The 144,179-nt window shown below is 45.6% G+C and overlaps 1 protein-coding gene across 1 annotated transcript; it reads right to left on the bottom strand.

Annotated features, from left to right (window-relative positions):
* Positions 1–53,301: 53,301 nt before the first annotated feature.
* LOC144824371 (fish-egg lectin-like) lies at positions 53,302–115,492 on the bottom strand. The gene is made up of 4 exons (XM_078683482.1): positions 115,399–115,492; positions 95,466–95,708; positions 73,382–73,721; positions 53,302–53,742 (listed from the first exon to the last, which is right to left on the bottom strand). Exons 1-4 carry the CDS (start codon positions 115,448–115,450, stop codon positions 53,598–53,600), a joined length of 780 nt encoding a protein of 259 aa, XP_078539608.1. The 5' UTR covers positions 115,451–115,492; the 3' UTR covers positions 53,302–53,597.
* Between the last annotated feature and the right edge of the window lie 28,687 nt (positions 115,493–144,179).

Genomic DNA, 144,179 nt, shown 5'->3' with positions numbered 1-144,179 from the left:
GCTCGCTTTATGTACTAGTGTACAAGGCAATTAATTTCCCAAAGTGACCCAACGAATAAATGTAAATAATTGCTGGCATTGTTTGAATTTAATTTTAGAGCATTTAAGTTTAAGATTTGTATTGTGTTTTTTTTAATGACTCCAACGCAGCTACAGTTATCTTCTTGCACTTGGCAGTCCCCGACACCATTGATTTCTTTGAGTTTGTTTAGCAGTTGCAATATTGTTTGTATTTTTTTGTCAGTCTTATGTACTGTAATTTTCTACTTCTCCCACATTCTCTCTCAGGCAAATGTCTGTCTCTTTGTTTTTGTTTGCCAATGCTAGTGCCAGTGTCTAGTCTACTACTACCATCACACAACCATGGCATATTCTCTGTTGTCTTGGGAAACCATGCAGCCCTTGCGGTGCCAAACTTAATCATCATCAATCACAGGTAAGAAGAGAAGTTTGCTGGGAGGTATAATGGAGGAGAGGCTGGTAGTACTAATAGGACAAATATAACTGAGTGAGGGGTACCGCATCTATCTGTTTGCATGTTACACATGTGGTCAATTAATAAAGTATTTCAATCAAACAGTGGCCGCTGCCCTGCATCTAGAGTAATCCTTGTGACGTACAACAGTAACCCCACCACAAAACAACATCATATGTGTAAGTTGAAAATAAATAACATTTATTCATGTAAAAAAATATCCTCCTATACCACTCCTATCCCCACCCTAACCCCAACCAATGTCCAAGTCCAAAGAATGTCCCACAAAAATAAGTTATAACCCCAACACCCAATTCCCACCCACCAACAAAAGTATTAAAAAAGGGGCAAATCAACAGGGTCCATTACAATTGGCGGGCTTTGAGTTATTTGTCCACTATTATCTTGACGCGCTCCTCTAATTGGTCCTCCAGCTTGGCCACCCGGAGGAGGAGTTGTTGCCGAAATGCACGACACCTACATTTGCATCCATGCTGTGAGGGGGTGGCAGATGTTAAATGCCGGCGGTGAGTGGCTGTCTAGCCGCGGCGCCGTACTCCTGCTGGTGGGGCCTTGCTGGGGCCAGAAGCATTGGAAGAGGCAGCAGCTGCTGCCGCCGCCTCTTCCTCCTCCTCCTCGGCCTCCGCCCCAAGCTTGCTTTACTCCTCCACAATGGCCTGCAGTTTCCTTTGCCGGGCACTGGCTGCCAACTCCTTCCGTGATGGTTTTTGGGAAGGAGTTTGAGTATCTATAAAAAAAGAAACAGAATTGTAACTGAAAACTCTTCAAAATTAATTCAACAGTACATTGTGGAATAGTAGCACTACCAAGCGTAGTACATACAATTGGTGTCAACTTTTAGTATTTATCTAATCTATCCTCCTGCTTCCCCTGCCTGTAGCATTTGTTGAAGTTTTTTCCGGCATTATACTTGCCCTAATACTATGGGTGGACTTGAGCACACAGAAGTACACCAGTCTTTTTTGTATCTCCTTTTATATTTTCAAAGTAAGACTCTGCTTCCAGTGACAGTTTCCACCTATGATGAATACAATACATTTAGGGGGCATCCACCCATTAAAAGTAAATGTCTATCATTCTTTATTATCGCCTTAGCTGGTTTCACTTTCACCAGCAACCACCCATGCGTCCACTCCTTCCTTGCCTTGGGTTTCATTGACACAAACTTCGCTCATGATTCTTGCTATCCACTGTATCCATGCACCCATATTCTTTTGCCCAACCAGGCCTGCATTTTCTTTCACCTTCCAGTTCAACCCATCCTTCAACAATCCATGCATCAGATTCATATCAGCCACGTGCATGAACTTTCCAAAGTATCCTTCTATGGTAGTTAGTCTTATTATTACATCTCTTTAGTCCTTCCTCCTTCCACCCTAGTTCACATCTTTCCCTTTTTGTTCAACACATCCCTCAAGGTCATCTGATCTGACTTTTAGTATTCTCCATAACTTTCACAGCTGAGTTGGAGTCTGATAGAAGAGGCCTTGTTTACTCAACTCACGCTAGTAATGCTGCAAATGGTGTCCTCTTCAACCATTGTATATCGTTGAGTACAACTTCAAATTCATGCTTTCGTAATAAGCCTCATAGCACAGTGAGGGAAATGTTCGCCTTCCACCTAGTAATGCAAATAAGTAATGAATATAACTTACCACCGCCCACCGCTGAAGTTTCCTCCCCCACTGAGGCTCCTGCAGGTGCCGCAGCCACTGTCCCCTCCTGGATGGCAATCGCATCGCCGCTGGCCCCGTCAGCACTGGTGGTTGGTAGTGATTGTGCACCTATAAAAGCAAGTACACCTTTTTAGATGCCTGCACACCTCCCCCTATTTTACTAGTTGTACTTTTTTCACCAGGAAGGAAGATTGAAAAAACAGTTACGTACAACATAAATCGTTGTAACTAGTCCAAATTGCGTCCTACTGTACAGCAGTCACATTAGACAGAGATTAGTTTTAATTTATTAGATGGTCCCTAGGGTCATCTAAATCTCTACTCCTACTCTAGTCTTTGGAAAGTTAGCCTGAGCCATATAACCATTTTAGATCCGGGTCTACTGCTTTGCCCATGTTACCTCGCAGCTTGTTGCACAGTAAGAAAGACACCTTTGAGGCCACATGAGGATTGCATACAACTGAGGTTGACAAACCAGTATTGTTAGTCCCTTTTGCTTACCCATAATGTTGCAGTTTTTGCCATGACTGCTAAAACCTGGCATAGTTGTATTCAATGTCTAACGTGCAACATTTTTCTCATAGGCAGATGAGAAGATTGCCTTCTACTAACCAGAGATTTGCAGAGTTGTTGAAAGATGCATGTGTAAGCAGTATACGTTCAACGGTGAGGGGTCTCCCACAATTCACACATTTCTCTATTGTGCACTAGATGTACAAAATGTATAGTATTTAATCTTCTTCATTTTGCATGGCGGAGCAGGATGTTTTTCATGGAAATACTTACAAGTTACAACAATACAAAGCTTGTTATTAAAAAAATAAAGTTTTTGAACTTGCACATAGACTCTGTGGTATATTTTGAGTGTCTGGGGTGTTGTGGACTGAAACGAGTGAGTGAGCAAAAGAGTGTTCTTCTGTTCTGGGTTGTGTAATAAAATCATTGGGTATATATATCTAACTATCTTCTTGTGGGGGTCGGGAGTGGGACAAATGACTATGACAGAGACACTTAGGTAGGTAGACGGTCATTGGATTGTGGGTTCTTCTGACTCAGTTCTGTGACTAGGGTGTAAGGTTTAAGTAAGGTCCAACATCCCTATCACCAACATCAACATCCTATTTTCTTGTGCATAGTTCAGTATGCGCATGTGCAGAGAATAATAACCACAACAGTAGTAGTAGTATACTAACCGAACAAAAATTAGTAGGCAAACATCTGGTTGTGCATTTTGTTGGTGGGAATTGACAAAGACTAGAGATTACAGAGGACAACGAAAAAGACAGGAGTGGACCCAGTGGCTACAGCTATTCTATCACAGCTTTATTCAAAAGAATACCTTAACTAAAGAGTGGCCAACAGGGCAAGCTTAGCTATAGACAGTCTAATAGTAGTAGCACAGAGAGTCATAGGGCAGAGGCAGTTTGAAGGAACTGAAAGTCAGGGATGGCATTGGATACCCAAAATTTGGAAAACAAATTGAAGACCAAAGAAGGTTTTGCTAACATTGAATTAGGATGGATGCTTAATAGATTGGAAAAAATAAGGTGTGTTAAAAAGTTAGGGAAATATAAGTGTTAATAATATAAGCACTGTAGGACTTACTGGGGCCAGCAGCAGGATCCTCAGTAGAGGAGCGCTCCTCTTGTGGTTGTCCCGCCAACTCGGACCCCGTCTTCTTGCCCCTGGGTGGTGCTGATCATGTAAGAAATAATAAAGAAAGAGAAACATTAAGTGCTGTGAAACAAAGACATCATTCAAAAATCCTCTTAAACATTTTAGGAAACAACAATTCCAATACAATTGACTTCTAAGTATAAATGACTACTGGCTTGCAGGATTCACAGACCGTCTACATATAGAACACTAATGAAATGTTCCATAAACATTCTGATTGCAGAATAGAATATACTAACGAAGCAAGTACCATCTGACCTACAACACCTATTCCAGAATCCAGATGGGCCAATTGTTCAGTAAGTCGGCATTTCCATTTTATTTTTGCCCGCAAACATGCATAGATGAGATGGAGGACACATGCATAAATTTGTGCATACACGGAATTGTTGGTTGCTTGCGTCATATGAACTGCTACTGACTGACGTGACCGTGCTATTGCTGCTAAGCCTACCACTCAGTAAACAAACTTCAAACTGGTTCTATGGAGGGGTGGGGTAAATAAGCACCAAGGGCCAGATGTAGGAGAATCGTATTTACAGATTCATAAATACTGAATTTTACCGATTCGGTATTTATGAATTGGTAAATATGAAGGAGGGAGATTTAGGAAGAATCGGTAATTGAATTACCGATTCTTTAAAATTTGGTATTTACCGATTCGGTAAATACCAAATCGGTATTTCCTATTGATTCCTATGGGCTTCACAGCCCATAGGAATCAATGGGAAATACCGATTTGGTATTTACCGTATCGGTAAATACCGATTCCTGCAAGGGAGCAGTGGGTGTCACTTTGACACCCTCTAGCACCCCAAATACAGGCATGTGTGCCATGTGGCAGACAGACATGCCCTAAGGGCATGTCTGTCTGTCACATGGCATAGGTGTGCATGCACAAATGTGCATGCACACCTGGATTTGGTATTTTATCACCCAATTGGATTGGGTGGTAAAATACTGATTCTGTAAGGCCCTTGGGAATCAGAAGAGTCCCACCTACATCGGGAAGTTACCGATTCGGTAAAAACACTGAATCGGTATTTTACCGATTCGGTAAATTTATCGATTCGGTAATTTTACCGAATCGGTAAAATAGGGCCCCTACATGCCAATTCTTAAATACCGGTCGGTAACGGCCGAAATCGGCCGTTACCGACCGGTATTTAGGCTCCTACATCTGGCCCCAAGCATTCAGTGACAGAGGAGGCGTCATGCAGATAGTTAAAAAAAATATGAACTAATACTATCCATCCACCACTATTTCACTAAAGGACAATGTAAGGAAGGACTACTAGACTCCAGCAATATCATTACTTAACTTCAGATCTTTAAAAACTCTAACATCAATAATCACCAGCCCAAGCTAGCGCAAAGTTACAAACCAGTAAGAGAAGTGGCGAGCAGCACCTGTGTCATACAATAACAGAAAATCTTGAGACGGAATTGATCTGCAATGTAACTAAGCGCACCAGTAATCGTGTTACTTATTCGTCCAAGAATTATACACAATACTTATACTACTATATTATATATTAAAATATTAATATTACTAGCTACTCACCAAGCCCTACGACCTCAACACCTAGCAGCTCCAACAGGTCCTGCTCCCTGTCCAGAATGTCTGCCCACCGGTGGGCCAGCTGCTGGTGGGTGCGCCAGATATCTGAGCGGCGGTAGACTGCCCGGCGCACCTTCGCCCACCGGCGGTGGCGCTCCTCTGGGAGGTAACCGAAGACTGGCCTGCCGCCTGCTGCCAAGGTCAAGGGGAGGTGGCGCTGGATGAAAAAACCAGGGTGGCCACCTCCGCCTTCCCGAAAAGATTCCGGGCATGCACCCCTGCAGGTCTCATTTTGCCGCAAGGCAGCCGGCTCTTGGGCGCAGGCGCCTTGCCCTTCGAGACGGTTCTGCTGCTCCCCTTTGCCATGGTTCTGGGGGGGGAGGTGGAGGTGGAAAAGAAATGTTAGAACAAAAGGAAAAAAGGTTAGGGGGAAGAAGTAGGACCTTAAATAAAGAAGTAAAATAAAACAGTAGAAAAGTAAAAAAAAAAAGGTGGAAAAGTAGAAATAAAATTCAAAATATAAACTTAGGGACAGAGAAAGATAGATGATTAGTAAAAAAAGTAAGAAAAACTGTGAAAATAGGTAAAGATTGCACAGATATAAGATGGATAGAAAACTAGGCCCAGAACCATAGCATAGAGTGTGAAAAACAAGATGGCCGCGACCACGTGGGTAAGTTCCCGCGCGATTTCACGCGAACACGCACTTTGTCAGCCTGAACAAGTAGTTGTGTTCCTGAACAAGACGTGCACCGCGCGAACACGTTATACGCGACCCGGAAGAGGAAATAGGGGACGCGAGTGGGCGGGACAATTGAAAAAACAAGATGGCCGCACCCATAGCCCACCACATGGGTAAGGTCGCACGCTACAATCCCCGAACACGCAGACAGCGCCCCGAACACACACATCATGCTCCCGAGCAAGAAAAACGGCTCGCAAACGGGTCCAGCAAGCTACTACGCACGCTCGCGAAGCTCGCGTAGTGCGAGAACGTCTTCGCGTAGCTTCGCGTAGCGCGACTATGCGTGCTACGCCTAGGGTTAATTATATTACTTTTGAAGCATTTATGCGGTCTTATAGACATATCTTTAGTTTTAACTGGGTTCATTTCCAAGCCTTTTCATCAAGCATGTTTAAAAGATTTTGCAGTCCCTTTGGGGTTTAAGACAACAAGATTTTGTCATCTGCAAATGCACAGATATGAGTCCCTCCTAGTTTTGGGGAATCCTGTTGGGATTTTTGGAGTAAATAAATCTTGTCATTAACATACAAATGAAATGGAGTTGGTGCCAGGACACAGCCCTGGCTTACGCCTCCCTTAACTGGTATCTCGTCTGTGAGTTCTCACCCTTTGCCCCAACGGACTTTTGCAAAATTGCAATCATGAAGCCTTATCAGCTGGACTAAACACTCCTTTGGTACTCCCTGCTGCAACAAATGTGTCCATTATAAATCTGTAGGGATTGAGTCAAATGCAGCCTTAAAGTCGATAAAGGCAACATATAAATAGCCAGATCTCAACTTTGTATATTCCCAGGCTATATTTACAAGCCTAAACACTTGATCATTTGTACTGGTTTTCTTTCTAAAACCCGCTTTGCATGGGGAAAGAACATCCTTTTCATCCATCCAGTAATTTAGCTTATCTAAGATTTGCTTGGCATAAACCTTTTGCATTATGTCTATCAGACTAATAGGTCTATAGTTAGTGGCCTCCAGGATTCTGGAATGGGCTGCCCTCTGGCAATTGCATTGCAATAGAGATGTATGTACGGGGCCCACACCCCTGGTGGATGTTTAAACATGTCCCCTGGTATCTTATCGGGACCTGGGGCTTTAGAGGACTTGATAGCAGCTATAGCAAGTGTGGTATCTTCTATGGTGAAGTGTAATCATACAATCTCATTTGAGGTCATGAGTCACTCAATACTACCTGAGGAATCTTTGACCTTTGCGATTGGGGGGGCATATAAATTAGCAAAATGTCTTTGCCTTGTGCAAGGATCTAAATTATAGTCTTGGACCAGATTAGTAACTTTACTACCATGGGCAATAATCCGCCAGAACAGGGACTCGTCACCGGCCTTTGAAGCTATTATCAGGTCCTCCCAACTAGCATCTTCCCAATTTCTATGGTATATTTTCAGGGTTTTATTATATGCATTTCTTTCATGTCAAATCATTGGTTTGTAAGGCCCTAATAAGGCATTGTTTAGCCACTACACATTCTTTGTCAAAACATGGATTGGACAACCACATCTTTTTCCTATGATTAGTCTTCCCAGTCTGGGAAATATTTAGGTAAGGTTTTATATTTTCTACCAGCTTCTGATGGATATGTGTTATAGGTATGACTTCCAAAAAAGGGGTTAAGAGGTCACTAAAAATATTATATATATAAGTGAGAGGTTCTACTTGTTCCAGTATAGATGGCCATTTTACTGCCCTTCTGTTGTTCCTCACTATAGGCAGTATAATCTCTATACCCAATTCAGGTTGTATTGATGAGTGTGGCAGAAATTATTTTCCAATGAGATCTAAACACAGTGGGAAATGGTCACTTTCTCGTCTATCATCAACTTTAAAATCCTGTACATAGGACCAACGGGCTACACTTATCGTGATATAATCTATACAGGATGAGGAAAACCCCCTCAAGAAGGTATTTGAACATTCAAGATCTGAGGGGGATCTGCCATTACAAGACCTTAGGCCTTTCTCTATAGTGAAATTAAATAGTTACATTGCAGAGACAGAACACCCCATAGTCTTTTCTGTCCTAAGAAGTGGGATCCCCATTGCTAGGTCTTCTTCCTCGAAAATGGTATCTAATCCCGACTAAGGTTCGTAGCAGCAGTAAAGATGCCCCCAACTATAATGGGCTCATTTGATTTAATGGAGTCAAGGACTTCTTCTAAGTGTTGTATTAATCGTGATTCTTTCTAACGCTCCTTTAGTCTTATGTTCATATTAAAAAAAATACATCCAAGACGTATTTGGTAACTTGGATTTTAAGGCCAGAATATCATTTGAATCAGTGGGTAAAGTTTCTAAAGTAGCATTTATGAGATTTTTTATCCGGATTAGAAGACCACCTGGTGGTCTTCCTCTATTTATTTGTTGGCCAACTGTACTGAATGTTCTATAGCCTACTTTATCTAGTGGCTCCCTTGAAAAAGACAAAAATCAAAATGATCAATAAAACCCTTCAAATCAGGTTCTTGGAGTTTTTTTGGAAGCCCACCTATGTTTCAATAAACCATCTAAACACATTCTGGTGTTGAGTATGTTGGCTTATTGGCAGGATGGTCAAAAATAGTTATGCAATTAAGCCCTTATGAGACAAGAACATTAGTTACCTGGCTTCCATCAAGGTTGTACCCTTCACGATATACATCCGATCTAAGTTGGTCTTCCAATTTAATTGCATCTTGGTTCCTAGCAATTGGACACGATATACCCCCCACTGTGGGATACGGTTTTGCCTCCTGCTTCTGTCAATCTACAGCTTCAAGCTTGTTTTTCCCCTTTGTAGCTTGTGTGGCAATATTACATCTGTCTATACAGGTTTTGTTCTGCCTGAAGAAAATGTTTGAGTTAAAGGAAGAATGAGTTTGTAGGTTCATAGTTAGTAAATTATCAGGGAAAGTTTCTGAGTAAAATTTCAATTTTACATCCTCCATATCCCCCTCATCTGCCTGTATCCGTTCAGTGTTTTTTATATTGTAATCCAATGTTTTTATTAGGGAGTCCTTATCTTCCCTGGTACCCCGCTTTAATCTTGGGACATTGGTAAGAAACACATTATAAGAGTTGGTTTTCCCAGTGTCGAATGGTGAGTTGCCTGGTAGAGTTCATGCCTCCATTTGGGACACCTATTCTCCCACCCTATTCCCTGGGTAGCTTGTATCGGCCTATTTGTGAGTTGATACTGGGTATGTGTTTGTACGTAGCACCTTTTGATGCAATCGGGGCACTCTAGAGTGATCATTCATGTTAGTCGCATGGTGCTTTAAACTAGATGGGGGATAGGGTGTTAAAGTTGCATATTTACTCTGATTTAAAGCTTGATTTTGAAAGTGTTTTTTGGTATTGCTCTGAATGACATTCTAGTTAAAGTGTTCTCCGCCTTAATGTGGTCAGATTTCTTCTCAGTTTGCTCTCTATCCTCCAATACATTGGTAACAGCTTCCATGTTTACGTGTGAATGTGTTGTTAATACCTCAATCATCCATTTAAGAACCAGGACCGCTTCTTGAACTGCATTTACTTTTTGTGCAAAGATCCAACACAAGTGTATGGGTATCAATTGACTGTGACTGAGCCTCCACTGTACTCCGGTTAGCTACGGATTATCCACTACCCACTTTTTTATTTGTTGCTCTATCTGTATTTCCTCCCGGTTATCTGCGAGGGGTAAATATCTATTAGAGCACTCTATATTGGATCGGGCTTCCCTGGTTCCTATCTGTGTTATCTGGTCTAAGGGAGGTAATCGAAGAAGGACTGCATCCTGTCTTCGATGGAGGTGTAGTTGATGGTTGTAAATTTGTCATATTATGAGCTTGGTGGACCGTGATAGTTGGGCTGTTTGGTCTTACAATAATCACGGTGTTCCTTCTACTATAGTAGGATGAGATGTTGCTTTTTCCCTTAGTCCTTGACTTTTTATTGTTGGACAACATATTTTCTACCTCTTCTATTAGATGGTAGAGTTTGTTACATTATTAAACAGGGGAAGTGTTGTCAGAAATAAAAGTTAAGAAAATGTGCAGCGTCTGTAGATGAATTATAAAGAAGTAATACTTAGGTATGTATTAGGAAACGTTTGTCAATGTGGTTTTTAACTTATATGACCAGTTTGTATATGCTTACATAGTGAGATATAGTTTTTGTGGTTGCAGATAGGTACATGTACAATGAGACTCTTGCACCTACTTAAAGATGCAAAGAACTATATCTTTTTGTAAAGATGGCCTGAAAGTGTATCTCTGTTATGAAATCACATATATGTTTACATGGTGATTTATCTTGTTTAAAGCTTTGAAAGTTTCATGTATGTGGTGAGGGTGGTGTATTTCTTTAAACATGCTGGGCCCGATTCACAGAAGTAAACTGAGACGAAAGTCTAACTTTACGACTTTTGTTATTCACAAAGGGCATTCACGAGTAGTGAAGTTAGACATTTGATCTAAGTTTACACCGAAATTCTAACTTAGACCAAAAGTCGAACTTTACTATTACTAAATTTAGGCTTTTGGTCAAAGTTAGACTCCCTGCGCGGTCAAATTTAGACTCCCTGCGAAGCCAGGCTGTTGGCATCAGAGGCTGAGACAATCAACCTAGAGGTTAACACTCTGATCAATCTATCCCTGAGGAAAGCCACTCTGCCTCTGACGTGCAAGCAAGCCAAACTCTTGCCTTTGCTGAAAAAGCCATCACTTGATCCTTTGATTCCTATAGGCTACCAGCCAATTTTGCTACTTCTAGCAGTGCCCAAAGTCTGTCAGAAGGCGGTAAATAAACCACTTACTGCCTTTGTGAAAGATGAAGGCTTGTTCCATCCAGCTCGATCTGGATTTAGGGCCAATTATAGTACTGAGTCATCCTTGGTTGAAGTGACTATGGCCATAAGAGAGTTTTTGGACACGGGCAGCAAAGTGGCTCTGATTTTATTAGACCTCCCTGCGGCATTTGATACCGCTCCTCACTCGCTGCTTCTGGCCCGGTTGATTGACATTGGGGTGACAGACTCAGCGCGGAGTTGGGTTGGCTAATTTTTGTCCGCCACAAGTTCTGTCCTCTGGAGTCCCTCAGGGCTCTACCCTAAGCTCTCTCCTTTTTAACATTTATATGACTCCTCTGATTTATTTCGCAGAGGAGCTGGGAGCCAAGATCACCGCCTACGCTGATGACACGCAGCTCCTTTTCACTTGGAGTAAAGATGACTCTTCTCAGTTTCAGGCCAGAGCTTAAGTGCAATGAGGATAAGTCCAAAATCCTCTTGTACTGTACCTTTCCCTCTCAATTCAAAGACTCCCTATATACTAAGGTAAGTCGATGTGGAAGTACCTGTATGGGTAAGTTAGTGTGTGTGTGTATGGTGTATAGAAGAGTGACTGGGTATTTAAGAAACTGTCTACATGAGATAGTGAGTGTGATAGATTTTGTATTGGTGAGAGAGTGGGTGTATCAGTGGATGAATGAGTAAGTAAGTGGCTGTGTGAATATCTGTATAGTCGACTGAGTTGCTATATCAGTGGTTTTAAATGGTGAATGAGAGGGTGCATGTCTCACATGGTGTTCCACAGGGCTCGGCCATCAGACCCATTTTGTTTCATATCTACCTGAAACCCCTGATGAATGTCATTAAGATCAATAATATTGAGATTGTTAACTACGCGGATGACACTCAATTCATTCTTTCTTTGGAGGGTGCTCAGTCAACCTCCCTTGATGAGTTTCACAGCTGCATGCGAGATACTACACTGTGGCTGAGAGACAACTCGCTCCAATTCAATGCGTCTAAGACTGAGTTGCTCTATTGCTCCCCGGAAAGGATCCCCTCCGGGTTGCCCAGTAATTTTTGGCCCTCTGATCCCTCCAACCTGGTTCAGCCTGTGAAGTCAGTCCACAACTTAGGGGTGACATTTGACTGTAATCTCACCTTGGAGGCGCATGTGACGAAAGTAGTAGGTTTCTGTCTGGCTATTATCCGTTCTCTTCGGAAGATCATACCTCTGCTGCCCCCTATCGCTCTTTGATAGTTTGGAGCACGGTACTTAGCAGAGTTGATTACTGCAATGCCCTCCTCCTTGAGTCACCAAAGTTTTTACTTGCTAGGATGCAGAGGTTACAGTCAACTGCAGCTAAACTAGCACTAGGCTGCTCTCGACGGTCCTCTGCCTCCTTGGCCTTGGCGGTGTTGCACTGGCTGAAAGTGAAACAAAGAATCCAGTTTAAATCACTATGCCTGGTATTTAAGGCATTGCATGGAATGGGTTATATCTCCTTGCAACGTATATTTGAGTGGTATGTTCCTGCTAGAAGATTATGCTCCTCTGGGGCAAAATTGATAAAAATCCCTAGATTTAAAAAAGATAGAGCTGGTGGTAGATCCTTTGAGGTCGCAGCTGCTAAGCTCTGAAACATCCTTCCTTTTGAGCTGAGCCAAATTAGTGAGCTCTTGCCATTTAGAAGGAAGTTGAAAACATGGTTATTTCCTAAGATCTAGGATCTCAGTAGGTTTCTGAAGGAGGTAGGCCAGGTCAATTCACTTTTAGCACCAGGATGCATGACAGGTGATAGTGCGCTCTAGAAATGCAATAAATAATAATAAATAATTAGTGGCTGAATGAGTATTTGAGCAGATACGTAAGTGTCTGTATGGGAAAGTGACAGGGTAAAAAAGTGTCTGTCTTGGTGCATCAATGGGTGTGTAAGTGGGTATATGGATGCGTATGTTAGTGACTGTATGTGCGAACAAATGAGTGTTGAGTCATTGTATGAGTGAGCAAGTGATTGTGAGAGAGGTTTCATGGGAAAGTATGAGGCTCTCTCAGTCACTGTATAGGTGAATGAGTATATATATAAGTAAATGTATAAGCAACTGGGTGGCTGTGTGAGTAGTTGTATGGGTGAGTTACTGGCTGAGAGAGTGAATATATGGGTGAGTGAGTAGGTGTTAACTCATTTACTGAGTCAATAGCTGTATAGGTGTATAAGTGGGTGTCTAAGTGTTTCTATGTCTCTAAGACTAATTCAGTGACGGGCTGTAACGTTAAGTGTGTAGGTGCATGAGTGGCTATATATGTGAGTAAGTGGTTCTGTTAGTAGCTCTATGGGTGAGTTGATGTGTTACTGGCTATATGGATGAGTGACAAGATGTGTGAGTGTTTGTATGGCATCTGTGAATGAGTTTGTTAGTGATTGTGTGGGAGTGGGTATATGAAATGTTGTGTGGGGATGTAAGTGGATGTGTCAGTGTTTCCCTGTATTATATCATCAGTGATGTAATTTATATGTCATCAGTGATGTCATTTGAGATGTCATCCGTGTTGTCACTGACCATGTCATGAGTGATATAATATGTGAAGTCATAATCAGTGCCTTGTGGGGACGTGAGTTATAGTTAGCTCAGGTAACTATAAGTGCTGAATTTCACTGGTTTTGCACACGTGAAATTTGAGCCTAACTATATCGTCCCTGTAACCTTTGGGTTTTTTTCAGTTACTGTAGGATATGGACACCCTTCCTTATAAAGGCATCACCAATTGTATGCTGTATTATGTCATTGAAATGGAGCCTAGATGACCTCCAACTACACTATTTCAGTTTACTGATTGTAATCCTTCTTGGCGCTTGATAGGTTATGATGCAATGTTTGTTTGATTGTGACTTTATTCTAATTAAATGTTTCGATCCAGTTTAAGTTTTTAAATATAGATTGCAGTATCCAGGTATAATATTAACTCCGTTATGAACGATGACAGCCTAAGTAGTATTTCTTTATGCAGTAATCATTTTTATCCCGGTTCATACTTTGTAATGTCTGCTTTCAATTTAGTGCCATCTGCTCTGTATTGTATGATTAACTGCACAAGAGCCTGTTAAAAGTGTTGTAAAAACATCACTCCTGGTGGCCGTATGATATCATAAGCAGTCATAATACAAGTGCCACATCTACACAGTTTCACTTTGATAATCATAACCCTCCTTGGATCTTAGGTTCATGAAACAGAAGAAAATTACTTGGTAGCTTAAAAGACAGTCTCTGCTTGAATTTGAGGTTGCTCTTGTTATATGTTCTTGATGCAGTTATAGTTTATAAATAGATGGTATAGTATCCAGATGTAATACTAACTCCTTCATGAAAAACAATAGCCATAGCGGTATATGTTTTTACTGAAATCAATATTCGTCCTGCTTTAAAATTTGCAATTTCTGTTTCTAATTTATTTGCTGTACATTGCTGTAGCATTAGAATGAGATATTTCCATTTCTTTTTATATGCCAAGATGACAGAAGGTCTGATTAACAATTCTTGCTTGTATTGGTCTGTTAAGGTTTTATAACCCCTCCCATGCTCATGACGAGTTCAGCTAGTCAAGAGCCATGGTGGCCGTGTGCTCATGACGAGCTGAGCTCGTCATAACGGCCACAACGCTAACGCTGTGGGCTAATTCCCCAGCTGTGCTGAGCGTTCTAATGAAACGGATGGGGCCGTGACAAACTCAGCTCGTCATGAGCACAGCGCCACCATGCTGCGTGACTAGCTGAGCTCATCAAGAGCACCGGGGCTCTGTGCACACCCCCTCACCCCCCAGCACAGCCGGGGAATTATCCCCGCAGGAAAGGGGTTAAACAAACTGTGAAATTTCCAGTAGCGTTTAGTAAATACATTGCTTCGAAACTATTTCTGTAGTTGACGTAGAAGAACAATTTTCACACTCATGGTACTGTGAGTAACTAAGTCAAAATAGATACTGAAGATTACCTTTAGAATTTGTGTGCATCTTCTTGAGTCTTTTAGGTGAAGAGTACAGAGCCAGTGCATATATGCCTAGAAGGTCTAGAATATGAAATGCACTATGTGTTTTAATTCTATCACTGCAGAGGTGTTGTAACAAATCAAACAGCATGGAGCACAATCTCTTGTCTTTTCTCTGTTTATTTGCATAAACAACATGAGGTAATGTAAAAAGTGTTTTGAGAACCACATTGGCATAGCAGTTGACACCAGAAGGGTTTGACAACTGGTAAACAATAATATTTCCGGGATTGTTAGGTTTTTTTCCCTAAAGAATTTCCTTGTTCTCTTTCTTACACCTCTTCTCAACAACATTCCTATGATCCTTTGAAAGCTTTCACTTTGGGTAGATGGTAGATTTTTCATAAACCGGTACTGTCCTAAATGATAACAATAAACACTTCTCAATCAGAAATACTCGTTGACACAATGTGAATATGAATTTGCTTTACTGTCATCAAGGTCAACAAGATACAAAGTGGACAATGCTCTAACTCGTGATAAGGCTACATATGACATAGCTTCCTTAAAGAAAGTGGTACCATTATTAATGAATGTTGCATTTCTAATTAAACTATGAGATTTATGAATAGTCACATCATATGCTAGAGAAACTATGGAGTGGTTCCTCCATTGTTCACAAGCACCAAATGTGCAACAGTCATTATAATCTGTTTTACACCCTCAACCTGATTTCATATCTAGGTATTCAACCTCATTTCTGTTAGGAATCCAAATGAAATGAATTACTTTACTCATAGCACCATTAACTATTCCTTCCTTAAAATTTTAATTTTGACACACAATTACTCTACAGGTTTGAGAAACAGATAACACTTTGCTAATACCACAGTTCCTGAAATAGATGTCTCCAATGAATCAAGTTGTGCTTGTAGTTTTTCACTTAGGAACACTGTCACACTCTAGAATTCCATTTTGTTGATTGCTGTTAGTTCCAAAATGTCTTCTTTCTCCATTTTTACTATATTTTCATTAAAAAGGAGCACTCCTGAAGTGTAGGCATTAGGCAGACAATCGATTTCTCTTCTTGACTGGAATTGAACATTAGCTGTACTGCTGTATTGTGTGTAGGGAATAGTTTCATTAAAAGTTGGCCTTCTAAACAATGGTTCACCTTTTTTGCTAGAACTCCCACGCTAATATTCCTCACTATATTTTCATCTTCCATGTTAGATGTTTGACACATAATTCTAAGTAGGTTTTTGCATTGGAAGTTTGATCAACTGTTTATGTTTCCAATACTTCTCAAGGAATTCTAAGTTTCATCATGGATTAGTCCCTTACACACAGGCTGTCCTTTCACAGGATTTAGTTGTCCTTAAAATCTATTGCATTCTCAAGTATACAAAGACAAGCATTATATTTAACACCAATCTCACCTCATCGATGAATACAAGTTTCAATGTTATCATTTCTCTTGAGACTTCATGACGATCTTTACCAGATAACATTTGGGACTCCAGTTAGTTGTCGAGTTCTACAGGTAGCATATGTAGCCAATGTAAATTAATACTTTTAAGGTTGTATGGAGCTAATTCAGTTAACGCTGTTAATACACATGCCAAATTAGAGTCTGTAGGCCGCTGTAGGTAAGAAGTGGGAACTTCAATTAAAAAGCTTTTTTCCAGCGCCAGTTTAACCACTGATGTATACTAGTATTGACTTAAATGATATGCATTTACACTCTTTCAGGAATCCATGTTCTATTTTTTTCTTTCACCTTCATATATATTTATTTCTGGTCATTAATCAGATGTCTAACTAACTGTTCCAAATCAACTTTTTCCTATCTTGCTTGATGCATTGCAGTGTCCAACTCATTCAGGGCTATGGTAACTTCGTTTTCAATAATTAGTTGTCCAAGAGGATCTTGACTTAGAGGTCCTGAAATGTGGCTGCTTTGAGAACTCTCCTTAGCTTTCTTAGCAGCAATTGTATCTTCCTGTTCCAACACATCATTCAACATTCTCAAATAGTTTAGAAACACGGATTACTGTATACCATTCTTCACAGTGTGGAAATAATATTTGTAGCAGTCAAAGTCTCTGAATAATTCTGATTTAGAATGACAAGACTTGAGGATTAGTAGAAGTGCCAAATGGATAAAAAAAACTCTCTTTTATCTGTTTGGCAACTTAGTTTTCTGTGGTTAATTAGACTTCTTGTTGTGTGTCAAGCCAAATAACTGTCACAACCAACTACTGCATATTTCCCTTCATCTACCTTTTCTGTTACATCATTTCTATGTCTGTAGTGTTGACGTATTTCATAAGGACACATGTTTTCTAGATGTGAGCTCCTTCTTGGAGTATATATATATATATATCCAACACATTTGTTTTCACAATGTCTGTAACTTCGAGAATATAATCTGCTAGGTCCTGACTTTCCTGGAAAGACTTCAACTCTCTATTTCACATGCTTGTATGACGTAGACTTACCAAAACAATTTCCCTTGACTTCAAGTACAAACTAAACTAGTTGAGTGCGGCCTATCACAGCATTCATAGTAATCCATCTCCCTATGTGAAATATTTTCAAACTAAAGCTGCACAATTTTTGGGTTAGATACTTTTCACTAGAAATCTCCTCCCACATCACCTTGATGTCTGTCTTATCTGATTTTGTTATGTAGGAAGTCACATAACGATCAACAGTAAAGGAGTTGTCTTTTTCTGACAAAATGTATATTCACATTGGCATTTGACATTTTGATAATCACAGGATTATTGTCATTAATATATTTGGAGACCTATGTTCTTCTTAGGTTGTATGTATTTTTGGGAGATTTGCGAGTAACTCTGTGTCTCACCTCAGATAAAAAACTGTTCACTCTTCCTTTGGAAATCACAGGTCTTGGAAATCCAAACCTTGTGTAAAAGTTTACTTTGGCCCTGTATTTTCTATGACAGAACATGCCATAAATATGTGCTTTTTTGAAGCTCAGAACTTGTATCCCTGGCGCTTTGATACACCTCTGTAAAAAAATAGAAGTCCAGAGATTTTTATTTTTGATTTGTGTTCTTGGTTCATTAGAGAAGTAATTTAGCTTGGGTCGACATTGCTAATCTGAGCCAAATTTTTCTGGATGACATTTAAAAACATTGTGGATGTGTAGCAGTGATGATGTAATATTTCTGGAGCCATGAGACTTATATACTTCAATTTGATATCGAAAGACAGTTTTTGGGGGTAAATTACTCGTATAGAGACAACAAATAATTCCTCTGAGCAACCCTTCTGCCATATTCTAAAATGGCTGCTCTATAATGATGTGTTTAAGCCATCATTTAGGTAATTTATTTTAATGTTGTTTTTGTTGCAGGTTTCCAGTTGATTCAAATTCATAAACATGAGCAAAGCAGGTGGCAGCAGAAGAGCTTTACCTTCTGACAGTTGGTTTCTAACTACAAAATCTGATGACAAAAAAAATGTGTCATATGTCAAACTTATCCAAAAGAAAAGCTAACATCAGCTGCTGCAGGACAGAAGCAAGTTTGAGATGCTACAGAAATACGGCAAGACAAAATTCACAAACGATTTACAGCCAGATTCATCATCGGCATGTTTTGCGAGTCTGTAATAGCGAATCATAAGGAATCGCTATTACAGACTCGCAAAACGGGATTCATGTAGGAATCGCAATATTTATTGCGATTCCTACAGCTTCCTTATTTGCGATTAGCTAATTGCTAATCGCAAATAAGGAATAACTCCCCATTCATTCCTATGGGCCTAAAGGCCCATAGGAATGAATGGGAAGACAAATCAATGTGCGAATCGCTATTAGCGATTCGCATTTTGATTTTGCGATTTCAAGGGTGCAGGGGTGTCCAATGGACACCCTGTTGCACCCCTGAAATGTAAATGTAGCCTGATGTTGCACACACACATGTCCAAAGGACATGTGTGTGTGTAACATACCACTTAGAAAAATGCACTAAAGTGCATTTTTCTAAGTTTTCGCTCTTTACCACGAAGTTACACTTCGCGGTAAATAGCGGCCAGAAATAGCGAAATCGCAAAAAAAAATGGTTAATGAATTGCATTTAAGGAATCTCAAATAGAGATTCCTTAAATGCAATTCCTCGCAAATATGCCAGATTCGCAGAATCTGGCCCTTTGCGAGCCGATTTTTCTTTGATGAATCTAGCTGTTTAACTGATGGTTAAATAGACAGAACTATGTTATCATTATCACAACAATATCTACATGTCATATACAGTGGAAATAGGTCTGGAAAGGATTTGTCAAAAAATTGCAGAAACCCATGACCCACAGCAAGAATCCAAGTTGTAGGAAGCTGGCTCTCTATAGAGTTTTAAAAGGAAGAACGCTGAGCAGAGACTCCAGAGAACCCCTAGTTGGTCAGAAGAAGAAAACACAGAACATTTGAAGGCTGTTCTTTCTGGTAGTGTGGGCTAGCAACTATGATTATCAGAGGGTTGTGCTAAGCATTAAATTGGATGCACACTCAAGAACAAATCTGATATTAAATTGTAAAAATAAAGATGAGATTTGTATGTATTTTTAGAAACCAAAAACTCTGTTCTAAGGTAAGTACTTTTTGAGTTACGATTTTTAAAGAGTTTGGAAAATATATCAAATTTGTGCATTATTATGCACCATAGCAATCAATGGGAAGAAAATAGAAAGTTACATATGAAATCAGAGAATGCTTCCACGAAGTTCACATTCTAGTTTTAGGTTGATAATGAGACTAGGGCCAAAGTTCCAGCAAGAGAAGTGCCCTGGATTGGGTAGTAGCAGAGTTCTGAGTGTCCTGGAAACTGGTGCACAAGGACACAGGGGGTCCACATGAAAATACACTGCACAGGTGGACTTGCAGGTCGGTCTAATGGGAAACCTGAGAGGGAAGAGGGAAGAGGTCGCAAGGGACTGGGACCCACAGCAGCTGAGCTGATTGGTTGCTGCAGGGGATGGTGGATCCGGGGGCAAATAAAACATGGAAGCAGGGCATCGTGCGCCTTCAGCGACCTCGCGGTTAGGAGCAGGAAATTGGAGATGTTGTATAGCGTTTTAGTACCCTACTGTAATTTTCCCGATTCATGCCCTTATATAGCTATAAAGTACTGTCTCCTTATATAGGCATAGAAATCATAACCATGTTAAGACACAGCTCATGCAGTCCTAATACGGCATGGCTACTTCCACTAGTTCCAAAAATTTAGTAAGATTTCTTGGAAAAACCCACCTTCAGCTGTCAGAAACTTTCCCCTGCTTGAGTATTGATTTATCCAAGAACTCATGGAGTATTCAAAGAACTGAGACTCTTTGATGATGTCTTATGTCCAACATTACGTCAAACTTGGCACCTTCAATGTATAAATATGCCCACACTTGCCCAAGCAAACACACGTTGGTTTGGAGCAGTTCGGCTATCTACTTGCCCAACGCATCTTGTGCAGAAAGTGCCGAAGGAAGCCGACTCTCCAGCAGACGCACTGAGAGAGACGCTGTCTTTTCTCCTGCCGAAAAATCCAGCTCCAGTGTTTCCAAGCTACCCTTGCAGTTTGTTGGGAAATCGAATCCTGAGAGAGAGATACCAGACCTCCTTCATTTTAAAACCAAGGGACGGAGCTGATTAGACCCTAAGAGAAATCTTGGTTAGATTCTTGGCAAAAAATATTAAACTTAAGCTACACCTCACTTACTTCTTCCCTCGTACTAGACTTAGGTTAGGTACATCGGGGTAGGTGTATTTTAGAAGCACCAGTTGAGTACTTTTAGTCTTTATTTATTAATGTATGTATTGTATGTATTTTATGGCTTAGAAACCGTATTATTCTTTTACAGTATTATTTTATAATACTCTTCATACTGTACGCATTTTACTTTGCAACCGGTATTACGATTGTAGCAGTTAATTTCTTCTGTATGAGAAAGAAGACTGTTCAATAAATACTTTTATTGGAAACGCCTGTCTTTCCATTTTTTTGCACCTCTGGTGAAACGAAGCATGCACGATTCACTAAGTTAAAGAACTATCTATTGTTTCCGCGACTCTAGAGATACATTTCTTATTCTTGGGAAACCAGGCTTTCATGTTTAAGCGGTTGTCAGAAACTAATCCCTTCTTGTTTATTTGAGAAAGTTTCTAGTGACCTCTGAGCTAGCTGGCACTCACAATTAAGTCTAATATATTCGATAGAGACCTAGTCGACCTAAGTCCTACGTCACATTTATAGGATATATTATTCTAATGCGCAGAGCCTATTGGGAATATAGGAACTACACTACAGAGAGGCTATCTCGAGACAGCCAGGCAAGTCAGTGTAGAGGGTCTTTGGCGTCTCAACATCTCTCAACTGCTGCTTTCAACCGGTGCTTTTGGATTCCAGAATGGACTTTTTTGCTTTGTTTTTACTGTTGGTGGTCCTGTACCCCAGGTATCGGTATTCTGCTGTCCCGGTAAATCCTGGTGCCTCCAAACCTGGTGGAGAATCATATCTGACTCTCTGGAGATGTTATACACCTTCTTGTATTAAGGTCATTGGGGAGCAGAAACCCGACAAAAGGAATTTTGGGGGATAGGTGCGGCAGTGGGCAGGGGAGTGATACCTTTATTTCAAGGGAGTTTCCCAAAGACTGGAGGTGATTCGGGGATTTTGGAGACTTTGCACATTTCAGGATGACATGCCCTGATCTTTTTTTGTCCGACTGATCTGTGGTTCAGGTCTTGGAGGCCACCTAAATACTTAATTTATGGGTGTTACAAAGGAATACAGATAATAGCCAATGAGTTATCTACCTTTTAGGTTGTCTACACCCTTTAGTGGCCGCTTCCTGTCGGAAGAGGTACTACTCTAGCCCTAATTGGAGGTTTTCTCACCATATTAAGATGGTGGAAATTCAGGAGAGAGTTTCTGCCCTGCCGTAGGGGTGGTGCAGGCTAAGTGAGTTTCTCCTCCTCATCTAATCTTCCTACTTTTCTGTTTACCATAAGTGGAGCAGGAAATGGGGCTTGGCCTTCCCCACTATCTGGAGGTTCCTGGGTTGGATTTAATTGGCAGCATCGCCTTTGAAGCTTCTTTCCAGGGAAGATCAACCTGATCTGGTGGAGGTGTGAAACACCCATGCCCAGAGGAGGTTATGTTTCTGTCCTCTGAGAGTGCAGGTTCTGACCCCATTAAGTCAGACATATATCTGGTTGGAACTGGCCAGAGACCCCACTAGTGTTTGGTTAGGTTACAGGGAACCGTATAAAAGGGTCTCCTGTGTGAATGTATTAATACATCTAACACTGGCAGCAGTGAGAGTTTATTAAGACTAGATGTTTGGTCCCAAACATCCTAGCTCAGCTCGTCATCAGCATGGGAGGGGTTAAGGGTGATATGTTTGTACTTTACAAATATGAATTATAATTATAATGTATTATTATATGTTATGCATTGCATGAGTTGGCATGCCACACAGGGTAGGGCGCCATGTTGACTCTTCAGATTTTCCTGCCCCAAGACATGAAGCCTGCAATGGCATAGTGCACAGCCTTGGAGAGAGGGCCCTGGGGTAGCATCATCAGTGATGCTGCTCCAGAGGACCCCCTTTCGTACCCATGACCTAGGTACAAGAGGTACCACTCACTAGGGACTTACAGGGGTAACTGAAGTTGTGCCAATCATGGGACTGTGCTCTGGGAAAGAGATCTGGCACTGGGGACATGGTTAGCAGGCACCCATTGCACTTACTGTTCTAAATGACAACAAGCATCAGGACAAAAGTGTGGGCAAACATAGAAACAAGCACTTTCCTACACAAGTCTTCTGGGAAAGCGATGACAACCAAACAATGCCCATCCACTTAAAAGATCGGTGGCTACCCATTGTCCACCTCCAACAACTGATTAGGAAGCAGAGGACCTTCAATTTGTATTTTGCGGTTTATACAGAACAAGAGCCAAGCGGTTTTATGAAAGAACAAAGTATAGAGTGTGTGAGTCTCAGAGGTCAAACAAAATTGTCTTATTTGCAGCTAATTTCTTCCAGGATGAAGTTTTCAGCTGGTTAGCTGATACAAACAGTGAGGTGAACTTATTTCCAGCAGATTTGTATGCCCACCAGAATTGCATGCATGCATACATTCGAAAATGTGACTGCACAATGAGCTCCCAAAAGCTGCGTAACCACCAGCCTTGATTTAAGTTGGCACTCTTTAAAAAAACAAATAAAGTTTTAAAACAACTCAGTGAGATCAGTGAAGTAATGGAAATAATGATTAACATTGATGAAACTGTATTGCCTCTCCCCTTCGCAGCCAAAGTTGCAGAGAAAACAGTCAAAAGGGAACTGACACGATTCATCGAAGAGAACGTCATCCTCGACCCGTCTCTATCCGGATTCCGAAGTAATGACAGCACCAAGACTGGCGTACTCGCTGCCATCAGTCAACACCTACGAAGACTTCACTGGCTCCCTGTGGAGAAAAGAGTCACCTTCAAAATCCTCACTCATGCCTACAAACTGCCTACACAACAGCTGACCCAAATACCTCAATGACAGAATCAATTTCCACGTACCCAAAAGAAACCTCTGATCCTCCAACATTGCACTAGCCGAGACCCCCGTGCATCCACAGAGCCGGCAAAAGATCCTTCTCTCACATTGCATCTTAGACCTGGAATGAGCTGCCGGTAGACATCGGATGTGCCCCCTCCCTGAACATCTTCAGAAAGAGCCTCAAGACCTGGCTCTTCGGCTAAAACAGATCTGCGGATCCCCCCACCCCAGCGCCTTGAGACTCTCGCGGGTGAGTAGTGCACTTACAATCCCCCTGACTGATTGATTGCTCCGTAATAATGAAATTAAGATTTTTCTGGTGAGAATGTTCAATGACAGAACTTGATTTAGCTAGAATGACAAAAAGGATGAGCCACTTATAATGTTCTAAGCTGATTGGACTCCTAAAGTTCTTGCTGTGAAAATAAAATAATAGGATGCAGTAAAATCAACAGGAACCTTTTTAAGAAATGTCCGTAAAGATTTAGGGCCTGATCCACAAAAGTAATCGGAGACAAAACCATAACTTTAGGACTGTCGGTATTCACAACATGCATTTAGCCGTAGTAAAGTTATGAATACTAACTTTTACCCACGCACTCATCACCAGCAGACTCGACTACGGAAACACACTCTATGCCAGCATCACAAGTCCCTACGGCAAACTCCAGACAATACAAGTTTTTTCCCTCGCTCACTTTTGTTGTGAAAATTTCCGTGAAAGCTAACATAAGGGGTCAGGGTGAAGCTACTCTGACCCCATGTTTGAGAAATGGGGGTGTTAGTGACACAAGTTATGTGTACAAAATAGATTTTTCTAATCACGCACGATATTCGGGACAACAACGCGACTGTCAGTGCGTTCCCCCAGGGTACCCTCGCAAGGATGTTGTGATTATAGAGCAACATCGCGATGGCCACATTCCACCTTCTCTTTCCAGCAACAGACGCAGTGGTAACCTGCCAACCACTGAGTTCACTTCAAGTACCTAATTTGGACTTCAAGGCAGCGGTTAATTAAATCCTTGCTCCTCAATACCCTCTTCCACCAATCTGACTCTCTCTCTGGTTCTATCCTCTACACAGTCAGTGCTGCGGGATTGTGTAGTTGTTCCATTTTCTTCATAATTATGGACCTATTGCTCTTGTCACATGTTCCTCTCACTGCTGCACAATTTGTATATTTCAACAAAAAAAATGCAACTACCTCAAACAGATCAAAAGTTAATTAAAATGTCTTTATAAATGTCACACATGATTGATTGGTCAGATATCTATTTTTTGTTGATGCAGTTTTATATAACTCGAACTAGACCCGAAGTTTTCAGAGCTCTATATATGAGCACCAGTTGCATTACAGATGGACACAATTTTTTTATATAAATATATAATTTTAGGCAGGGTGAGATTAACTGATTTGCCCAGAATCACAAGATATTTGTGCGTCCCTGCTGGGACTGGAACGTGCTTCCTCATTTTTAAACTCTTTGTCGTTCTACTGGATCAAAACAATTCCTGCATTATTAATGTGAATCCTACTTACAAAAAAGATATTGTTATGAAAACTGCAATTATCTAAAAAAGAAACCTGGAGGTACAGAACAAGTACAAAACATTTTACGTTTTCTAAGGTTGGATGTCTTCAAGCCTGCCAGTGTGCCACTAATATTAAGCATATGAAAGGTGACCTCAGGTCTCAGAAGGATACTTTTAACTAGAAATAATTGCTACTAGGAGCCCACCATGAAGACTGAGAACAAACACATGTGCATCAGTTTTAAAATGTAACCCATGTTAGACAGAAAAGGAGAGGACCATGTCTTATTACATGAAGAGTTCATACGTAAGTTAGTATTCTGCTGAGTGAACCATTGTGGGAGTTACACAAAATATTGTATCCTGGGAGGTAGAAGGGACATTGTTGCTATATACTGAAACTTTTCTGAAGTACATTTCAGGTGACGCAGCTCAGGGTCTGATTAAAACCAAAAATCAATCCTGGAAAAAAATGGCCAAACCAAGTTCACCCTCCAGGGGGCAGTGACTATGATGGGGCCCCAGGGACATGGCGGGTCATGGCCGCCCATCCTGATCCTATAGCAGCCCTGGGCATGGACCATACCAGGGGAATGCCAGCGTGGCACAATGGCCAGTCCAGTCTTGACCATGCTTACAATTCTAGCCTCCCCTTTGGTTGGCACTTCTTTGTGCCCGCGGATTCATGCCCTGTGAGGTTATTCATTAACAGGTTCAATCCTCGGCCTCCCCAAAAGAAGGAAAATGGCTCCAATTAGTTTTTTGGGTTTCAGTTTTGCAGAAAAGCAGTAGCCTCCTCCCAGTGGCTCCACAACTCAAGGGGGCCCTCCTGCGAAGTGCATGCAGGGCCCCCCTCGCCCCGGACACAGTCTGGAGCTCTCAGGCCACCTGTGCACAGTACCGTATGGGGGTCGCCTATCGCTAAGGCAGCCCCGCACCGCAGGGGCTGCGGGGGCTTTGGTTATGTCACTGCCTCCTTTCTACCTCACTAAAGTTATCAAGTCTGCATCATAGTTGACAGCTATGTTTCCTCCAGTAAAGATTACATTGAAAAGACTTTTGGATGCTTGACCGCCTTTCCATGGGTCACCAGGACCGGCTTGACCATTTCTAGACAAAGTATTGAGCATTCACAATCTACTCATGTAGTTCTGTATAAAGGGCTCAGGACACTCCACCCACCTCCAATGGATGTGCTCGTCTGTATAAAGGGCTCCCGACACTCCACCCACCTCAAATGGATTCTCTGGTCTGTATAAAGGGCTCAGGACACTCTACCCACCTCCAATGGATTCTCTGGTCTGTATAAAGGGCTCACAACACTCCACCCACCTCCAATGGATTCTCTGGTCTGTATAAAGGACTCACAGCACTCCACCCACCTCCAATGGATTCTCTGGTCTGTATAAAGGGCTCAGGACACTCCACCCACCTCCAATGGATTCTCTGGTCTGTATAAAGGGCTCAGGACACTCCACCCACCTCCAATGGATTCTCTGGTCTGTATAAAGGGCTCACAACACTCCACCCACCTCCAATGGATTCTCTGGTCTGTATAAAGGGCTCAGGACACTCCACCCACCTCCAATGGATTCTCTGGTCTGTATAAAGGACTCACAGCACTCCACCCACCTCCAATGGATTCTCTGGTCTGTATAAAGAGCTCAGGACATTCCATCCACCTCCAATGGTTTCTCTGGTCTGTATAAAGGGCTCACAACACTCCACCCACCTCCAATGGATTCTCTGGTCTGTATAAAGGGCTCAGGACACTCCACCCATCCTCAATGGATTCTCTGGTGTGTGTATAAAGGGCTCACAGCACTCCACCCACCTCCAATGGATTTGCTGGTCTGTATAAAGGGCTCAGGACACTCCACCCACCTCCAATGGATTCTCTGGTCTGTATAAAGGACTCACAGCACTCCACCCACCTCCAATGGATTCTCTGGTCTGTATAAAGGGCTCAGGACACTCCACCCACCTCCAATGGATTCTCTGGTCTGTATAAAGGACTCACAGCACTCCATCCACCTCCAATGGATTCTCTGGTCTGTATAAAGGATTCACAGCACTCCACCCACCTCAAATGGATTCGCTGGTCTGTATAAAGGGCTCAGGACACTCCACCCACCTCCAATGGATTCTCTGGTCTGTATAAAGGGCTCAGGACACTCCACCCACCTCCAAAGGATTCTCTGGTTTGTATAAAGGGCTCAGGACACTCTACCCACCTCCAATGGATTCTCTGGTCTGTATAAAGGGCTCACAGCACTCCACCCACCTCCAATGGATTCTCTGGTCTGTATAAAGGGCTCAGGACACTCCACCCACCTCCAATGGATTCTCTATTCTGTATAAAGGGCTGACATCACTCCACCCAACTCCAATGGATTCTCTGGTCTGTATAAAGGGCTCGGGACACTCCACCCACCTCCAATGGATTCTCTGGTCTGTATAAAGGGCTCAGGACACTCCACCCACCTACAATGGATTCTCTGGTCTGTATAAAGAGCTCACAACACTCCACCCACCTCCAATGGATTCTCTGGTCTGTATAAAGGGCTCACAGCACTCCACCCACCTCCAATGGATTCTCTGGTCTGTATAAAGGGCTCAGGACACTCCACCCACCTCCAAATGATTCTCTGGTCTGTATAAAGGGCTCAGGACACTCTACCCACCTCCAATGGATTCTCTGGTCTGTATAAAGGGCTCAGGACACTCCACCCACCTCCAATGGATTCTCTAGTCTGTATAAAGGGCTCACAACACTCCACCCACCTCCAATGGATTCTCTGGTCTGTATAAAGGGCTCAGGACACTCCACCCACCTCCAATGGATTCTCTGGTCTGTATAAAGGGCTCAGGACACTCCACCCACCTCCAATGGATTCTCTGGTCTGTATAAAGGGCTCACAACACTCCACCCACCTCCAATGGATTCTCTGGTCTGTATAAAGGGCTCAGGACACTCCACCCACCTCCAATGGATTCTCTGGTCTGTATAAAGGACTCACAGCACTCCGACCACCTCCAATGGATTCTCTGGTCTGTATAAAGAGCTCAGGACATTCCATCCACCTCCAATGGTTTCTCTGGTCTGTATAAAGGGCTCACAACACTCCACCCACCTCCAATGGATTCTCTGGTCTGTATAAAGGGCTCAGGACACTCCACCCATTCTCAATGGATTCTCTGGTGTGTGTATAAAGGGCTCACAGCACTCCACCCACCTCCAATGGATTCTCTGGTCTGTATAAAGGGCTCAGGACACTCCACCCACCTCCAATGGATTCTCTGGTCTGTATAAAGGACTCACAGCACTCCATCCACCTCCAATGGATTCTCTGGTCTGTATAAAGGATTCACAGCACTCCACCCACCTCAAATGGATTCTCTGGTCTGTATAAAGGGCTCAGGACACTCCACCCACCTCCAATGGATTCTCTGGTCTGTATAAAGGGCTCAGGACACTCCACCCACCTCCAAAGGATTCTCTGGTTTGTATAAAGGGCTCAGGACACTCTACCCACCTCCAATGGATTCTCTGGTCTGTATAAAGGGCTCACAGCACTCCACCCACCTCCAATGGATTCTCTGGTCTGTATAAAGGGCTCAGGACACTCCACCCACCTCCAATGGATTCTCTAGTCTGTATAAAGGGCTGACAACACTCCACCCACCTCCAATGGATTCTCTGGTCTGTATAAAGGGCTCGGGACACTCCACCCACCTCCAATGGATTCTCTGGTCTGTATAAAGGGCTCAGGACACTCCACCCATCTCCAATGGATTCTCTGGTCTGTATAAAGGGCTCGGGACACTCCACCCACCTCCAATGGATTCTCTGGTCTGTATAAAGGGCTCAGGACACTCCACCCACCTACAATGGATTCTCTGGTCTGTATAAAGAGCTCACAACACTCCACCCACCTCCAATGGATTCTCTGGTCTGTATAAAGGGCTCACAGCACTCCACCCACCTCCAATGGATTCTCTGGTCTGTATAAAGGGCTCAGGACACTCCACCCACCTCCAAATGATTCTCTGGTCTGTATAAAGGGCTCAGGACACTCTACCCACCTCCAATGGATTCTCTGGTCTGTATAAAGGGCTCAGGACACTCCACCCACCTCCAATGGATTCTCTAGTCTGTATAAAGGGCTCACAACACTCCACCCACCTCCAATGGATTCTCTGGTCTGTATAAAGGGCTCAGGACACTCCACCCACCTCCAATGGATTCTCTGGTCTGTATAAAGGGCTCAGGACACTCCACCCACCTCCAATGGATTCTCTGGTCTGTATAAAGGGCTCACAACACTCCACCCACCTCCAATGGATTCTCTGGTCTGTATAAAGGGCTCAGGACACTCCACCCACCTCCAATGGATTCTCTGGTCTGTATAAAGGACTCACAGCACTCCGACCACCTCCAATGGATTCTCTGGTCTGTATAAAGAGCTCAGGACATTCCATCCACCTCCAATGGTTTCTCTGGTCTGTATAAAGGGCTCACAACACTCCACCCACCTCCAATGGATTCTCTGGTCTGTATAAAGGGCTCAGGACACTCCACCCATTCTCAATGGATTCTCTGGTGTGTGTATAAAGGGCTCACAGCACTCCACCCACCTCCAATGGATTCTCTGGTCTGTATAAAGGGCTCAGGACACTCCACCCACCTCCAATGGATTCTCTGGTCTGTATAAAGGACTCACAGCACTCCATCCACCTCCAATGGATTCTCTGGTCTGTATAAAGGATTCACAGCACTCCACCCACCTCAAATGGATTCTCTGGTCTGTATAAAGGGCTCAGGACACTCCACCCACCTCCAATGGATTCTCTGGTCTGTATAAAGGGCTCAGGACACTCCACCCACCTCCAAAGGATTCTCTGGTTTGTATAAAGGGCTCAGGACACTCTACCCACCTCCAATGGATTCTCTGGTCTGTATAAAGGGCTCACAGCACTCCACCCACCTCCAATGGATTCTCTGGTCTGTATTAAGGGCTCAGGACACTCCACCCACCTCCAATGGATTCTCTAGTCTGTATAAAGGGCTGACAACACTCCACCCACCTCCAATGGATTCTCTGGTCAGTATAAAGGGCTCGGGACACTCCACCCACCTCCAATGGATTCTCTGGTCTGTATAAAGGGCTCAGGACACTCCACCCACCTACAATGGATTCTCTGGTCTGTATAAAGAGCTCACAACACTCCACCCACCTCCAATGGATTCTCTGGTCTGTATAAAGGGCTCAGGACACTCCACCCACCTCCAATGAATTCTCTGGTCTGTATAAAGGACTCACAGCACTCCACCCACCTCCAATGGATTCTCTGGTCTGTATAAAGAGCTCAGGACATTCCATCCACCTCCAATAGTTTATCTGGTCTGTATAAAGGGCTCACAACACTCCACCCACCTCCAATAAATTCTCCGGTCTGTACAAAGGGCTCAGGACACTCCACCCACCCTCAATGGATTCTCTGGTGTGTGTATAAAGGGCTCACAGCACTCCACCCACCTCCAATGGATGTGCTCGTCTGTATAAAGGGCTCATGACACTCCACCCACCTGCAATGGATTCTCTGGTCTGTATAAAGGACTCACAGCACTCCACCCGCCTCCAATGGATTCTCTGGCCTGTATAAAGGACTCACAGCACTCCACCCACCTCCAATGGATTCTCTGGTCTGTATAAAGGGCTCAGGACACTCCACCCACCTCCCATGGATTCTATGGTCTGTATAGAGGGCTCCCGACACTCCACCCACCTCAAATGGATTCTCTGGTCTGTATAAAGGGCTCAGGACACTTCTCTCGCCTCCAATGGATTCTCTGGTCTGTATAAAGGGCTCAGGACACTCCACCCACCTCCAATGGATTCTCTGGTCTGTATAAAGGACTCACAGCACTCCATCCACCTCCAATGGATTCTCTGGTCTGTATAAAGGATTCACAGCACTCCACCCACCTCAAATGGATTCTCTGGTCTGTATAAAGGGCTCACAGCACTCCACCCAGCTCCAATGGATTCTCTGGTCTGTATAAAGGGCTCAGGACACTCCACCCACCTCCAATGTATTCTCTGGTCTGTATAAAGGGCTCAGGACACTCTACCCACCTCCAATGGATTCTCTGGTCTGTATAAAGGGCTCACAACACTCCACCCACCTCCAATGGATTATCTGGTCTGTATAAAGGGCTCAGGACACTCCACCCACCTCCAATGGATTCTATAGTCTGTATAAAGGGCTCACAACACTCCACCCACCTCCAATGGATTCTCTGGTCTGTATAAAGGGCTCAGGACACTCCACCCACCTCCAATGGATTCTCTGGTCTGTATAAAGGGCTCAGGACACTCCACCCACCTCCAATGGATTCTCTGGTCTGTATAAAGGGCTCACAACACTCCACCCACCTCCAATGGATTCTCTGGTCTGTATAAAGGGCTCAGGACACTCCACCCACCTCCAATGGATTCTCTGGTCTGTATAAAGGACTCACAGCACTCCACCCACCTCCAATGGATTCTCTGGTCTGTATAAAGAGCTCAGGACATTCCATCCATCTCCAATGGTTTCTCTGGTCTGTATAAAGGGCTCACAACACTCCACCCTCCTCCAATGGATTCTCTGGTCTGTATAAAGGGCTCAGGACACTCCACCCACCTCCAATGGATTCTCTGGTCTGTATAAAGGACTCACAGCACTCCACCCACCTCCAATGGATTCTCTGGTCTGTATAAAGAGCTCAGGACATTCCATCCACCTCCAATGGTTTCTCTGGTCTGTATAAAGGGCTCACAACACTCCACCCACCTCCAATGGATTCTCTGGTCTGTATAAAGGGCTCAGGACACTCCACCCATCCTCAATGGATTCTCTGGTCTGTATAAAGGACTCACAGCACTCCACCCACCTCCAATGGATTCTCTGGTCTGTATAAAGGATTCACAGCACTCCACCCACCTCAAATGGATTCGCTGGTCTGTATAAAGGGCTCAGGACACTCCACCCACCTCCAATGGATTCTCTGGTCTGTATAAAGGGCTCAGGACACTCCACCCACCTCCAAAGGATTCTCTGGTTTGTATAAAGGGCTCAGGACACTCTACCCACCTCCAATGGATTCTCTGGTCTGTATAAAGGGCTCACAGCACTCCACCCACCTCCAATGGATTCTCTGGTCTGTATAAAGGGCTCAGGACACTCCACCCACCTCCAATGGATTCTCTATTCTGTATAAAGGGCTGACATCACTCCACCCAACTCCAATGGATTCTCTGGTCTGTATAAAGGGCTCGGGACACTCCACCCACCTCCAATGGATTCTCTGGTCTGTATAAAGGGCTCAGGACACTCCACCCACCTACAATGGATTCTCTGGTCTGTATAAAGAGCTCACAACACTCCACCCACCTCCAATGGATTCTCTGGTCTGTATAAAGGGCTCACAGCACTCCACCCACCTCCAATGGATTCTCTGGTCTGTATAAAGGGCTCAGGACACTCCACCCACCTCCAAATGATTCTCTGGTCTGTATAAAGGGCTCAGGACACTCTACCCACCTCCAATGGATTCTCTGGTCTGTATAAAGGGCTCAGGACACTCCACCCACCTCCAATGGATTCTCTAGTCTGTATAAAGGGCTCACAACACTCCACCCACCTCCAATGGATTCTCTGGTCTGTATAAAGGGCTCAGGACACTCCACCCACCTCCAATGGATTCTCTGGTCTGTATAAAGGGCTCAGGACACTCCACCCACCTCCAATGGATTCTCTGGTCTGTATAAAGGGCTCACAACACTCCACCCACCTCCAATGGATTCTCTGGTCTGTATAAAGGGCCCAGGACACTCCACCCACCTCCAATGGATTCTCTGGTCTGTATAAAGGACTCACAGCACTCCGACCACCTCCAATGGATTCTCTGGTCTGTATAAAGAGCTCAGGACATTCCATCCACCTCCAATGGTTTCTCTGGTCTGTATAAAGGGCTCACAACACTCCACCCACCTCCAATGGATTCTCTGGTCTGTATAAAGGGCTCAGGACACTCCACCCATTCTCAATGGATTCTCTGGTGTGTGTATAAAGGGCTCACAGCACTCCACCCACCTCCAATGGATTCTCTGGTCTGTATAAAGGGCTCATGACACTCCACCCACCTCCAATGGATTCTCTGGTCTGTATAAAGGACTCACAGCACTCCATCCACCTCCAATGGATTCTCTGGTCTGTATAAAGGATTCACAGCACTCCACCCACCTCAAATGGATTCTCTGGTCTGTATAAAGGGCTCAGGACACTCCACCCACCTCCAATGGATTCTCTGGTCTGTATAAAGGGCTCAGGACACTCCACCCACCTCCAAAGGATTCTCTGGTTTGTATAAAGGGCTCAGGACACTCTACCCACCTCCAATGGATTCTCTGGTCTGTATAAAGGGCTCACAGCACTCCACCCACCTCCAATGGATTCTCTGGTCTGTATAAAGGGCTCAGGACACTCCACCCACCTCCAATGGATTCTCTAGTCTGTATAAAGGGCTGACAACACTCCACCCACCTCCAATGGATTCTCTGGTCTGTATAAAGGGCTCGGGACACTCCACCCAACTCCAATGGATTCTCTGGTCTGTATAAAGGGCTCAGGACACTCCACCCATCTCCAATGGATTCTCTGGTCTGTATAAAGGGCTCGGGACACTCCACCCACCTCCAATGGATTCTCTGGTCTGTATAAAGGGCTCAGGACACTCCACCCACCTACAATGGATTCTCTGGTCTGTATAAAGAGCTCACAACACTCCACCCACCTCCAATGGATTCTCTGGTCTGTATAAAGGGCTCACAGCACTCCACCCACCTCCAATGGATTCTCTGGTCTGTATAAAGGGCTCAGGACACTCCACCCACCTCCAAATGATTCTCTGGTCTGTATAAAGGGCTCAGGACACTCTACCCACCTCCAATGGATTCTCTGGTCTGTATAAAGGGCTCAGGACACTCCACCCACCTCCAATGGATTCTCTAGTCTGTATAAAGGGCTCACAACACTCCACCCACCTCCAATGGATTCTCTGGTCTGTATAAAGGGCTCAGGACACTCCACCCACCTCCAATGGATTCTCTGGTCTGTATAAAGGGCTCAGGACACTCCACCCACCTCCAATGGATTCTCTGGTCTGTATAAAGGGCTCACAACACTCCACCCACCTCCAATGGATTCTCTGGTCTGTATAAAGGGCTCAGGACACTCCACCCACCTCCAATGGATTCTCTGGTCTGTATAAAGGACTCACAGCACTCCGACCACCTCCAATGGATTCTCTGGTCTGTATAAAGAGCTCAGGACATTCCATCCACCTCCAATGGTTTCTCTGGTCTGTATAAAGGGCTCACAACACTCCACCCACCTCCAATGGATTCTCTGGTCTGTATAAAGGGCTCAGGACACTCCACCCATTCTCAATGGATTCTCTGGTGTGTGTATAAAGGGCTCACAGCACTCCACCCACCTCCAATGGATTCTCTGGTCTGTATAAAGGGCTCAGGACACTCCACCCACCTCCAATGGATTCTCTGGTCTGTATAAAGGACTCACAGCACTCCATCCACCTCCAATGGATTATCTGGTCTGTATAAAGGATTCACAGCACTCCACCCACCTCAAATGGATTCTCTGGTCTGTATAAAGGGCTCAGGACACTCCACCCACCTCCAATGGATTCTCTGGTCTGTATAAAGGGCTCAGGACACTCCACCCACCTCCAAAGGATTCTCTGGTTTGTATAAAGGGCTCAGGACACTCTACCCACCTCCAATGGATTCTCTGGTCTGTATAAAGGGCTCACAGCACTCCACCCACCTCCAATGGATTCTCTGGTCTGTATAAAGGGCTCAGGACACTCCACCCACCTCCAATGGATTCTCTAGTCTGTATAAAGGGCTGACAACACTCCACCCACCTCCAATGGATTCTCTGGTCTGTATAAAGGGCTCGGGACACTCCACCCACCTCCAATGGATTCTCTGGTCTGTATAAAGGGCTCAGGACACTCCACCCACCTACAATGGATTCTCTGGTCTGTATAAAGAGCTCACAACACTCCACCCACCTCCAATGGATTCTCTGGTCTGTATAAAGGGCTCAGGACACTCCACCCACCTCCAATGAATTCTCTGGTCTGTATAAAGGACTCACAGCACTCCACCCACCTCCAATGGATTCTCTGGTCTGTATAAAGAGCTCAGGACATTCCATCCACCTCCAATAGTTTATCTGGTCTGTATAAAGGGCTCACAACACTCCTCCCACCTCCAATAAATTCTCCGGTCTGTACAAAGGGCTCAGGACACTCCACCCACCCTCAATGGATTCTCTGGTGTGTGTATAAAGGGCTCACAGCACTCCACCCACCTCCAATGGATGTGCTCGTCTGTATAAAGGGCTCATGACACTCCACCCACCTGCAATGGATTCTCTGGTCTGTATAAAGGACTCACAGCACTCCACCCGCCTCCAATGGATTCTCTGGCCTGTATAAAGGACTCACAGCACTCCACCCACCTCCAATGGATTCTCTGGTCTGTATAAAGGGCTCAGGACACTCCACCCACCTCCCATGGATTCTATGGTCTGTATAGAGGGCTCCCGACACTCCACCCACCTCAAATGGATTCTCTGGTCTGTATAAAGGGCTCAGGACACTTCTCTCGCCTCCAATGGATTCTCTGGTCTGTATAAAGGGCTCAGGACACTCCACCCACCTCCAATGGATTCTCTGGTCTGTATAAAGGACTCACAGCACTCCATCCACCTCCAATGGATTCTCTGGTCTGTATAAAGGATTCACAGCACTCCACCCACCTCAAATGGATTCTCTGGTCTGTATAAAGGGCTCACAGCACTCCACCCAGCTCCAATGGATTCTCTGGTCTGTATAAAGGGCTCAGGACACTCCACCCACCTCCAATGTATTCTCTGGTCTGTATAAAGGGCTCAGGACACTCTACCCACCTCCAATGGATTCTCTGGTCTGTATAAAGGGCTCACAACACTCCACCCACCTCCAATGGATTCTCTGGTCTGTATAAAGGGCTCAGGACACTCCACCCACCTCCAATGGATTCTATAGTCTGTATAAAGGGCTCACAACACTCCACCCACCTCCAATGGATTCTCTGGTCTGTATAAAGGGCTCAGGACACTCCACCCACCTCCAATGGATTCTCTGGTCTGTATAAAGGGCTCAGGACACTCCACCCACCTCCAATGGATTCTCTGGTCTGTATAAAGGGCTCACAACACTCCACCCACCTCCAATGGATTCTCTGGTCTGTATAAAGGGCTCAGGACACTCCACCCACCTCCAATGGATTCTCTGGTCTGTATAAAGGACTCACAGCACTCCACCCACCTCCAATGGATTCTCTGGTCTGTATAAAGAGCTCAGGACATTCCATCCATCTCCAATGGTTTCTCTGGTCTGTATAAAGGGCTCACAACACTCCACCCTCCTCCAATGGATTCTCTGGTCTGTATAAAGGGCTCAGGACACTCCACCCACCCTCAATGGATTCTCTGGTGTGTGTATAAAGGGCTCACAGCACTCCACCCACCTCCAATGGATTTGCTGGTCTGTATAAAGGGCTCAGGACACTCCACCCACCTCCAATGGATTCTCTGGTCTGTATAAAGGACTCACAGCACTCCACCCACCTCCAAAGGATTCTCTGGTCTGTATAAAGGACTCACAGCACTCCACCCACCTCCAATGGATTCTCTGGTCTGTATAAAGGGCTCAGGACACTCCACCCACCTCCAATGGATTCTCTGGTCTGTATAAAGGACTCACAGCACTCCACCCACCTCCAATGGATTCTCTGGTCTGTATAAAGGATTCACAGCACTCCACCCACCTCAAATGGATTATCTGGTCTGTATAAAGGGCTCAGGACACTCCGCCCACCTCCAATGGATTCTCTGGTCTGTATAAAGGGCTCAGGACACTCCACCCACCTCCAAAGGATTCTCTGGTCTGTATAAAGGGCTCAGGACACTCTACCCACCTCCAATGGATTCTCTGGTCTGTATAAAGGGCTCACAGCACTCCTCCCACCTCCAATGGATTCTCTGGTTTGTATAAAGGGCTCAGGACACTCCACCCACCTCCAATGGATTCTCTAGTCTGTATAAAGGGCTGACAACACTCCACCCACCTCCAATGGATTCTCTGGTCTGTATAAAGGGCTCGGGACACTCCACCCACCTCCAATGGATTTTCTGGTCTGTATAAAGGGCTCAGGACACTCCACCCACCTACCATGGATTCTCTGGTCTGTATAAAGAGCTCACAACACTCCACCCACCTCCAATGGATTCTCTGGTCTGTATAAAGGGCTCAGGACACTCCACCCACCTCCAATGAATTCCCTGGTCTGTATAAAGGACTCACAGCACTCCACCCACCTCCAATGGATTCTCTGGTCTGTATAAAGAGCTCAGGACATTCCATCCACCTCCAATAGTTTATCTGGTCTGTATAAAGGGCTCACAACACTCCACCCACCTCCAATAAATTCTCTGGTCTGTATAAAGGGCTCAGGACACTCCACCCACCCTAAATGGATTCTCTGGTGTGTGTATAAAGGGCTCACAGCACTCCACCCACCTCCAATGGATTTGCTCGTCTGTATAAAGGGCTCATGACACTCCACCCACCTCCACTGGATTCTCTGGTCTGTATAAAGGACTCACAGCTCTCCACCCGCCTCCAATGGATTCTCTGGCCTGTATAAAGTACTCACAGCACTCCACCCACCTCCAATGGATTCTCTGGTCTGTATAAAGGGCTCAGGACACTCCACCCACCTCCCATGGATTCTATGGTCTGTATAGAGGGTTCCCGACACTCCACCCACCTCAAATGGATTCTCTGGTCTGTATAAAGGGCTCAGGACACTTCTCCCGCCTCCAATGAATTCTCTGGTTTGTATAAAGGGCTCACAGCACTCCACCCAGCTCCAATGGATTCTCTGGTCTGTATAAAGGGCTCAGGACACTCCACCCACCTCCAATGGATTCTCTGGTCTGTATAAAGGGCTCAGTACACTCCACCCACCTCCAAAGGATTCTCTGGTCTGTATAAAGGGCTCAGGACAATCTACCCACCTCCAATGGATTCTCTGGTCTGTATAAAAGGCTCACAACACTCCACCCACCTCCAAAGTAAAGTAAAAGTCCACATTTGTAAAGCGCACAATCACCCGTAAGGGTCTCTAGGCGCTGGGGGCCGTCGGGAAGATTAAGCGAGCTATTGCCTAGAGTCACATGGTGCTGGGCTAACCTGCCGCCGGAGCCGGGGATCGAACCGTGGTCCCCAGATTCCAGCGTCAGTCGCCCTGGCCGCGGCGCCACACCTCTCCCACCAATGGAGTATCTGGTCTGTATAAAGGGCTCAGGACACTACACCCACCTCCAATGGATTATCTGGTCTGTATAAAGGGCTCACAACACTCCACCCACCTTCAATGGATTCTCTGGTCTGTATAAAGGGCTCAGGACACTCCACCCACCTCCAATGGATTCTCTGGTCTGTATAAAGGGCTCAGGACACTCCACCCACCTCCAATGGATTCTCTGATCTGTATAAAGGGCTCACAAAACTCCACCTACCTCCAATGGATTCTCTGGTCTGTATAAAGGGCTCAGGACACTCCACCCACCTCCAATGGATTCTCTGGTCTGTATAAAGGACTCACAACACTCCACCCACCTCCAATGGATTCTCTGGTCTGTATAAAGAGCTCAGGACACTCCACCCACCTCTAATGGTTTCTCTGGTCTGTATAAAGGGCTCACAACACTCCACCCACCTCCAATGGATTCTCTGGTCTGTAAAAAGGGCTCAGGACACTCCACCCACCCTCAATGGATTCTCTGGTGTGTGTATAAAGGGCTCACAGCACTCCACCCACCTCCAATGGATTTGCTGGTCTGTAGAAAAGGGCTCAGGACACTCCACCCACCTCCAATGGATTCTCAGGTCTGTATAAAGGACTCACAGCACTCCACCCACCTCCAATGGATTCTCTGGTCTGTATAAAGGACTCACAACACTCCACCCACCTCCAATGGATTATCTGGTCTGTATAAAGGGCTCAGGACACTCCACCCACCCTCAATGGATTCTCAGGTGTGTGTATAAAGGGCTCACGACACTCCACCCACCTCCAATGGATTCTCTGGTTTATATAAAGGGCTCAGGACACTCCACCCACCTCCAATGGATTCTCTGGTCTGTATAAAGGACTCACAGCACTCCACCCACCTCCAATGGATTCTCTGGTCTGTATAAAGAGCTCAGGACACCCCACCCACCTCCAATGGTTTCTCTGGTCTGTATAAAGAGCTCAGGACACTCCACCCACCTCCAATGGATTCTCTGGTCTGTATAAAGGACTCACAGCACTCCACCCACCTCCAATGGATTTGATGGTCTGTATAAAGGGCTCAGGACACTCCACCCACCTCCAATGGATTCTCTGGTCTGTATGAAGGGCTCAGGACACTCCACCCACCTCCAATGGATTCTCTGGTCTGTATAAAGGGCTCAGGACACTCCACCCACCTCCCATGGATTCTATGGTCTGTATAGAGGGCTCCCGACACTCCACCCACCTCAAATGGATTCTCTGGTCTGTATAAAGGGCTCAGGACACTCTACCCACCTCCAATGGATTCTCTGGTCTGTATAAAGGGCTCACAACACTCCACCCACCTCCAATGGATTCTCTGGTCTGTATAAAGGGCTCAGGACACTCCACCCACCTCCAATGGATTCTCTAGTCTGTATAAAGGGCTCACAACACTCCACCCACCTCCAATGGATTCTCTGGTCTGTATAAAGGGCTCAGGACACTCCACCCACCTCCAATGGATTCTCTGGTCTGTATAAAGGGCTCAGGACACTCCACCCACCTCCAATGGATTCTCTGGTCTGTATAAAGGGCTCACAACACTCCACCCACCTCCAATGGATTCTCTGGTCTGTATAAAGGGCTCAGGACACTCCACCCACCTCCAATGGATTCTCTGGTCTGTATAAAGGACTCACAGCACTCCACCCACCTCCAATGGATTTTCTGGTCTGTATAAAGAGCTCAGGACATTCCATCCACCTCCAATGGTTTCTCTGGTCTGTATAAAGGGCTCACAACACTCCACCCACCTCCAATGGATTCTCTGGTCTGTATAAAGGGCTCAGGACACTCCACCCATCCTCAATGGATTCTCTGGTGTGTGTATAAAGGGCTCACAGCACTCCACCCACCTCCAATGGATTTGCTGGTCTGTATAAAGGGCTCAGGACACTCCACCCACCTCCAATGGATTCTCTGGTCTGTATAAAGGACTCACAGCACTCCACCCACCTCCAAAGGATTCTCTGGTCTGTATAAAGGACTCACAGCACTCCACCCACCTCCAATGGATTCTCTGGTCTGTATAAAGGGCTCAGGACACTCCACCCACCTCCAATGGATTCTCTGGTCTGTATAAAGGACTCACAGCACTCCATCCACCTCCAATGGATTCTCTGGTCTGTATAAAGGATTCACAGCACTCCACCCACCTCAAATGGATTCTCTGGTCTGTATAAAGGGCTCAGGACACTCCACCCACCTCCAATGGATTCTCTGGTCTGTATAAAGGGCTCAGGACACTCCACCCACCTCCAAAGGATTCTCTGGTTTGTATAAAGGGCTCAGGACACTCTACCCACCTCCAATGGATTCTCTGGTCTGTATAAAGGGCTCACAGCACTCCACCCACCTCCAATGGATTCTCTGGTCTGTATAAAGGGCTCAGGACACTCCACCCACCTCCAATGGATTATCTGGTCTGTATAAAGGGCTCAGGACACTCCACCCACCTCCAATGGATTCTCTGGTCTGTATAAAGGGCTCAGGACACTCCACCCACCTCCAATGGATTCTCTGGTCCGCATAAAGGGCTCACAACACTCCACCTACCTCCAATGGATTCTCTGGTCTGTATAAAGGGCTCAGGACACTCCACCCACCTCCAATGGATTCTCTGGTCTGTATAAAGGACTCACAGCACTCCACCCACCTCCAATGGATTCTCTGGTCTGTATAAAGAGCTCAGGACACTCCACCCACCTCCAATGGTTTCTCTGGCCTGTATAAAGGGCTCACAACACTCCACCCACCTCCAATGGATTCTCTGGTCTGTAAAAAGGGCTCAGGACACTCCACCCACCCTCAATGGATTCTCTGGTGTGTGTATAAAGGGCTCACAGCACTCCACCCACCTCCAATGGATTCTCTGGTCTGTATAAAGGGCTCAGGACACTCCACCCACCTCCAATGGATTCTCTGGTCCGTATAAAGGGCTCACAACACTCCACCTACCTCCAATGGATTCTCTGGTCTGTATAAAGGGCTCAGGACACTCCACCCACCTCCAATGGATTCACTGGTCTGTATAAAGGACTCACAGCACTCCACCCACCTCCAATGGATTCTCTGGTCTGTATAAAGAGCTCAGGACACTCCACCCACCTCCAATGGTTTCTCTGGTCTGTATAAAGGGCTCACAACACTCCACCCACCTCCAATGGATTCTCTGGTCTGTAAAAAGGGCTCAGGACACTCCACCCACCCTCAATGGATTCTCTGGTGTGTGTATAAAGCGTTCACAGCACTCCACCCACCTCCAATGGATTTGCTGGTCTGTAGAAAAGGGCTCAGGACACTCCACCCACCTCCAATGGATTCTCTGGTCTGTATAAAGGACTCACAGCACTCCACCCACCTCCAATGAATTCTCTGGTCTGTATAAAGGACTCACAGCACTCCACCCACCTCCAATGGATTATCTGGTCTGTATAAAGGGCTCAGGACACTCCACCCACCCTCAATGGATTCTCAGGTGTGTGTATAAAGGGCTCACGACACTCCACCCAACTCTAATGGATTCTCTGGTTTATATAAAGGGCTCAGGACACTCCACCCACCTCCAATGGATTCTCTGGTCTGTATAAAGGACTCACAGCACTCCACCCACCTCCAATGGATTCTCTGGTCTGTATAAAGAGCTCAGGACACCCCACCCACCTCCAATGGTTTCTCTGGTCTGTATAAAGAGCTCAGGACACTCCACCCACCTCCAATGGATTCTCTGGTCTGTATAAAGGACTCACAGCACTCCACCCACCTCCAATGGATTTGCTGGTCTGTATAAAGGGCTCAGGACACTCCACCCACCTCCAATGGATTCTCTGGTCTGTATAAAGGGCTCAGGACACTCCACCCACCTCCAATGGATTCTCTGGTCTGTTAAAGGGCTCAGGACACTCCACCCACCCTCAATGGATTCTCTGGGTTGTGTATAAAGGGCTCACAGCACTCCACCCACCTCCAATGGATTCTCTGGTCTGTATAAAGGGCTCAGGACACTCCACCCAGCCTCAATAGATTCTCTGGTCTGTATAAAGGGCTCACAACACTCCACCCACCTCCAATGGATTCTCTGTTCTGTATAAAGGGCTCAGGACACTCCACCCACCGCCAATGGATTCTCTGGTCTGTATAAAGGGCTCAGGACACTCCACCCACCTCCAATGGATTCTCTGGTCTGTATAAAGGGCTCAGGACACTCCACCCACCTCCAAAGGATTCTCTGGTCTGTATAAAGGGCGCAGGACACTCTACCCACCTCCAATGGATTCTCTGGTCTGTATAAAGGGCTTACAACACTCCACCCACCTCCAATGGATTCTCTGGTCTGTATAAAGGGCTCAGGACACTCCACCCACCTCCAATGGATTCTCTAGTCTGTATAAAGGGCTCACAACACTCCACCCATCTCCAATGGATTCTCTGGTCTGTATAAAGGGCTCAGGACACTCCACCCACCCCCAATTTCAGCGCCGAGACGCCTAAGGGTAATTGTATGCGCTTTATAAATGGCATCAAATAAATAAATAAATGGATTCTCTGGTCTGTATAAAGGGCTCAGGACACTCCACCCACCTCCAATGGATTCTCTTGTCTGTATAAAGGGCTCACAACACTCCACCCACCTCCAATGGATTCTCTGGTCTGTATAAAGGGCTCTGGACACTCCACCCACCTCCAATGGATTCGCTAGTCTGTATAAAGGACTCACAGCACTCCACCCACCTCCAATGGATTCTCTGGTCTGTATAAAGAGCTCAGGACATTCCATCCACCTCCAATGGTTTCTCTGGTCTGTATAAAGGGCTCACAACACTCCACCCACCTCCAATGGATTCTCTGGTCTGTATAAAGGGCTCAGGACTCTCCACCCACCCTCAATGGATTCTCTGGTGTGTGTATAAAGGGCTCACAGCACTTCACCCACCTCCAATGGATTTGCTGGTCTGTATAAAAGGCTCACGACACTCCACCCACCTCCAATGGATTCTCTGGTCTGTATAAAGGACTCACAGCACTCCACCCACCTTCAAAGGATTCTCTGGTCTGTATAAAGGACTCACAGCACTCCACCCACCTCCAATGGATTCTCTGGTCTGTATAAAGGGCTCAGGACACTCCACCCACCTCCAATGGATTCTCTGGTCTGTATAAAGGACTCACAGCACTCCACCCACCTCCAATGGATTCGCTGGTCTTTATAAAGGACTCACAGCACTCCACCCACCTCCAATGGATTCTCTGGTCTGTATAAAGGGCTCAGGACACTCCACCCACCTCCAATGGATTCTCTGGTCTGTATAAAGGGCTCAGGACACTCCACCCACCTCCAAAGGATTCTCTGGTCTGTATAAAGGGCTCAGGACACTCTACCCACCTCCAATGGATTCTCTGGTCTGTATAAAGGGCTCACAACACTCCACCCACCTCCAATGGATTCTCTGGTCTGTATAAAGGGCTCAGGACACTCCACCCACCTCCAATGGATTCTCTAGTCTGTATAAAGGGCTCAGGACACTCCACCCACCTCCAATGGATTCTCTGGTCTGTATAAAGGACTCACAGCACTCCACCCACCTCCAATGGATTCTCTGGTCTGTATAAAGAGCTTAGGACATTCCATCCACCTCCAATAGTTTCTCTGTTCTGTATAAAGGGCTCACAACACTCCACCCACCTCCAATGGATTCTCTGGTCTGTATAAAGGGCTCAGGACACTCCACCCACCCTCAATGGATTTTCTGGTGTGTGTATAAAGGGCTCACAGCACTCCACCCACCTCCAATGGATTTGCTGGTCTGTATAAAGGGCTCATGACACTCCACCCACCTCCAATGGATTCTCTGGTCTGTATAAAGGACTCACAGCAGTCCACCCACCTCCAATGGATTCTCTGGTCTGTATAAAGGACTCACAGCACTCCACCCACCTCCAATGGATGCTCTGGTCTGTATAAAGGGCTCAGGACACTCCACCCACCTCCAATGGATTCTCTGGTCTGTATGAAGGACTCACAGCACTCCACCCACCTCCAATGGATTCTCTGGTCTGTATAAAGAACTCACAGCACTCCACCCACCTCCAATGGATTCTCTGGTCTGTATAAAGGGCTCAGGACACTCCACCCACCTCCCATGGATTCTATGGTCTGTATAGAGGGCTCCAGACACTCCACCCACCTCAAATGGATTCTCTGGTCTGTATAAAGGGCTCAGGACACTTCTCCCGCCTCCAATGAATTCTCTGGTCTGTATAAAGGGCTCACAGCACTCCACCCACCTCCAATGGATTCTCTGGTCTGTATAAAGGGCTCAGGACACTCCACCCACCTCCAATGGATTCTCTGGTCTGTATAAAGGACTCACAGCACTCCACCCACCTCCAATGGATTTGCTGGTCTGTATAAAGGGCTCAGGACACTCCACCCACCTCCAATGGATTCTCTGGTCTGTATGAAGGGCTCAGGACACTCCACCCACCTCCAATGGATTCTCTGGTCTGTATAAAGGGCTCAGGACACTCCACCCACCTCCCATGGATTCTATGGTCTGTATAGAGGGCTCCCGACACTCCACCCACCTCAAATGGATTCTCTGGTCTGTATAAAGGGCTCAGGACACTCTACCCACCTCCAATGGATTCTCTGGTCTGTATAAAGGGCTCACAACACTCCACCCACCTCCAATGGATTCTCTGGTCTGTATAAAGGGCTCAGGACACTCCACCCACCTCCAATGGATTCTCTAGTCTGTATAAAGGGCTCACAACACTCCACCCACCTCCAATGGATTCTCTGGTCTGTATAAAGGGCTCAGGACACTCCACCCACCTCCAATGGATTCTCTGGTCTGTATAAAGGGCTCAGGACACTCCACCCACCTCCAATGGATTCTCTGGTCTGTATAAAGGGCTCACAACACTCCACCCACCTCCAATGGATTCTCTGGTCTGTATAAAGGGCTCAGGACACTCCACCCACCTCCAATGGATTCTCTGGTCTGTATAAAGGACTCACAGCACTCCACCCACCTCCAATGGATTCTCTGGTCTGTATAAAGAGCTCAGGACATTCCATCCACCTCCAATGGTTTCTCTGGTCTGTATAAAGGGCTCACAACACTCCACCCACCTCCAATGGATTCTCTGGTCTGTATAAAGGGCTCAGGACACTCCACCCATCCTCAATGGATTCTCTGGTGTGTGTATAAAGGGCTCACAGCACTCCACCCACCTCCAATGGATTTGCTGGTCTGTATAAAGGGCTCAGGACACTCCACCCACCTCCAATGGATTCTCTGGTCTGTATAAAGGACTCACAGCACTCCACCCACCTCCAAAGGATTCTCTGGTCTGTATAAAGGACTCACAGCACTCCACCCACCTCCAATGGATTCTCTGGTCTGTATAAAGGGCTCAGGACACTCCACCCACCTCCAATGGATTCTCTGGTCTGTATAAAGGACTCACAGCACTCCATCCACCTCCAATGGATTCTCTGGTCTGTATAAAGGATTCACAGCACTCCACCCACCTCAAATGGATTCTCTGGTCTGTATAAAGGGCTCAGGACACTCCACCCACCTCCAATGGATTCTCTGGTCTGTATAAAGGGCTCAGGACACTCCACCCACCTCCAATGGATTCTCTAGTCTGTATAAAGGGCTCACAACACTCCACCCATCTCCAATGGATTCTCTGGTCTGTATAAAGGGCTCAGGACACTCCACCCACCCCCAATGGATTCTCTGGTCTGTATAAAGGGCTCAGGACACTCCACCCACCTCCAATGGATTCTCTTGTCTGTATAAAGGGCTCACAACACTCCACCCACCTCCAATGGATTCTCTGGTCTGTATAAAGGGCTCTGGACACTCCACCCACCTCCAATGGATTCGCTAGTCTGTATAAAGGACTCACAGCACTCCACCCACCTCCAATGGATTCTCTGGTCTGTATAAAGAGCTCAGGACATTCCATCCACCTCCAATGGTTTCTCTGGTCTGTATAAAGGGCTCACAACACTCCACCCACCTCCAATGGATTCTCTGGTCTGTATAAAGGGCTCAGGACTCTCCACCCACCCTCAATGGATTCTCTGGTGTGTGTATAAAGGGCTCACAGCACTTCACCCACCTCCAATGGATTTGCTGGTCTGTATAAAAGGCTCACGACACTCCACCCACCTCCAATGGATTCTCTGGTCTGTATAAAGGACTCACAGCACTCCACCCACCTTCAAAGGATTCTCTGGTCTGTATAAAGGACTCACAGCACTCCACCCACCTCCAATGGATTCTCTGGTCTGTATAAAGGGCTCAGGACACTCCACCCACCTCCAATGGATTCTCTGGTCTGTATAAAGGACTCACAGCACTCCACCCACCTCCAATGGATTCGCTGGTCTTTATAAAGGACTCACAGCACTCCACCCACCTCCAATGGATTCTCTGGTCTGTATAAAGGGCTCAGGACACTCCACCCACCTCCAATGGATTCTCTGGTCTGTATAAAGGGCTCAGGACACTCCACCCACCTCCAAAGGATTCTCTGGTCTGTATAAAGGGCTCAGGACACTCTACCCACCTCCAATGGATTCTCTGGTCTGTATAAAGGGCTCACAACACTCCACCCACCTCCAATGGATTCTCTGGTCTGTATAAAGGGCTCAGGACACTCCACCCACCTCCAATGGATTCTCTAGTCTGTATAAAGGGCTCAGGACACTCCACCCACCTCCAATGGATTCTCTGGTCTGTATAAAGGGCTCAGGACACTCCACCCACCTACAATGGATTCTCTGGTCTGTATAAAGGGCTCACAACACTCCACCCACCTCCAATGGATTCTCTGGTCTGTATAAAGGGCTCAGGACACTCCACCCACCTCCAATGGATTCTCTGGTCTGTATAAAGGACTCACAGCACTCCACCCACCTCCAATGGATTCTCTGGTCTGTATAAAGAGCTTAGGACATTCCATCCACCTCCAATAGTTTCTCTGTTCTGTATAAAGGGCTCACAACACTCCACCCACCTCCAATGGATTCTCTGGTCTGTATAAAGGGCTCAGGACACTCCACCCACCCTCAATGGATTTTCTGGTGTGTGTATAAAGGGCTCACAGCACTCCACCCACCTCCAATGGATTTGCTGGTCTGTATAAAGGGCTCATGACACTCCACCCACCTCCAATGGATTCTCTGGTCTGTATAAAGGACTCACAGCAGTCCACCCACCTCCAATGGATTCTCTGGTCTGTATAAAGGACTCACAGCACTCCACCCACCTCCAATGGATTCTCTGGTCTGTATAAAGGGCTCAGGACACTCCACCCACCTCCAATGGATTCTCTGGTCTGTATGAAGGACTCACAGCACTCCACCCACCTCCAATGGATTCTCTGGTCTGTATAAAGAACTCACAGCACTCCACCCACCTCCAATGGATTCTCTGGTCTGTATAAAGGGCTCAGGACACTCCACCCACCTCCCATGGATTCTATGGTCTGTATAGAGGGCTCCAGACACTCCACCCACCTCAAATGGATTCTCTGGTCTGTATAAAGGGCTCAGGACACTTCTCCCGCCTCCAATGAATTCTCTGGTCTGTATAAAGGGCTCACAGCACTCCACCCACCTCCAATGGATTCTCTGGTCTGTATAAAGGGCTCAGGACACTCCACCCACCTCCAATGGATTCTCTGGTCTGTATAAAGGGCTCAGGACACTCCACCCACCTCCAAAGGATTCTCTGGTCTGTATAAAGGGCTCAGGACACTCTACCCACCTCCAATGGATTCTCTGGTCTGTATAAAGGGCTCACAACACTCCACCCACCTCCAATGGATTCTCTGGTCTGTATAAAGGGCTCAGGACACACCACCCACCTCCAATGGATTCTCCGGTCTGTATAGAGGGCTCACAACACTCCACCCACCTCCAATGGATTCTCTGGTCTGTATAAAGGGCTCAGGACACTCCACCCACCTCCAATGGATTCTCTGGTCTGTATAAAGGGCTCAGGACACTCCTCCCACCTCCAATGGATTCTCTGGTCTGTATAAAGGGCTCACAACACTCCACCCACCTCCAATGGACTCTCTGGTCTGTATAAAGGGCTCAGGACACTCCACCCACCTCCAATGGATTCTCTGGTCTGTATAAAGGACTCACAGCACTCCACCCACCTCCAATGGATTCTCTGGTCTGTATAAAGAGCTCAGGACACTCCTCCCACCTCCAATGGTTTATCTGGTCTGTATAAAGGGCTCACAACACTCCACCCACCTTCAATGGATTCTCTGGTCTGTATAAAGGGCTCAGGACACTCCACCCACCTCCAATGGATTCTCTGGTCTGTATTAAGGGCTCAGGACACTCCACCCACCCTCAATGGATTCTCTGGTGTGTGTATAAAGGGCTCACAGCACTCCACCCACCTCCAATGGATTTGCTGGTCTGTATAAAGGGCTCAGGACACTCCACCCACCTCCAATGGATTCTCTGGTCTGTATAAAGGACTCACAGCACTCCACCCACCTCCAATGGATTCTCTGGTCTGTATAAAGGACTCACAGCACTCCACCCACCTCCAATGGATTATCTGGTCTGTATAAAGGGCTCAGGACACTCCACCCACCCTCAATGGATTCTCAGGTGTGTGTATAAAGGGCTCACGACACTCCACCCACCTCCAATGGATTCTCTTGTTTATATTAAGGGCTCAGGACACTCCACCCACCTCCAATGGATTCTCTGGTCTGTATAAAGGACTCACAGCACTCCACCCACCTCCAATGGATTCTCTGGTCTGTGTAAAGAGCTCAGGACACTCCACCCACCTCCAATGAATTCTCTGGTCTGTATAAAGGGCTCAGGACACTCCACCCACCTCCAATGGATTCTCTGGTCTGTATAAAGGACTCAGGACACTCCACCCACCCTCAATGGATTCTCTGGTGTGTGTATAAAGGGCTCACAGCACTCCACCCACCTCCAATGGATTCTCTGGTCTGTATAAAGGGCTCAGGACACTCCACCCACCCTCAATGCATTCTCTGGTGTGAGTATAAAGGGCTCACAGCACTCCACCCACCTCCAATGGATTTGCTGGTCTGTATAAAGGGCTCAGGACACTCCACCGACCTCCAATGGATTCTCTGGTCTGTATAAAGGACTCACAGCACTCCACCCACCTCCAAAGGATTCTCTGGTCTGTATAAAGGACTCACAGCACTCCACCCAACTCCAATGGATTCTCTGGTCTCTATAAAGGGCTCAGGACACTCCACCCACCTCCAATGGATTCTCTGGTCTGTATAAAGGACTCACAGCACTCCACCCACCTCCAATGGATTCTCTGGTCTGTATAAAGGACTCACAGCACTCCACCCACCTCCAATGGATTCTCTGGTCTGTATAAAGGGCTCAGGACACTCCACCCACCTCCAATGGATTCTCTGGTCTGTATAAAGGGCTCAGGACACTCCACCCACCTCCAAAGGATTCTCTGGTCTGTATAAAGGGCTCAGGACACTCTACCGACCTCCAATGGATTCTCTGGTCTGTATAAAGGGCTCACAACACTCCACCCACCTCCAATGGATTCTCTGGTCTGTATAAAGGGCTCAGGACACTCCACCCACCTCCAATGGATTCTCTAGTCTGTATAAAGGGCTCACGACACTCCACCCACCTCCAATGGATTCTATGGTCTGTATAAAGGGCTCAGGACACTCCACCCACCTCCAATGGATTCTCTGGTCTGTATAAAGGGCTCACAACACTCCACCCACCTCCAATGGATTCTCTGGTCTGTATAAAGGGCTCAGGACACTCCACCCACCTCCAATGGATTCTCTGGTCTGTATAAAGGACTCACAGCACTCCACCCACCTCCAATGGATTCTCTGGTCTGTATAAAGAGCTCAGAACATTCCATCCACCTCCAATAGCTTCTCTGGTCTGTATAAAGGGCTCACAACACTCCACCCACCTCCAATGGATTCTCTGGTCTGTATAAAGGGCTCAGGACACTCCACCCACCCTCAATGGATTCTCTGGTGTGTGTATAAAGGGCTCACAGCACTCCACCCACCTCCAATGGATTTGCTGGTCTGTATAAAGGGCTCATGACACTCCACCCACCTCAAATGGATTATCTGGTCTGTATAAAGGACTCACAGCACTCCACCCACCTCCAATGGATTCTCTGGTCTGTATAGAGGACTCACAGCACTCCACCCACCTCCAATGGATTCTCTGGTCTGTATAAAGGGCTCAGGACACTCCACCCACCTCCCATGGATTCTATGGTCTGTATAGAGGGCTCCCGACACTCCACCCACCTCAAATGGATTCTCTGGTCTGTATAAAGGGCTCAGGACACTTCTCCCGCCTCCAATTAATACTCTGGTCTGTATAAAGGGCTCACAGCACTCCACCCACCTCCAATGGATTCTCTGGTCTGTATAAAGGGCTCAGGACACTCCACCCATCTCCAATGGATTCTCTGGTCTGTATAAAGGGCTCAGGACACTCCACCCACCTCCAAAGGATTCTCTGGTCTGTATAAAGGGCTCAGGACACTCTACCCACCTCCAATGGATTCTCTGGTCTGTATAAAGGGCTCACAACACTCCACCCACCTCCAATGGATTCTCTGGTCTGTATAAAGGGCTCAGGACACTCCACCCACCTCCAATGGATTCTCTGGTCTGTATAAAGGGCTCACAACACTCCACCCACCTTCAATGGATTCTCTGGTCTGTATAAAGGGCTCAGGACACTCCACCCACCTCCAATGGATTCTCTGGTCTGTATAAAGGGCTCAGGACACTCCACCCACCTCCAATGGATTCGCTGGTCTGTATAAAGGACTCACAGCACTCCACCCACCTCCAATGGATTCTCTGGTCTGTATAAAGGGCTCAGGACACTCCACCCACCTCCCATGGATTCTATGGTCTGTATTGAGGGCTCCCGACACTCCACCCACCTCAAATGGATTCTCTGGTCTGTATAAAGGGCTCAGGACACTTCTACCGCCTCCAATTAATTCTCTGGTCTGTATAAAGGGCTCACAGCACTCCACCCACCTCCAATGGATTCTCTGGTCTGTATAAAGGGCTCAGGACACTCCACCCACCTCCAATGGATTCTCTGGTCTGTATAAAGGGCTCAGGACACTCCACCCATCTCCAAAGGATTCTCTGGTCTGTATAAAGGGCTCAGGACACTCTACCCACCTCCAATGGATTCTATGGTCTGTATAAAGGGCTCACAACACTCCACCCACCTCCAATGGATTCTCTGGTCTGTATAAAGGGCTCAGGACACTCCACCCACCTCCAATGGATTCTCTGGTCTGTATAAAGGGCTCACAACACTCCACCCACCTTCAATGGATACTCTGGTCTGTATAAAGGGCTCAGGACACTCCACCCACCTCCAATGGATTCTCTGGTCTGTATAAAGGGCTCAGTACACTCCACCCACCTCCAATGGATTCTCTGGTCTGTATAAAGGACTCACAGCACTCCACCCACCTCCAATGGATTCTCTGGTCTGTATAAAGGACTCACAGCACTCCACCCACCTCCAATGGATTCTCTGGTCTGTATAAAGGGCTCAGGACACGTCACCCACCCTCAATGGATTCTCAGGTGTGTGTATAAAGGGCTCACGACACTCCACCCACCTCCAATGGATTCTCTGGTTTATATAAAGGGCTCAGGACACTCCACCCACCTCCAATGGATTCTCTGGTCTGTATAAAGGACTCACAGCACTCCACCCACCTCCAATGGATTCTCTGGTCTGTATAAAGAGCTCACGACACTCCACCCACCTCCAATGGATTCTCTGGTTTATATAAAGGGCTCAGGACACTCCACCCACCTCCAATGGATTCTCTGGTCTGTATAAAGAGCTCAGGACACTCCACCCACCTCCAATGGTTTCTCTGGTCTGTATAAAGGGCTCAGGACAATCCACTCACCTTCAATGGATTCTCTGGTTTATATAAAGGGCTCAGGACACTCCACCCACCCTCAATGGTTACTCTGGTGCATGTATAAAGGGCTCACGACACTCCACCCACCTTCAATGGATTCTCTGGTCTGTATAAAGAGCTCAGGACACTCCACCCACCTCCAATGGATTCTCTGGTTTATATAAAGGGCTCAGGACACTCCACCCACCCTCAATGGTTACTCTGGTGCATGTATAAAGGGCTCACGACACTCCACCCACCTTCAATGGATTCTCTGGTCTGTATAAAGAGCTCAGGACACTCTACCCACCTCCAATGGATTCTCTGGTCTGTATAAAGGGCTCACAACACTCCACCCACCTCCAATGGATTCTCTGGTCTGTATAAAGAGCTCAGGACAATCCACCCACCTTCAATGGATTCTCTGGTCTGTATAAAGAGCTCAGGACACTCCACCCACCTCCAGTGTATTCTATGGTCGGCATAAAGGAATCAAGACACTCCACCCACATTCAATGGATTTGCTGGTCTGTATAAAGGACTCACAGCACTCCACACACCTCCAATTGATTCTCTGGTCTGTATAAAGGGCTCACGACATTCCACCCACCTTCAATGGATTCTCTGGTCAAGCAAAGAGCCGTTGGAGAGCTTGTAAACTGCTTCTACCCACATGCTCAGTGGAAGTCAGATCAAAGAGCAACCATCAAACGTTCAAGATCTTGAGACACACAGGTTCATTGTTAAGGAGTCCTTCTGCAATAAACTTTAATGCTGACTTTTATTTTTTAAATGTTTGACATTTTTATTGCAGAGTTCATTGACACAACAACAGATGGCGTGAGTGGGATTGTAGAAAGGAAATTCATTGTGTCAAGAACATGCAGCGGGAGAAGAAACAGTGTAAAAATGTGAAAAAAAAAGATGGAGGTTGGAGGGTAGAGAGAGAGAGGCATCAGTACAGGGGATCCATGAGAGAGACACATGACCTGGAGCAAGAGAGAGGAGGACATGTCAAGGGCAGTGTGAATCTTGCTGATGGTGGATAGAGACGCTGGGACCTCTTCACTCGCTTTCGATTTAGAGAGTGCATGTGTATACCTTCTGATCAAAGAGGACAAGCCAGAGCCGGTCCATATCTTCTGACACGTGTTTGATCTTGAATGATTTGAAGTCCAGCTGTTCCCATTCTTTTCCAATAGGGTTATCATCGCTTATTCCAGCCCTAAGAACAGGTCAGAAGATGCTTATTGTAGAGATCTGCTGGCACAGAATCAACATTTACAGTAAATGCACCTTTAGGACTCTGCAAGCCCTCATCCACCCCACGAGAGCCTTCTCCACGCTGGCTACAGACATTTGACATCCACACACTGGCAGAAGGATACTGTATAATAGAACCCCAGACTCAGCAAGGACTGATGAAAAAACATTCTACTCAATGTCCTATGCAAAGAGTTGAAAGCAGTATTATCCACCAAATTAACAATTCTCAGAAAATGAAAGTGATGCTGAGTGGGTGTTCTTGTGCTTATTGTTACAATCCATTGGGTTGTGGCGTGCTCTGCTGTCTGAGGTCATGGTGAAAAAGTTGCAGAGATCTCTGGGGTCAGACATTACTGCATTGTGTATCCTTTCAGTGTGGGAATCAATGTATAGATATCAAAGAGTCCACTTCATCAGCAAACATCCGAGTGCCAGAGTAGGTACACATGGACACATGGCAGGTACATGGGAAGACTGACAGACTTACACAATGTGCACTGCAGTCTTTTAGGGTCAAAGGCAAGGTTTATCTATATAACACTTCAAACAATTGTGGAATTATTAGCAAGAACTCCTGGTGAAATGAAGACGTGCAATTCTGTCAAAGCCCAACAGGTCAGGTCAATGCACAGGCAATGTGCAGAACAATGCGATGTCTACCAGCATAACAAAGGACCCTGTCTGTTATAACAGAAGACACTGACCAGAACACCATTGATGAGCTCATAAGCTGCATCACTGATGACATCACATGGGACACAGTAGGAGACATTGGCAAAGACTCCACCTATTTTACAGCAAGGTCCATGACTGATCACTGGAAATGCTTTTGGGGTGCCCTGGCATTGATCTTCTCTAGTCTCTATTGCTCAGCCACACTCACCTGATCTTAATTGAGGATTTTAATGACTCCAGTGTGGGAGGTGTACATAGGAATATAGCAGTATTTCCATTACAAACCTCTATGGGATGTGGAATATCTGCAAGCACTTAACATGCCAACCCTGACCCCTCAGGGATTGTGGAAACAGATCTAGAAAACACTTTTGCTCAGTCACTTTTGCACTCTTGTTCTCAGAGAAATATACTGAATACACAATGGGACGTTTTTAATATTTTTACTGAACCATTAGTAAACTGCAGGTATAATTCCACCAGTGTGTATATGGAGGCATATCAAACAGGGTGGTAATTAAGCTTGGCACAGATTACTGAGTTCCGCTACGCGAGACTCTCTGAAGTGCAAAAAAACTCTGCTGCGCTATGTGGAGCTCTGCAAGTGGTGGAGTTATTTTAGATAAATTCTGTTTGTAGTGATTTTCAGTGCCAGGTGCTTGTCCACACTGTCCAGTCATCGCAAACTGCATCATGCACAGCACAAGCGGGTGCTGCTTCCTTTCTGCCGCTCGAGTAGATTTTTACTCGAGCAGCAGCTTTTTCAATGAGAACGGGCAGTTTTTCAAAGCAAGGGTCGCAAGCATACGTGACCACTCGCAAAGAGAAGTCTGATTGCCTGCATTGAGAAATCTCACCAGGAGGTTGATTTTCCCCGGTGGTTCTCGCCCACTTGATATTAACGAACGCCAATGAGGAAAAATCTTGCCGGGCGGTGGATTTTCCTCGCTTGTGCAAAAAAACTTTGCCACACGGACCTCTGCAAGTGAATCAGTTTCTTAAGATAAATGCAATTCGCAGTGATTTTCAGTGCCAGGTGCTTGTCCGCATAGTGCAATCATCGCGAACGGCATCATTGACACCGCAAGCGGGCACTTCTTTCTTTCTGCCACCAAGTGCATTTTTCCTCGAGCAGCAGCTTTCTCAATGGGAATAGGACGTTTCTCAACACGAGGGTCGCAAGCATAGATGACCACTCGCAATCAGAAATCGGACTGCCCGCATTGAGAAATCTTGCCAGGAGGTTGATTTTAGATGCTCATGCTCACCGACTTGCTGTTAATGATCTCGAACTATGAAAAATCTCGCCCGGAGCTAGATTTCCTTGCTCACGCTTGCCAACTTGATGTTGGGGAACGCAGGCGAGGGAAAAAACTCTGCTCCACTATGTGGAGCATAATTTTTCGGAACTCTGCGAGCTCAACGTAACATGGAATGCATAAAATTATGCAAAGTTTGCGAGCGGCCCAGAGTTATTGGTTTCCGCATAATAGTTTTTGGGGACTGACTTTTTACTTAAATAACATATTATAACATGTGTATTTGTAAAGTACACGTTCATCACTAGGGGTATCTTGGCACTGAATAACAGATGTTTGCTGTTACTCAACTCAATGGTACTCATTTTATCGACCTCAGATGGATGAAAGGCTGAGTGGATCCACCGGGATTTGAACCTGTGACCATGAGGTCGAACACAGGCCCCTGCAGTAGACGCATTAGTCAACTGAGCCACTAGACCCGGGTCTGCACTGCACGCAGGACGCTGGGTTTTCCTTAGTAAAAGCCTCATATATTATCTTATGGTTATTTCAGCACACCTTTTTTACACTAGAATAACACCAGATCAATAAAGGCTTTTTGAAAAACATCCATACCGTTTATTCTGTGTAACTCTCTGAGACAAAGTGAGCACGAGTGACTGAGCGAAAAATATTGGACTGTTTCCATAGTCCTGAGAGATCAGGGTTGTCACGTTCGATAGTTGCCAAGAACTATTCTCTCCTTGGTAAGAGGAGTTTCTAGTGGCACTGTGAGCTAGCTGGTATACAGGCTAACATACTCGGTATGGGTGCTTAGAATCAGTCTGGCACCAATCCTACAGCATATGTTGTCTAAACTTGCATATCTTAAATAGGTTTTATAGGAACTAAACAAAAAGTAATTGTAAAGGTATACATCCAGTTGAAGGGCTGGACCAGTGTTCTGAAGGTATAGATTGGACTGAATAACATAACGCATGATTTGATGTCATACATGGTGTTGAATACCTAGATCAGTGATATAAATGTATGCTCAAGGGCTGGACTAGTCGAGCGAAGATATATTAATGCTGAAGACCCAGTGTCAGGCATCTGAAGTGAAACTCTTACCGCCAAGACTTGCACCGGAACAGAGTCGCTAATATCCTAACTCCCTCCGAAGGATGCCCCAGAGTCCGTTAAAAAACATGACCCTCAGGTACCCCCAGGGTGAAGGCGGAGTGGATAAAATAAGAAACAACAGAGGAGACCGCTCTAGAACTGTTCTTTCTGCTTCTCTTGCTCAGTCTGTTCCGCAGACATAAACTTTGGAGAAGCCTTCAGTGATATCAAAGAACATACATTAACACATTTCCTAACCTACTCTATACTCTATCTCCATATCTTATCTATTATACCTTATGTTCCAGATAACTTGCTTCTCCTCTTTTCTTATTATTTGTTCTCTTGTCTTTTTTCACTTCTTAGTATGATGACAGCTGTTTTAACAAATTAAAGATTACTTCGGTATTCCAATTTAATTGCCTTTTTAAATGGTCTTATCAATTTACCTCTTACCATCTAGTTTTTACTTTGTAGACTTTTAATCAACCGACATTCTTCTTTTAAGGGATCTGTAAACGATGTCCTCTAGAACCTAAATTCCTAGCTACTTGAATTATGAATGTCTGACTAATATCCTAAATATCTAATTAACTTATACTAAATTATGCGCGCAAACTAATTTATTCTAATTACCTACATATTGCCTAACCTATGAATTGCATTCCTAACCTGTATATTTTGAATAACTATGTCCGTTTCTTTCTTGTCTTTTAGGTGTCCAAAAGGTCGCTATTCTCAGGTAAACACTCTTCCTGGATTGTCTTTTCTTTCTTAATTTTCTTGATACATTTTTAGAGTTCAAATTATCATTGCCCTTAGATTGAACCTAGCATTAATAAACTTATCTCTGTTTATCTTCTTCTCCTCAGGAACCGCTGCTGATGGTGGCCTCTTGTTGAAGATCCTACCAGAAGGTAGACTGAAGAAGGAAATTGCGAGGAAGTGCAATTTTCCTTTGACAGGTAACGCTGAGTTTCTTTTAAGAAATCCTATCCGTTGGCGCTATCTTTAAATACGCGGTGAAAGGAAATGTCAAAAAATGCCACAACTACAGGAACGAGGAAAATATCTCGGAGCTCAGCAAACGTTCGTCCAACTCGGAAAACCTCTTTAGTGAAGTGTGCATTAGTTAGCGCTTCACCAAAGCTCAATACCTGTGGAGGAGCATGTCAACTAGACCGTCACCTCGTCATCTTAATCGGTGGCCATCTCGGAATTCCGCCGATGACTTAGATCTCTCCAAGTATTGGTCAACGGATATTTTCTCTTACCAACACAGCGTGAATTACATTTGAAGGTAGATATTGGATTAATTGTCTGATGTGGAGTTCTGACACGCAGAGCAGTGGTGTGAATGTATACATTGTGTTGACAACCTTGAATATATATACAAATTACAATTGATGCTAAATGGTGATATAAATGTATACACCATGTGGACGGGCTGGACCAATGATGTGAAGGTATACACCATGTGAAGGTGCTGGACCAGTGATGTGAAGGTATACACCATGTGGAGAGGCTGGACCAGTGATGTGGAGCTATACACCATATGGATCAGCTGGACAAGGGATGTGAAGGTATACACCATATGGACGGGCTGGACCAATGATGTGAAGGTATACATCATGTGGAGGGGTTGGACAAGTGATGTGAAGGTATACACCATGGGCAGGGGTTGGACAAGTGATGTGCAGGTATACACCATGTGGAGGGGCTGGACCAGTGATGTGAAGGTATAAATTGTCTCGAAGAGCTGGATCAGTCATGTAAGGGGTCTTAATGTGGCCCATACCATGAGGAGGAAATATGCTCAGCCAAAGGAGAAAATTAGATGAAAGAATCGTGTTAGTTGTTCATGAGTAGGAAAGTCTTTTTGATTCTGTCTATACTTTAATGAGCCCTATCGGTTACTGGGTGTGATTCTCCACAACAAGTTTGTTCTGTTCTGGCACTTGCTAAGAATTGGACAGAATGGATGCTGAAAAATATGTTTAATGATTTAGGGGTTTTAAATACAATGTTTCTGCAAGAGAAGATTCAGGGAAAATAATTCAGTATAGGTCATGTGTACAGCTACATTTGACAGAGGAGGACAGCACCACCCTCTAAGAAAAGTATCAAGATACAAGAATTCATAGTATGGGGGCATTGCCTGGTGCCGATAAAGATAGCAGCACAATAATGGAGCGCCCATGAACCTACCATCCTTCCTGATATCTGGAATTCATGCAACTGTGCTGTACACATAGATTAAGGAGAACTTGCAGCATCCCAGAAGAAGCTGATTCTGAAACATCAGCTCCAGACCTACAACACATGCCTGGCCGGACTCAACGTGATGAGGGCGGGCGGGCCCATCCCCATGGAGCGGCCTACATCAGTGCAAAGCTATCAGAGGTGACAGCCCTCCAGGAACGCAGACGGAGAAAGTTTCAGGTGAGCCAACAACTTTAAAGTCCTAGTGTTGATGACCTGACCCAGGAAGGGAGATGTGCACGCAGCTCTTCTAGTGAGTCCCAGGATCGCTCAGCAGTTGGGTTTGGGGTATCCTGGGGACTAGGCTCACATACTAGTTTAATGACTGCACAGACACACTGAGTAGGGTACCGTAACTGGTCTAGGGCAAATGCGCTCAGTGCCTTTAATTGACATGGTCACCTGACTTGTGACGCCTGTGATGGGTGGGTGTTAGTTTGTGCTTAACAGGGTAAAACACTTGAACGTATCCAGCCGGACACTACATCCCTCCCAAACTTTAATGAAAAAAAAAGAAAACAAATAAACAACACATAGCACCAAATGAGTCTCTTCAGGCTGTAAGCCAGGCAACGCTGGAGCTTTGGTCGGGATTCCATCAGTCGCTTAGGCGATGCTCTTTACACTGGCCTGGTTTTGCGGTGTTGAAGTCTATGTACAAAAGTTCAGTGTCAATGCATCTGGAGCTGTGGTGAAATCCACTTTGGATTCGTAGACAATCTCTGTGGGTGAGGCCTTCCTGTGAGGGTGGCGTGCTCAGTGACCCTCCTCACTCCTGACTGCTGAGCGACTTTTGACTTGCCTCTTTTGCCTGGACTCCTCTGCCACTGGAGCCTCTGGGATGGCGTTCCTTGCTGGTTGTCAAGGGACCGTGCGGGGCTTCGTGTGATCCACGCAAAGGTGTAGCTGCAGAACTGTCAATGGATTCAAAGCCAAGTCGCTCATGTAGCTTCCAAGGGTGGTGTCATTGACTGGCCTCCTCGCAGTCTGGACTCGGGTTCTGCGCCTCCCTCTGGCGATCTTGTGGGTGACCAGTCTTCCGCCGTGACCTTCGTAATTCTTGCGCCTTGCGTGCAGCTGCAGCTAAAGCATCTCTCCTACATGGACCCCCTTCGCACGGGAACTCCACCGAGGCCCTTGTCCCCCAGAATGCCAAGTGACCACATGTGCTGTGCGGGCAGTCTTGTAGGCCACACTTAAGGGTCGCTGCAGAACTCCCACCAGGGCCACAGCCAAGTATTGTGTAGTCACCAAGGGCGGATCTTACAATGGCCAGGTGTGCTCGACTTCGGCAGGCTGTAGGTTAACTGGGGTGTACAGACTGTTCCTGGGTGATTTGCCTCCTTGAGCTCCGGTTGTTCGGGGTGTGTGTGGATTCACTCGGGTAGTGCAATGCTCCTTGGTGATGATGCACCTGGGAGGTGGTAACAGGAAGTTAGTTTTCTTCAGTGGGCAGACAGGCGGTGATCTTCTGTAGGGGTGACCTTAGGGAATGAGGGACTTTGTGGCACTGCTCCATTGTCTGCAGGCAGGTGCACTGCGAGGTGGGGTGCTATCGATACCAGGCAGCTGGTGACAGGTGAGAGGACGGTCGAACTACGAAGTGTGGGGCCAGGACGCAGATTGCGCTGCTAGCGGTTTACGGTCGGTCTTCCCACTGAGCTGACTCCAGTGACGTCTCTGCACCCCGGTGGCTGGCTTGTGCGGATGAACACCTTCCTCAGTGCTGGTGCGAGTCCTGGTCCTTTCGCTCTCCTCTGTTCTATCTTGGGTGCCTGTGGTGGTTGTCTGCCCTGTGGCGTCATGCCACTGTTCTTTCCTCCTTCTTCCGACCAGACGTTCACTTGGATGTGGCGTCCTGCCACCTTCCTCATGTTGGCGCCACTGGACATCTCACTGGTCGCGTCGTTTTTGTGGCAGTCTTTTCTTTCCATTTGTAGGCCTGTCCTGTCGTTAGGACTTGCTTGTTCCTCTTGGGGACTTTCATGGTCGCCATCCCCTCCTCAGGGATTTTGCGGTGGTCTGAGTCTCCTCGCTCGAGGGCATTGTGCTTGCACCTCGGGCCTGCGCCGTTGTGGCGGCCGCTTCTTCCTTTCTTCCAGTGTGCTTGTCCGGACTGGTCACTTTGCATGACAGACTCCTTGTCTGCTGTGCGCTGTGACGTCTGATCATGTGTCGCCATGCTGTCGGATCGCCTGTTGCTGTGGAAGCCTGCCACATGAAGTGTGCGACTCCTCTCTTGCCTGTCTTGGGTCCCTGTGGACTCTGTCGTGAGTCAGTATGAGAGAGGACACTGTTTCCTTCGGTCCACTGTGAGGTTTGGCTAGGGCAGTGGAGACATAGATGCTCTCCTACCTGTGTTCAGCAGTGCTTCTTTGTGGAGATGCCTCTATCTCCCAGGCCCTGCCAGTGCCGTTACATTCGCTGGTGAGTCTTCCTGCGCACTCCTGGTTTTGCGGCCTCCGTCCACTGTGTGGGCACCCTCTACTGGCACTCGGCGTGCACCCTCTTCTTTCTTGTAGTGGTGGCAGTTCACCACTGAGGGTGGGTAGCACAATTTCCCTTGCTTGAGGTGGCATTGGACAGCCAGTGGGAGTTGAACGCTCTGTGCCTGTCCTCCACGTACCATGAGGCTTGCTTTCCCTTCTTGGGCTTTGTTGCTCATGACTGCTTATGCTGGTACAGCTTTGAGGTTCTAGGGGCTCTTGGCGAGGTGTGACGGTCTTTCTCCTTCGAAGGTAGAGGCAGTTCCTTGGGGCATGTTGTGCACTCTTCTTCAGTCCTGGCTGTCTCTCTCATGATATTTCGGCTGCTGTTTGGGGCAAGGACACCATCGCTCTCCTTACTTTTGCTGGACTTTGTTTGGCTACTTGATGCTTCTCTTGGTTGAGGTATCTTTGTGTGTGTTGGGTCTCTCAGGGTTTTACCAGTCTCTTCCTCTTGTCTTTGTTCAGCGCAGCTGAGGCTTTCATGCTGTGTACGTTTTTCATATGGGGAAGGGTTTTTTTTGTTTCATTTTTTTTTTTGAAGGGCAGTTATTTTATCACATCACATTGCTTTTCATGTATAATATTGCCTGTGGGGGTGTTTCTGTCACTTTTCTGCAGGTAAGTGCAGCTCTTCTGAGGCTGTGGGCTTTTTCATTGCTAAGTGCTCCCTTCACATGGGTGCAGTAACCGGAGATGTGCACTAGGTGGCACTGCAGTGCAATGTTCTCCCAGCCGAGCAGGCTTGGCTAAAGCTGGCGATCGTGCAGGAATGGAGATGGAGTTGCGGGGCTCTGTGCAACGCTGGGCGGGCCTGGTAAAGGCTGTCTCGCACAGTATTCCTGGAGAGCAGAGTCACCTGGCTGGGAGTATGGGCTTTCAGTGCGGGGAAAGGCGCATCCCGCCTCGCTGCAGATGCAACAGTTTTCTACCCCCCAGCGCCACCCTCATCGCCACAGAGCTGCAGGGGCGGGCGCTATGCAGTTGGCGGCCTTGAGCCAAGTGCAGCCTTTTCCTCACTCCGTCATGGGCCCACAGTGCTCCCACATTACCAGCGAGTCGCAGTAGCCTTCCCTGTGCTGTGGGACACACCTTTTCTTACAGGCTGTGCTTGACTTGCAAGTGGATGGGGTGAGTGTGCCACTCACGTCAGATCCACTCACCGCATGCTGGCCACCTACGGGTAGAGAGGCTTGAAATCCATTGGGGGCCCACAATGCTCTGGGGACCAGGCTGAGCTACCTCTCTGTTGTGTCTTTACTCCTAACGATGCTCTCCACAGCAGTGAGGTAGTCTGACCGCTTCCGGCTAGAACAGTTTCCTTTGCAAGATGGCTTTGCAGCTTAGTTTCGGGGATGGGCAGTTCGGTGCAGCGTGATTGGGACATTCAGCTGGTGCAGGCTTAGTCCTACTGGGTGCTGCGCTTAACAGTCTCAGCCGGGTGTATGTTCCTCGGGGCGTCGCTCACCTCTTGCATGCTGCTGCCTGCATTGATCACCTCACGCCCAATGGGTAAGTGGGCTCTGCATTGGGTTCACCTCTTGATCTAATAAGACTGAGATGAGAGGGAGTGGGTAACGATTCTTCTTTTTGATTTTATCTATGGCACGATAATCTATGCAGGGTCTCAGATCTCCCTCTTTCTTTGGTATAAAAAACAAAGGCGAGGACACCGGTGAATGAGAAGGCCGTATAAAAACGTTCGCTAAACACTTATCCAAATATTCCTTCAGATGTTGATGTTCTTTTTCTGTTAATGCATAAACTCGACTGCATGGCAGATTGGCACCTGGTTTCAAGTCAATTTTACAGTCGTATGCTCGATGGGGGGGGTAATTGTTTGGCTTCTTTCTCATTGAAAACATCTGCAAAATCTTGGGTCAGGCAGGAAATTTCTGACTGCTCCTCTGCTGCTCCTCCACTGACTGGCCCCTCCCTGCAAGGCTGGGCAGTGCTGTGTCAATGGGTCATCTGCTTACAGGTGCTGTTGTTCTCACTCGTGTGATGGCAGCGTGCGGAAGGGGTGCTTTGTGCACAGGCTATACTTCCCCTTCAACCAAACAAGAAATGGCCAACTGCACATACACGGGGCTCGACCAGTTCATCGCCACTGTGGTATTCTGGGCGCTAGGCCCACATACTAGCTTAATGACTGCACAGACACACTGAGTAGGGTACTGTAACTGTCCTGAGACACGTGCGCCTGGCCCCTTTTATTGACAGGGTCACCTGACTGGTGACACATGTGATGGATGTGTGTTAGTGTGTGCCTAACAGGGTAAAACACTAGAATGTGTCCAGCTGGACAGTATAGGCGTGTCAGACTCCGAGGCCCCAGATCAGTGCGGCACACTAATCCCTGGATGCAGGAGGGCACAAAGCTGTCTGAGAGTAGAGCAGGAGACCGGCATGGCTGGGCCTGGCCTGCAGCAGTAGCCAAAATCGGCCTCGCCACATGCTGAGACACTGTACAAGACCCGGGACACAGGCAATCGTGGAAGAGGAGGGCTGTGCCAGAGTGGGACAAGGGGAACCCAGGACAAGATGAGCAATCCGTCAGAACAAGAAGAGCAATCCGTCAGGACAAGATGAGCAATCTGTCAGGACAAGATGAGCAATCCATCAGGACAAGACGAGCAATCTATCAGCACAAAATGAGCAATCTGTCAGACCGCCACTAATAGCGAGTCCTCACCACGTGACAGCAGATTCCACGCCAAAGAGACGACAGGAGGGCACAAAAGGAGACCATCCAAGTGGAGACGTCGGCCAGCAAGACTCAGACCTGCCCCCTGACTAATTCTTAATCCCAGAAGCGCACAGGAGGCATAAGCATGTTACAACCAGTGACTAGACACTGGGGGATACAACCAGGCACCCTACAACCAGCAGAATGCCTGGATATGGCAGGTATGGTGGACCTGGGGGGCCGGGGAAGGTGGATCGGGGCACGACTGAGGAAGTGGGATGCTAAATACCTGGACTTGATTCTCTTCCACTCTTCAGCCATCTCCGGCCAGGTGAACCTGGGGGGCAAAATGGCCCCCTAGATATGGGCAGATGAGGCCGGTGCCCCCCTGGTAAACAGAGGGTCAGTGGGGTGTGTTGGCTCATGAGACAAGTTGGGGCAGCCAACCCCTTAACATCATTAAGCTATAGTTAAGGGTGACAGGCGCTCCGTAAATTGGGGAGTAGGGCAGTTTTAGTCCCAGAGTGCAGGGTTGCAGGGAAGGGGGAGATGAGGGAACAGTTCACTGTCTTAAAGTTTTAGCAGCAGTTACATGGGACATAGTGACTCACAAGAGAACGCACTCCATGTGCATGGGGAGTGAACTCACTCCAAGCTGAGAGATCCAGGCCAGGAAAGGTATAGCTCATGAAATACTTCACAATGGGGTTGCACAAACAAACTACACTTAAAATTATATCCTGGAATGTCAACGGGTTGGGGTCCAACATTAAGCATACATTGGTGTTAAAATATTTAAAACATCAGAAACCCAATCTAGTCTTCCTGCAGGGAAACTCACCTGAAAGGACAAAACTGCTGGTCCTTGGACAGGTGGGGGTACACCCTAATGGTGCATGGGGGCAACTCTAGGGGTCAACGAGCACAGTAATCCTCCTTCGTCCACAACAGCATATCCCCTGGCAGAATCTGGAGAGACCCTCTACATAGATTTGTACTCCAGATGGGTTAGGGATCTGTATGTACCCTACCGGGGATGCAGGGAGACATCTCCTGCTCCCTTGGTGTAGCACTTCTCGATCCACAGTTAGGTTCTTGAATATTGAAGGAGACAATGGCATGTCTCCGTCGGAAGACAGATGGCTGGAAAAAGGAGATACCAGGAGAGGAACCTGGAGGCAGTGGGCTGGGCTGACTTATGGAGGACCTAGAACGTGACGGAAGGCCGATACACACACCTATTAGCATGACACTGCAGACTTTCAAGACTAGATTACTTATTTACCCTCAGGGAAGGAGTAGAGTGCTTCTGCAACACTTGATGTGAGGCATATCTATCACTCTCCAGTGGCAACATGGTTGCTGGTACAAGTGATGGACAATGACAGGAAATTTGAGTGCCATCTAGTAGAGGGCACTGAACGGTACTTCAAACATAATAAGGGGTCTATGTAATGATAGTGTACCCTCTGGGAGGCATACAAAGCGGTGATATGGGGACAGTTCTATGCCATAATTGGGGTAACAAGAAATGGAGACAGGCTGCGACATCAGACACTATAGTTAAAGATAAAATCCATAGAAGCAGAGATAATAAAGGAAGGAGAGCAGGGATGGGATTGAATGCACCCGGAGTTGCAACAACACTGGCACTTTTTACCACATACTCTGGACCTGCCAACTAATGAAACATTTCTGGAAAGGGGTGATAGAGGTGATGTAGAAAGTAACAGGTCAATCAGTCGCACTAGAGGCCAAATGGCTGTTGCTGGGTCACAACTTGCTCCCCCAGATAGACTGCTTCCATGTGGATGTAATTCACTGGCGTACATTACCACTTTCGATAATGGGAAGGGCCGTCCTCTTCAAAATGATGACCCTCCCACACATGCTCTACATACTCCAAAACACAACTTACAAAATCAGCAGCATACAGAGCTCACTATTGTGGGACGGAGGCGCGGCACAAATCTCCTTAACAAAATGACATTGTGGAGTCTTTGACGTTGACCAAGAGGTCCCAGACCTCTATTCCTTCTATCGGGCGTCCCAGCTGGTAATGGTGAATGAATGATTAATGTTTTGGAGGGAAAGACAAACCAGCATACAGGGTCGATCATCGGGCCATGAGGAAAAGATGCTACCCAGTACTCCTCTATGGGAGGGAAAAGAAAGGATCGCTCCCGATCCACACAAAACCAGTACTGCAGGCATGGAAAGCAACCTATTGAGGTCTGGGGTAGAATGACAAACTAACAGTGGAAGCCCCACTGTGGGATAGCAACAGCTTGGGAGAGGTGAGAAAGCTACCTCTACACACACTATGGCCTACAATAGGAATTGACAAATTGGGAGATGTTTGGAGAGGGGGCACACTGCTATCGTTCAGGGAACTGCAGTCCGAGTACGAACTAGAGCAGGGGGAGATCTTCTGATACCAACAACTAAAGCACGCCTTGAAATGCCATCTATTCGAGGGAGAACACATATTGGACAACTCCCCCATGGAAGACTGGCTGCTCCTATAGCATGCCAACCAAGGCAGCCTCACTAATAGTCAAGTCAAGTTTATTATGTTTTCGGCTCTCAAAAGAGGGCCACATATAACAATCACATAACTATACACCAATAGATACAGTAAAGATCACAATAAAAGCCGATTGAAGGATCACAACATGAACACTGGTCGAACAATCATCAAATAACATCTACAGGTTTCATTAATAAATATCTAAAAAACCCTTAAAAAAGTTAAAAATTTTGAAGCAAAACATTTCATTGGGTGAACAATAAAGGGCATGAAAGAAAGTATTTACATTAAGAATTCCTAATTGTAGACAAATAGATTTTAACCATTTAGAGCGCAATGGACGTAATGCAGGACAAATAAACAGAACATGATTTCGGTCCTGCACTGCCTTATTACAAAAGTTACATACAGGAGATGTTCCATACCACTTTGCTAAAAGTGAATTAAAAGGAAGCCAATCATGTCTTAAAAGGTACCATAGCCTTCGGACTCGATGAGGGATATTCCAGGAAACATACTGCTGGGCCTGCTTTACTGAATACGTGCTTAGGAGTAAATCACCACCCTTCTTTTCGTGTAAAGCAGTCATATCCAATTTAAAGCAGAGTTCCCAAGATGCATGTTTCAGCTGAGACTTTAGTTGAGAAGGAGAGAGTAAGAACAAAGTACTTTCGTCCAACTCTAACATTGTTACAGCTTTTCTAATTTTTTTTACTATTAATGAGAACTCGTTTAAATTGCCCAGCAGTTCCTTTTTAATATGTGCCCGTAAGGAACCCGATTCACCTCTGGCCAAACAGGCCACCCATCTTACCAGGGCAATCAACCCCTGTACCCAACAGCTCCGAAGGCCAAATTCCAGCCTGCATGCGGTCACGGAGCAAGCTGTATTAAAGGAAGAAATTCTTCTTAGAACCTTTCCCTCCATTAACTGCAAAAAACCCCAATGCCTTAACTCCACCAGTTCTATTCCGTAAAGCAGAGTTGCAGGGATTTTTGCTCTATACACTTCCAAAAATCGGGCAAAGTGTCTTTTCCCTGTAGCAGAATACAGGGAACATAACCCCATACCATGGGCCAATGCCTTACGCGAATTATGTTCAATATGGGGTTTTTCGCTTAGGTTTGCCGAGATTATTTTACCTAGAAAGGTGTAAGTTTTAACCACCTCTAGTCTCTGGCCTCCTATAGCCCATCCGAAGTTTACAGACCTACATTTTTTTCTTCCAGTAATGCACATGGAGGCATTAATCTTCATAAAATGTGCTTCTGCAAATAAATGTAAAGCTTGCAGGCGATTAGACAAGCCCTTAGGAGTTAAGTCTAAAATGAGGATATCATCCGCATACATTAAAACAGAGATGGATGAACCTCCAACTACCGGGGCTAAACCAACACCTGCAGCAATGGAAGCAGGAAGGTCCGCAATATATAATGAAAACAACATGGGGGCCAATAGACACCCCTGTTTCAATCCATTCAAGGATGGAATAGTCTGTAAAAGACCCCTTTCTCCGCCTTGTAACACCTTACACCAGGTATTCGAGTGAAGGGATCTTACAAGTTCCAGTAGATGGGGCGGCATACCCAATACAGCAAGCTTTCTCCACAGCGTCGGACGGTCCACCTTGTCAAACGCTGCGGAGAAGTCTATAAATGCCGCGTATACTCCACCTCCTCGCACTTGTACATATTTGTCCATAATCACTTGAAGAGCAGTTAAGTTATCAAGTGTACCATGCTCTTTACAGAACCCAGTCTGTTCCAAAGGTAAAATACTATTTGCCTCCACCCAATCTGTAATTAATATTAGAAGACACTTAGCAAAAACTTTTCCGACGGTAGTTCATGGGTTTGTCCCTCTCTCCCTTCTTAAATAAGGGTATTAATCACTAATATATAAAAAGATAAAGATAAAAAGATAATGAACAACTCACCAGACACACTTGTCCAACCGATAGAGTGCTGGATGGAAACCTTTGCCCTGGAAGATGACGATTTGAGTAAGGCTCTGCAGTGTCCCAGAGAGATAGCCATAGGAGCACTATTCCGCCTGGTTCAGCGTTGGGTACTACATAGGTCGCATCTATCTAGGTCCAGAATATAATACAATATACGACATGGGACATAGAGAATCAGCTGAATGCACCCGGAGTTGCAACAGCACAGGCACTTTTTACCACACACTCTGGACCTGCCAACGAATGAAACATTTCTAGAAAGGGTTGATAGAGGTGATGTAGAGAGTAACAGGTCTATCAGTCCCACTAGAGACCAGGTAGCTGTTGCTGGGCATAACTGAGGAAGAGAAGTGGCCAAACACTCACACACCTGGTTAAACCACGCTACAGGGGTGGCAAAGCGCAACCTGGCTTGACTCTGGGGAGCAACAGTTCGGGACAAGGAGCAAGACCTTGACTGGTGCAAATTAGCTGAACGCCAAACATACTGGGCCCTGGGCTGCCCTGGCAAATTCAAAAAGAATTGGGGGCCATGGATGCAATACAGAGGAGCTAATGTAGCAGGAGGAGGAGGGAGGTAGGGGGTGATGGGTCACTGAGGGAAACAGAACATGGGTCAGCAGCCCGCCATACTATGCAATATGTTACTCATGGGGAGTGGGTAACACATTGACAATCGTCGATGTCCAGGACCCCTGTGAGCGGCATACAATGTTGTCGCTAATCTACCCGTTAATGGTCTGTGGTTCTCAAATAACTTCTTAATAAAAAGAATGTTTAACAAAATAAAAATAATTCAAAGCACATCCTATGTACATCTGTAGTAGACAAGGGGGCATCTACCCCTCTGGTTGAGGCACGTAGGAGTAAAATAATTCAACCTACCGCCTCTGTATGAAAAATAATACAATGTACCTATGGTGCATATCTATAGTACTACAGGGGAATGCAGGCTCACCCAGGAAACAGTGGCTACAATGTTGTTATTACCACGCAGGTAGGTAACAACACGGTTGTTACAACAACTGTGTTGTTACCACGCGGGGCTTTACATCGCAAGTCGTTTCTATCACTTGCGCTAGGTGGTGCGCAACACCAGGGAATGCGTTGAATTTTAAATCCAACACATTCCCTGCTGTTGCGCTAACCGGAGTAGGAATAGTAGTTTATATAATGTCTATGTCCAGCGCGCCATTTAGTGTGCAAGTCATAGGACTGACTTGCGATGTAAAGCCACACGTGGTAACAACAACGACGGCACACCCTAGTAGAGGAGTGTCAGGGTAAATTAGTTCAACCTACTGTTGTGCCAGTATGTATGTAATGTCTGTATGGAATGTTGAGTGTTGGATGACAGAGTGAATAGAATGTTAGTGTGCCTGGTGTAGATGTGGAATGACAGTTGATGAGAGAGGGCTGAGCAGTGAACATCCTGTTCCTGGTGGGGTTTTTCCTGATTTAATCCTGTTCATCTTACTTCGAATAAAGAGCTTCAAGAATCTACCTGACCATTCATCATTTTATTCACTACATTTTGGCGACAATTGAAGAACTCACAGCGTGCTACATCCTATTTACAAGGTACCTCCAAGCAATACTACCATAAAGAGAAGAATTCAATTAAGGTAAAGGACTTTTAAATTATTAAAGTTTTCTCCAAGCTACCTGGCACTCCAAAACCCCACCAGTGACCCCGTAATCGGTCGCCCTAAACTCTCAAGTGCCAGATCTAGCTCAAGGTCACAAACCCAATGAGAATTGTTTGACCTTTAAATTAAAAGTACTGTTAAGAAGAATGCCTAACGAGTAAAAGACTATTAAATGTCAAGTACTACTCTGACACTCGCTTACTTGCTACAAAAAAAAAAAAAAAAAAAAAACGAGTGGTTTTCATTTAAAATTCAGTTTTGTGGAAGTCTGAGAGCAAGAAATTTAAAAGACTACTACAAACAAGAAAACGAGTGGTTTCTGTTAGAAAACGGGTTATTTCCTTTAAAATCCTATCGTGTGAGAGTCTGATCTTCTGAACTTATTTCAGTAACAAATGATGTGGCATCTTACGTTATTCCAACTGCCAACTGCCTTTCACACGGAGAGCTCCTTCCACGGTGAAGCCATCCTGCTTATGATGACGTTTGAGAATCTTTGCAAGAGTGCGTGTCACGTCATGACGATCTTTCCCAGCCATCTGCATATTCGTTTCCGTGGTAACCGGAAACAATGCTACGCCATCCATCTTGCGGAGCACATTCCTCTGACACTCTGCCCGCGCTGGTATTTCATAAGTCACAGCGCCTTTCTCCTTGTGCATATCAACTCGTCTTCACACACGAGATCAAGTTTGACTCTCCATTTCAATTACAATTTTGCTGACACAGGGGGAGGCAAGTGGAGAGAACGAACGCTGACGCCGTATTTAATTTCCCAGTTCAACTAATACTTTGCTGTGACAGAGCGAGGTAAATGAGGAAGAACAGATACATTTGGGACTTGGTGAGAGAAATGCTATCGGAAGTATTCAAATATTGTCATTCTGTACTTTTCTTTTTACGTGGACCTGTCAAGCCTTGAGGTGTCGCAGCAGATGAAATACTGACAGAGTAATATTCATTCTTCATCCTTTCTACTTAGTTTTCAGTTACTTTAGTCATCATCTTACTACCATCTGCTGGATAAAATCGGTACTCTACTTGTCGTTGCTTCATAGAGCTCTTATTTATACATGGGGACTCATTTGCTTACTACTTAAAGGTTATGTTATAGGTATTTCAGCATATTTCAGCAATTTACATAACACAGTAAGGCTATAGTAACTGATACAGTTATATCACTAAGACTGCAATGTTTATGATTCATACACCAATTCTTTTAAGCTGCTTTTCTGTTAATAGGGTTGCAGTGATGTTTAAATAATTTATACAGCTATGTTTAAATAATTTATACTGCTATTTACGTTGGTGCTTTGTTTAAAATAATTCTTCCAACCATCTAGTAGGTCTGCTGTTCTGCATTCATTATTATTTTACAAAATTTTATGCAAGGTGTTTTTACAGCTATTCTTATAAGTCTGTATTGCTTCCAATGCTAATTCAGTAATCCAATAGTCCGTATTACGTTTTATGCTTCATACAGTATTTCGAATATGTGTTACTTTCAATGCTTTTTACACTAATTCATATAAGTCTGTTATATGTTTATGCTTCATACAACAATTCAGGTATGCCTATGTTTCGTTATATGCTTTATACAGTGCTTCAAGCCGGTTTTACTTTCAATGCTTGGTACAGCAATTCGAATGAATCTGTATTACTTTCAATGCTTGATACAGCAGTTAGTCTGTATTACTTTTATGATTTAATTGATTGTTGTTATTTACATATTACGAATTTAGTGCTGCAAATTTTAGCTTCGTGTTTGATGCTTCTTATTTTGCTGATACTTTAAGTTTAGAGGTTATTTTCTTCGTAGGGTTATTCAGAGCTGGTCTCTATACTAATTCAGTGTGGGGTGTGCGCACGCCCTTCCTACTGTTTTTACCCTACGTAATCCTATTACTTAGCTTCAGCAGTGCCTTCTTTACAATTATTCTATACATACATTGGTACTATTGCATTTTACAATTTTAATGTTCCCAAAGGAAGGGGATGTGTTTAGCTATATTTGCTTAGTCTAATTTATTCTGGTTTTAATTTTGTATATACATATGTATTGCTAGTACTATCAGTTGTTTCCTCTCGTATTGCTATGTATTATATTATTGTGTTTATTTCCGTTGAAGAAAAGGGGATATGTTGTGCCTTATGTTATCTCCTTGCTTGCTGCTCAGCCAGTATGTATGTAATGTCTGTATGGAATGTTGAGTGTTGGATGACAGAGTGAATAGAATGTTAGTGTGCCTGGTGTGGATGTGGAATGACAGTTGATGAGAGAGGGCTGAGCAGTGAACATCCTGTTCCTGGTGGGGTTTTTCCTGATTTAATCCTGTTCATCTTACTTCGAATAAAGAGCTTCAAGAATCTACCTGACCATTCATCATTTTATTCACTACACCTACCTTCTCTGTATGTCTATAGACAGGGATGAGCGCCCTCTGAGAGGGAACTTAGGGAAAAATAATTCAATGTACCTCCTGTGGATGTGTAAAGTATCGGAATTATGCATAGACCCACGTTCTCAGAGTGGAACCAGGGTAAAATACTTCAGTGTACCTCCTGTGTATATCTATACTACTACAAGGGAACACCTATCCACCTGTGTAGAAGAGCGTCTGAGTTAAATAATATAGCCTACTTCCTCTATATGTCCATTGTAGACAGGGGTGCACATAACCGCGCTCTCAGAGGGGAGTCAGGGTAAAATACTTCACTATACCTCCAGGGTATAGCTACCTTGTGCAGGGGAGCACAGAACTCTGGGCCTGGCCTCTGATCAGTCTTTGCACCAGCTTCCTGCAGATAGTGCATGGAAAAGGATACTGTGTCACCTCTTCTGCAACACAGTCAAGAGATGAATAGATGTGGCTGTTACTCCATACCTGCAATTTTTACTTACTTATCCAGGTAGTCTGCTTGTACAAGTTAATGGTAGTACTATTGGTTATATCATAGATGTCTACTTTAAGACTGACTTTACCTGCGATACAGGGCCCCCGCGTTGTTCACCCCATACACAGAACCTCTGCTGCCAACCTCAATCATGTTGAGGTTTCCATCAATGGGTTGCCACTTGGTGCCTTCACAAGTGCCTCGCTCAGTGCCAATCCTGTAGGAGATGCTGTTGGCGTCATCCACGCCCCAGCAGCCTTTAAGACCACAGCTGTAGTACTTCAATTTGCCTTCAATCTTGGTCCAGGGCAGTACTGTTTGGGACTTTGCAAACAACGTCTCATTGTGACCCAGGCAAAACACTTCATTTGTGAGACTGACACCAGCTAGAAACCCATCTCCACCGGCATCAATCTTCTTAAAGTGCTCTGAAAAGGAGTGAAGAAGAAAGCGTGTGAGTTCAAACTGAAGGCTGGTGGATGCACCTCATGCAATCCTTCACGGAACATCTTCCCAAAGCAGAGAATAATTCACCATTGTGGTCAGGAAGACAGGATATCCAAATTCCAGGGAGGGTCGCTGTAAGTCCCCCCACCAGCCACATGTTGCATAGATTCCCATTGAATATCACAATTTCAAAGTCAAGAATATTGACCTGCACATATACCAACTCATAGCTAACACCACCAGCATATTGTCAAGATAGGCATATAAAGGGAAGTATAGGTTTACTATCCTTAACTTCATATTTACTTACTCCGAAGATGTCTTGGTATTTGATGTTGTGGAGAAGATAGAAGTACAAGTCAGTCGTTTGACAGGCACTATGTGAGTCAAGCTCTTCATTTTATGAGAGCCACCATTGAATCAAAGGTATCTGGCTTCCAACTGCATATTCTTGTAGTTACTTTGCATCATCGTAAATCATATTGTAGAAAACGTTGGTACATCACAGTGCAACAACATTTCTGAAATGTTTAAAAATTGGGCATGCCATTGGAGGGGAAACAGGAGCACTAACATGCTACAATGAGAGCCTTACTCGATTTAAATTAAGATGGAAGCCGCCTGTCATTCATTCCGGGCTCCCACGCCTGCGCACATACTCTCCCCACAAGCTCCGCAGAACACAGCTCAGCTGTCATGTATTAGAATATTCTTAGCTGTTCTTGTCCTGTTTAAGGTGAACGTTCCTAACTCGGAAGTAAATGGCAAAATGTACCACATCCCTCTGCTTCAAGTAAATTGTATTTTATTGATTCTAATGCTTTGGGAGGTGATTTAAAACAAGGGAGGAGGAGTTAGCCTAACGGCTAGGAAGATCAACCTCAAATCTGGGAAGCTGGGTCCGAGTCTCAGCAATGACGCTGAACATCCTGGGATTCTGGACACATCACTTAATCTCCCTATGCCTAACAAAATGAATGGAGGCCGGCCAAAGGGAACAAAATCAGGTAAACGCAGATGCTGGCCACTGAGGAACATAAGGACAGAAACCAAAGAGGAGGACTATCACCGTGAAGTGGAGACCGTTGACACTTATAAGATAAAAGTGATACAGGCAGCGCCAGCTAACGAACCACTGTAGGGCGCTTATAGCTCGGAAGAAGAACCTTTGTTGGACGCGGCTGCACGAAACGAGATCTTGCTTATGAATGGACTGGGACATGGACATCCGATTTCATGACCTTGATCGAAGGGTTTGGGCCCCCGCAGGTAGGATCTAACAGATGGGGGGCAACACTGACCAGATAATTTGGGAAGGGGGGATTACTTCTGAGCACGGATGATGTGGTTTTTTGGGGAATCTAAGCGCTCTGCTCAGTTGGGGGGGTGGGCAGTTTCGGAACCGCCGGGCAGGGAGGCAGGGTGGGGGGTAGGGGTTAAGAGTTTCAGGGGACTTGATTGGAAATGTTTTGTTTTCCTTGTTAACGTATCTCCCCGAAGAAAGTTGTTAATAACTGTACAATGTAATCACGCACATGGCATACACTTCAGCTCTGACACTACAAGCAGCACCATAAGTTCAGTGATAACATACCATACACAATATGTCACAACATGAAGTTCAGGACGCCAGCTCTAAGTCACCACGATCATTAAGTCCGTTATATCGTAGAACGTAAATGGACTAGGGCACAAGATCAAAAGGGGGTTGGTTCTTCAAAATCTAAAGCGGAAGGGCCCCACGGTTGCCTTACTCCAAGAGACCCACTTAATGGGAGCGGCTTGCAAAGCACTAGACCATTGGGGTTCAAAATGGTTGCCCACGCGGAGTACACACAGGATCCTGGGGGGTCGGTATCGTGGTACATAAACGTTCTCCATTGGTGGTAAAGAGGACTTGGACTGACGACCAGGGCCGATTTGCCACATTGTCCTGCCAATGGGAGGGACGGATGTACAACATGGTCTCAGTGTATGTCCACCCGACGCTTCACCAGACGGCCTTTCAGGACCTCGTGAGACTCCTACTGGACTTTCCTGAGGGAGAACTGATCATAGGTGGGGATTTTAACACAGTAATAGACGCTACTAAGGACCGCAAACCACCCGGAGACGCAAATAGGTCCAATCAGCCCTGAGGGAATTCATAGATGCAATGGGACTGACTGACAACTAGAGAGTTAAACACCCGACAGAACACCAGTACACCTTTCACTCTGGGGTACACAACAATCTCTCCCGAATAGATTATATACTTACTCTAGCGATAACCCCGGAGCGGGTGAGTGAAGTAGAACACTTATTTATTTTATTTGTGTATTTTATAAAGCGCGCAGCGGCCCCAACGGGGCATCCAGGCGCTAAAAAAGGCTCTGACGACAGGGGGGCTCAGGAGGGAAAACCTAACTAGGAGGAAAAGAGGAGGGTTTTCAGGGGTTTACGAAATACAGGTTCTGCTTGGCAGGAGCGAAGGGCTAGCGGAAGCTGGTTCCAGTACTGAGGGGCACAGACCGCAAAGGTTTTTCCACCTGCACGGGAACGTTTCCAAGAGTAGTAGGGAGTTGGAGCGTAGTGACCTGGATTTGACGTATGGACGTAAGATGGTTTTCAAATGGGCCGACCCAGTGCCTTTAGATGCACGGAAGGCCAGCGTCATTGCCTTGAAGACGCATCTTTTTGCAATGGGTAGCCAATGAAGTTTACGGAGATGTGGAGAGATATGGTGTCTGGCGGGGATTCTCTCCACCAGCCGAGCCGCAGCATTTTGGACCGTCTGTAGTTTGTGACACAGGCCGGCTGTAATACCACGGTAGAGGGAATTGGCATAATCAAGATGGGAAATGATTAATGCCTGGATCACAGTCTTACGGCAGTCCTCCGGCAGATAGTTAATGAGCCGTTTGATTGTTCTAATTTTGGCGAAGCAAGAGGCTGCTACTGTTTGTACCTGGGTGTTGAAACTGAGATGGTTGTCCCAGCGTACTACTAGGTTTCTCACCGATTCTTTGGGCGTGGGGGCTTGGCACAGGTCTATGGGCCACCACAGACTGGAGTCAAGGGGAGATGGAGATTTAAAAAACAGGATCTCCGTTTTGCCTGCGTTGAGACGGAGGGAATTGGCGTCCATCCAGTTAGAAATGTCTCTAATGCAGGATTTCAATGGCTCGAAGGCAGAGGCAGAAGGGGTGTCAAACGTAAAAAGTAGCTGAATGTCGTCAGCATAGGATATGGACTTAATCCCAGTCTGAGCAATCAGCTTAGCCAAGGGGGTAAAATAAACATTAAACAAAAGCGGACTAAGGGAAGAACCCTGTGGGACTCCCCATCTGAGCGGTCTGGCGGTGGAAGTGAAGGGAGGGGTGAAAACTTGCTGTGTGCGGTCGGACAGGTAGGAAGACAGCCACTTCAGGACAGAGCCACCCAGCCCTAAATCCTCCAACCTTCTCAGCAAGATCTTGTGGGAGACGGTGTCAAATGCTGCTGAAAGATCCAGCAGCACTAACACCGCCCTCGACCCTCGGTCAAGCGTCCACCTCACAGAGTCGGCCATTTCGATAAGGGCCGACTCCGTGCTGTGGCCCGACCTAAAACCGTGCTGGTAGTCATGGAGAAGCCCATTGGACTCGATGAAAGTCGCCAGTTGAGAGTGAACCAGTTTTTCCAAGATCTTAGCTGGGGCAGGCAGAAGGGAAATGGGCCTGTAGTTGCTGGGAAGGTCAGGGTCAAGGCTGGGCTTCTTCAAAATGGGGACTAAGGAGGCATGTTTCCATTTGGAAAGGAAACTTCCTGTTCTGAGGTAATCATTCCAGATGAGATTAAGATAGGGGTTAAGTAAGGGTGCCAATTTTTTGTATTCCTTGGCAGGCCAGGGATCGTTAGGGGAACCTGATTTGCATTTAAACAACTCTGTCATAGAATCGGCTTCCGATATTACTGCGAATTCGCACAGGGAGGATGGTGGCGGTATGGGAGGGATGGATCGCTCGTCACCTCCCTCTCTGTTAGGGGGGGGAAGGATGAGTGAATGATCTCAATTTTGTCCTCAAAAAATTGGGAGAGTTTGTTACATAGCGTCTGTGAGGCAGGTTGGGATCGGATCAACGAAGTAGGATCTGTGAAGGATCTTACAATGTTGAAGATCTCCCTGGCGCCATTAGTAGCAAGTTTAATTCTGGAGGCCAGAAAGTCCCGTTTGTGCTTCTCTATCATTCTCCGATATTCTTTAAGGGCAGCTTTATTGGAGGTTTTGCTGTCCAGAGAATAATTCTGTCTCCAGTGGCGCTCAAGAGATTTACAGGAAGCCTTTTTCTGCCGAAGTTCGTCGGAATACCAGGGGGCTGATGGTACCGCCCTGTAAGTTTTGATGTGTTTAATGGGGGCCAGGACATCTAAGGCCTGACCAATCCAGGTGTCCAGATAGTTGATAGCTAGGTCAGGGTCGGACGACGGACATGGTTGGGTATTATTGAGGTGTTTCTGGAGCGCATCCAGGGTGATGCGGCTCCAGTTTCTGCCTGAGGTTTTAGGGTTGATAGTGGGTCTGATGGAGCAGGGGATATCAATCTCAAATGGGATAAAGAAGTGATCCGACCAAGTTACCGGCACAGGAGGTGCCACTCGGATGGAGGGGAGATTGGAACAAATTAGGTCAAGAATGCGACCCGCTTTGTGTGTAGGAAGGGTTATTAGTTGGGCTAGATCGCAGGCCGCAAGCGTGGAAATAAAATGACTGCTATGCGGGCAGGATTCGTTGTCAACGTGGAGATTGAAATCTCCTAAAGCAGTAAAGTTGGCGTACCGAGTGCTAAACTGGATAATATAGTCCATCAAGGCCGGTAAGTATGATAGATTGGAATGAGGGGGACGATAGATGAGTATTCCTGAGCAGGAGGAGGTCGGAGAAGTTTGGATGCTAAAAGGCAGACCTTCTATACAGTCGATTTGGTCGAATGGGGGGAAGGTAGCTGTTCAAGTAGATTTATAGATTAGAGCAACGCCACCTCCTGATTTACCGGTGGGTCTATTAGCGCAGCTGATACTGTAGCCCTCTGGTAAGGCAAGGGAAATGGCGGGGTTTGTAGTGTCGTTCAGCCACGTTTCCGTTAGGAAAAGCAGATCCCAGTTGTTGTCTCGGAGGGACTGCCAGATGTCAAAGGCATGTTTGGTCAGCGACCTGCAATTAATAAGCACCGATCTGAGGGTTAAGGAGGGGTAAGCCTCAGGAGTAGAAGTCGGGATAGGAACGAAGTTTGGGCGGGTTGTAGGAGCTGAGGGTAAGAAGGAGAAGTGACACACTGTGCAGATATAATGACAGGCCTGGGTGTCCAGGAGAGAGCAAAGGTGGGCCGCGCATGGGGGAGGTCTTAAAGACAGCAGGTCGCTCCGAGTGTATGCTGCGGTGTTGTGGCTAGTAGATCGGACAGGGGGACTGGCCCCGGTCACGTCCTGATCGCGGACGAGCGCAGACGAGCTTGCCTTATGCGCGCCTTTGGCGCGCAAACGTCGCGCCCGCTGCGCTCGTCCGCTGCGCTTCCGGTCCAGGCACATTTTTATTGTGGGAGGGCGAAGGGGGGGGCGTGGCCTCTGGGTGGGCGTGTCCCGGTCAAGGCGTGGGGAATGGGGCTGGAAAGATCGACGATTTCGCCCTTCCAAGTGCTCGTTTTTGCACTAAAACGGGGTGCCAGCAGCAGCAGTGGTGAAATAAAGTGAGTGCAAGATCAATTTAAAATTGCAAGTATAACAGTTTTAAAAACACAAGAAATACGATTTAGCTTGTGGCTCCCGGCTGTGCCTCAGGAGATGGTCAGAATCTAATCAGCGCGCTGTCAGGTGCTCCTACTCTTCGCAGGGGCAGTAGTGACGAATGTCCCAATGACCCCTCCACCGGTACCCTCGCTTCTAAGAGCAAGACCACCAGCAGGGGGGGAAAGGGGAAGTGGACAGAGAAGAGAAAACCTTGACTCCAACTGTCACCTGCACCTTCTAGGGGCTACGTTTTGACTTCCTGCCGTCTTCCTATGGAGGTGCCTAATACACAGAATAGGGAAAGAAAGAGAATATACCACAAACCTTCTTATTCTAATGGTCTTTCTTAAAGGTAAAGCAAAACTTGTCCTACCAGTTCTAGTCAAGGTATTTTCCCCTCTTCTATTAATGTTGTTAAGTATCAGGCAGGGCTTCTAGCTGTGAAGGAATACATAAACATTAGTCTCTATTCTCACTGTAGAACTCCCTTCTAACTCCCTCTAGGTTAATTAATACCTGTGAAGCCTGCTGCGAGATGGGGTCTTGGGGATTCTGTTTTTGAGAGGTTTGAATTCCTTGGTGCAATTCGTAGAACAATTCTCTCAGCTTTTCCACAGTTGCGCGCAAAAAGGGACCAGGAAGGAAGGTAGGGGTAGGTAAAGATAGGGAAAGCGCAAAGGGAAATGTCCGGAGGGGAAACTACGTCGAATAGTTCAACACTGTAGCTCCTGCACGTTGTAACAATTAATTACATTTTGTATTCTGCCTTACTTGACTTTACGATAATTCTCTCCAGATAGAAGCCTTTTATTCTCTGTGGTAGAACTTCACTGGATACTGGAATCTGTAGGACTGGACTGGACTGAATGGACTTCAGTTCATAGAACAGACGAGAACAATGTAGCTCTATGACTCCTCTTCAAGCTGACACCTCTCAGGAAAAAACGAGAGCGCTCAGCAGGAAACTAAATTCTCACAGAATCCTAGACACTAAGATACTCAGACGTGTCTTCAAAACACTCTGACGTTCCTAACTCCGACAACCCCCGTCATGAATTTCTGACGCGGAGCGGCGGCAAGGAACAGCTGCTTGCATGAAAATCTGCGTTGAAGTGCGCAGTTTGAAGCGCGCGACTTCCCGATAACCACTAGAGGGCGCACCACCCAGCTAAACCCTGAGGGAACCTAACGCGGCCATCTTAGGAAGAGCGAACTAAATACAATCATTTCAGTAATGTCTGTAATCAATCAGAATTCCCTACTATTGTCGAAGCCTCCCTGTAGAACAGGGAAACCAGACATTAGCTCGGGTAAAACGGGACATTGGCAGTGAATTGAATGAACGTCTAGGGACGCTAACTGTGGAGACTCGATGAATCCTGACAGTACCCCCTCTCAAGGACCAATTCATCGGTCTTGGTTTGAGTGGAAATCTGGAATGAAAACGTTTTAGCAGTTGAGGGGCATGGATATTAGCAACTGGTTCCCAAGACCTTTCCTCTGGACCATAACCCTTCCAATCCACTAAATACCGTAATTTCCCTTTCTGATACTTGGAGTCTAAAATGTCTTTTACCTCATATTCAGTATGTCCTTGAATGTTGAGTGGGTCTGGTGGCTTACTTAACCGCATGGGTGATTTGATCTTTTTCAGTAAGGACACATGAAAAACTGGATGAATTCCTATTTTAGCTGGCAGTTTCAATCGTACTGTAACTGGTCCTAACACCTTGTCTACTTGATAAGGACCCACAAATCTCGGTTGGAACTTCCTATTACCCTTCAAATGGAGGTTCTTAGTGGACAACCACACCTGATCTCCCACCTGATATTGTGGGGCCACTTGCCTATGTGTATCTGCAAATCTTTTGTAGGAGGATTTAGCTTTAACCAGATTTTGCTCTGCAGATTTATGTAAGGAGTTCAGGTCTGTGAGTAAACTCTTGGCTGCAGGAACCCCTAACTCCACTTGTGTAACCAAGAAGTTTGGATGCCGACCGAAGTTTAAATAAAACAGAGAGTACTCTGTAGAAGCACTCTTCGCATTATTGCAAGCAAACTCGGCCATCCACAATTTATCTGACCATTCTCCACCTTGATCTATCAAAAACAGTCTCAGGTATTGCTCTAATTCCTGATTTGTTCTTTCAGTCTGCCCATCTGACTCGGGGTGGTAGCTAGTGGACAACCTACTCTCAACTCCTAACCCTTTCAGATACGCCCGCCAGAAGTGAGAAATAAATTGAGGGCCCGATCTGAAACCACAACCTTGGGGACCCCATGAATTTTCACAATATTTTCACTGAAGGCGCGAGCTAGCTCAGTTGCTGTTGGAGTTCCTGACATCGGAATGAAATGACTCATCTTTGTGAAGGTATCTACTATCACCAATATTGTATCGAAACCCCTACTTAATGGCAGATCTACTATGAGGTCCAAAGAAATAGTATGCCAAGGATAAGTTGGGGTGGGCAGGGGCTGCAATAATCCCTGTGGAGCCTGTCTACTGGATTTACTTCGAGCACATGCCTCACAAGACTGTACATATCTTTTGATATGAGTAGACATCCCAGGCCACCAAAAATAGCGCTGCACCAACTCCTGAGTCTTTGCAATTCCTTTGTGACCTGCCAGCGGATGATCATGGCAGCTCTGTAACGCCTTTTCCTGTAAGATGGTCGTGGGAAGATATAAAGCCTCTTTGAAATAGGGTAACTGCTGCCGACAATGTCTTTCTTCTCCCTGTTGGACCCACTGCTGGATTTCCTCCGTAGATAAGCTCTTACGAACTTCTTCCTGGAAGTTGTCTAAAGAAAGAGTACACACAATCTTGGCTTCTGGAATGATTGGTCTCGCTTCCACTGTATGTTCAGATTCTTCAGTATTCAATCGGGACAATGCATCCGCTTTCCCATTCTTAGGACCTGGCCGATAGGTAATCACGAAATCAAAGTCTGCAAAATAAAGCGACCAACGAAGCTGTCGTGGTGTTAAGGTCTTGGCAGTTTTTAGGAACTGTAAATTCTTGTGATCCGAAAAAACAGTAACTGTATGCCGTGCTCCAAGTAAATAATGTCTCCAATCCTCAAAGGCATCTTTCACTGCAAGTAACTCCTTCTCTGTGATGGTGTAATTCAGCTCAGCGGAATTCAGTTTTCTTGAACGGTAAGCAACCAGGTGAAGTTGGCCAGTGGTTGCGTGACGCTGAGAAAGAACTCCCCCAATCGCTTGATCCGAAGCATCGGCTTCCAAGTAAAAAGGTTCAGTAGGATCAGCGTGCAAGAGAATGGGGGCCGAGACAAATTTCTTCTTCAAAGTTAAAAAGGCTGCATTGGTCTCGGTATTCCACTCGAATTTAACTCCTTTTCTTAGAAGACCCGTGATGGGGGCAATCAACTGGGAGAATCCTTGAATAAATCGTCGGTAAAAATTGGCAAAGCCCAAGAACCTTTGAATCTCTTTAACATTTTTTGGTGCTGGCCAATCCTCCACCGCTTTCACCTTTCCTGGATCCATCGTAACCCCTTGAGGAGAGATAACAAATCCGAGAAACTCCACCTTGGAAGCATGAAACACACATTTTTCCAATTTGACAAACAGATGATTAGCCTGCAAACGCTCCAAGACCATCCGAACATGCTGAGAGTGTTCCTGAGTGCTCTGGGAATAAATTAAAATATCATCCAGATAAATGATTGCAATCTTATCAATCAGATCACTCATGATGTCATTGATGAAATGCTGGAACACTGCGGGTGCATTGCATAGACCGAATGGCATAACACAGTATTCGAAAAGACCAAACTTGGTTCGAAAAGCAGTCTTCCATTCATGGCCTTCCTTCATACGGACCAAATGATAAGCTCCCCGCAAATCAAGTTCAGTGAAAATTTGAGCTTCTTTTATTTGGTCTAACAAGATGGAAATCAGTGGTAACGGGTATCTATTCTTGATGGTGATCTGATTCAGAGCACGATAATCAATACAAGTTCTCAAGCTTCCTTCTTGCTTCTTCGGAATGAAGAACAGCGGCGAGGATACCGGGGACTGGGAAGGCCTTATAAAGCCATTGGCTAAATATCGATCCAAATATTCTTTAAGGTGTTCATTTTCCGCTTCCGTAAGAGCATAGATCCGGCTACAAGGGAGAACTGCTCCTGGTTCCAGATCAATGGTGCAATCATAAGCCCGGTGAGGAGGCAGCTGATCTGTTCCTGTTCACTAAATACAGTTTCCAGATCCCGATACTCCAAAGGAATTTCTTCAGTAGTAACCGCTCCAATTGATTGACCTCCAAAAGACAACATCCTAGATTGTGTGGGTTCTTCCACCAGTGTTTTTGGACCATAGCAGTGAGATAAACAAAATTGTGATTGCAGACTGACTGTTCGATTTTCCCAGTCTATGGTTGGGTTATGAAGAGCTAACCAAGGCAATCCCAAGATCAGTTGAAACTGTGGGGCGTCTATTAAATTAAATCTTAACACCTCACAATGACCATCCGCTTGAGTTATCTCCAATTCTTCGGTATGACTGGTGATAGGTCCAGAGGTCAGGTTGGTACCATCAACTGCGCGTACAGGCTCCGGTCGATCCTTCCTAATAGCATGAATTCCCATCTGACGAGCATATCGTATATCACAGAAGTTTCCTGTGGCCCCTGAATCCAGCATGATGGCCACTCCCAAGATCTGATGTTCACGAAATTGTAACGTTACATGAATAATCACATGAGGCGTCATAGTTTGGAGAGTATTTAAGATCTGGTGAGGTTCTGGAGTCATCTTGTCTTCTTTCACCACCAGAGCGACTCCGCCTACTGATGGTTCATTTCGTTTCCCTTAAACGGAGTCTTGGGTCTCTTGATGCATTCCTTAACAAAATGGCCTGAAGCTCCACAATATAAACATAACTTTTTCAACCTCCTTTGTTCCTTTTCTTCTTTACTCAGAGGACCTCGAACTGTTCCTATTTGCATTGGCTCCGATTCATTACTTCCCCCAGATCCTTTCTCAGTCCTCGCTCTGTCAAAACGAGGGACATTTAACTTCCAGTCCTTCTTCTTTTCACTTTTCTTTCTGAATTGCGAAAATCCAACTCCAATACCAAATCCACAAGAGCTGACAATTCTGTGGGTCGATTTGGAACTTGGGCTAATGTATCCTTGATTTCATCCCTTAAACCACGGTAAAATAAAGCGGCTCTTTTTTCCTCTGGCCAATTGGTCTCCAGAATTAATTTGTTAAACTGTGTAAGGTAAGTAATTAAATCTTTAGACCCTTGCCGCAATTCCAACAACTCATTATCGGTGGCCTGAGATATCCTTCTCCGATCAAAAATCCTGAGAAACTCAGCTTTACATTTAGTGAAATCACAAAGCAAGGGGTCATCTTCACTAACCAAGGGCATAGCCCAATTGGCGGCATCCCCACTTAAGTATGATAAAATAAACGCTACTCTAGATTGGGCATCAGGGAACAAGGTAGGACGGCACATAAAATGGAGGGAACACTGCGTCAAAAAATATTGTGCCTTCTGAGGATCCCCTGAAAATCTTTCGGGAGCGGCTAAGGGAATCAATGGGGATACCGAATGGATTACCTGTGCAACTGCCTTCGCATCTGTGCTCAACCCACTAGTACTAGGAACTGAGGGACTCTGTACTGGATTCCCCATGGCTAACCCATCCACCTTTTGTGCTAATAATCTTGTCTCTTGACGGGAGGCCACTAACTCTAATTTTAAACTCTGATTTTCCTCACGGACTGCTCCTAAGTCTCTCTGAATTCCTACCAAAATCTCCCCTAAATCCTTTAAATTCATTCCTTCAGACATACTGCCCGGGCGAAGGAAGTACGTGGGCACTTCAATCTGTCAGGTGCTCCAACTCTTCGCAGGGGCAGTAGTGACGAATGTCCCAATGACCCCTCCACCGGTACCCTCGCTTCTAAGAGCAAGACCACCAGCAGGGGGGGAAAGGGGAAGTGGACAGAGAAGAGAAAACCTTGACTCCAACTGTCACCTGCACCTTCTAGGGGCTACGTTTTGACTTCCTGCCGTCTTCCTATGGAGGTGCCTAATACACAGAATAGGGAAAGAAAGAGAATATACCACAAACCTTCTTATTCTAATGGTCTTTCTTAAAGGTAAAGCAAAACTTGTCCTACCAGTTCTAGTCAAGGTATTTTCCCCTCTTCTATTAATGTTGTTAAGTATCAGGCAGGGCTTCTAGCTGTGAAGGAATACATAAACATTAGTCTCTATTCTCACTGTAGAACTCCCTTCTAACTCCCTCTAGGTTAATTAATACCTGTGAAGCCTGCTGCGAGATGGGGTCTTGGGGATTCTGTTTTTGAGAGGTTTGAATTCCTTGGTGCAATTCGTAGAACAATTCTCTCAGCTTTTCCACAGTTGCGCGCAAAAAGGGACCAGGAAGGAAGGTAGGGGTAGGTAAAGATAGGGAAAGCGCAAAGGGAAATGTCCGGAGGGGAAACTACGTCGAATAGTTCAACACTGTAGCTCCTGCACGTTGTAACAATTAATTACATTTTGTATTCTGCCTTACTTGACTTTACGATAATTCTCTCCAGATAGAAGCCTTTTATTCTCTGTGGTAGAACTTCACTGGATACTGGAATCTGTAGGACTGGACTGGACTGAATGGACTTCAGTTCATAGAACAGACGAGAACGATGTAGCTCTATGACTCCTCTTCAAGCTGACACCTCTCAGGAAAAAACGAGAGCGCTCAGCAGGAAACTAAATTCTCACAGAATCCTAGACACTAAGATACTCAGACGTGTCTTCAAAACACTCTGACGTTCCTAACTCCGACAACCCCCGTCATGAATTTCTGACGCGGAGCGGCGGCAAGGAACAGCTGCTTGCATGAAAATCTGCGTTGAAGTGCGCAGTTTGAAGCGCGCGACTTCCCGATAACCACTAGAGGGCGCACCACCCAGCTAAACCCTGAGGGAACCTAACGCGGCCATCTTAGGAAGAGCGAACTAAATACAATCTTTTCAGTAATGTCTGTAATCAATCAGAATTCCCTACTATTGTCGAAGCCTCCCTGTAGAACAGGGAAACCAGACATTAGCTCGGGTAAAACGGGACATTGGCAGTGAATTGAATGAACGTCTAGGGACGCTAACTGTGGAGACTCGATGAATCCTGACACGCGCTAGTAATTCAGCGCGCCTTTATTGACATGGGTGGGGGGGGCGTGGCCTCTGGATGGGCGTGTCCCGGTCAAGGCGTGGGGAATGGCGCTGGAAAGCTCGGCGATTTCGCCCTTCCAAGCGCTCGTTTTTGCACTAAAACGGGGTGCCAGCCCCTTACCGAGAGGCATTTCAGACTACTCGCCTATACAATTTCTGTACACTGCACAGCTTCCTGGAAGGAAGAGTATTTACCCGCTCTACCCGGGATATCTGAAGAATCCTAAGATTGCCAAGGCCCTCGTGAAATCTACTGAACAGTATTTTACAGAGAACGCACAGTCAGTAGATTCACGGGGCATTTTATGGGAGGCGCACAAACAGTATTTAGGGGTCAAGCCATCTCGATCATTACCCGACACAAACAAGAACATAGGAAGAACCTAGATACCTTAGAGGAAGCAGTACAGAGGGCGGAGGTAGCACATGCCACAAATCCTACTGATACCACAGCGCAAACTCTGACACTAGTGTCCCAAGAATTTAGGGCTTATGCATGGGAAACTGCGAAAACCAGACACACTGATACCCTACATAGAATATATGAACTGGGTGACAAGACTGGGAAAATGCTAGCATGGTTGGAAAGAAGGGAGAAGGCTAATAGATGGATTGGCCAACTGATGTTAGGGGACGGCGCTACCACAACTGATCCCCAACTCATAGTGGAGGAGCTGGCAACATATTATGAAAAGGTTTATACGCCGCACGCCGCAGCCACAGTGGAGAAAAACATACAATTGCTACACGATATAACAATGCCTACACTACCACTAGAGGCTATGCATGATCTAGAAGCAGACTTCACGGCTGAGGAATTGGGGGTGGCGCTGACAGCGCTTCACACGGGGAAGGCAATGGACCTAATGGTCTACAGGTAGAACTATACAAAAAGTTGACAGGAAACATCACGCCCCATCTACTCAACATGTATAATGAATGCCTGGAGCAAGGGATGTTACTCAGAGACCAAAGATTAGCCACAATTGTGGCCATACACAAACCGGGTAACCCTACAATGTCGGCCTCTTCCTAACACCCGATATCCCTAATAAACGCAGAAGCCAAGATACTGGCTAAAGCGTTAGCACTCCGACTGCAGCCACATCTTAAGGTGGAGGTTCATCCAGACCAGTCTGGCTTCATGCCAGGATGGAACACCTCCCTTAATTATAGACGCCTACACGGCGTACTGGTCCGGACGCCAATGGTCCAAGAAGATGCGTCCGTCCTCTCATTAGACGCCACAATGGCGTTTGACCTCGAGAAATGGCCATTTCTGTTCGCAGTACTCCCAAATTTGGGGTTTGGTCCAAAGTTCTGCGAGTGGATAATATTAATATACACAGCACCCCTAGCACAAGTGGTAGCAAATGGACGTATATCGAGGGAGTTTATATTGGGGAGAGGGATGAGGCAGGGTTGCCCGCTGTTTGCGCTCCTCTTTGCCCGAGTACTGGAACCGCTTGCTGCATGGATAAGGCAGGATTCGTCGATCCGTGGGATAAAATGGGAGGCAGATTGAGAAGAACGGATCTTGCTTTACGCGGATGATGTACTAATATACTTAACATCCCCGGCAAGGTCCCTGGGGTTCTTGCTGGACATCTTTACAGCATATGGGGCAGTGTCAGTATACACTAACAACTGGACAAAATCACAGCTCTATGTGGTGCATGGTCCTACACCCAGGCTCCCTCGAGGTTGCGAGTTCCAAATTGCGACCAGAGTATTTAAATACTTAGGGATATATGTTACCCTGCAGGAAACTATTTTTATGGAAGAAAACCTGATGAGACCACTAGCGAGACTCCAAGCAGATGTCAAACACTGGAGATCCCTTCCGTTGACATTACTGGGAAGGGCCACACTATTCAAAAAGCAGACGCTACCTAGGTTCCTCTACTCACTCCAGAATACCCCATTTCCGGTCCCCCTCTCCTACTTTAAAGCAATTGAAGCCAAAGTTTCCACACTGTTGTGGGACGGAAAACTGGCCCGCATAGCACAACACAAATTAGTGCGTAGCTGGTACGATGGGGGAATCGCCTTATTAAATGTTAAACTATACTATTGGGCATGACAACTAATGGTGATAAATCAGTGGCTGCATGTCCTGCCGGATGAACCGGCATTCAGAATAGATAGGAGTCTCCTACACATAGACCATTTGATGAAGGCCCTTTATACCAACAAGAAACAAAACACACTCACAGGACAAACAGCACACACGATTAAAATATGGCACACTGCATAAAGGGCGCTCGGTTGGGAAGGAGTACTAACACTGGCCACCCCCCTCTGGGAGACTCGACGTTTGGGCACCCTGGCGAACACTAAGGGATTTAGACAATGGGACCTCATTGGTATTACTATAATAGGTGATCTCTGGGTGAAGGGGGAGATCCTTCCCTTTGCAAAACTGCGGGAAAAGTATGGGATGGCAGAGACAGAACTCTATTGGTAAATCCAAATTAGACATGCACTCCAGAGCGCTATCCCCCTAGGTACCCAATTAGCAGAATCTTCGCCCCTGAAAGACAGACTCCTCACGGACTACATGGACAAAAAGGCCACCTCACAGACCTATCGTAAGCTAGTTAATAATCAACCAGACCCCATTGTAGCATTAAAGGAAAAATGGCAAACAGACTTAGGAGACATGGAGGATTCAGACTAGATGGACGCACTAGCATCCGCCCGGGGGATCCCATCTCGGCTAAAACTCATACAACTCAAAGTGCTACACCGTATATTTTACCCGCGCACCACATTACACAAGCTTGGGCACACACCCGATCCACTCTGCCTCAGAGGATGTGGACATATTGGAACATTTTATCACATAATATGGGACTGTCCGGACATACAATCCTACTGGACACAGGTGATGAATGAGATTTCGGAGGTGGGGGGGGGGGAAGAAGTCCCGCGAGATCCCAGATGCTCTCTCCTAAATATTTGGCAACCTACTGATTTAAACTTGCCACTACAGAACTGGGCCACGCTTGGGACGATGATTGCTAAGCAAAATATAGCCAAGAACTGGAGCTCGGGGGTGTTACCTATACATCAGCAATGGGAAAGGGACATGGATGTCACCATGGTGGTTGAAAGGGCAGTTTACACTCACAGGGGGTGTCCCAAAAAATGGTCCAAAATATGGGAAAGTGGAATGAATCCCGGGGGAATATATGTGAGCCTCCACAACGGCCTCAACCCCTGAAGATAGCCCGTGAATAGAGGAAGGGTCGAGTAGACTGAGCTATGGATATGACTAGACAATGTTGGTATGAGAGGGATGCTGGGAGAATAGTGTCACCCGTTGTAATGTAATATTTCTGTGAGGAGATAGAATTGTTGTGTATGCAGTGTAATGTGCTACGTACAATTTAACTGCAGATGGAGATGTTCACTGTTTATTGATGATATAGATATGTATGAAAACGCACCAACAATAAAAAGTAAAAAAAATAAAAAACAATGATACAATATCTCTCCCAGTACCTCCGCTCTTGCCCAATTAATTTCCTGTTTGCAAAATTTAGAGAAATGGTCTACCTTGGGAAACATACCTGGGCCGGGACTTATGTGGAGAAGGGAGTGTCCTCTTGCTGATACTGAAAGGGGTGCAACCAAGAATGGTGGTTCGATCCCTGTTTAAATCTAAAGGAGAACCCATTATGGGGAATGCTTTGTAGGTACAGGCATTCCAGTGTTTTAACCAAACATTATATGCCCACGTGATAACACTACCACTGGACCACCAAGATGATTTTAGGGATGACATAACACCACCATGGGCGGAGGGAGGCAAGCAGAAATTGTTATTCACCCACTCCTGCTGCCGGAAGTACTGGAGGCTGTATAAAGTCTGGCGGGTGGCAGGTTCCTCAACTCTAACGGGTTAAGACACATGTATTAAAGGTTTGTCCTAAGTTAAAAAAAAGAATGCCAAGCCCAGTAGTATAAGTGCTGAAATAGAGGGAAAGATGGAAAACAAGAAGGCATAGTTGAACGACTTTCTTGAAACAATAACCAGGGAAAAGTGGGAAGCCAGCAGGCGTTTCACACTATGAATACGGAGTAGGGTGCGGGAGGAAAGCAAAAACTTCAATTAACCCGAAACAGGATCACAAAGATACAGAAAGAGGGCCGACATGGATATTATATTGAAAATTCTGGAATTAGGCACAAATTTAAACTGTTCTTCGATAATCTATATACGGAAGAGTCAGTTGGCTCAAGAGAGCAAATACAATGTTTTCTAGGTAAAATCACGGCCCAAGCGGCCTCCCCGGAACAGAAGATAGGTCTTAACCAGGAGATTTCTAAAGAAGAGGTTGAGGCCGCAATAAAAAGTCTAAAGAGAGGGAGAGCTGCAGGCCCAGGCTCTCTACCTAACGAAATCTATTTACACCTCCGGGAAATAGTATTAGCCCCCCTTACAGATCTTCTAAATTGAATATTCTTGGAAAACCAAGAGCTACCAAATTCTTGGAACGGCGCAATTGTAAGCATCATACTAAAACCAGGAAAAGACCCAACCAAATGTGAGTCATACAGGCCCATCTCCCTCTTGAACTCAGATTACAAAATGTATTCGCAGATATGGGCAAAAAGGTTAGGGGCAGTGGCAGGGTCCCTAATTCAGCCAGATCAAAAAGGTTTCATTAACGGCAGGCAAATACATGAACTGTCACATGAGCTTACTACCACCATAGATATTGCAACTCATTATTCTACACCTGTGACAGTTATAACCTTCGACGCTGCAAAAGCATTCGATAGAGTTAGCTGGCCTTTCCTGACCGCCACCTTAGCTAAATTCAATCTGGGGGACAAGCTAGAAAACACGATAATTAACATCTATAAAAACCCTGTGGCTAAAATATCAGTCAATGACGCCCTTACAGACAACATACAGATAAAAAGAGGCACAAGGCAAGGCAAGGGTGCCCCCTGTCGTTCCTCCTATTCAACTTTTACGTTGAGCCCTTAGCTTGCCTGTTGAGAGGAGCAGAGGGGATTGTACCTTTTAAACATCAAGACTGGGAGAAAAAAGTTGCCCTTTATGGGGATGACTTGATGATATTCACTGGCAACTTAAACAACTCACTCCCCAAAATAGAGGAGATTATAGGCCAGTTTGGGAAAGTCTCAGGCTATTTGGTGAATCAATTTAAATCGGGAATTCTCGAGTAAAATACTACTTCTGGAAACCCTCAAGTAAAAGACAAAATAAAATACCTGGGAATAGAATAAACAAAGGAATTGGATGAGATAGCTAGTTTGAATTTCACCAGAATCCACAAAGACATAAGGAAATTACTCAAGGCCTGGTCAGGCTTACAACTATCCTTTCTAGGGCAGTCCAACTTAATTAAAATGACAATATTACCAAAATGTACATACCTATTTAATTCCATCCCGATGGGTTTCAAGGCAGGGCAAATAAAAAAGCTGCACGGGGAGCTAGCTAGTTTCATCTGGGCAGCCAAAGGGGTCAGAATTGGATGGAAAAAGCTAAGAAGGAACAAAGCGCAGGGAGGAATTGCCAGCCCAGACCTACTTGAGTGTTGCATATCCTTCCAGTTCAAAAACACAAGGAGACTTTTAGATAAACCTGAACCCTGGCCTATGTACCTGAAAGCCCTCATTGGCCCAGACGGAGATCACAATCTACATAAATTTGGATACCCCAAATTCTTCAAAAAGATCAAACTAAAGACAATAAAATCAGCAGCAAGAAGCTGGTACGAAATAAGGAGGACCCTAAAAATACTGTATTACAGTAAGCATGCGGCAATTCGGGAATCCCCAGGTACCCTCGACTGTCTAAAAGATGCCCTAGCGACCCCACTAAGGGAAGGTAATATAAACTACTGGGGATAAGCTGATAGGAAATAACCAAATTGTACAATGGGAAATCCAATACGAAGAGACTCAAGGGTCACTATCCAGATTCAAACACTACCAATTAAACAGCTAGATAAAAGACATAAAGGAAAACCTACAAGGAGATGAGGTTATTGAGCAAAAACCTCTGAACACAGAGGTATTTAAAAAAAAAGAAAGAGCAGGTGACCTGCACACGTTACGGGGCTGCATCATGTTGAAGGATTATTGGAACCAGATTGGTTAGATCCTCTCTGACGTGATAGAACAACACATGGAGGTAAGCATGGAAATGGTTATTTTTGGGATTCCCTATAACACACACCTTCAAACATTATCTAAGAATCAAGTAAACATTCTCTTTTTACTAATCGTATTAGCCCGAAGGGAGATCTGTATTAACTGGGGTACACAAACCCCACCAAAGCACACCGACTGGCTAAATTCTGTACTAAGGGTCTTTAAATGAGATAAACAGGGGAGGAACATCAAGAAAAACAAATCTGGAATATCTGGGAAAGATACAACCAGACTAACATTAGGGGGTCCAATGATTAAGGCAATGGTAACAACGATTTCAAGTTGGTTCTTGAACTGAGAAGTCATAAAGACTAGCTCCTCCCCCTCCAAAAATCGTTTGCCTGAGGATGGAGAAAAAGGGGCCCCAGAGGACAAGGTTAACATTATCCAATCCAGGGCACAATCAGATCACAGTGAATAAAGCACTGAATGGATATTGGGACCTCCGACTACTCCATACTCCTATGAAACTTGCTTGATGAGGACTAAAAATGAATAAATAAATAAAACAAAAAAGAAAAATAGTAAGAGTAAGAATACGAATGATAAGAATCATATTAAGATTATATTACAACTAAGCATAAATATAAGAGTAGGAGGACAAATAAGAATAAAATAACAATATGAAAATAAATAATAAGAATGACAGTAAGATTAAGAATAAGATTAAGAATAAGAAGTAGAAGAATAAGCATAATAATAAGAGTAAGATTAAGAGTGAGAGTACGAATAAGAGCAATAATAATAGTTATTGTAAGAATAAGACAAATAGTAATAGTAAGAATAAGAATAGGAATATGATTTAGGGTTAAATATATATTTAAAGTAAAACTACACTACGACTAAGAATAACTAGAATAAGAATAATGCTGAGAGTAAAATTAAGAACATTAAGAATAATAGTACCATTAAGATTATGCATAATAATAAGAGTAAGAGTAGAGTAGGAATAAACAGAATAAGAATATGGATATTAAGAGTATTAGTAAGATTACGAATAAGAATAATAGTAAGATTACGATTAACACTAAGCACAAGCATAAGAGTAGGAGTAGGAATAAGAATAATAGTAAGACTAAGATTAAGAGTAGGACTAAATAGAATAAGAATATTAAGGATAATGTTCAGAGTATGAATAAGAATAATAAGAACAACAGTAAGATGATGAATAAGAATAATACGATTAAAAGTAAGAATAAGAATACAATTATGAATAAGAATAGAAAAAAATAACAAGAATAATAAGAAAAAGATTAAGAGTAAGAATAATAATGATAATAATAATAATAGTAAGACAAATATTAATAGTAAGAATAAGAATAGGAATATGAGTATTAGAGTTAAAGTTAGATTTAGTGTAAAACTAAGAATAAAAATATTAAGTAAGAGTAAAAAAGGATATTAAGAATAACAGTAAGATTAAGATTAAATATAATATTAAGATTAGGAGGACGACTAAGTGGAAGGGTAAGAATAAACAGAATACAAATAAGAATAATACTAATAAAAGCAAGAGTAGCAATAAGAACAAGAATATCAACCATAATATTAAGAATAATAGTGAGAATAAGAATAAGAGTAAGAATGAGAAGAATAACAGTAAGAGTAAGATTACGAATAGGAATATGAGCTAGAGTTTAAGTTAGATTTAGCGTAAAACTAAGGGGTCCATTAGGATGGCGGGCGGGCACCCTAACGGAGTAGTGGACCACCCGCTAACAGTGCGGGGTCCCGAAAATGCCATTAGGATGCACCCGCCACACAGACGGGCGCATCCTGTATGTTTACCATTGTGGCGGGCGGAGCAGGAATCTCCGCCCGCCGCAATGGTAAAAGTGCATGTTGTGCTTTTCAAAGTGCAACATGACAGGCACCGCACGGTGCCTGCCATGTTGCCCTTTGAAATGCGGGGTGATACCATAGGTACCCCCCAAGCCACGGACTCCCAGGGGGCCCGCAAGGGGCCCCCGCAGAGAGTCTCTGCATGCCTTTCCGTGGCGGCATTGCAGCCACGGAAATGCATTGTGCACAGCCCATAGTAATACGGCGGGCGGTGTCTAAAAGACACTGCCACCATGTTACTGGATTTCCGCCCCGGCCGCTAGGCGACCGGGGCGGAAAACAGGCGGGTGGTGTTTCCCACCGCCGCGGTCCCTCCCGCCATCCAAATCTGGCGGGGGTAATTGGGCGGATGATGTCAGGCGGATTTCCTCCGCCAGGCTGGCGGTAGCCACCGCCAGCCTGGCGGAGGAAATCCGCCCGACATCAAAATGGACCCCTAAGAATAAAAATAATACATTCAGAATTAAGACTGCAAATTAGAATAGGAAATAAAAAAGGAGTAAGCATTTTGATGATACCTTTTTATCGAGACATTCATACTGAGCTTCTATTCTTTCTAAGGTTTACAAATAGCATGTGTAACATTAATCAATTTTATTATAATCAAATTATTCAGCTCAGAAAAATGGAAGGTTGAGTTTGTCATGCTCACCAGCAGATGACTACATGTGTTAAGGGGTTCTGATCATTGAATATAAATGTAAATAATGATCCACCCACCTCCCTGGGTCTTGACCAAGTCTCCACCAATCATCTTGTAGGGATGGTTATCGGCGCCGGCGGCCCACACTCCAGCTGCACCAACAGAGACGTGGAGGAATTTTCCCTGGAGCTTAGTCCAGACCAAATTGTTCAGGATGGAAACAATTCCAGCTTCATTCGTTCCGAACACCAGGCCATTGCCGGCATCAATCTGCACCAGGGAACCACTGATTTTATCACACTTCAGAGATACAACAGCACCTACAGGGTGAGAAGAGGACACCTGAGCACTGAAATTAATGACAAAAAACACATGCTCTGCGTATTGTTACCAATTCTTTAAAACAGACATGGGATCCACCCAGACGAGTAGTATTGCCTCACTTCATGGTATTAGCTGTTGATGTTACATTCCTCATCCTAAAGAGTGCTTGCGTAATTGAGGAACTAAGATCCATGTGCAAACTCCACTCACTCATTACACACCCAAATTCTATACCTCTTACATGCATTTCAAGCAGAAAGCATTCTGTTTCTGTTTTGCTTTTTTATAACAAGAAGCATTTTAAAATTTACTAACAACACCATTAAACTGCATCATCAACGCAATACCAGCATTACTGCCTGTGGCCTCATGGGAGGAAAGACCTGAGGGGGCTGAGCTGTGAGCTGTGCTGTGTTATGGGGTTTCAGGGATGGCTGAGACATCTAGCTCCTCAGTTTCTATATCTAGACGTGGGCACCACTACGGTCTATGGCTATTAGGTTCTTCATGTTTTTTCTGACTTACTTGTATTCAGTGTCTTTCTTCTCTTTCACAGGAATTGGTCCCACCTTTAAGGCCAATGATGAAGAGGGTGTGACGTACAAAACAGATCCCCCTCAGTTTGCATCTATCCAACTGCTGTTGATGTACCGTGAACGTGAGCAGATACCTGCATGAAAGGGTGTGATATTTACAAAGTGACATTAGGCCACGCAAAGTGGCTGAACACCGCTATGGGAATATGGAGCAGGGGACTGCGACACTCAAGCCTCCTAAAACGTGACACTCCGGTGGCGCAATGCCCATGTCAATATGCACCCTCAGACACACAGGTGAAAATAGTGTCAACAGATGTTAGTGTAGGTGTGTAAATTATTTAAGAAGCACACTGAACACCATGGGGGTGCAATAGAATGGGGTTTCATCACAGGGATCATGATATTTACTACAGATGTACAAACGTGTCTTTGTAAGCGCAACCATAAACTGGATGATTGACACTGATGAAAAAGGGAGTTGGGCATATCTAAAAAAATGTGACATTTTCAAACTTCCATGTAGATCCTGCCCCATTTCTCCCAATCCTCTGAAAAAAGGAAAGTCCATATGATCCACTGAGATCAGGGCATCTTTGAGGTCCTTCATTAACATCTGTACTGCTGTGGCACAATTGAAGTTTAAATGATGGGAGTGGTGAGGGTCCCAAGTTTTCTTTCCTGAACTGCCCTAGTGTAGATGAAGTCATAAACATATTTTTCCCTTGTGCAGATTCCTAGATTGATTGGGTGGATTTGCAAAATTTCCTTTACATGCCAAATGCGCTTCATGTGGAAATTGCCCTGCGTCACTTTTTGCACGTGCATCAGTTCATGGCTCAACGTTCTTGAGGTGAGGTAGGTACAGATCCAAATGCATCACAACCCATAGCTCCATCATAGAGGAAGGTTCTGAAACTTGATGAACGGAATTATTCTAAATTTGGCAAACAGATAGAACTTTACTCAGACGGCCTGATTTTGTGACTTGACGTACATCCGTTCAGCTGTTTTCAAGGAATAAGCATTTAAAAAACTGCTCAGGTGGGCAGGAAGGGGTTAAATCTTGTAAAATGATAGACAATTCTGGACCATTGGTGTCCAGAAATGCTCTGATTGGCCAAATCAAAGTGGACAGCTGGATCCTGATTGGATGGTCACAACATGGAAAATATGTTGAGGCAGTTATTACAGGACTCAGAGACATTGGACCCCAAGTCCTGAAAAAGAAATGAAATACCTCTTAGGGGGGCAGGGTGAACCCCCAGGGTCAAAATTAAATATATATAGCACTGTAGCAATAAAACTTTTAAAACACCAGTGAGACAACTACCATTGTGCAGGCTGTAGAATGTGTGCAGTGGGAACCGGCTGCCTGGAGAGGGGTTTGACGCAGATTCAACCCACGGCTGCTCCCGGCCTTCTATTGCTCCCTGGCAACGCCTGCGATCAGCAGAGGTTAGCCACCTATAGGAAGATTGGCACAATGTATGGCCACAGGCTTGGCCCTTCACCCGGCCTTCTACTGCACCCTTCCAAAGGCCATGCTTTAACAGAAGTTAGGCAGCTGTGTTAAGAAGGGTCCAATGTCTGGCCACAGGCTTGTTCATATGTCCAACTTTCTATTGCGCCATGCCAACTGCCAGGTGCAGCAGAGGTTAGGCACCTGTGGGAGGATGGATACAATGTCCGGCCACAGGCTAGGTTCTACTCTGAGCCTTCTATTGCGCACTGCCAAAGGCTGGGCACAGTAGAGGTTGGGCACCTGTGGGTGGATGGGTACAGTGTCGGGCCATAAGCTAGGTCCTACACCCCGCTTTCTATTTTGCCCTGCCAATAGCTCTGTACAGCAAGGGGAGTCTGGGTGTCTATGGGCTGTTGGGTGAAGGATGTGGGCACTGGATAGACGGTGCACCAAAAGCCCCAATGCATACTGTTGAATCTGTGAGAATCTGAGTTTTGTCATCCCCGAAGTGATGAGCGCAGAGTATAGCTCGAGGTTGGTTGTCTACGGGTTGTTTAGGCACTTGAAGAGGTTTGGGTGCAGTGGCTACAGCTCAATCCCCTGCTGTGCACACCCATTGGCCATGTGTAGTGGGCTAGGAACACCCGAGAGGGAATGGGCTTGGGGCCTGGCTGGTAGTTGGGCACACACAGAGGTTTAGTGCATGGCCAGACCTCCTAGCCACACCCTGCCCCAACCGCCCCCTGCACACAGCCATATGTCATGCACAGCAGGGATTTAAACACTTGCATGGGGATGGGTGGAGTGCCTCACAAGAGGCTGGGTACCAGCAGGTGGTTGGTCACCTCTGGAGAATTGGGTGCAGTTTCTAGACTTGCACAGGCTAAAAGGCCATGTGATGTAGGGTTTAGGGCAAATGTGGGGGAAAGGTTACAAACTCTACCCAGAAATGTGGGCACTTAGAGGGGCTTAGGGGTTGGAAGTAAGGTCTCACTAGATATCAGGGCCTTTGGAAAACTCCCCCCACTGATCGTGGCCAAATGCTGTGAGTAACGGGGGGGGGTGGTTGACACTGGATTTCTGAGGAAGGTTGGCATATACTCAACTAGGAGGATGATAAAAAAAGTACAAACAGTTTAAAGCAAAACATCAAAAATTAAAGAAATATTGTAGTTAGGTGTGGTAAACAATTTGTAGCTTTTGATGAAAAAGCCCTAGAAATTATAGCTTGGTGTTAACATGGGAAAATAACTAACTCTGTCTGCTTTCTCTCCTGACTTTCCTTCATGCTCCATTGGTTGCCCCATCTACCTGTCTTCCATGGTCAGCTTGTTGTACCAGCCCCCTCTCACCTGCCCTCTGTCCAATGTGTGCTGCCCCAGCCACTCCAGCTTGGTACCACATTACCAGTACTGGTCACAAGGGGAAAAGGACCAAGAGAAAAAAGCTCCCTGGTACAAATCAGAAGGTCCCATTTTTAGGCTTTTCCTGCACAACATTTGTTCTGTGCTTTTGAAATCTATTGTATTTATTACATATCTTGCAAGGGGCTTGCATCCTGCCTCCTTGCTTTACTAGCTTTTCATGGTTCCTGTGCTTGCCACTTTCCGTCCATTTCTATAGGCGGTACCATACTGTTTCCTACTTTACCAATGCTTGTTACTGTGATATTCCTCATGTGCTTCTCTTATCAGTTTCACGTTTGCCAAAGTACTGTTTCCATCCATGTTTCCGGAACTATTTTCTTTGCCATCAGCCATCATTCCCCTTCATCTATCGCTCTTGCCCTATCTGCTGAGTGCCTGGCTCACCACAGTGCGTTTCCGAAACTCATGTTGATCCCCCAAACCTTACTCCTCCCCCTATGGACCACTTTGATTACAAAAATCTCCACACATCCCTGTACCTTGTCAGAACGCCGCAATATTGGAGTCAGCCATTACTTTTAGAACCACTCATTTGTAGCCTGCTTCGTATCCCGCTGTTTAGATAATAGAATAGTATTGCAAACACACAATTTATACTTGTTTCTGTCTCGTGTTATGTTGCCCAATAACCTGAGATCCTAGATTTTTGTATCTAATATGATAGATGCGCACTCAGAAACAGTCCTTTCTCTATGTCCATAGTATTTTCCCAGTGGCTGCCTCTTCTAACGTGTAGTCCTCTTTCTGTTTCCAGCTTGGCTGGTCGGCCCACCTTCATCTTGATTCTTTTTTAGTTTTGCAAACTTGCGAGCCTAGGCACCTCTGTTTATGCAAGACTGTGGCTTTATATCATTGATACTGTAGCAGAATTAGATTTCTATATTTTATTAGAGCAGAATGTCGAAAACCCAAAGAGAATGTATCTTTTTTTAGTGGGGTGTTCATGATGGATACTTTCTACAGAGGAAAATGATGTTCTTCAGTATTCACATGATTAAATATAATGTTGACCATGTGACAGGTGGGGAGACTTTCAGAAAGTATCAATCCAGCTAAAATTCTATTATTTAAATCTAAATATATATTAATCTAAGTGTATATAAAAACGAATGTCTGTCTGTCTGCCTGGTGGTCCTTTATGCATTACTACACCATTCATCCGATTGCCATGAAACTTTGGGAAGTTGTTGAGGACACTACCGTGAGGGTTTCTAGCATAAACTTTTTATCGGCCCCCCAGGGCCCTCATAATCTTTCAAATACTGAATTTGCAACCACGACTTTGCAAAAGTACAAGACTTTCGGTGAAAAAGTTAATGAAAAATGTCATCGAAGCTACAATTTTGAATGGGAAATTCAAGGGGGAAGATGTACTGTTGCCACGTATTTCGATGATCCCAACAGATATGCCATTTGAATTCAAACGTTTACAGTTTGCGGTGTGACTCGCTTTTGAAATGACCATCAACAAAGCACAAGGACAATCGCTGCAAGTGTGTGGACTAGATTTGGAGAATCCGTGCTTCTCACATGGACAACTGTATGTGGCCAGCTCACGTGTCCGAAAACCTTCTGATTTATTCATGTACGCACCAGACGGAAAAACAAAAAATATCGTGTATCCACAAGCACTCGAATAAGTAAATAGAATTAAAAGAACACTTTGAAATGTTTTCCATTAAAATGAGTAAGTTTCAATAAAAATGACACAATGTAAATTGAATGTTATCATAACAAGTTTACTTGAATTTCCTCTCTTCTAAGATCGCAGCAACGCGCAATGGGTAAGCTAGTGATTTATATTATTTACGGTGCATTTCTGTCTTTTTTCCTTGTGTTGGTGCACAAATTGCCACCAATACTCTGGGCACCGGGGTTAGGGATTTCCTAAGTCGGACGAGGGGTCGGGGTGCCAGGACATTGGGAAGTGAAGAAAAGAGTGTTCGCATGCAGCGTGCAAAACTTTACTTATGCCACCAGCCCAACAGCCCTGTGTCCTCCAACCTCCTCCTCCATCGTTCTACCCACGTCACTTGCCTGGGGCTACGGTCCCAGGTGACCCTAGCAATGGGTATCGCGGTGTCCTGTTGCTCGGAGGGACAGCCGGATACGAGCACGGTGTGTGTTGGGGAAAGCTCCTGTAGATCAGCTCCGCCGTCCTGTCGAGTCGTCGGCTCCGTGCTTCTACTGGCTGGACTCTCCACTCCTTCTCCACGAAGTTCGTTGTCTGCTGCTCCGTGCTGCGTAGGTCGTCTTCTCCCCGGCCGTTGTCCGTCGCAGCTCCCTCTCCTCTGGGTCTCCAATCACCAGACGTCCCACAGCTGAGCCAATGGTTCCCTTTTAACTCCTGTCCGGGCTTCTGTTCCTCTCGTGCGCCGTAGACTAGACCGTTTGATGTCTCTGGTTGAAGTGGACCACTAGACACCATCTTGAATTTCCCATTAGCTTTGGTGATAGGGTGCTCTCTATCACAGTGCACTCGACAAATTTCATTAACATTAGGAAATGAAAACATGTCTCCTCGTTATGCCTCCACGTCTATTTTTGGAGCTGCCGTAGGTTTATGTGAACTGGTAAATGTGGGGCAGCATCAACCTCCTTGACAATGAGTAAGGCGGCTCAGTGACTTGCGCTGCTGTGTCTGACTCCCTATCAATGAGGCCGTGCAAAGCCACGCAGGGTGACTCTGCACCGCCTCATAGGTATCGTTGATACGCTTGCACCACCGGAGAGTGTCAGTGATGCAAACCTCTTATAAATAAACCCTAAATATTCCCTTCATTTTTTAGGTCTTTCACCATCAGGTAACTACATATAAAACATAAAATAATGGGCAATGTAAGTTAAAAATACTTATCAAAAGTTTTTACTAAGTTGGAAATGGATTATGAAACCTCTATTAGTTAATGCAATACAGAGGTCCATTTCTAACCAGAGAGACGCAGAGTTAGGTCTTGATTGGTGCAGTGGAGAATAGGGATGTGTATTGATAGTGCTGTGAGGTCACAGCATGTGACAGCAAGCTCCTTAAATATTTAAGTCATTATTTTATATTTAAATTACACACAGAGTAAGATAGACTGCTGCAAAATGTGCAAATAGTTTTACGATAAAATGGTGCTTCCAAAAGGTGGATTTTAGTAATACCTGAGCATATGTATTGCAATTTAGTTTTTTACATAAATTTCCATTCAACACCTCTTTAGGGGTACTAAAGACGGGGTAAATGTAGGTAAAATGAAAAGCAAGCACTTACCAGCCCAGTTGTTAACTCTTTTCACTTCCACTCCAAAAACCAAATCTTTGTCAACACAAAGCTTGGAGTGATTTGATCAATTAAAGCCAGAACCGCTCCCAAGCATCCTTTACACGAGCAGATTAACTGATAGGCACATTCACATTTCCTTCAGGCGAGCAGTGGGTAACAATCTAAATTAGCCATCCCAGGAGGCTGTCTTGTTCCAAAAGGAAGGCAACCGTTTTGGATTGGAGGGACAAGTGAAGCTGGGGAATGTGCGACCCCCTTCCCAGGACTCCATGGCCCCCCCTGGGGGTCGTGCCCCACAGATTGAAGACCTCAGTCTCAGCCACAGTGTAAATATAGTATTTCTGTAGTACCGACGCATGATTCAGCAGTTTTTTGAGGCTCAGGAAAGGTGCTCCTCAGTTTGTCTATTACCTGATTCTTCACATGAGTGATCCAGGGCAGAACGGCTGTACCAGGCATCGGGCATTTTCCTGGGAGCCTGGCAGGGTGGGGGCTGGTGTGGTTATTGGGGGGCGATTTTGCTATCATTTTCAGCCTCCTGGACCTGGCAGTGGGTGTCATGTCCGATAGGCTAATCCTGTCATGTATGACCCTTTTTACATCCATTGTCCCATCCACACAACAATAACAGTTCTGAAGGGTGACCTTTTACCTAGTACTTAGCTCTGTCGCTTTTATGAATAGGCAAGTAGTATAGTATCGAAATAACACTGTACCTGATGTCCAGAAACATGTCCCCACCACTTTTTTCATCCTTGGCCAACAAGCTCACTGTACATGACAGCATTTGTTTTGAAAAACATTTATGACTCTTTGCAAAACGTTTATGATTGTTTTCAAAACATATTGACTCTAGAAGGAACCCTGGAGTGACCACTCTTGTATGTAAGACCCTTATCCCCCCACTGCAAATTATAGGAGAATTCCCAAGCTGGCACAGGGTCCTGCATGCTGAATCTTCGAAACCGAAGCAGTCTGACATCGCTTGCGGGGTGTCATCCTAGGAGCAGAGAAGGGGTCCTTCAATCTCTACCCTCAGGTGAGGGGGTTGGAGCTTCCCTATGGGATTCTTGGCTACCTATATACATATACATTCTACACCTACATATCTAGGCTAGGTACAGTTAGGCAAATTAGGTAGGGCATGCATTATAGGAGTATGCAAGTGCTAATGTCTTATATGAACTGTATGTGATCAACTTTTTTGTACTATGCTAGAAATGTGTCTACTGTTTACTGTATTGATACTCGCGATTTCTTTCATATGTTTCTGTCTTCTTATTGTCTTAGAAAATATGTTTTACACAAGACTGACACCGGACCAAGAAATAATTATTGAAAATGTCCCAATCGCCATTCTGTGTATTTTGTGAGAATAAGTAAGCACGAGTGATTGAGCAATAAGTAGTGTCCTGTTTACCACAACCCCTGAGGTATCGGGATTGTTAAGTTCAGTGGTTGCCAGAAACTATCTACACCACTGTAAGATACAGGGGGTGGTAGTGGCACTGCAGAGCTAGCTGGTCCAATGGCTGACGTATCCTGTGGGGGTATCCAGAGTCTGTTTGTACACAAAGCCCCCAGTTTAGGTCATCCAAAATGTGCAGGTCCCGGAGATTCCTAGGAACTACATGACATGGCACCACCAATGTTGGTTTTGTTCTTTTATTAACTGCAAAAATATGAGTAGTTCAGTAGAGGCAGTAGCATAGCATGCTTCCAAGAATCAGTGAAGATTACCGTGGCAAGTGAGGTATTCCATAAGTGGTTCAGGGTAGGATTTATCAGGTGGGTCAGTGATCTCCACAGTTTTGGGTGGCAAGGATATTCTGGGGACCCTGATTTACATTTCAGGATCTCTCCCAAAGATTCCTGCTGTGAGATGAGGGGAAACCTTGAGAAGGAGGTCTCCCCATCGTGGGTTTCCACGTCTTCCATTCTAGTTGTGAAGGTGTCATAGACCTTCAAAAAAAAATTCTCAAAGAAGTCCAATTGTTTTGTGCACAGTGAAGGTGACGGAGAGATCTTGCTCTCAAGTGCTGTCGGCTTAGTGAAGGAGCTAACTAGCTCGAACATTTCTTTGCTGGAGTTTTCCGCTGTATTAATTCATTTTTACAAAGTAGTCTCTTCTAGCAACCGTCATAGATTTGTGAAGTTTAATTAAAGATTCCTTGTAGATCAATTTGGTTGATGGACAATATTCTTTCCTCCAAAGGTGTTTTTTTTGTTGGCATTGAATTTTTTCCACTCTGAGTTAGTCAGAGAACCCGGGGGCTGACGGAGAATTTCCAGAAGATCTGCCTACTCTAACTGGTGCTATTTTGGCCATGGTGGCAGAGATCCACCTGGCCCTGGCAGTCGCGTGTACGTTAGGGTAGTTGGTACATAGTAGTCGGACCTTTAACAACACTGGGTCTAAGGATTCCGCCGTTAGTTTCTTCCAGTTCCTTTTTTGCATGTTACAGGTTGCTCCACCTGGTTGTGGTATTTCCAAGGTAAATGAGAACGGGACCAGGAAGTAGTCTGTCCATAACATTTGTTGCAAAGGCTCGGCGACCAAGGACAGGATATCCGAAAAAACTAGATCCACAGTGTTGCCAGCACAGTGGGAAGGCGATCTTGCATATTGGGAGAGATTTGCACCATTGAGTGACATTATCAACTGAGATGCATGGGTGCACTTGGGGTCAAAAATATGTGAATTAAAGTCTCTTAGAGCCGTATATTAGGCATATTGTAGTGATGTCTGGGCATTGAAGTTAAAGAGATCTAGGGTTAGGCTAGGAGACCAGCCTGGGGTCAGAAAATCAATAGTCCTGTGAAGGAGGATGTGGGTCCTATACTTATACAACAATTCAGACCTTCAATCGAGTCAATGATTTGTAGCTCAGTAGAGGATGTCTCCAAGGAGTCCCTCACAATAATGGCTACCCCACCTCCTCTTTTATCTCCTCTTCTGTTTACATAACCTGCTCTACAACCTAGTGGGATAGCTAGAGCCAGAGCCGGTCTGGATTCCTCTTTAAACCAGGTTTCGGCCAGAAACATCATATCCCAATCATTATTGGATAGTGATATAGAGATGTCTGCATGTTTGGGCAGTGACATACAATTAATAAGGCAGGCTCTTATTCTGTCTCTTGGTTTCTTTAGCACCAAGTTCAAGGAGATTGCTCTATTATTTCATCAACATCTCTCTGTTTTCCCTAAGGCAAAGTTGCAGCTTTTATACAAATGTGGGAGTATAGCACTCACTAAGACAATATCATGTCCTGTTGGACAACCGTTCTTCCTTAGACTCGGAAGGGAGTCTCGTGTCCAGGAGATATTTATATTGTTGTTACGAGGGGCAGCACAGCTGGCACTGGACACAGTCCAGATGCGGACGGGTGCAGATGGGCTTGCCTTACGTGCACCTTCAGCATGCCAGGGGCACGCCCGTTGCCCGCGTCCGCTGCACGTCTGTGCACACATGTGACAAAAGTAGTGTGCTCTAACCAGAAATTGGGCAAGCATGGATACTTATGTATCTTTATTTATTTTATTTATTTATTTAAAGAGTTTTATATATCGCTGGCTAGACCCGATGGTATCAGAGCGCTTTACATGAGAATCAACAATGTAGCAGAAAAAAGATCAACAACTACACAATGCATCACAAAATAGGCTATACAATTAGGTGAGGAGAGAAAGGAGAGAGAAAAGTAGTGTAGGGGGCAGGAGAGGTAAGAAAGGGAGGATAAGAGAAGAGACAACAAGGAGAGATGAAAGGAAGTCTGTCTAAAGACCAACTGGATAGGTGACGACCAAGGCGGGAACCCACAGCCCATCTCCCCTATAGCTAAACCAGGTAGCTCCATCGGGCATCAGACAAAATAGTTCAGTCTCAATACATTGAGAGAGGAGAGAAGGAGAGACATAAATAGAGGGAGGATGTGGGAAGAGATGATGGTAGAGACGAAAGCAAGTCTGTCTAAAGACCGACTGGGTAGGTGACGTCCAAAGAGGGAATTCCCGGCATGTCTCCCCTATAAGAAACTTTGCCCGTTTACATCTTTTGAATATACATTCCAGTGGTGCACCTCTCCACCCTCACCTATTGCTGGATATGCCTTGCAGTTTGCCTCCAACAACGGACGGTGCAGGATTTGTTTGTGCACACGTCTAAAGACTCTTTAAACAAACAATTATAAGAAGGAACACAGCAGTATTGTGCGGCTTTATGAGCCCACCTTTGCAGATTGTGCGGCTTTATGAGCCCACCTTTGCTCTGTTCTGCAATCTTATTGAGTCAAACCTCGCTGTACCCAGAGGGGTTGAGAAGGAAGCACACCTCTGGATCAATACTCGGGTCTACAAAAACAGTGAGTGGGCGTGACCCCAAGAAGCATGGTTCAGGCCCCCCTCAGCAGAAGTGGGGGGGGGGAGGGGGTTGGTTCTGGACAAAATAGAGAAGGTCTCAAAAGGGCCCAAAAGAGTTTGGAGGGAAAGGATTGTCGTAACCCTTGTGGCTCGAAGGGGGAGGTTCTAATGGGAGGATGCACTATGTGTCATTTTTCCAATCTAGGTGTTTTGACTGTAATCAATATGGGCGCAAGCGGGAGACTCTGCTTGTCCCAGGAAATCACCCGAAGGTGAACACTCCACAGAGCCTTGTTGAGGGAGGGGGTGTCCACAGCAGGGGAGAGTAGAGCATGTCCTGGTGTCCCTTCAGTGGGAGATGGACCCAGGCAGTCCAGTATTACTTTACTCCTCATGTTAAAATAAAAGTCAGCCTCCCTAACGCAATACCCTATACCTCTCTCAATATATCCTCCACCTCCACTCTTTGACTCATCACAAACCTCATGCTACTACTATGATCCCCAACATAACCCTTTCTAAAATCTCCCCTTCTCTTTGCCTCTTGGCTTCATTTCAAACCTCTTTACCTATTCAGACCTCGCAAACAAGCCTTTCTAAACCCTTCCCTCACGTGTCCCTCCTAGACTCATCCAATACCTCATCATCGTTCTCCCTATTCCACTTTCTATAGAGTCCTTCCCTCTTCATCTCTCCTTTACTCCTTCCAATCCTCCTCGTGCTGCTATGATCTCCAAATGAACACTTTCTGGACCCCCCTCCTCTACGCCTCCATTTCAATCCGACTAACAGACTCGCATGTCCACCACTCAAATTAATTCATATTTCCTTATATTAATTCACCACTAATCCTTTTTAGGTTCCAGAGTAGTGAGCTACTCTCAGAAAAGCACCTCAACACCTTGTCCAGGGTAGTAAGCGCTATTTAAATGCAATTGCACGTACTGCTTATGAAATGGGGTGTAAGACATTGATTTTGTGGCCACTCCACCAAAATGTGTATGTCTTGCTATCCACAAGAAATGTTTTCCCATATTCACAGGTTGTAATAGTATTTTGATGATTTGCAGCATATTTTCCATGTCTGCACATCCCTGCAAAAGAATCCAGTCTGTGCTCAACTGTCAGCAAACTCGTGAAAATATCAATGTTTGCAGCATCAGCGATACTCCTAGTGATGGGATACTGAAGGGATAGGGCAAGTCACCAGTAATGTTGCTAATGTTCTCATTTCCTAAATCACCTGTGAATATAAATCTAAATCCTGTTTCAATAAAAAATACTAGCAATATCCTTGTAACATGCTTATAGTTGTAAACAGACTTCATCTACTTCCATTGTCCGAAAACAAATCTCAAAAAGACAAACACAACTATGCTTCAGTGATGATATTAAGTAACCAGTATCATCATTGACGACACCAGTGATGTCACCTTTGAAGCCTCAGATGTGACGTGTGCGGTCCTGGATAGTGCGTTGAATGAGTTACACTAGCCTCGGGCATTTAAATGATGACTTTCAATGGGGCTGTTCTGCTCCTGTCAGAGAAGTCTCATGAGGGAACTTTTATGAGCTTTTAACTAGTCACTTAATACCTAACTATAACCTTCCTCTATAAAAGTTTTCCGTGATTCTTTAGAGTCTTCTTTGGTATAGTTCCACAGCTCCCTGTCCCTCTGCCCTCAGCATCTGTCAGTATCCATCAACACCTAAGCTCTTTTTATATCACTTGCCACAGCCTCCTGCAGCTATAATTGTCCGATAGTTGTCTGATAAGCCAACTGGGTCCACAACAAGGTTTTTGACCTTTTTCTGCATCCAGTTGAATGAATGAAAAATGAATACGCATTTATATAGCGCATGGCTACCCGAAGGGCATCCTTGTTCTCAGGGTCCACTGGGGGCTGGGGGTTGAGAATGATAATAACTTACATTTCCTCCGTATCTATTGGCTGTAGCATACTATTTCCTGTTGTTCCTCATGTCTTTCTCGTATCAGTCTCCCGTCTCACCTTTGATATACCTCTCAACCGGCACTCCCATTCCTCTCACCCCTCCACACACACCTCTCCCCCTGAACTCAAACTGCTCATCCTGCACGGCCCCAGCAACGCCGGGGATGCCTGGCTTCACCTTGGGGTGCCCTCTCACTGGGAAAGCCAGGACGGGTTCCCCAGCGGTATACAGCGCCAGGACACCACGTAACGAGGTAACAGTGCGCTTTACAAGTATACATACATTACATTACATTACATTACTTTTGCTATTGACATACTGCTCACCCTATACTCACACACCTCTTACCTCGTGCAAGGTAACATCTCTCACAATGTACATGTAAGGCATTTACCAATGCTTGTTAAACTTTCGCCCCGCTGGATAATCTGTCAAGGTATACCTATGTTTACCACTTTCAAGTCCATACTGAACACTTCAATATATGCAAATTCCTCAAAAATGTCTGAACAGAATTACACCAAATCACAAAAAGCACACTTTCTGAGCAACGGTCTAACTTTTTGCCTAATTTAGTGTAGTTCTCCTGCCCTGTTTTTTGTGTAGCTGCAACAGATGTTTTCCATGGGGCATTAACACAGCAACTAAGTGTTTTGGGTCCCTTTTTTCTTGTCCTTCACTTTATGGATTGGCTCAAAACTTTCCAGGAAGTGCAGGTCGATTAACTCTTTTTGGAAAGTCTTGTGAAGATTCGTCAAATAGCACCAAGGTTATGAGAGAAATGTAAACATATCTTCCAGTGAAAACTTGCCTAACTACAGCTGCACTTTGGCCAGGGGTGTCCACTACCTGTGTCCCTATTTGCTTTGGTCATGGAAACACTGGTAAGGAAATATCATCACAGAAAAGAAATGTGCTTTGGGAAAAACAGCCTGCTCTTGTCGAGGTACCCTGATGATGTCCCCCTCCTGATTAAGAATCCTGTCTGCAACAAGGACACTATGAGTTGGGGGGACAGAGTTGCATACAGATGATGGTCAGGATTATAAATAAACTGGAGTCAATACATTATTGACTTATTATTTTTGAAGTAAAAAAAATCAATGAAAATAAGTAGAGAAAAACAAATGTCACATTTTCGTCTATAATTCTTTTGCCCCAATGGCTGTTTTGTAAACATATTATACCCTTGCATTCAGCAGACTCCTCTAGTTGAAGGAATATACAAAGTTCATTTGTTCTCCACGAACGCACAATACCCAGAGCCGTCTATTGAACTCCTGCTTATGATATGCTTGAGTACTGACCATACATCAATTCATATGATATGTATGCCCTGGAGCCTCAGAGACTCCTCTGAGAGAGTCCACAGCGTAAAGGGAGCCACACCCAGCGGAGGTGTGGGAATGACACCATTTCCACTGGGATCACAGCACACCGGACATTGGACACTCTTTTTTCATTCTTTGTCTACATCCCCTGCTCCTATCCTCTCTCCCCTGAATCTCTCCCCTTGCCTGCTTTTTCCTTTACATATATGTTTTTAACACATGTAATTACACTCCAGCAATTTAATATGCTCTGAAACTGGGTGACTTGTAACTATGTAACTGGTAAATATACTCTGGAACAATTCTCTTCCTCATGCGAAGCGCTCTGATACCTCCGGGTCTAGCCAGCGCTATATAAAACTTTTGAAATGATATAAATAAATACATAAAATATTGTGCCTCAGATGGATTCCACTAAAATGCCAAAAATCTAGGGCAACATTCATGGCCAAGTCAGGCAGCACAGCACCGCAATCCACCTCGCTGTGCTGCACGACCAGGAGAGGGCAGGAATGTACTCTATTTAAGTCAATATCGTGCAATGCTGACTTTTCCCCTTATCTTGCGCCCTTTTGGTTGTCTAACACCAAAGCAGGCACCCTTGGTCATGGTGAAAAGGTTCCTGCGTTTATGCAGGATTGATTTTCAGCACAGATAGAAAGAGGAGGTAACAAGGAGAAAGATGGATATTTCTTCGTGTCATGCCTCACCGGGGTAGATGTAGGTTTTTGGCACATTCTTAGGTCTACCACTTGTTGCGTGGGAATACCTGTGCAGCACCCATGGAAATGACTCTCTGGTGCAAAGTGAGGCACTGCGGTGAATTGTGCAGCGTTGCATTAGTCGAGATTTACACGCAGAGCCCTGGAAGGTGGCCTTGAGTGGCTTTAAATAACTCATTTTTAAGGTGCGCTGCCACTGGCGTAACGAAAAGTGAGGGGGCCTCCCTGCACGGTACTTAGGAGGGGCCCTCTGGGCTCAATCAGGAGCTCTCCGGCCAGAGGGCAGTGGCCAGGGGGCCCCTTGGAGCTAGGGGCCCCCCCACACCGCATGGGATGCGGGGGCCTGTGCTACGCCCCTGGGCGTTGCTCCTGCACCAAGTTGTGTGGCACAAGAACGACACGTAGTGGAACGTAAATATGCCCCCTACATTTCCAATTGCTGGAGGACTGACCCAGGAAAAATATGATAATAATTTACCAAAGATACATTGATACCATCATAGTGGGGAATTATGGGGTTTGTGGACTCTGTGCCTCGTTTAGTTTGGTGACGGAGACTTCCCTGCCTGCGCTGCAGCATCCAATAAACAGTACTGTAGAGTTAAAGGTGGCAAAGTGTCTGAGGGCAGGGTGGGAAGGGGAGAGGAAGGACAGAGGGCAACACCCTAAAAAAAATGGCAATCACTGCGTGGCAAACAATGGCGTTGAGCGTGTCTCGTCTTTGCCCCACAGTGAATTGTCTGCAAGTCAAATTCTGGGACATGTATGAGAACTGTTACAAACGTAGGGCCTCATTTACGAGGAATCGGTGTGAGGCAGTGTTGCTAGTGGTCTTGATGCTGTGCCGCCCTACGATAATGAGACCGGGCACAAATGCATCATATTTATGAAATTAATTTCATGCATTCCTGTCCATTCCCCCTGCTCTGGCGCACAGTTTGCTTCCTAGCGCCAATGTAGGCAGCCTTGCACCATGCACGGGCGCCTCCATTGCAGGCAGGATTGTTTTTGAGCAGAAAGGGGCAACTTCCTGCACAAACATAATGCTGGAATGTGCTTTCCTCGTTCTATGGGGGCTGCACTATGTAGCACACATAGAAAGAGGAAAAAAACTAGGAGAAATTAAAATATTTCTCCTTGTTACGCCTGCCCTGGGGAGGCATACGTTTTTGCCGCTGCTCATGGTTTGCGTAATTTTGAAAATCCGGGGCAGAATCAAAAAACAAGGATGTTATGTGGGAACTTCCCACTTCAAGGCCCATGGATGCAGAGTACGGCAACGCAGCGCTGTGCACGGCCTTCCCTTCTCCATATATATGAGGCTACGCAAAGCCACGCAGGGTATATATGATTGAGAGGCTTGAGCCTCTGGAGTGTCAAAAACAGTGCCGCAATGGTGGCGCAGGCTGCTTGTATATAATCCCCTTAATTAAACCCCCTCTAATGGTAAACAATGGGATCGCACTGATGGAAACGGTCGCTCTTGTAAAGCTTCTGTACCTCTTTCAGACATTCCTCTTACACTAAAGAAAGGGCTCTTTTCCCGTCTTCATCTACTAATGATGTCTCTGGCCTGGAAACAAACACGTCTTAGCTGGTCCAAGGTACAAAAGCCACACAAACAGGGTTGTTCTGATGCTCCAAAATTTGGTGGCGCAGATGCACTTTGCACATCGTCGGATACATAACTGTAGAAAGGCAACAGATTATGACTTGGAGTGGACTTAGCCACGGCCTTTGACAATGTCAATAGGTTTAAACTGTGGTCCATGATGCATAACCTAGGGATTGAAGAGGGGCTGATAAATATCTTGAAAGAGCTGCACTGGAACACCAGGGTCCGCTTCAGTCCAGAGGGGGGGCGAACCAACCAATTTTTATGTTCAGGAGGAGTAAGACAAGGGTGCATATTAGCCCCTTTTCTCTTCTCTCTTTACATTAATGCCCTAGAGAGTGCCCTCACCGCCCTAGAAGTTGATTGTCCCAAAGCAGGACCGCGTCAAATCCCAGGACTATTGTACGCGGATGACGCAGTCCTGCTGGCCAGGACCCCAAGGGCTTTACAACTTCTGGTGGACGGATTTGTTAAATTTATGGCTGACTTGGACTTGTCTGTCAACTTAACTAAATCCTTTGTCATGGTGGCTGGCAAAAAACCCGTCAATAAGAGCGTGTTTAAAATAGGGTAACATACCTTGGGCAAAGTAAAGACCTTCCCCTACTTAGGGATGCTAATGGACGGGGACATGCAGTTTAGTCAGCTGCTCGAGGATCATTGCACCAAGCTTGTCTCCTCAAATGGGGCCATCTCGAGCTTTGCCCGCAGATTGGGACGTTGGTGCCCAGAACAGATAATGGCATTATATGGCTCAATCGGTACAGCAAAGGCCTTGTATGGTGCTGAGGTATGGGGCTTCAGGGACTGCAAGCAACTTCAACAACATGAAGACAAATTTTTTCGCAGAATCCTAAAAATCCCACAAACTATCCCTGCCGAAATTGTCCATGATGAACTAGGGATGCCATATATTTCAGACAATGATAAATTAAGGCCGATCATGACATGGGTTAGAATCTGGACCAACCCGGAGGCATCTCTGAGCAGGGAAATAGTCACAGACTGCTTACAGAGAGACAAGGCCCTACAAATCCCTTGGTTAAAATATGTGAAAGACTCTCTAGCGAATATTGACCAGTGCCAACTTTTTAATGATCCTTCCTCGATCTTAAATAGTAGCAAACTGAAGGTGAAAAAAATGCTTTTAGAAAAATTTGTATCCGACAGAAGAGGCCGTGGCCTGGTAAAGAAATCAATAGCAGCCTATGCTCTTGTAAGAAATGGGGTTGGAATGGAATCATATCTGTTTCTGATGTACAGCCAAAATGATCGATTTTTAATGTGTCGTTTTAGGCTCAATTGGTTACCAAACATTTTAGCTTATCCTGCTGGTTTTACCGTAACAATTGAGCAGAAGGGTGCCTGCGGCTGCGACAATAGGTCTCCGCAGAACACCCTTCACTTTGTACTTTTATGTCCATTTTATAGTAATCCTAGACGTTTGTTTTTGGTAGACATTCTTAGGAAACAGAAATTCTACCATGCAAAAACTGCACTGTTGTTTTTACAGAAAGCTAGTGATACCCATACCCTATGTGCCATTTTAAGCTTTTTAAAAGAAGCTGTAAGATTGAGGAATACAAGAAATTAATTTGTCCTGTAAAATCAGACCTGCTTTATGAATTATACCCTCTCTTTTTTAAAGTTGTTCTTATTATCAAAAGTTCAGGAATGATATGTAATGATATTTAATGAAATTTTATAATGTAATGTGCTTTTATGAGGAATTTTTATTCTTCGAAATAAAGATTTACTGAACTGAACTGACTTGGAGTGGAGCCCGGATGGGATGCTCCCTATACCTACTGCCAGAGGCCGGCGTGTCCGGACCATGAAGTACAGACAGTAAAGTGCTTGGGGTGGCAAGGGTGGTGGCTGGCAGTGCCATGGATAATCCTCTGAAGTACTTTCTGTAGGCTGAGATCACACACTACCTTCTATGCTAGAGTGGTGATAAATCCCACTCCACTGGCAGAGTTGCGCTTGTAATGCAGGGTTCCGGCAAATCTCCACCAATCAAAGTGCCTAGCCACCTCAGGGTAGTAGTGTGCTTTATGAATTTAATTTAATTTTTGGTTAATTTCAACCTCCACATGGCAGAGCTTTTTCTTACCGTCAGCTTGTCGGCGTTAAGTTGATGAGCGAGAATTGGCATCCCCTAGCACGCATTTCGGACACTAGGATGGCACCTAGTGCTATTTTCTCAACGCAGGTGCTCGAGACCTCTCGCGATGAGAAAGCTGCAGTTCAAGTAGAAAATCTACTCCAATGGCAGCAAAGAAGCAGCGCCCTCTGGCGTGCCATGTGGGGTCATTCATGCTGATTTTACAGTGTGGGAGAAGCTCTTGGCACTAAAAATCAGGATGCCTGCTGATCCTGCTGACTTGAGCATTTTCAAGGCACAACATTGGTGTTATAACACTTTACAAATACAAAATACAACTCAAGTCAAAACCAACAAACTGAGACACAGAAACAGTATAAAAGGTGCTCAGAAGGTCGAAAACTGACTTGTGTCACCTTTGTGACCTGTGTGTTGTAAGAGTCAGGCCCACAAACTGCACCAACTGTTGTTGCACCTGTGCAATATAAGAGTCAGGCCCACACATGTACCTCATTAGTGTTGTGCATGTGTGGTGTAAGAGTCAGGCCCACAAACTGCACCAACTGTTGTTGCACATGTGCAATATAAGAGTCAGGCCCACACATTGCACCTCATTAGTGTTGCCCATGTGTGGTGTAAGAGTCAGGCTTACAGACTGCACCTCATTATTGTTGTGGATGTGTGGTATAAATGTCAGGCTCACAAACTGCACCTCGTTGTTGTTGTACCTGTGTGGTATAAGAGTCAGACCCTTAAACTGCACCTCGTTATTGTTGCATTTACACCACTGAAACCCTTCTAAGCTCCCCTTGTCCTATAGCACATGCACAGGTCTACACAGACTGTGTGATCCTGTCACACAAAGCCCTACTCACAGCGTTGGATGGGGGACCTCACCTGAGCATTCCACCATCAGGGCCAGAAGCAGCAAAGTTACTGACCACACCATTTTCTGTCTGTCTGTCCTTCTGTTTGTCTGACCTGTCCACCCTCCAAGAACTTCTGCAAGATGAGGAGAGAACTGTGTGCCGGGCCTTAAATAGGCTGCAATTCCCAGCCCCTCCCAGGAGGTGGGAACATCAGGCCATATGCGTCCGAGACTCAGAGATGCTGAGGAAGCAGAGGCTCAGCTACAACAAAGAAAAGCTGCTGAGGGAGGGGCAGAGCGAAGCTGCTGACAGAGGGACAGAGAGAAACTGCTGTGAGTGACAGATAGAAGCTGCTGCTAGAGTGACAGAGAGAATCTGCTGCCAGAGTGACAGAGAGAAGCTGCTGACAGAGGGACAGAGAGAAGCTGCTCACAAAGTGACAGATATAAGCAGCTGAAAGAGTGACAGAGAGAAGCTTCTGAAGGAGGGACAGAGAGAAGCAGCTGACAGAGGGACAGAAAGAAACTGCTGTGAGTGACAGATAGAAGCTGCTGCTAGAGTGACAGAGAGAATCTGCTGCCAGAGTGACAGAGAGAAGCTGCTGCCAGAGTGACAGAGAGAAGCTGCTGCCAAAGTGACAGATATAAGCTGCTGAAAGAGTGACAGAGAGAAGCTGCTGACAGAGTGACAGAGAGAAGCTGCTGCCAGAGTGACAGAGAGAAGCTGCTGCCAGAGTGACACAGAGTAGCTGCTGCCACAGTGACAGAGAGAAGCTACTGCCATAGTGACAGAGAATAGATGCAGACAGAGTGACAGAGAGAAGGTGCTGATAGAGGGACGGAGAGAAGCTGCTGCCAGAGTGACAGAGAAAAGCTGCTGACAGAGTGACAGAGAGACGCTGCTGACAGAGGGACGGAGACAAGCTGCTGCCAGAGTGACAGAGAGAAGCTTCTCCCACAGTGACAGAGAGAACATGCTGTGAGTGACAGAGAGAAGATGCTGAGAGACGGACAGAGATAGGTTCTGGTGCAGGAGATGCCCCTGGTCTAGGAATGCAGCAAGGTCAGGCCAGGGTCACTCTGAGGATCTGACCCACTGAGGGCATCAGCAGACGAGAGCCATGACCCAGGTCTGTGGCGATGGAACTAGGAGTGCTGGGTGCGCTGCTGCACCCCTCAACTGACAGAGGGACAGAAATAAGCAGAAGGATAAAACACCAGGCAGCCTTTCTTTTGATTGATCATGTGCTGGAGCATTTGGGTGAACACAAACCCACACACAATGAGCAGTGTTTGCTGAGAAGGTACTTTTGACGTGTGATTTATGGGGAAGGTACACATGTGTCTGAAAGTAAAACTCTTCAATGTTGCTGAACCTTCCACAAGAGTGACACTCTTCACAAGAGGGGCACTCCCCTAAAAATGGGGACACTCCCCACAAGAGGGTCACTCCAGGTAAGAGGGACACTCCTCACAAGAGTGGCGCTCCCCTGGATGGGGGACACTCACACAAGAGGGACACTCCAAACAAGAGGGACTCTCATACAAGAGGGACACTCCCCACTAGATGGAGACTCCTCACAATAGGGACACTCCTCACAATAGGGACACTCCTCACCTCACAAGAGGGGCGCACCCCACAATAGTGACACTCCCCATGAGAGGGACACTCCGGACAAGAGGTACACTCCCCTGCAAGGGGGACACTCACACAAGAGGGACACTCCCCTGCAAGGGGGAAACTCACACAAGAGGGACCCTCCTCACCTCACGTGAGGGACACTCCTCACAAGATTGTGACACTCCCCACAAGAGGGACACTTCTCACAAGAGGAACACTTGCCACAAAATGGACATTCACACAAGAGGGACACTCCAAACAACAGGGATTCTCATACAAGAGGGACACTCCCCACTAGATGGAGGCTCCTCACAATAGGGACACTTCCCAGGAGAGGGACACTCCTCACCTCACAAGAGGGGCACTCCCCACAATAGTGACACTCCACATGAGAGGGACACTCCGGACAATTATAATTTTTTTTACTAACTTCAATGTGGGAGCATTGTCCTCTACAATTTAAGGGTAGGTAGCTACATGGGAATTATATCTAAATGTGTGTCCTCACACATAGTGGCATTATCTAATGGGGTAAATTCCTTATCTAGAACACCTCAAAAGGGAAATCACATGATACCGATTATCAGGGACATGTAGATACCTCCCTTTAATAATTGTGCATCAGGTGAACTATGCATTACACATGCTAATGATCAAAATGTGGAAACAAAGGACAAGAACTAGAGAGTCCTGGTATTTCTATGATTAGAACACATCTGATCACACCAAAAATGAAAGCAGCAGGAACAAAAGGGTAAAAAAAACAAATTAAAATAGGCATTGAAAATTTGTCATGTTCAAAAAAATAAACGTAAGGTATCTCCTATTATTGAGGTGGAAAACTTGTCTTACTATAGTATTGTGTCAGCTAACCAGTCCATCACTACCCTGACAGTCAGACTGGAAAACTTCGAAGTGGGCCTAAAGCAAATTCTGGAAAACCAGTCTGGTCATTCAAAAGGGAATTATACCTAATATGAGGGTCCCTGGTACTTCACTGCAGTCTGGAAGTGTGAACTTGAACAATACGCCAACAATAATAAAAGGGCTGACTGGTGAAAGGAATACGGAAAAAGGGAAATGGGACTAGGACACAGCTAAAATCCCCAATAACTAGGCACAATGCGACATCGATCAGGGGAGAAGCAGCAAAAGAAAAATCTATAGGAAGAACAATAAATTACTTGGGTGATAGTCAGGCATGTGACACAACACCAAGAGTATGGGTGATACACAAAAGACCAAAGTAATACACAAATTTTAACTCTACCACCGGCCGCTACACCATATACTGTAATCTCATCTACTGTTCCAGTTCCTTTACCGGGGAAAATGAATCCTGGTTTCCTTTAAGGAACAAAGTCATACACTACCTAGGAAGCAGAACAGGATTAACTAGTGCAATATCATGAGAAAAGTTTAGGTCACCTTTAGCAAGAGCTGCAGATTTATAGTTCCTCCTTAGGGTCCAATTAAGGAACATTTAGTCAAGGGCTGCCTGTTCCTCAAGGGAAGGGGCAGTAACATGGCTAACTTCAGGTGACACATTTTTAATCCTATATATCTCTTTTTCTTTTCTTCAATGCCATTATAGCCAAATAGGCATACACTGATGAAGTGTTGTCTGTCATGTACACAGCATGAAGTATCATATCTGTGAAATTTAGTAACCAGAACAAGTCCAACCAATCGTTGCATAGCGATGGGCATCGTCATGACCATCCCCTCACAACACAGAGGAGCTTGTAATAGTATTAAACAACAAAAACATAGAAACAAAGACATGCATAACAAAAATACACACATGGCAAGCCATCAGGTATACTTGCTTTATACCAAGCACAGAAAGCATAGACAAATAACAATAGCATATGTAAATGAGTGGTGATGTACCACACCATGTCATGCACTTTATGCACTGTGATCCTGCAGCTCAAAACCCAATATTCTGGCCTGCTTAATTTGTCAGGATTAAAATTAATATTCATTTTTCTTACTTTCCTCAACCCCCTTTGACAGCAGGTCACCTTAGTGGCGATTGGCTGTCAAATACAACTTACTGTGTCGCTTCTGACATATAGGACCAGCAGGAACAACATGTAAGCATGTTAAGCCACCTTAATTTTGACTGCCCAAGAGTAAAACTGTTTCACAGACACTCTGTGTGTCCCTTGCGCCACAATTTTTCCTGTGAAAAATAAATCTGAATTTGCTAATCGTTTTTACCTAGGCATGTAGCCCACAAAATTCTAAGAAAGAGCTTCATCTTATTTTCTGTCTAAAACTAATGCAACATTTTATTTTCTGTTAATTGAAGGCAACTACGTGGACATTATTTTTCAAGAGCAGAAGCAGTGTGCAATATACTTGTCTAACAATCCAGAAGTAAGCTATTTGTATTATACCTAAATGTATGCAGTTACTGAAGCCTAAGACACTTTAAAGCTACTGTAAATGGCAAGAATGCTGTTTAAATTGTTTATTTTACCCAATTTCTACCTTGATATTTGGGGCACTTAAAAATAAATATCCTATAATGGTGTTACATATTAATCATCCTCAAAATGTTCTTTACGGATTTCAGAGATTGGACATTAGACATATCTCATGTAAATCCTTAGAAAAATGAGTTTTTTACGCCTGCGCCAAGTGAAATACCATTTGCAAATGTCCTCATTATGCGGTACAACACAACTTAAATTAAATGATATTGCTAGGAGGTCATAGTATGAGTATTAAGCTTTATAAATATTAAAAAACGATTTTAAAAGCACTTATTTTATAAAAACATTTCCCATAATTATTAATTTTTCTTTTAATAAAACCAATCATTTTTGATATTTCCACATATAAAAGCAAGCTGCATTCCTTGCCTATCATATTTAGACACATTCATTCACAAGCCTAAGCACAGAAGCCTAACTTGAAACATGAAAAATGTTTGCGCCACTTTTTGTTAAAATGACAATTATTATTTAGCAACAGAACCAAGAATATGCTTACAAAAATGCTTAAAGAGAGGAAAATCGTAATTGAAAGGTTTTCCTGTAATACAAATAATGAACCTTATTTTTGTAACCTTTTTTAAAACAGCATTCTGAAATGCAAAGTTTCACCCGTGTTTAACTGATGCAGTCCTGGCTGAGTAAACATTCCTTTCTTTTCGTGGCACACAAAAACGACAGCTGCTTGCTTAGCGGCAGTAAAAGCTGTTTCTCAGTGTTGAAACGTGAGCACGGTGGCTGTCTATTTAAAACTAAGACGTTTCAAGTTTTAAAAAGCGTGTGAAATACAGCAAAATTCAATATATTCAGATTATGTGTTTGCCTGTTAATATCTAATACAATGTATCTAAGGAAAATGCGTTATCATTGTTTAAATATTACAAAACACACAATCTCGTTTTTGAGGCCTTTCTATACCTATTGAATGTGATTTTTAATGTTATCTTTTAAGCATTTAACAGTTTGTACATGTGCGTAATTGCTTACTCTATAAATGAAATAGCAACATATAGCTATTGTAGCATATCATATAGTTCATTTTTGAATTTTTATTTAATTTCTAATTAATATTAATTAACTAATATTTTGCATAACAGACTGAAGACAACAAGAAAGACCACAAATACACATTGTGCTCATTTTAGACATATACAGAAAGGGGTCAAACACTCAGGACCCACAATACAGCTCACTTAATAGCCATTATTTCATAAATAGCGCTATCGCTATTTACTTACAGAAGTTGCACTAATGGGGAAAAAAACATACCACATAGACATTTAAACACACATTTAACCCACAGATCAACACTTAGGACAGAAACAAAGGACAGCCCACAGACTGTACTTAAACCAAACCATTTGCAAATACTAGTTGTAAGTCATATTTACAAGAAGCGCTTCTCAATAGTATTCCAAAAGACTGCAAAAACAGCCCAACAAACTGTTTTATTTTCAAGAAGCCAAAATACACTCAATTCACTAGCTTTGGCTGGCAGAACACCAAAAATCGCTCTGGATATCTCCATTCATAAAATTGCACAGAAAAAAAGATCCTTGTATGTATTTTGTCATATTTTAATTCCCTGGAGATGCAGAATCACCAAGGAAGAAATATGCTGTTATACCTAAACCTATTTAGATATTCCCTTAAGGGAGCCGGCTAATTCAATTCATATCTCACTATGGTACCTTCAAAAAGCAACACATTCTTCGATGTGTGCTTGAAACAGGCATGCCAAATATAGTGCAAAATATGCAGTATTATACTCAAAGTAGCTCTTAAAGTACTCTTTGTACGTTGAGCCGTTCACGTTTCATAGGAGTAGAGAAAAATCTCCTCATTACCTGCCTATATATGTTGCAACAAATATATGTTGTTTCATATAATACTTGGCCAATTTCAAATTCATATCATATTCATGTTCAAAATCAAGCTCCCGGGTAAGTGTACCTAAACTAAGCTTACCAATCGGATCCCGGGTAAGTGTTCCTAGACTACCTTACCAATCGGGTTTCAAACCTACAACAAGTGCCGCAAAACGGTTCTTACCAAACAAATGGTTGTCCAAATTCTAACTGGCAAGTTCTAAATGACCTAACGGTCTTTTCTTTTTATAATACTCACGCCAAAAAGGTTCTCAGTCAGGGGTGACATCATGTGGAGGAGCAAAATCAGGAATATCAGAAATATACTGGGCTGCAGAATCTCCATGCACAGAGTACCTCCTTAGTAGAATACTGTCCTGTCCTCCTCAGTAGATTTCTGTCTCCTGACAAGATCACTCCCTCAGATAGTCACTTCTGATGAAGTCCAAGTTGGAGCGCCAAACTGTAGTAATCAAAAATCCACTACTCAGGGGTTCCACTGATACTTAGGGCCTTATTTATGAAGGCATTGCGCCGCCGGTGCGCCACTTTTAAAATGGGAAAAAGTTGCGCACCGGCGGTGCAAGGCCTTCATAAATAAGGCCCTTATTCCATTTACACTAACAAAGAAGAAATTGGCACAGTAGCTGAAATATAAAAGAGCATCATTATTAAACTCAAATGAGTGAGACTACGTCACACAGAAGCCTTAGCAACTGAATGAGGCAGTCTGAGGAGTACAGGAAACAGAAGCTTTTATATGCTACGGGTTACATAATCAGCATAAGACTAAGGGGCAGTCCTGGCTCATGTAAGCATGCAAAATGACTAAGTTGGGCATGCAAGAACAACTTGCTCAACAAAGTGGGAGGAGAGTTACTTCTCCATACAGCAGCAAAAAATAGCCTGACAGTCATTCTAGAGAGGCAGGTGCATTCTACTAGCTAGGCCCTTCTGGGCATGTGCGAAGTGAAAGATGCTAAACATAGTTTGTCTCTAGGCAGGCTACAAGAGCAGTTAACAGAAAGGTAGGACAGAGCACATGGCAAACAAAATGGAGGCCAGAAATACAAAATAGCTTTCAGCTCATGCTAACAAATCTGTCCAATATTTAATAACTGGAGGAGTTGTTGGGTGTTGTGACGAGATGTCTGAGTCCGAGGTTGGCTAAGTTGTCAATCAGGGTGGTGGAGTTGGTGTAATTATTTTTCTCGAGGTGGAAGTTCAGGTCCCCGAGGAGAAAGTAGTCCGTGGAGGCGAGGGCGTGTGTGCTGATGTAGTCGGCGATGGAGTCACTGAACTGTGGTCAGGGTCGGGGGTCTGTAGATTAGGGTTCCTCTGAGGCTGGTGTTAGGGTCGATGTGGATCTGGAAGTGCACATGTTTGGAGGTGCTGAGGGTGTCATCGGTGTTGGTTGAGACTCTGAGAGTGTTCCTGTGGACGATAGAGATTCCTCCTCCTGCTCCGTTGATGTGGTCCTTGCAGGTGATCTTGTAGCCTTCCGGGACGACTATGGCTATGTCGGGTGCAAAGGCGAGGTTCAGCCAGGTCTCTGTCAGGAAGGTGACGTCTGGGGAGGTTGAGTCGAGTAGGTCCTAGAGTTCAACAGCGTGTTTGCAGGCGGAGCAGGTGTTGGGAAGGATGCATCTGAGGTGGTTGGGTTTTTTCCTGGTCAGCAGCATGGTGGGGCAGATGCTTGTGAAGCTGCAGTTCCGGCAGGTGAAAGCTCCGTGGGTGAACTTCGGGCGGCCAGGAAGCAGGTGCGTGAACGTTCGGTGTTGAGTGCGTGGAGGGTTCTGGCATCATAGCGGTGTCGGGCGTCGTGGCATTTGCGGGGTCCAGGGATCCTGGCGCTGTGCAGCCTCCATATGAGGGGATGTGAGAGGGAGGAGCAGCTGGGAGGCAGGAGCAGGACGGCGAATGGGACTGCAGGGGGGCAGGGCAACAGGGACATAGCGGTGCACAGTAAGGAAAAACAAGTTTAGGCAAGAAAACAAGTACAGACACAGAGGAATAAAAACAAGTCTGGGCAAGAAAGCAAGTAAAGGCACAGAGGAATAAAAACAAGTCTGGGCAATTACACCTTGTTTCTGGCCGGCACATTAGCAAAAAAAGCCATGGCAGCCTTGGTATCACTCTCCCTGTCCCAAGGTCTGATCCCAAAAACATGGAAACATGCGATCATACGGCCATTACTAAAAAACACATTTGGATCCTGCAGGTCCTGGAAATTACCATCCCATTTCACTTTTACCACTGCTACATAAAATTGCCGAAAAAAGTGTAAATCAGACGTCCCAATATCTAGAAGACAATCACAGGCTTCGTAATACACAAATGGGATTCCAACCCAAACATAGCACGGAGTCAGCTCTGCTGGAAGTAACCGAGGAATTAAAGAAAATCCCAGATCAGGGGTGCACAAGGGCTATCCTGCTACTGAATCTGAGTGCCGCATTTTCCACAATTGTCTGTGTGATACGTCACGGTGGTTAAAGGATAACTCTCTTCAGTTTAATGCTGGTAAGACGGAGGTGCTTTTTAGCGCCGGGAAAAAGATCTCCCGCCCGTTTCCAGAAAACGTTTCGCCTCCTGAAACAGTTCCCAAAGTACGGCCTGTGGCTTCAGTCCGTAATTCAGGGGTTAAGCTGGATCAAAAGCTTAGTATGGAGACTCATGTAAAAAAAATGACCGCCTGCTGCTTTGCTATCCTTCGATCTCTGAGGAAAGTATTGCCACTTTTACCATTCCAGGCACGTGCTCAAGTGGCAAGGTGCACAATCCTCAGTAGATTGGATTATTGCAACGCCCTTTTGCTGGGCTCCCCTGAGTTTCTGTTCGACAGGCTTCAAAGGGTGCAATCAGCAGCTGCTAGGCTGGCTCTGGGGCTTCCTAGAAGAGCACATGGGCCGTCTGCCCTTGCGAAGTTGCACTGGCTACCTCTGCGACAGAGGATACAATTTAAAGCCCTTTGTCTGGTGTTCGGGGCTCTTCATAGACTGGTACCTGCCTCCCTGCAACTGAAATTTACCTGGTACAAACCAGCCAGGCCTCTTCGGTCTTCAGCGGCCAGGCTGGTGAAAGTACCTAGATTTAAGAAGGTCAGAGCTGGTGGTAGATCCTTCGAGGTGGCCGCCGCTAAATTATGGAATTTGCTCCCACTGGAGATAAGGCAAACCACGGAACTTCTCCCATTTAGGAGAAAGATTAAAACCTGGTTGTTTCCTAAGTGACCCACTGTTAGGTCTTGCCCTGCCTGATACTTGTTTGCCCATGAGTCAGTTAGCGCCAGGATGCCTGTAAGGTGACAGTGCGCTCTATAAGTAAATAAAATAAACTAATAAATAAATTTGACACTGTGGAACATAGCAGACTGACCAATAGACTAAAGGATGCAGGTATCACAGGGACAGCGATTAAATGGCTGAACTCATTCCTGGAGGACAGGTCCTTCCAGTTGATGGAAGAGGAACATTTTTCAGACACCCTCCAACTATCTTGCGCAGTACCACAGGGATCTGCACTAAGTCCTACACTTTTTAATGTGTGCATGCAGCCATTGGGGGAGATAGTATAAGAATTGGGCATGTCGATTGTGTCGTTCGCCGATGATACACAACTGGTGTTATCAGTGAGGAATGACCCCCACTCTGTACATAATAATCTAGGCCCCTGCATGTCTAAACTAGCTGATTGGATGGTGTAAATGTTCCTTGAAATTAAATGGGGATAAAACGGAGCTTGTGTTCCTGGGAAACCAGACCGTACCCAGGAAAATTATCAGCTGGCAATCCAGTTGGGTGAACCCCCAATCCCCAAGACAGCCGCCAAAAATCTGGGATTCTGGCTAGATCCTAATCTAAGCATGGATACACAGGTAAATAAACTCTGGTAATTTGCTTTGGATTACTACATATGCTCCAAAAATGTTTACCCATCCAACTTGTACAATCACCGCAGAACGGTCATTTAAGCTTTAATTATGTCACAACTGGATTACCGGAATTCCTTATACCTTGGTGCACCAAAATATGTCATCCATCGGCTGCAGGTGGTTCAGAATGATGCAGCACGGATCGTGCTTCAGATTCTGAAAAGGACTTCAGTCAAAGCTGCCCCAAAAGACTTTATAGTGGCTTCCAGTTCAGGCAAGGTTCACCTTTAAAGTACTCTGTATTGCCCACAGAGCTATGAATTATAGAGGACTTGCGTTACTAAGAAAACTGGTTGCCCACTACATCCCAATCAGGGACTTAAGATCCTCAAAAGATCTTCTCATGCACCAAGGCAGAATAAAAAAGGGCAGATGGGGAGGAAGATCTTTCCTTCACTTCGTTCCCAAGATCTGGAACTCGCTGCCCAGAGAGACACGCATGTTAACTGATGAATTAACCTTCAGGAAGAGACTTAAAACACTGCTCTTTCCCTAAAAACCCTACCTGGTGAACTGAACAAGACCATCTTTGTCATATCCTCCTAGTGCTGGGAAGCCTACGGGCAGCCATGCGTTTTCTAAATCCATAAACATAAATATTAGAAATTATAACATTCAAACCCATCAATATATAAATCTTGGGGCACCCAAGTCTCCTGGAACAAAAGAATGTCCTACTTTTTTTACAAGTTTTAGCCAGTCCGGTTGGTGCAGTTTGGACTGAAGGCCAACCGCATTCCAGCTCAAGATGCTCAGATCTGGACTGGTCAAAACCTTTGCTGGTGTACGTGAGTCATTGATCTCAATTACCAGTGGGAGAATTACGGGCCTGTTGGATTTGGTCCTTTTTTCAGGGTCATCCCTGAACTTTTTGCCTTCCTCCTGTATTTTTTCTGACCTGTTGTTGGCTGTTTTATGGCTCTGGGCGCGTTACCACTGCTGATCAGTGCTAACGTGCATATGCTCTGCCTATTGTAGATTGTTGTAATGGATTAGTGACTCCATGATTGGTTCATTTGATTTACTTGTCAGACCATAGCACAGTGCACCTTGTGTGCCCAGGGCCTGTAAATCAAATGCCCTGGTGGGCTTGTGTAGTATCTCTCTTGCACATCCAGTGTTTAGAACATTGGATGTGCATCAGTATACTCGTGTTGCCTAGTTACTTGTAGGTATTTGTCCACTTGACCCAACTGTGCTGAGCCTGGTGGAGCTTCTAACTAAATAAATATTTGTGAATCACCATATCGCCTCCTTCGCAGTTACTACAGCTTGCAGGACTGATTGTGCCACCCACAGAAGCAGCTTCTAAAATGTTCCTCAGGCCTGCCATTGCAGAGCCTGTGTGCAGCCTGGGACTGCCATGTCGACTTGGCAAGTGCACACACTTGCCAGCACCTAAACCTTCCCATTTCTGCATTTTAGTCACCCCTAAGGAAGGCCCAAGGGCAGGGTGCATTGTATGTAAAAGGTATTTCTTCTTCTGCTCTCGCAGGTAGATAGAAACATCACGGTGCAGTCTCTAATTGGGTCTCGCCTTGATTACGCCAACGTCCTGTACCTCGGATTGGCAGAGTTTCTTCTCCAGCGCCTGCAGATAGTTCAAAATTCGGCTGCCCGTGCCATCTTTGGCCTCCATCGGAGAGCCAGAGTCTCTGGTCTTCTGAAGACTCTTCATTGGCTCCCCATACGGAAACGAATCATTTTTAAGGCACTTACTCTGGCCTTCAAGGCTCTAAATGACACTGGCGCCAAATACATCCAACGGCGGTTGGCCTTCTATCAGCCTTCTAGATCTCTGAGGTCAGCATCATTGGCTTTGGCCTCAGTCCCTGTTATCAGGAGAGCACGGATCGGAGGTCGGCCGTTTAGATGTCTGGCGCCTCAATTGTGGAACACCCTGCCTGTGTCTTTGAGAAGGAGTACCAACTTGTTAGCCTTCAGGAAGGATTTAAAATCTTGGCTGTTTGTTCAGTAGTACCTGCTTCCCTTCTGTCTGTCCCATGTCTGTGTTAGGTCAGAAGCGCCGGGACACTCCTCGGAGTAGCTGAGCGCTATATGAAACATCCCCTAACATAACATAACATAACATAAGACATGTCCTGATAGTGAATTACAGCCAATTCAGTTTTTCACTATTGCAAGGCTACCTATTTCCATAGGCCAGAATGGCCAGTTTGATTATAACATCTTATAATCCTAACTGACTCAGGGAACTATGTAGACATTCGAGTTTAGTATGCCTGAACTCAGAATGATAAAATACATCTTTTAGTGCAGTTGGTTTTAACATTCTGTGTTTGAAAATACCACTTTTAACAAATAGATATTTTCTTGTCTATTTATTCAAGCCTGCCTCTGCTAGGCTGTGCATACCTTGTCTGTTTTTTTGAGTGGCAGGGGCTGGGGGCTCCAGGAGACAGGGTGAGTCAGCAGAGGGCTGGATAGACCTATCTGCATATGGAGTGGTGGGAGGAGTTGCACCTGGTTCTGAATAGGGCTGTATCTACCTTCCACAATGCTGGCTCCACCTCCTGTGGCGCATCTGATGACCCTGGCCCACACTATCAAAGGAAAGAAGAAGTTCTTTAATCAAAGTGCTCCAGGACTGCACAGACCTGATTTGGACTAGGCACAGACACACTCTTCCTTCAGAGAACAAAGAGAATATTAGTATAAATATTGGGGCCCAGACCCCAGGACTTTAGATCACTTCTGGGAGTCAAGACAAACCTTTGCCATGGAGAAGAACCAAGGAAGCTGCAAAGAGGAGACTGCCCCTGTGCTTTGCTGTTGGGGTTGGCCTGAATTGGTTACTTTATTTGCCAAGGAAAGGAGAAATAGAACTATGTGTGTACTTTTGCAATCTTGAAGAAGAATCTCCAAGGGCTTGAACTGAGCTTGCCTCCTGCCTGAGGTCTCAGGGATACTAGACTTCACCTCTAACTTTCCTTGCTGTGGAACTCTGCCTACAGAGAGGTGCCTACTGTTGGTCTGGGCACTCTGAGAAGACTGCGAGTCGCTGGGAGCTGGAAGCACAATGCAACGAAGAGAAGCGTGTTGCCGCCGCAGAAGCTGTCATCGCATCGCCAAAGAAGCATGGCGCCGATGCAGCTGTTCGCCATTGCATCATCAACAAAGCGTGTTGCATCAACAGAGAAGCGTGTCACCGTCGCAGAGGTCGCCGTCACATCACCGGAAAAGTGTGTTGCAGGGCCTGTTGCAGCTCAGAAGTTACAGAATACGCTGCAATGCAATCAGGCGTGCACGCAATCCTTCCAACGCTGTCGCATCGCATGCCATTTTCTCACATCGCACTGGATCGGCGCATCACATCGAGGAGCCATCTTGTTGTATCGCATCAGATCACATTAAGAAACCGAAGCATCATCTCCTCTCCAGTAAGGAATCGACGCATCACCTCCCATGAGCTTCAGTCAGGAACCGACACATCACCTCCCCCGAAGCAAGGAACTGACATATCACCTTCACTGTGACCCTTTTGTTTCTATTGCGTGATGCATCCAAGGTAATTTCAGAGTAAAGTGTTGCATTTACCATCTACATAGAACCACATTATTTCCTACCATTTTAAAGCCTATTTTTGATTACAGTATTGTGGATTTTTGTCGTTTGGTCTTTTGTTAAGTCTAGTAAAGATTACTTATTTTTCTAAACTTGTGTAGTGCCAATTTGTAGTGTTTTCACTGTATTACTATATGTGTTTACACATGCTTTACACACTGCCTCTGAGATAAGCCTGCCTGCTTGTGCCCAGGTACCCAGGGGGTGAGTAGGGGTTATTTTAGAAGTATGCCCCCTTACCCTTATTAGGAACAAGGGCCCTATTTGGTCATGTACATACCTCTGCCAACTAGAGACCCCAGTTCTAACATGGCCAAACAAGGAAATTGAGAAATACCAGGGGTAACGGTAGTCAGTCTTGGGTATCCAACTCAGACAGGGCCGAGAACCTATTGTGTGAGATAGGAAGAAAGAATTTGTTTACAGAGGGCCTGAAATTTGGTTTATAAAAATAGCCCAACGGCAGTGAGCATATGTTGGTATTATTAATTGTAATGAGCTCACTTGCTCTCAATAGGAACTCACCATGGATGGTCTACGGAAGTTGATCATAATGCAATCTCCTTTGATGTTCTTTGGAGATGCCCCAACCCACCCAACTCTGCATGCCATAATAATCTCATTCGCATCTGATGGGTGGAACCTCCTGTTCTTTGATAACCAATCCACTCATTTATTACATAGCTAGTCCCAAGAGTCATTCCGATCTCTCTTTAGAGTCGGTACGCCAGCCAACACCAACACATAGGGGAAGGTGACTGGGGGTAAGCCCAGAACATCTAGACTAGGCCTCAAAATATTGCTAACGGGAATAGCTGATGCGTTACTACCTAGTTTACTGTGTGTTAATTCCAGGTCTACTCCATCAGATCTGTTGGGTCGACCTAATTTGGAATTGGAATGTGTGATAATAAACAACTCATCGGTATGTACTAAAGCGTTTCTATTAGAATATTTGTTTAGTATTACATTTGCCTTAGATTGAAAACATTCCCTTACTTGTCTGCAATTAATACATGCATTATTTTAAAAAAATGGCAAGGGGAGGCGAAGTAACAATATCAGGAGCAGTGTTAGTAGTAGTGGCAATGAGAAATTGAATGTCATTAGGTAAGAGGCCAGCTGTAACAGTGGTCCCTCCCCCCACAACAGAGGCAATTTGTACATTTGCCACTGATTGATTAGGCATCCCAAAGACTAATGCAGCCAGTGCCACTCCAGAACTGTGGTTCTGTGTAGACTACAGTGGGTCCAATGCCATCACCAAGACTGACACGCACCCCATCCCCAGAGCTGATGAGCTCATTGATCAGTTGGGAGCTGCCAAGTTCCTCAGCACATTTGATTTGACAGCTGGGTACTGGCAGATTGCCTTAACAGATTGCCTTGCCCCTGCCACCTTTCTGAGGTTGGTCAACCAGGTGTTGGCTGGACTGGAGGATTTCACTGCCACCTACCTGGATGACATTGCAGTGTTCAGTTTCAGCTGGTAAGAACACTTGCAGCACCTCTGGGAAGTGTTGAATGATCTGCAGAGGGCAGGCCTCATGATCAATGCCAGTAAGTGCCAGATCCGGCAGGGCTCTATAGTGTACTTGGGACACCTGGTAGGAAGTGGCCAGGTGGCGTCCCTACATCCCAAGATTAACACCATTCTGGCTTGTGAGCCGCCCAATACCCAGACGGAAGTGAGAAGCTTTTTAGGTCTCACCGGTTACGTCAGGAGATTTTATAAGGGCTATGGCACCATTGTTGCCCCCTTAACAGAGCTGAGTTCCACAAAGCAGCCCAAGAAGGTGATCTGGACTGAGTCCTGCCAGAAAGCTTTTGATGCCCTGAAGGCAGCCATGTGCACGGCACCCGTGCTCAAGGCACCCAACTTCTCCAAGGAATTTGAAGTGCAGACTGATGCTTCGGAGCATGGTGTGGGAGCGGTGGTCTCACAACTGAATCTAGAGGGCCTAGACCCGCCTATATTGTTCTTTAGCGGGAGACAACTCCCCAGGGAACAGAGGTGGAGTGCCATAGAAAGAGAAGCTTTTGCTGTGGTTTGGGCACTGAAGAAGCTAAGACCCTACAGATTTGTTACTCACTTCTGAGTTCAGATGAACCACAGGCCCCTCAAATGGTTGATGCAAATGAGGGGTGAGAACCCAAAACTGTTGAGGTCTATTTCCCTAAAGGGTTCGGACTTTACGGTGGAACAGGTAGTCAGGTAGTTTTCCCTACTTTTAACTGCAGGGGACATGTGTTAGACCTGGCATCTTTTGGCCTGTTTCCCCTGTCATTTTGCTTTCTGACCTCTTGTTTTTGACTCTGTTTGTTCTGGTTTAGTGTCTCAGTGCACTTTCTCACAGCTGTTCAGTGTTACAGTGGAAGTGCTCCTGTTGTAAATTGTGTAATGGATTAGTGTTTCCATGATTGGCATGTTTGATTTACTTGTTAGTCCCTGGTACAGTGCCAGGGCCTGTAAATCAAATGCTACTAGTGGGCCTGCTAAGAAACAAGGGGGGGGGTCCTAGCTGTCACATTAGAATGCTGCTAAACCAATGAAACAGACTAAAGACCATCAATCCAATTGATATGGGCTTGAAGCATTTATTTGCTACTTAATTCTGTGCACTTTACTCCACATTTAATCATGGGTCAGGTAAGTGCAGATACATTTCAGTCAAGAGCAAATTATACATATTAAGGCAAGAAAGAAAGCGAAGACATACAGGCGTTGTGATGAAGTAATGTGATGTAACAAATAATACATGAAGCGTGATACATAACAACAATTATCTAACATTATATCACCAGTCTTAGTTCATAAACAAAGCAGCTACCAGGACAACCTTCATCATCCACATTGTGTAACAAATTCAAGAAGCTGCTACCCACGGGGGAAAGAGACATTAGGCCCAGGCGTGAGACAATTCAAATAACATTTCTACTGGGGGAAACCTAATTAAAAGCAAAAGTGCCTTCGTTGTGTAATGCAGACGCGTTTCGATTCTCAAGGTGGTTGTGATTACTCATTTGACACTATTTAAAACTTAACAGAAAATTGGGCACTCACCCTAACTTACACATCAGAACAAGCTTCTGACACATACTCATTAATTCATGAAGTCAAAATAGCAGACACTCAAGGGACCACAATAATACAACAACTAAAACAATTGGAATTTTTAGCCAGAAGGGAGATTAACCAGAACTCCATGCATCTACGCTGGTGCAGTATCACAGAGTATCACAGAGTCAAACGCATCCCACGTGGTTTGAGGCTGTCTTTCAAACCAATGTTATTTAGGTTTCATTCGAGCAAGGTGTTCATGGAACGTGGTACTCCATTCTAAACAAATGCAGCTCGGATTGGATTCTGCTACTGGGGAAGAACTAGCCAAAACAATTCACGATCTTTCTTAAGAAATTGAAGAAATCAAACAAAATCTAGAGGAAAGAATGTATAAGGAGGATTGGGATAAAGCACTAGAAGAAATAAACATACGGCTAGACAAACATGCAAAACAAATTCAAGAAGGTAAACTGAGGAAGTTTAAAGGGGATAGGCTGGATTACAAATTACAAGAAGTGTACACCTGGGCAGAGGTGTATGCCCAGCAACGAGTTTATCCGAAGAAAAAAACTAATGTGTCATCTAGCGTCAGATACTGATACAACTGCGAATAGACCACCAGCATATTCACACCTGTCAGGAGAATCAACAACTACAGTAACAACTGGAGAAGGGGGAGCACATGCTTCTGGATAAAAGTAAAAATTTTTACCCAATGCCGCTGATTCAAGTCAACCACCCGGAATAACAAAATCGTCAGGAAAACCAGGCGAATCATTAGAAAAACCGCGTACAAGGAGCCAGAAGTAAATATGGTGGTGAACATATCCAATGTTGAACTGACAACACAACAAACAAAAGTTTTAAATAAAGGCCTCGGATTTGTTCCTACTTATACCACCAATCTGTTTGAAAGTGAAATCGCCTTATTTAAATTTATGAGAGTTCTAAGACTAAGACATTTTTTTACGAATGTGTTACCCAGTCAATCACAGAAGGAAGAGACGGAACTGTTAGAATTTTGTCCAAAATCTAAATTCCAGGCACCAGTCTCTCATAAAATGTTGGATGCATTTGAAAAATCGGTTCGGAATGATTTTCAAAAATTCAACATGCAGAAAACCAAAAAGAAAAACCTTTCTATCCACAATAGAAATACTCTTAAGACATTACAAGAAAACAAAGACATTTTATTTCAGAAAGCAGACAAAGGAGGAGCTATTGTTGTGATAAACAGGAGGTTCTACATCGATAAAGTGGAGGAACATGTATCAGACATCACCACATATTTGCTTTTGGACAAAGACCCGACAGATGAACTCAAATTAATACTTAAAAGTATTCTCGAACCTTCTCTTGAATTGGAACACATTTCGGCAGCAATCAAGCAATTTCTAACAGTGGAACATCCGAGAAGACCACGTCTCTATATGCTCCCTAAAATTCACAAGAACGTACACGATCCACCAATGAGACCGATAGTGACAGGGTGCGGTACCATCTTCGAACCCCTTGGGCACTACATAGATCCGTTTCTTCAACCTTTTGTACAACAATGGCCATCGTATGTGAAGGATACAAACGATTTTCTATTGAAATTACAGACCATTTCTATGAATAGTAAGAAGCTGCTAAGTACAATAGATGTGAAATCTTTGTATACCTCTATACCCCATCAGTCAGGACTGGAAGCCGTTGAATGGGCCCTGTTGTGTCAACCTACCATCAGAGCAAACAAAGTTTTCATCTTGGAAATACTTCATTTCTGCCTATACCATAGCTATTTTCAATGAGAGGAGAAGTTTTTTCTGCAACAAAATGGTACATCGATCGGATTCGCAGGGGCTCCTGCGTATGCCAATACCTTTATGGCTAAATTCGAGTCTGATCACATATATACCGACCAAGACTGGAAGAAAAATGCAGCTTTATACTGCAGGTTTATCGATGACATTTTTGTGCTTTGGACATCAGACAGGCAAACGTTGGAGGAAAAATTAGAAATACTCAATCAGCATGACGAACACATCCAATTCACGCACAGTATCAGTGAAACATTGATTTCCTTTCTGGATGTAGCGATACGACTAGAAGCAACAGGAATACAGACAGAAGTTTTCCGCAAAGACACAGATGTAAACAATGCTCTGTTGTTTCAAAGTTTCCACCCTCAAAATCTGAAAAAAATTACCTTTTTCTCAGTTTATAAGACAAGCATCTGGATATCCAACAGAAAAAGTACACAGAAAGAGGTTATCCAAATGAAATTCTGATTAAAGCAAGGAATTGCATCCAAGTTTGTGACAGCGAGAATCTACTGAAGCAAAAAACAAAAAAAGCCATTGAAAGACATGTATTATAATAATAATAATAATAATAATAATAATAATAATAATCCACATTTGTAAAGCGCACAATCACCCGTAAGGGTCTCTAGGCGCTGGGGGCCGTCGGGAAGATTAAGCGAGCTATTGCCCAGAGTCACATGGTGCTGGGCTAACCTGCCGCCGGGGATCGAACCCTGATCCCCAGATTACAGCGTCAGTCGCCCTGGCCGCGGCGCCACACCTCTGTTTCTAAATTTTCCACCAGTTCGCAAAAAATCAAGAACATAGTCAATCAACATTGGTAACTACTCCAAAACGAAGGAGACTTTCATGGAATATATGAACTAAAACCAATTTTTGCTTATACAAGATCGAAGAACTTTAAAGAAATTCTAAAAACTCAACCAAAACAGGGACAAGAAAAAGTGTACAAAGGTATGAAAAAGTGTGCAAATTGTCTCGATTGTAACAATGTGATAGTTGGGTCAACTTTACACCACCCACAAAAAGGTTTGCTACATAAATTGCCCATGTGGGAAACTATATGTAGGCAAAACAGAATGGAAATTAAAAATAAGAATTTCGGAACATAAAAGTACCATAAGAAACCAAAATACCAAGAGTACTCTAGCAGTACATTGCATGGAGGTTAAACATAGCATAGCCCAACTGCAGTTTTCAGTCTTTGGAAAAATCAAGCAACATGAAGGAATGGAACTCACTAGATCCCTCCTCCAGAGAGAAACTTACTGGATAAAGAAGTTAGTAACCCCGGACCCAAAGGGTTTAAATGAAAACATTGATTTTTCATGTTTACTATAAATATATTGTAAAATGTCACACTTCACTGAAGCAGTAATGTGTGTGGTTCTGGTTTAATATTAATGATAATGCACCTATATTGAGACATTTCACTCTTTTCATTTTTATTTTACTCATCCTTCTTTCGGGCACTGTTGTGTTTTAATTGGTGGACTTGTACTAGATTACGAGATAGAGAGCGTTGTGGGTCCGTTTGGTTTTAAGTCTGTTTTCCATAGTCACAGAAGATCGGGATAAGAGTTGAGGGAGTAAGCTGCGAGTTGCGGGTTCGTGCTCCAGTGGTCTCATGTTGACATTTAAGGACAGCCGTGATAGGCTGTCAGTACACGTTATTCACGTAAAGATGGCGCCATAGATGATTGGGATAGGAGTTGAAAGTTGAGCTGTGAGTCCCAGGTTTGCGCTCCAGCCCTAGCGATCAAATGGTAACTCAGGGACGGCCGTGATAGGCTGACAGCCCATGTTGTTTCACGTAAAGATGGCAGCACGCGTTTGCATTTTTGAACGATCGGGAAGCAGTCCTTTGAGAGTCGAGCAGTGGAGAAAACAAGTTTGTTGCAGGATTGCTATCAGATATTGAAAGGCACATCAAGGTGAATTTTTTATGACTAGCGTTTGTCACGAAATCGGCGGGATACATCGATTGATACCCCTTCACTTTTTGTTCACAACAGTGAGATGAGCAGTGAGAATCAGCATTTAAACTAAACGGAGGTTTTAAAGACCAAGGTGAGTTTCTTGTGTTGCTCGTGGATGTCAATGCGGGGTGCATGGCATTCTTATGAGATTTATAGCAGTTTAATATATTTTTTGCAGATTCTGAGTGCCATTAGAATCAATAGGAAGCAGGGTAAGCTCCGTTGTTTGTTGAGCATGGGTATTCTTGATTTGGTGAATGGAGTTTGGTGTCCTATTCACATCTTTTTATTATTTCCATCATTTTTACATTTATGGAGGTGCAAAATGAGGTGCAACATTGCTTGTAAAGAAACAATGGTCCCATGTATGTTTGTAAATTTTGGCATGTGATTGAATCAGTGTTTATATATGTTTTTTCGTTTGTTTAGATTTCAGGCACCTGAAGAAGGGCCCCTTTTGAAATGCACTGGGCATCCAATGGAATCTGGATTTAATGTTCATGATTATGAATTTCATCACTGCGCGAATTTAATTGTTGTTTGATAATTGTTTATGAAAATTGTAACAATGAGTAAAGTATCAATGTAAAATGTACATTTGAATAAGGCATTATACTAAGTTTGAATTTTGTATGTAGGATTGTTTTCAAAAAAGATAAAGAAAAAAAGATTTTCGTTTGAAAAATAAAATTGGAAAGTTTTTCCAGCAACAGTGCACAGTGGTCGAGTGTGATTTCACTCGAGGTAGGAACGTTATAGCTGGCCCATCCCGACATGGTCGGCTGGAACTGTTAAACTCTGATATTTTTAGCATCGCTGTACCTCCAGATGGAGCTACTGACTCGTAAAAACTGTGTTTTTGAGATATTTCTGCAATTGTAAGGATATTGTGCAAAGTATATATATTTAAGTACTGTATGCTGGATTCTTATCATTTCGGTCTTGTTTTGGATATATAAAAATATTGGATATTTTTCTAAACTGGTGTGGTGTCCATTTGTAGTGTTTTCATGTATTACTGTTGGTTATGTGAAAATGCTTCACCCCTAAGATAAGCCTGTCTGCTTGTGCAAAGATACCAAGGGGGTGAGCAGGGGTTACCTGAGAAGTGTAACTCCCTGATCCTGTCTAGAAGGGAGGGTCTCTACTTGGACAAAGATGCAAATCATTGCCAACTAGAGACCCCATTTCTAACACTATGTGTGCTGCATTCTCACAGAAACAGGAAAATAACTCAGGGGATTGTTTGTACGCAGGACAAAGGCCCTTCCTGCACAAAAAACCTCCCTACAATTGAGGTCCCCTTGCACCATGCTGCAGGCGTGCCTGCGTTGGTGCTGGGAAGACAAAACGGAAAAAGGCAGGAATACGCGGCTTCTTTTAAATACGACACATTCCTGCCCCTTCCAAGTCATGAAGCACAGCAAGGGGACTCACCGCGCAGCATGGCTCTGCCATAAATATGGCCCTCACTCAACTGAACTCCACATGCATGTTCCTTGATGAGTCTATATATGAACCAGAAATGTAGACGTGGCTTAAGAATACTCAACCAAACCCATCCGTCTAGACTTATCTTCCTAAAATGTTATTTTAGATGCACCGGGCCTCAATCCTGACACCATACTGGTGCTTTTGCCTTGCCGGAAGATCGCGTTTTTGATGTTCCGGTGGCGCAATGTGGCTATGTATAGCTACGTTTTGTCTCATAAATATGGGCTCCTTTCATGCATAAAACTGTGTGAAAGGGGCGGTCCATGGGTGTTGCTGGGGGGCGTTCCCAGCATCATCCATGGATTTTTGAGACTGCCCCAGATTTACGAGAAATTGTAAGTCTGAGGTAGTGCTAAAAACATACGTCTACCCATGGGAGGCGTAAGGGAGGCGCAACGGGGAGAACTATCTTAATTTCTTCTTATTTTTCCTCTTTCTATGTGAGCTGCATTCTTCAGCACACATAGGGCCTTATTTATGAGACCTTGCCCAACTGTTGCACCGTGGTTGTGTCACTTTTTGTGACGCAGCAATGGCACAAAATATGCGCCATATTGCGCCATATTTACGAAGTGACGCACCTAGGCAGATGCGTCACTTCATAAACTCCTGCGTTACATTATACCTGCGTCAGCTATAATGTATGCAAGGTGGGTGTGCCCCAGCAAGAGAGGGATGTAGGAGTGGTGCAGTGAAATCTATAAAATTTCACTGTGCCACTTCTAGGACGCCAGTATGTCAAAACCTTACGCCTCATGGTAGGTGTAAGAGTGACGCATGCCCTTTCATGTGGGGCTTGCCCCATGTGAAAGGACACATTGCTGGAGTTGCATCTGTTTTCAGACGCACCCCAGGGATGCGCCACTTTTGCGCCAACAGATAAGTCATTATTATTGACATATCTGTCATTCCTTGTGACATGATGCGTCATACTGTAAATATGATGCATCCATCATGTCTCAATGCAGCGATGCAACACTTCTCACTAATGAGGCCCACAGAAAGAGGAAAAAGCCTTTTGGGATTGTGTTTGTGCAGGAAGGTGTTAATACCCGCACAAAAATAATCATCCCCTTAATGCAGGCTACCTTGCACCATGGTGCAAAGGTGCGTGTATTGGCGCAAGGCGGCCCATTGTGCGGCAGCGCAGGGGAACAGGAATGTGCCGTATCTGAGATTTGGCGCATTCCTGCCCTTTTCTTTTGCCGTAGGGCAGCGCAGCAGAAGGGCCTGCGGCTCTGCCCTACGGCAACAAACCCATAAATGAGGCCCACCGGGATTAATTTATAAAAAGTCTTGCATCGCTGAGTAAAAATAGCAATGTGTTACTTCTCATTGTGCCATCCGTGCGACATGATGGATGCGTCATGTCCCAAGAAAGACAGATACATCAGTTTTACTGACGTATCTGTTGGCGCAAAAATGGTTTATTGCTGCTATTGTGTCGGAAGTGTAGGCAACTCGAGCAATGCGAGTAAGGGTTATGAATATCGCACTGCATCACCCCCTTTGCATCCTAGAAGTGGCGCAGTGAAATCTCGTGACGCATCTCTCTAGATGCGTCCCTTTGTAAATCTGGCCTCACATGGGGCATGTTTTACTCCCCGATATGTCACAAAAAGTGATACAACAGCAGCACAAAACTGTCGCAAAGCCTCATAAATGAGGCCACAATGTTTTGTGCTTGAGATTCGGACTCAGAAGCGCAGACAGGGCAGGATACAGAAGGCGGCGATGCAGGGGTCAAGAGAGCAGGTTCATCTGAGAGTTTAATGGAAAAACGATAGAACAAAGGCCCTTGGTGACAAATGCATGAGGAATGTTAGACTTGGCACCTTGGCGTGAGTCTCCCTTCCACTTTTTGCTGATGTGCCTCACATGTTTTGCTGGTATGTGCTGCTCAGGGCACTGTGCCACTGCCAATCAGTGCCAGAGTGCAAGTGCTCCCTATGAAAAGTGTACCTGTAATTGATTTCCATGATTGGCTTATTTGGTTTACTGTCAGTCCCCAGTAAAGTGCACCAGGAGTGCCAGGTCTTGTAAATACCAATGCTGCTAGTGGGCCTGCAGCGCTGGTTGCGCCACCCACAGAAGCAGCCTTTTAAAATGTGTCTAAGGTCTGCCATTGCAGAACCTGAGCGCAGTCTGGTACTGTCATACTGGCTGGCAAGTGTACACACTTGCCAGCCTCTAAACCTTCCCTTTACTTCATGTGAGTCACCCCTATGGTAGGCCCAAGGGCAGGGTGCATTGCAGGCATGAGGTAGGACAAGCCCTGATGTGTGTGGCATGTTCTAATAGTGAATTACAGCCATTTTCGTTTTTCGCTATTGTAAGGCTACCTGTTCTCATAGGCCAGAATGGGCTGCTGGAATTATTACACTCTATAATCCCAGTAGGCTCAGGGAACATGGTAGAAAGTCAAGTTTAGTATGCCTGAACTCAGAATAATAAAATACATATTTTAGTAAAGTTTATTTTAATATCCTGTGTTTGCAAATACTACTTTTATAAAGTTAGTATTTGCTTGCCTAACCATTTCAGCCCACCTCTGCTAGGATGTGTATCTGCTGTCTGGTTTCTGTGAGTGACAGGGCTGGGGATGACAAGTCGTTAATAGAGGGATTACACCAGGATGGGTGGGTAGAGTGCCCCTTGACTCTGAATAGGGCTGTGCTCTGCCACCTCAATGCTGGCTCCGCCGCCTGGGGAGCAACTGATGACTCTGCCCTGCACTTTGTTAAGAGGGAGGGGAAGACTGTCAACAGAGTACTCCTGGACTGTACTTGTCACCACAATGCTGGCTCCACCTCCTGTGGACCGTCTGAGGTCCCATGCCCTGCTCACTGAAAGGAGAAACCAGAGTCTGCAAAACAAAGTGTTCCAGAGCTGAATTGGACTATGCAAAGGCCCCCCTGGCCTGAAGGAACAAAAGAAACTGTGTATAAAAAGAGGAGCTCTGCTCCTAACAAATCAGATCCTGTTTTGACCACGAGGAACCTCTGCCTGACTAGAAGGACCACGAAAAGCTGAAAGAGGAAGGACTGTCCCTGACCTGGGGGACTGGTCTGCAGGTGGTGCCTTGCTACACAGAAGGAGAGGGAAAGACCAGAAGGGACTATGAAGACTTGTGCGTGAAACTGATTTCCAAGGGCTTGAACCAGAGCTAGCCCCCTGAACTGAGCCCCGGGACCATTGGGCTCATCCTGCCTTCCTGGACGAGTAGCCAAGATCTGCCTGACGTCTCCGTGCCGCTGGGGCCTCGCCTGAAGTGCGCCTCAATCCCTTCTCTGCAGCCCGTGCCTGACCGCCCCCGCCTTGAGTCGCAACGCTCCCCGCACCCTGCCCCTTCGTCCCTCCAAGCCGCACTGCTCTTGGCCTCCCCTGCCGCTGGAAACCACCCGGAGCCTTTGCGCGGCGATGCCCCGCCCGTACGCTTGAAGCGTACCGCCCGCCTCCCGCACCGCTCCAGCTTTGTGAGAAGTCACCCGCATCGATCTCCCGCTACCCTGACGGAAGGTACGACTCCTAGCTACCTAGCTACCTAGAGGCGTCCGCACCGCACTAGAACGAGCCGCCAGTACTGTTCGTACCTGCCGCCAAGTGCCACCGCGGTACGCCTCCACTTTGCCCCCAAGCCAACGACTCGTCTCTGCCTTCCCCGTACGCCGCGTACTAAGCAGAGTACGCCACGCATCCTCCAGTGTACGAAGACGAGTATGCCACGCATTTTTTCCCACGTACTCAGAAGAGTACACCACGTATCCCACAAGCCTACACAAAGGGTACGCACCGCAGGCCTGAACGGCGCCTTGCCCCGTGGGCCGTTTTACACTCTGGACCGCCCGCACCTCTCCACGCTGTCCCACTCACCCGCCTCGCATCTTGAGGGGGCTCCGAGCCAGACAGCTCTGCGGAGAACTGCCGGCCCCGTTCCGGGTTCGCCCTCACCAGTGGCCGTGCCTGAAACGCCTCGGACATCTCCAACAAAGCACAGTGTACTCACACCGGATCCAGGGTCCGCAACATTTGTTTTCCCTGCCTTCGTACACTGATTATTGGATCGGATCACCAGCGTGTGCGAAGCGCACTAGACCCCCAAACAAGCATTGGTAAAGATTTCTGAAGAGATGAGGCCACAGTATTCTGGAATAAATAGAGTTCTATTTATTCCTTTCCACCGTTATTATGGTCTTGTAATATATACCCGCACAGCTATCTATTTTTATATAAAACATACGTATTTTTCTAACTACCGCCTTGTGTCCATCTGTGGTGGGTCTGTAATATTACTGTATGTGGTCATGAATGCTTGACTAATTGACGCCCTAGGATTAGCCTTGTCTGCTCGCGCCACACTACCTAGAGGGCGAGCAGGGGTTATTCTAAGGGTGATCCCCTTATCCTGAATAGAGGAGAGGGTCCCTGCTTGTCACAAGTCTTACCTGTGCCAACCAGAGACCCCCAAATCTAAAAGGGGATAGCTTTGCCAACAAGGCATGGTGTGTCACCTGCCCGTGCCCCACAGACAGATGCCAAAGTCCACGGAGGATGGAGAGGAGAGGCCCTTTTTATTGCAAGTTCATTGATGGGAAGAGGGCGGGCAGAGCAAGGGCCAACAAGGTGAAAACAAAGAGCCCTCTGTGGACCTGGCTCAGCTGAGAGGGCCAGCAGGCACGTGGGGGCAGCAGGAACCTGAGGGCAGCAGGAATGTGAGGGCAGCAGGAACGGGAGGGCAGCAGGCATGTGAGGTCAGCAGGGCATATGAGGGCTGCAGGCACATGAGGGTTGCAGGGCACTTGAGGGCAGCAGGGCACGTGAGGGCAGCAGGGCATATGAGGGCTGCAGGGCACGTGAGGGCAGCAGGGCATGTGTGGGCAGCAGGGACGTGAGGGCAGCAGGGCACATGAGGGATGCAAGCATGTGAGGGCCACAATGCATGTGAGGGCTGCAGGGCATGTGAGCGCAGCAGGGACGGGAGAGCAGCAGGGATGTGAGGGCAGCTGAGATGTGGGGGCAGCAGGCACGTGGGGGCAACAGGGCACATGAAGGATGCGAGCACTTAAGGGCGCAATGCATGTGAAGGCAGCTTGGCATGTGAGGGCAGCAGGCATGTGAGGGCAGTAGGGACATGAGGGCAGCTGAGATGTGAGGACAGCAGGGATGTGAGGGCCGCAGGCACGTGAGAGCGGCAGGCCACGTGAGGGCAGGAGGGCATGTGGGGGCAGCAGACACATGGGGGCAGCAGGGCACATGAGGGATGCAAGTATGTGAGGGCAGCAGGCATGTGAGGGTTGCAGGGCACGTGAGGGCAGCAGAGATGTGAGGGCAGCAGGGACCTGAGGGCAGCAGGGCACGTGAGGGCAGCAGGGCCCCCATCAGGGCAAAAGGCACTTGAGGGCAGCAAGCACGTGAGGGCTGCAGGCACATGAGGGCAGCAGGGCACGTGAGGGCAGCAGGGCACGTGAGGGCAGCAGTCACATGAGGGATGCAGGGCACATGAGGGCAGCAGTCACATGAGGGCAGCAGGGCACGTGAGGGCAGCAGGCAGATGAGGCCATCAGGCAAATGAGTGTAGCAGGGCACGTGAAGGCAGCAGAGATGTGAGGGCAGCAGGACACGTGAGGGCAGCAGGGCATGTGAGAGCAGCAGGCATGTGAGGGCTACAGGCACGTGAGGGCTTCAGGCACGTGAGAGCAGCAGGCACGTGAGGGAAACAAGCACGTGAGGGCTATAGGCATGTGAGGGCTGCAGGCACATGAGGGCTGCAGGGCACGTGAGGGCAGCAGGCACCTGAGGGCAGAAGGCACATGAGGGCAGCAGGGCACGTGAGGGCCGCAGGGCACATGAGGGCAGCAGGGACGTGAGGGTAGCAGGGCACGTGAGAGCAGCAGGGCACGTGAGGCCTGCAGGGCATGTGAGGGCAGCAGGGACGTGACGGCAGCAGGGCACATGAGGGCAGCACCTCACTTGAAGCACGTGGTCGTAAAAGGCTTAAACTCCAGGTAACGTGTCCACGTCATATCGACGCATCAAACTGATATTCAAACACCCTCCCTTTACGTGCAGCACGTGCGTGAGGGTTTTATCACTTTAAAAGTTCTATTTCATTGGTTTGACTTTTTGATCCCACAATGCCTGGGCCATCCCCCGGCCTCTGGTCCTCTTTGAGCTGCTTTGGTGACGTCACAAACAGCATAGGGGATGACATCACCTGAGCCAGAGAGACATATTAGATCTTTGCCATATAAGACACCCCAAGGTCCCAAAGCATTGCTATGGACGTGCCGGGACCCCTGATGCTGCACTCACCAGTGCTCTGAGGGGCCACAGAGCCCCTGGGAGTCTCCAACATCCATAGGACGTAGTTCTAGCCGCTGAATCCTGGGGGCCACTCCAGGCTTTTCAAAGGTGATTCCACACAGAACCATCATCAACCATCCCATTCAACCACATTGCAAGTCAGTGGTGTAACACTACATGAAGGGTCCCCTGCAGAATGTGATGTGGGACCCCGGCGTCTCACAGATCGCTCAATGGGGGCCCCCTGAATGTTTGGGACCCTGAAAGTTTTGAGCCACGCTGCTTTACCGAGCAGTGGCCTGCTCGGTAGAGCAGATTGAATTTCACCTGCGTTTAACTACTTCTTAACCCCAGCCATCCCTGGGGAATTGGGGTGCAAGCGAGAGGCACTAGTGGGGGTGCAAGCATGAGGCACTAGTGGGGGTGCAAGCGTGAGGTGCCGGGGGGGTGCATGCGTGAGGCACTAGGGGGTGCAAGAGTGAGGCGTTGGTGGATTGCAAGCATGAGGCGCTAGGGGGGATGCAAGCTTGAGGTGGTGGGGGGTGCAATCATGAGGCTCTGGTGGATTACAAGCATGAGGCACTAGGGGGGTGCAAGCGTGAGCCACTGAAAGGGTGCAAGCATGAGGCGCTGAGGAGGGGGGTACAAAC

This window comes from Lissotriton helveticus, chromosome 3_1 (genome assembly GCF_964261635.1).
Source record: "Lissotriton helveticus chromosome 3_1, aLisHel1.1, whole genome shotgun sequence".
NCBI classification, from domain to species: domain Eukaryota; kingdom Metazoa; phylum Chordata; class Amphibia; order Caudata; family Salamandridae; genus Lissotriton; species Lissotriton helveticus.
Note: the sequence above shows the minus strand (reverse complement) of the source record. Positions and strands in the feature narration are given on the sequence as shown.

Coding starts and splice junctions, on each gene's coding strand:
- LOC144824371 (XM_078683482.1), bottom strand. CDS start 115,450: ATGGTGTGGTCAGTAACTTTGCTGCTTCTGGCCCTGATGGTGGAATGC. Junction 73,722..95,465: donor CTTGGTCAAGACCCAGGGAG/GTGGGTGGATCA, acceptor ACTCCTTTTCAG/AGCACTTTAAGAAGATTGAT. Junction 53,743..73,381: donor GCGGGGGCCCTGTATCGCAG/GTAAAGTCAGTC, acceptor ACCTGTTCTTAG/GGCTGGAATAAGCGATGATA.